This window comes from Theobroma cacao, chromosome 2 (assembly GCF_000208745.1).
Source record: "Theobroma cacao cultivar B97-61/B2 chromosome 2, Criollo_cocoa_genome_V2, whole genome shotgun sequence".
Lineage (NCBI taxonomy): Eukaryota > Viridiplantae > Streptophyta > Magnoliopsida > Malvales > Malvaceae > Theobroma > Theobroma cacao.
This window is the reverse complement of record NC_030851.1, coordinates 1,326,910-1,471,088: the sequence shown is the minus strand read 5'-3', so window position 1 is coordinate 1,471,088 and position 144,179 is coordinate 1,326,910. Positions and strand designations below refer to the sequence as shown.

The window sequence follows — 144,179 nt, the reverse complement described above, 5'->3', positions numbered from 1 at the left end:
CCTTCCCACAGCGAACACAAATTTGCGCGTTATGGATCGAATCAGTGAAGAAGTGCTGGTCTTCGAGTACCAGGTTTCAGGTAGAGAAACACCTGTTATTTGTGGACAAAAATGGAGGCAATATATTCGCGCCTACAAGGATGGTACTACCATAATCCTTTCAGAGTATGGAGGGGCTCGTGATGATATCCACTGCGTCATTGAAGTGAGATAGAGATTAGTGCCGGTGGTCCTTTGGACGTAGAAGTTTGCTCTTATTTCTAATTCAGTTATTAGAATAATCTTGCTGGATTAGTGACATTAATCCAGTCAAAATATAATTATGATCTAGTCCTAGTCGTTTGTCCTAGTTGTATGATGATGTTACTTTCTTCAATTTATCTCTTTTCTTCACATTTTCAACACTTCTTTTGGAATGTAGTGGTTGGTTATTAATTTTATCATTCACATGAACACTATATTGTGTTTCATGTGAATTAAGTTAATTTGTGGAATTATCCCACCATTAGAAGTTATAGGATTATTATTTAAAGTTGTATAAATTTTAAGCATTTAAAATTATTTGTAACAAAAGTATGAGAAGGAAAAAAGAGAACAATCTTGTCAATGTGGCACTTTTCAATAAGATTAAGAGCTGAAACACCAATAAGAGAGTAATTTGATACCAATTTTATGGTAATTGATTACAAGGTTTAAATATATGATTCTGATACTTAATTATCGTAATTTTTTTAAAAAAGTAATGTACATGGATATTTTATTATTTAAAATTTTAATGATGTACCATTTGTTTATAATAAGAGCTCAAAATCCACATGAATTAAGATGATTGTAAATAAAAAATAGTGTTGTTTTCTTATCAATTAGTATTTTATTTTTCATGAGAAATACTCTGAAAATAAAATTTTAAATGCATTAAATTGATATTTAAATATGTTAATAAAAAATAAAAATAATAAATCCCTAACAAGTCTCGAGATATATACCATGTTAGCATGTAAATATATAAACAAAATAGTTAGAGATCCACAATTTGACTTTGAAACTGTTAAGAGTATAGCCGCAATTTTAGATTTTGAGTTTCACAGTTGTAGGGCCGAATCTTTTCTCTGTCCTTAAGCAGGACAAAAGTTATGACGTGAGACTCATAACATCATACCATTGTCGCAAGCAACAAAGGTCATATTTCTACGTTTTCTTTGGAAGCCAAGAAAAAGGACCCTTTAACAGCAGGAATTAAGCTCTTTTCATTAATAGTAAATAATATCTATAATATATATAAAAGATGGATAACTGATTGAATTAATTGATTGGTACTTATCATTTTTAATTAAATTAATTTGTTTATATATTTTATGTCAAAATTATGTTATTTTTGACATTGAAGGGTTTTTTCTTTTACTTTTATTTATTTCAAGAAAAAATACTTAAAAACAATAATTTATAACTTTTAATATTTAGATGATAGATTCATTTAATATTTATCGATTGTAATTTAATATTATTTTCTATTTATATCTTTTTATTATGCATGAACTTAAATTTATAGTATTTAGACATCTCTTTTATACATGAATATTTAAATTTCAATAAATATTCATCCAATTCATTGAACAAAATAAAAAAGTCAAAAAGTTTACTCATTTCTTAAATACATAGCATGCAGTCATCATTGAATAAACAAATCAATTACATTTGACAACTTTTAATCATTCATTTTATGTATAAAAGGCAGATACTATTAGAAATTAATAACTATTTTATATTGATTTCTAAAAATACATAGCACACAGTCATTATTGAATAAACAAATCAATTGAATTTGACAACTTTTAGTCATTTATTTTATATATAAAAGACAGGTACTATTAGAAATTATTAATTATTTTATATTAATAGAATCTTTACATTATACTATTACCTTATATTTTACAACTATTTATCTTAGTCTGTCAATAGTATAGGTTATATACTCTCTCATTTTTAATATTTTATTATACATTTAACAATATTTGATAAGATTATTATCTTCTTTGGATAAGTACTGTTTTATAACCATATATGTACAAGTTTCTGGTAATTGAAACCAGAGTAAATAATTATCTTCAATTACTACCAGTTTATTTTTTCTTCTACTAACAAAAATCATACATTCATGCAGTTTAGTAATAAAATATAGTACAACAATAGAAACCAAAGAAATGAAAACAAATGTATATGGCAAAAAGAAGAGCAAACTGTTACTATAGTCAGACATATCTAACGGCTGTGTAACAGTTTATATTCCATTAAAATTCAATTAAGTACAAGTACTACATCTAAAAGGTTGATATCCATCATCTAACAAAAATGGAAACATCCAAATCACAAATGTTATTTATTTTATTTAAAAAATATATTTTTAATGAAAAAAAATTACTGGATGTTTAACAAGATTATTATCTTTTTAGATTAAGTACTATTTCAAAATCATATATTTAGGAACAACTTTTAGTGATTGAAACTAAAGCAAATAACTATCTTCAATTAGTACCAATTTATCTTTTCTTTTACTAACAAAAATCATACATTCATATAGTTGACTAATACAATATAACTCTACAAACTTTTTTGAAGGTATCAAATTGAAGTCCACTCTAACATAATTTATATTTTCTGTGATCTTTTCTGTAGTGTAGCTACAAGCACCATCCTTGTAATAATAATTTGCAAATAATTCAGATTTAAAATTGAAAAATTATTGAATGAAAAATTCGAATAAAAATGGTGCTGATTACTCATCTCAAAGTATGAAATATAAATCAATTTGAGAAAAATAAAATAAAAAATGAAAATAATTTCAATCAAAGGTAATATGATGTTAAAGACTATGATTTCTTAAATTTCACTATCATTTTAAGTATTCAATTTAATTAAAACCAATTGATAATAAGTGGAGAGCACCAATTTAAATATAGATCATGAGAATTTCTAAACTTAATTGATGTGGGATAACATCAATTAATAATTATACACATTCCTAAAAAATTATGGGATGAGAAAAGAACATCTTTGTTAAGTCATAATTATTATTTTTGTTAAGTCACCATTTTATTAATGTGTTCAACAATGAACATCTTTAGATAGAAAAAACAGAAGCAGCACCTCACAGCTACTGGACGACAGGAGCAAAACAGAGCAATAATACAAACAGAGCAACAGAAAAGAAACGGTCGCGCGCCTTCTTCTGGTAGCCATTTATAATAAAATAGTGAAAATATCACATGAACAGCTACGATCAAACATCTCTGATTACAAGTAAACACTTTTTCTCTGTGATTTTCTTCAGCTTATCCACTTATCATTTTTCAAACATTTTTATATTTTATATATCAAACCTCGCGCAAGTAGCAATGGAGTGGTAGCGCGAAACCTTTGGAATTCAACTGAGATCGTTAGAGAATGTTGCTTGAGAAGATAATGCGCCAGTATTTTTTTAATTCGAGCAAGTGTGTCAGTTCTGCCTGTATAAATGAGGTGCTTGTTGTGCTGTAGCTTCTATCCCAGAAAAACAAAAGTTCTTATATTCAACAACCTTAATTATCAAAGCTAAGTTTGTCCAAGGATTTGTAACAAGCAGCTATGGCAATTTTCGAAAAGACGATTGTTAGAGATGACATCAACCAACTGACGATTACTGATACATTCAATGCTGAGCCATTCCCCTCTGCAGCACGTGGTGGTGAAATGAAGGTCAGAGACGAACAAGGGTCGTTATGGACGTTCAAATACAAGGTTAAATCGACTAACAAACGGATCTTGTCAGGTCATTGGAAGCAATTCGTTCAGAACAATGGCATTGGAGTGGATGATAGGGTCGCCATTGACAACAATGACGGGTGGAGCTCTGAAGCAGAGTACAAAATCGAAGTGATCAGAGGCTTTAGACAGAAATCATAACTCTTTTATAATTTGTTAGTTCAGCCATGGACTCAATAAATTTGTTCGGGTGTTGCTTTATGTATGTGTTTGTATTTTCCATGTCATTTCCATGTACTATTATAGAATTTAGTATTAATATTTATGAATTAGTTTTCACTAGTTTTCATCATACAATCACTGTTGCTTATGAATTAAGAGCATGTTGTGCTTCATAGTTTATATCATTGAGCTTAAAATTAACAACAATTTGAATCAAGAGTATATATATTTTCCTCTTACGCCATTTGCAAATAATTTAGACTTAAAATTGAAAGTATCAATAACTTTTTAGTCATTGGGAATTATTGAATGAAAAATTCGAATAAAGTTGGTGCTGATTAATCATCTCAAAGTATGAAATATAAATCAATTTGAGAAAAATAAAGTAAAAACATGAAAATAATTTTAATCAAAGGTAATATGATGTTAAGGACTATGATTTCTTAAAATTTTACTATCATGTTAAGTATTTGATTTAATTAAAACCAATTGATAATAAGTGGAAAACATCAATTTGAATATAGAAGCACGAGAATTTCTGATCTTAATCGATGTGAGATAACATCAATTAATAATCATATACATTCCTAAAAAATTATGGAATAAGAAAAGTTAAAATTTGAATCCTGTCCATTCATAGAAATATAGTTAATCTATATCTAGAATCTTTAATTTAAGGAGTCTAAATCTTAATCTTTAAACTTTTATCTTCATTCTCTCAATTTAGGTAGAATTAAGACTTGTAACAGCAGTGCTGTAACTCTTGGCTCACTGAATATACAAATTACGCTTTTCAAAAAAAAAAATACAGCCCTCCTTATCCCACCAGTTGAACTCAAGCGTGAGCTTCTTTAACAATTCTTCCATGGAGAGATAAATCGTTCAATCCATATTAAAGTTCTAGTTCATTAATATCCAGAGCTACCTCAATACGACAAGGCAATCCATTTCGAACTGATTAGCTGACTGGCCTGTGGCCGTCCCAAAAAGTACTGATATTTTAATACCAACTCGCAGAAAATATAGCAAAGCAAGTTGCTATGAGCTGGCTAGTCTCTGGCCGAGAAAGAAAAAATACTTGTTGAGTAGCAAATTTTGATCTAGTTCTAGAGCAATTTGCTACCCTGCAGTCAAAACACTCAAGCTCAAGTTTTCTCTCGTAGCTCTTTAGATAGCGAGAAACAATCGTGCGAGCCGCCGCACACCGCACATGCTCATGCAAAAGAAAGTGTAGTACGATTGCTCGAGACTGTCATGAGCCCCAAATCTAGCATTTGACGCACGAATGAGGGTTTCTAGACTCATCTGCTCCCCTTTCTCATCCAACATGTCTTATGGAAAATGTTAAAATATGAAATCTATTCTTTATGCACGCATTTCTTTCGATTTGGATAAGCCGAAAAGTAATCATATGCACGCAACCGTTCTGTCCTAATAACAGCGCGATCAATTGAGAATTCATATACTTCTATCGTTTGACTAAATTAATTGAAGTTGGAAACCAGTATAAGGAGCAAGCTCAGAGCTCTTGCTCTATATAAACAGAGCCTGGCCGCGCCCCCCCCCCCCCCACCATCTTGTCCACCAAAAAGATCTTAGTGCTTAGACTTCTTTCAAACTCATCTTCTCTGATAACAATCTAAGTTTGCGAAAACATTTCAGCTTGCAGCCATGGCCAGAATCTTGGAAAGGTACCTTACCAGACAGGATAAGGACGAGGGCTTGAAGATTAGCAGCGGCGCACATCTCCTTCCCACAGTGAACACAAATTTTCGCGTTATGAATGGAAACAGTGAAGAAGTGCTGGTCTTCGAGTACCAGGTTTCAGTTAGAGAAACACCTGTTATTCGTGGAAAAAAATGGAAGAAATTTATTGGCCGCTACAGCACTGGTGTTACCGTAACACTTTACACATATCAAGGCTCTGATGCCGATTGCCAAATTTTAGTGCGCTAGAGATTAGTGCTGCTAGCCCTTTAGAAGTTTGCGGGTTCGGTTTCTAATTAAGTTTATAAGAATAATCCTGCTCAGTATTGATCTGCCATCGGCTTGAAATTCTGGTGTTGGGACTATAATTTTACTTTTAGGTCGATTAGGAGGTATTATTCAATTCTGTCTCTTTTATAATTATTGGTCATAATTTTTAATAGAGGATGGTTTTTATGGTTGTTTTTACTATTGCATAATCTTCGCAAGATTTTTTTATTTATAATTTAGATATTGAGGTGATTATGTTTTTATGGCATTGATGAAATTATCATGATCAAATGTGACATTCACGCTTTAATTAATGATTTATATATGTTAATGATCTCTTACTTTAATAAAATCAACTTTTGATTGAGAAAAAAACAATAATCTTACTGGATTCGTGATTTAGTCCTAATAGTGTGATGATGTTACTTCTAATATAGTTTTTTTTAATATAGTTTCTAATATAGTTTTTTTTCTTTTTTAACGTTATCAGTATTTTTTTTGTAATATAGTTTCATCATATGTTGTCTATTAATTTTTTCCTATTTTATATTTGCGTTCCATTATAAGCTGCCAAATTAAATGAAAAATATTTAAATAATATCAATAAATTAAAGAATTCTGCACGTTATATTTTTCCCATATTTCAATAAAATTGAGAAATAAAATTGTCGGGCGGCTGTGGATTGGAACTTTCTATTTTTGACAGGCAAATAATAATAAATTTGTCGTAAGTCGTATCCGTCACTGTCGCAAAATCTTTTCAACAACTCTGGAAATAAACAATTCAAGCGTGACCCACTGCCTTTAATAGAAAGCTTGAACAACTAGTATAATAAAAAAAAGAATTGGATTGGCTATTTATGTCTATATAATTTAAAATTAATAAAATAAACGAGTCAAAGTGAATATAATATTCAAATATTTAATTTAATAATTGATACATTTTATTATGGGTTAGAATATCTTCCCTTCTTAAAAATAAAAAAAGAAATCAATATAAGTGTTGAATTTTCTTTTATTTTTTTTGTCCTATTCTTATGTGTATATCCAAGTGTTATCTGTTTACCAAATAATTGAAGCAAGCACTGTGCGATCATGCTATCCAAATTAATTAATGTATTGTCGGTTAATTATATTGTTTGACAATAACTGCATGCATGAGACATTTAACAATGCAAAAAGCTTTAAAGAAAGCAAATTAATTGATATTTATATGTTTACATAGGTTGAGTACAAATTTAGTATTACTATTTTTATGCTTCTGTATGAAAAATTCCAACCAGTAGTAGTTTTGACAAATCAAAATCAATATTAAACTATAGCAATTGCATAAAGAGAGTCTAGACTCAAAAAAATGAAAAAATTGCATTGAGTAACACTTTTAAGTCAAATTAAGTGCATATGATTAGATCATTAGAGTTAGACATAATAATTTTTGTAAATTAACCGCTAAATTTATAATTTTCTTTAGACGAAGTTAAAGGTGTTACACAATCCAATGATGAAAGAAATAGGATTTGTATAATCTTATTTGACATATAAGATTTTAGGATAAGAACATATATTTTGGTTGTACATGCATTAAAAAGAAGATGAAATTATTAAAAATAATTAGCATACATTCAAGGGCAATTTATGATGGAGAAATGTAGATTATATAATGCATTGGTGGTCTTTCATTTTATTTAATAGTAAGACATTATTTAAACATATCTAGGATCTAAATGAAACAATTGAAAATTTTGATATCGAAATGAGTTTTCTCAACAGGTAAAGGACTTAATAGTAATTCAATTCCTTTTATTTTCTAAAAGAAAAAGAAGAAACCATGCATAAAGAAATCAACAAATTGCAAGCACTTAGTAGTATGACCTTGTGTTGATTTTTCAACAAATAAAATTGCCAGCTGGTCAGCTCCAATGAGAAAAAAGTTCAATCGAAAATTCAACCTCTAACCCAAAAAGAATCGATCGTCTTCAGCCAAACTCATGCTGTCTCAAGCAAGCTGGCGAGCGAGCAGCATTAGATACAAATGGTCTTAGGCCTCTCGCGAGCATGATGATCCGTATCCTTATTGTTCTTATGTCTGGGATTTTCTTTCTCATTCGTTTGTCCAGTTCAAAACTTCTCGTTTTGGAATGAAAATGCTGACATCGCGCAATAATCAATCTTTGTTTGCTGACGTTTCTGTTCTAATTTGACCTGGTTTTCTGATCATGCCAGCTATTATATGTTAGTAAAATCGTTAAGCTTTCTTGCAATAACTAACAAAGGTTAAGAACTGTATCTGCATGAATGAAACCAAACGATTCATTTCAAACAACGTCGGAAGATTTCAGCCTTCCCTCGCCAGTTGTATTCAGATTTTTTTTTCTTTGTTCGCTCGAGTAAGTTAAGCAGCTTCGTTCTATATAAACCTCTCTTTGGTGGAGGGATGAATCACACACTGAAAGCTTGAGAAGTGCAACTCAAATTACAATCTTCCAAGGGCTAAGTTTTGTGAAGCAGAAATGGCCAGGATCTTGGAGACCAATCTTGCAAGAAATCATACAAGAAAGTTGAGGTTCCGCTATCATGGCCACGCACTCCTAAGTGGTAATTTGAGCGTTACGGACGGGTCAGAATGGTGGGTTTTTCAATGCGAGGGTCAAGGAGGCAGCTATACCCTCTCCGGGAATCAGTGGACGGATTTTGCTGCTGCCAGAATCAACGCTATGATCACTCTTTACAAAGAAGATGGTGAGAACTTCTACAGAATTGAAGTAAGGCAGTGATCAGCTTGATCAACCTCCAGAAATCAAGAAACCATGGGTTTTAGAAGTCCTAGTTCGTTTGGCTTTTCTTTATTAACTTAAGAATAAAGCCACAACATCAAGTGGCACGAGTCTGTGTAATTATTTATGTAAAGGTTGTGCTAGGAACTAAGTATCTATCTGCCTCTATATCTTTCTTTCTGTTTTCTTTCTCTTCTGAGAAAAAGCTTAAGTACTAGTTCTATTTAGTATTATCAACTGTGTATCAACATTGGTTATGTTTCTGTAGAATTTATTCAGGTTTTGCGAGTTCATAGGATTCTACTGAAATTTGATCAAGTTCTACTTAAATTTGCTCTGTAGTCAAACACTCAAGCTCAAATTTTTCTCTTGTGGCTGATCTTAAGATAACGAGATGGATCGTGCGAGCAGGGCACAACGCACACGCACAAGCAAAAGAAAGTGTAGCATGGCTCCTCTAGATTAATGTCATAAGCCACAGATATCGCCATATTTAACCTTGAGTTATGACGGCCATACACATTATTATGACCCAAATCAAGCATTTGACGCGTGAATGAGGCTTTCTATACTAATCTCTCCCCTTGTCATCCAACATTTCTTCTAGAAAATGTTGAAAGATGATACCTAATTTTTTATGCACACATTTCTTTTGATTCGGATAAGCCTAAAATTAAGCAAATGCATGCAATCGTTTTGTCATAATAATAGTGCGATCAAACAAATATAAGTGCAAAAGCTGAGAGTTCTTTTTCTATATAATAAGGCCTTGCGCTCTTATTTTCTCCATCGAAAAAATCTTAGTTCCCAAAGTTCTTTCAACTCATCTTCACAGAGCTCTTTCTCTCCTTACACATTTTAGCTTGCAGCCACGGCGGGGTTCTTTGATAAGTGCCTTACCAGGAAGGACAAGGAGGAGGGCTTAAAGTTTAGTTGAAGGAAATCTTGTACATAATCTAGATAAGTCATTGTCCTAGATAAGTGACATAATCTAAATAAGTTAGATAGCTTCATATTTTAACCTCTTTATATTTGAAAATGTTTATCAACAGAACTTGTATATATCAGCAAAATGCTTGTCAGCAGAACTTGTATATAAGCCTTGTATAGATTTGAGGTGAAGAAGAGTGAACAATCAAATATTTGATTTTGAAATTTTAACCTTTTCACATGGTATCAGAGCCTTCCTTTGTCTAAGAGATGGAAAACTCTTCTGTCTTGAAATTAGTAAACTCACCTTCTATAGACTCATTTTTACTTTACTTTCTTCATCACTCTGATCATCATGGATCAGTAGTGATAAATCCAAAACTAACTTCAACCAATTATGTGCCTTGGAGCTGGTCCTTTCAATTGGCTTTATTCATCAGGAATAAATCTAGTTTTATTGATGGTACCATACCAAAACCAGCTAAGGATGATGATTTATATGTGCCATGGACAAGATGCAATAATTTGATTGTTGCTTGGTTGCTAGAATATATTTCCCCTCCCATTGCTTTGACAATCTTTTACATGAAGTCTACATCAGAAATTTTGGACACATTGAAAAGAAGATTCTCTCAGTCAGATAATGCACGGGTATGTAATTTACAATTTACACTCTCAAATATATCACAAGGCACACGATCTGTAGATGAATATTTTATAGAACTTAATGAAGTTTGGGAGGAACTTAGAAATTTTAGGCCAATACCTTGTTGTCCTAGATAAGTGACATAATCTAAATAAGTTAAATAGCTTCATATTTTAACTTCTTTATATTTGAATATGTTTATCAACAGAACTTGTATATAAGCCTTGTATAGATTTGAGGTGAAGAAGAGTGAACAATCATATATTTTATTCTGAAATATTAACTGTTTCACATAGTGAACACAAATTTGTGCATTATGGATGGAAAGAATGGAAAAGTGCTAGACTTCCACTACCAGGTTTCAAGTAGAGAAACGCTTGTTATTTGTGGACAAAAATGGAGGCAATATATTCGAGGCTACAAGGGTGGTGCTACCATAATCCTTTCAGAGTATGAAGGGCTCGTGATGATATCCACTACGTCAATGAAGTGAGATAGAGATTAGTGCTGGTGGTCCTTTGGACATAGAAGTTTGCTCCTCACATTTCTAATTCAGTTATTAGAATAATCTTGCTGGATTAATGACATTAATCTAGTCAAAATATGATTATCATATCATGTTTCATATGAATTAAGTTAATTTGTGGAATTATCCTACCATTGAAATTTATAAAATTATCATTCAATGTTGTATCAATTTTAAGCATTTAAAATTATTTGTAATAAAAGTATGAAAGGGGAAAAAGAGAACAATCTTGTCAATGCGCCACTTCTCAATAAGATTAAGAACTGAAATTGTCATGAATGGGAACTTTCTATTTTGGACAGGCACAAAATAAAAAACAAAAAGAAATAATAAATCAGTTTGCGGCTTACGGCTTATGTTCAGACTCACACGACAAGTCATGTAGTGAAAAAGCCAGCACATGCAGCACCTTGCGAGCAGTTTCACTAGAAAGCCACATAGTATTATTAGTCTCGTTTTAGAGTAATTAATGTATTGTCGGTTTTATACAATATCTGCATGCAAGAAACCTTTGACCAAAGCAAGAAAGCTGTAAACTCTTTCGGGTGACCTTACTCTTAAAGCAGAAGAGTTCATCATCATCAATGCCTTCTAAACGAAGCTAAGGTATTGTTATTCATTATTTCATATAATAAAGAAAGCAAACTAATTGATATTTATATGTTTAAATAGGTTGAGTACAAATTTAATATTACTATTTTTATATTTTTGTATGAAAAATTTCAAGTAGTAGTAGTTTTTTCCAAATCAAAATCAATATCGAACTCTAGCAATTGCATAAAGAGAGTCTAGAATCAAAAAATTGCATTGAGTAACACTTTCAAGTCAAATTTTTAATGCAGGGGATTAAATCATTAGAATTAGACAGAATAATTTTTGTTAATTGAACATTAAATTTATTATTTTCTTTAGATAACAATTAATGGTTATATGGTCCAACAATGGAAAATATTGAATTTGTGTAGTTTTATTTGAGATATGGGTTTTTTTTTTGAAAAATGAATTTTATTCTATAAAAGCTGTAATGCTATGAGGAGTTTCAAACTTGGAAACTCCTATTAGGGTAACAGTATCTTGGAAATATCTTGTTCTGTACAATTACAAAAGTAGCAGCATCTCGTAGAGAACTTATCTGTATTTCAACTCACACGTTCTCACATACATGTACTATTTTGAGACAAAAACTCGTACTCAAAATCAAAATATAGCAAAATTCAAGCAAAGTGAAGACTAAGGATAGACGTCTATGACCCAAACCCAAACATTCCCTATTCAAATATAGAAATTATTCCAGTCAAATCCCCACGAGTCTATCATGGTAGGCAGCACATAAGCCACACCACCAAGCCTACAACAGCAGACAACCCTCTTAATTCCTTGATATTCTGCCCTTCTGCATCCCATAAACATCCATGGACCTGATTTCTTGCAATCCTCCAAAGTTCCTCCACCACATTTCTGGTCCAATTCAACTAAATAAGGGATCTCTGATCACCTAAGCTCTTTTCCTTTTTTTTTCACCAAACCAAGATGGCAAGGCAAAAAACATTGGCCCCCCTTTCTAGTGGAAAACTTCTCAGCAAAACCAGCACACCAACCAATTAGGAACCACAGTCTCTGCTTCTTTCATTCATTTATCAAACTCATATACCTGCATACATCAGCTACCAAACTCCAGCTCTTCATTTCTCAGCCATCCTATTAGCCTTTGATCATCAAAAATCTCTCCAGCTCACTATTCTTGATAACAGTTGCCTCTCACAGCTTCTTTGAAGTGCAGCATCCTAGATCAAATCCCCCAAAAACTCAAAGCACACCATCCAAAGCAAACCGTGAGACTCAAGTAGGGGAACCACCATGCTTGATGGCTCAACCCTTGTCTTAGGCTACTCAAAATGAACCAGCTTGAATCCATCAGTAAACACAAATAGCATTACAGTCACTTTATGAGATTGTTACAGACAAAGATATGTTCTCATATATCCCCATCCATCCCACGTCTCTTTTGATGAACTTTTTCTCGTTTCTTTTCTTTTTTTTTTTTCACTTCTTTTCCTCTTCTTTCTTTTTTCCTCTTTTTCTTTTCCTTTTTCACTTTCTTTCCTTCGATTTGGTCATAACAGATTTTCCTAACCCTATCCCTCTATCTTTTTGTTGACACAGTGTTTAAAAACCTTAAAACGTCTACCTTACTCTTAATCTCCCTCTCTAGAAACCTAAGACTAAAATCAAAACAAATTCCAATAGCTAACTAATCCCACCTAGATAGAATCAAAATATGAAAACACTAACTCCAAAGCAGTAACATCTCTCCTGATCCTTCTCTCCCCATTTCCCCACAACAACAAATCAAAAAACTCTATTCTTCTTTCAAGACCTTGAAAGAACCCTCCATGACACACAGACACGCACAAACCCAAGAATGGGGAAATCAACCTCAAAAAACCACTCACCTATCCCTACCCATAGACACTCCCACAATGAACTCAACCCTCACATTCCCTCGCCCCTAAACGTTTGAGAAAAGAAGGGACCCTTTTAACTTTACCTTGAGCCAATTGTAACTTCTTCTTTTCTCTCTCTTTTTACTTGTTTATTTTATTTTTTTTGCATCTTTATCCTTTCCTTCTCTTTCCATTTTTCCTCTCTTCTCTCTTCCTTTCTCTTTTTATTATGTTTACCACTGTATTATCTTTTTTCCAAGCTCTTTTTCTTTTTTTTTTCTTTTCTCTCCAGCTTTTACACCACACTATTCCATGGGATCCATTACTAAAATTGGAAAACTCTCCTAGTACCTGGCTCTAAATGATAGGCCTCTTTTTCCCAAAACTGGCTCTAAGTGAAAAATCTCCTCTACTCTACCAAAGAAAAAGCTGGCTCCTTTCTTCCTTTCCAACTACTTTATTCATAGCAAACCAGTATCTCTTCTTCCCTCATAACTCCTGACTTTGCCAGCTCATCGACCATATTGTTACTTTCCCTACTGATTTTAATGACCTTGAACTCACCAATTCTTCTTTTAATCCCTTCCAGAATCAACAACTCCCTTCTTAAATTCCATGGTGCTTTTTTGGGGTTGTGGAACCAACTCATTGCATTACTTGAATCACTTTCCACCATTAACGAGTGACTCCTCACCCATTTAGAAGCACTAAAGATCTTAAAGGCCTTTCTAATTGCTAGAATCTCAGCTGTGTGTGCGTCTGCTGTTCCAATAGATTTCGAGAACATCACTTTAATAGCCCCTCCTTCATCCCTTAGGACCCCTCCTACAACTGCTTGCCCCAACGTACCCCTTACCGCACCATCAACGTTAAATTTGAGGAACCCCTTATCTAGCAGTTGCCACTTCATTTTTTCTTTCTTGTTCTAATTTCTAGATCTAGCTTTATCAAGACCAAAGTTCCTAGATGATTCAACTGTTTAATGGCATTATTCTGGCCATTTAGCCTTTGCCCACCATGCGACTCTAGTTATTACAAAGTCTAAACATTGTTCTCCATCTCAAACCTTACCTTGGAAGACTATTTCATTTCTCATTAACTAAATAGTCCAGATAATGGCGAAAAAGCTAGATTTCAGGTTCTCTTATCCCCAGATTTGATCAGCTCACTCCAACCAAGGAAGAAGAAATACGCCTTAGAGTGTGCTGCCCATTGTATACCCCATCTTCGCCCCCATTCAGTCCATATTTTCCAACTTTCTTTGCATTTAAAGAAGAGATGATCAATTGTTTCCTCCCTCTCTCGACACAGCATACAAAGAGCTAAGTCTTCTCTTAATAACCCTCTCTTCACTAGTTTCGCTTTCACCGCTACCCTGCCCTTGATTACCCTCCCACAGAAGATTTCAACTTTCAATGGAGCTGCTCCAGACCATACCTTTTTCCAGATGTCATCTGGTGTTCTTTCCCTATATACCATTGTTCTACAAAATGAGCTCACCGAATACTCCCCACTCGTACTTTTTTTCCAAATCACCTTATAATCGTACCCATTTATCACTGGGTTCTCCGTTATGACTTCCAAGAAGTTCTCTCACTGCTCATTCTCCCACCCAAATAACATGCGTCTCAATTCAATCCTCCACTGCCATGAGCCATCAACCCAAACACCAAACTCTTTCACTCTGCCCTCTTTGTTAGTAGCAACTGCAAAGATCCTCGAAAAATCTTCTTTCACAGTCCTCCGTTTTATCCATTCCTCCGTCCAAAAGCGCACATTTTTGCCTTTTCCTAAAATGAAGCCAATTCCCTCCCTCAGAGTTCTGTGTTGCTCGTCTTCAAACGTTATGGGCTTTATAATGTTTCCTCAAACATAAGATTGTTTGCATGTATTTCTTCATCCAGAAATAAGATCACCATGATCGTCTCCCTCTTTATCTACAAAAACCCTCTTCCAAAGGTTGTCCTTCTCATTGTCAGACCTCCATATCCACTTATTAAGCAGTGCCTTATTTTTAAGTTGAAGGTTGACCCACCCTAACCCCCCAAACTCCTTATAAGTACAAATGGAGCTCCAATCAACATAGTGGATTTTTTTAGCATCTTGGGTCCCACTCCAAAGAAATCTTCTTTGTATTCTTTCTAGTTTTGTCGTACCCTTACCGGCATTTGAAAAAGAGACATGTAAAAGTTAGGAAGACTAGCAAGCATAGATTTGATAAGTGTTACCTTACCTCCAATTGAGAGCATTTTGCCTTTCCATCCTGCAAGTCTGGCCTCAAATTTCTCCACCACCAGTTTCCAAATTTCTTTTGAATTAATTTTAACTCCCAAAGGTAGGCCTAAGTACCTCGCGAGTCGTTTCTCCACTTTGCATCTAATCTTACTTGCCTATTCAGCCACTAACTTTTCCTCCGTTCCTACTCTAATCAGATTGCTCTTTTGAAAATTTATCCTCAGCCTCGAAATTAATTGGAAACTTAACAAGATCTTTTAGATGTTATGACCTAGTTCCCACTCCGATCTACACATAATAACTGTATCATCTGTAAACTGCAAGTGAGAGATAACCAGCCCCCTTTCTCCAACCTCAATTCCTTTACAAAGTTGCAATCTCACTACATTACTCATCAATACACTAAACGCCTCAGCAACACAATTGAATATAAATGGTGATAAGGGACATCCTTGCCTTAAACCCTTTTTCATCTTGAATTGTCACGATGGGACTCCATTAACCAACACAAATATCCTAGCAGTGGAAATGCACGCTTTAATCCACCCTTTTCATCTCTCCCCAAACCCCATTTTGCTTAGAATGAAGTCAAGAAAACTCCAACTCACTGTATCATATGCTTTTTCGAAGTCCACTTTAAAGAACACACCACCCACTCGATTCTTTCTCAATATGTCAACAATCTCATTAGCAATGAGTGCACAATCCATCAATTGTCTCCCAAGCATAAAGGCAAATTGTTGGTTGCCTATCACCTCCCCTATTACCCCCTTCAACCTATTAGCCAACACTTTTGCAATGATTTTGTAGATGCTGCCAACCAAGCTAATGGGCTTATAATCCCTGATGCTCTCAGGTGAGCTACATTTCGAAACAAGAGTGATGAAAGTTACATTGACGCACCCCTCAATGAGTCCTGTCTGAAAAAAAAATTATCAATAAAGTTCATTACCTCCCCTTTAATCACCTGCCATTGCTTTTTAAAAAAATTTAAATTGAAACCATCAGGCCTAGAAGCCTTATTCCCATCACATGACTCTATAGCCTCCCACACCTCTTTCTCTATCAACGCTCTTTCCAGCTCATTTGCTTTTGCTTCATTAAGAACCTTAAACTTACCATACAGTTCCCTCACCTTTGCAACTTTCTCCTTCTTATAAATCATTTCAAAGTACTTAGCTATTTTGTCTTTAATTTCTTACTGTTTTTAGCAAACCCTACCTTCCACTTTTAAGCTTGGGATAAAATTAGATCTCTTCCCGCATAAAGCTACTGTGTGAAAGAACCTAGTGTTCCTATCCCTCTCAAGATACCATTTTATTCTTGATTTTTGGTGCCATTCTCTTTTTATAATTCTGTGCATCCTCCACAATTCCTCCTTTTTATTTGCTATAACCTCCTTCCATCTATGTTCCCTACACCCTCCCCTAATCACTTCTTCCTTTGCCTCCTGAATTTCTCTTTCGATCTCACTAATTTTTCTCTGTGACTCTCTTAATTCCTTTTGTTTCCAAGTCTTGATGGTCTGTTTGACTCCTTTTAGCCTTCCCCAAATACCTCTACTACCGCTCCCTGTAGTTTGCGTTTCTTCCCACGCTTTCAAGAACATAGAGCTAAAGGACTTCTCCTCCAACCAATGGTTAAAGAATTTAAAAGGTTTAGGTCCCCAGTCCATAGCAACTTCCCCTAAAAGGATTGAATTATGATCAGACAGTGAAGCAGGTAGTTTTTTTTGAATAATCTGTCCAACTTTGTCGACCAACTCCCTTGATATTAAGAACCTATCCAGTCTACTAAAGGCCTCTTCTTCTCTAAAGTTTCTATAAGTGAATCTCCCACCTTGCATTGGTAAGTCCATCAGCCCCATCTCTTCGACAAAATTCTTGAATTGATCCATTTCACTGCAGTTTTCACTCTTGCCAATTCATTCTCCCAAGTTAAGTGTAACATTAAAATCCCCTCTTAAACACCAAGGAACCCCAACCGAGTTCATTAACCCTTGAAGCTCATTCCAAAGATCTCGTCTTTCACTTCCTGGATTAAGAGCATAAATGTTCCCCAATCCACATTTTAAATTCAAGCTCTTGATGCCTCCTACAAGCAAGATAAAATGGCGAGATTCAAAACAGAACTCAAGGTCAAAAAAGTCAGCTTCTCAAATACTCAAGAGCCCTCCTGAAGCTCCTATTGACTAGACGAACTTAACCATGCATTGCTCACTACCCCAAATTGCTTTAATCACATTTCCTTTTAGCTTTTCCAGCTTTGTTTCTTGGATGAACACCATATCTAGTTTTTCTTTTCCAACTAACTACCTAACCACTCTTTTCTTTTCTCTACTTTCCAGACCTCTAACATTCCAAGTAATTAGCTTCATTAATAGGAAAACCAACAAACACAGAGAAAAGAGCATTAACCTGCCCCAATTAATGTTCAACCATTATCCCTGTCACTCATTCGCCCCTGTCCAAGCTCTCCATCTCTGTTATTCTTTGCAGAACTGTTTCTTTGTCCTCTTGAAAAGTCAGACCCAAATTTCTAGACATTTCCCAGATTTTCTCAACCTTGCTCCAAAAAGTCGGCTGACGATGTCTGTAATATAATTCCTTTGTTTGACTTAAATCAAGGGCTTTCTACTCCATATCCCTAATTCCCTCTTCCTCCTCTAACATCTCCCTTATCCCACTCCTTCTATCTTTTGTCTTGTTGGACTTTGAAGAGTTAGATCTAGCTTTCATGGCTAGTTGGGTTTTCTTTACTCTGCCTTTCCATTTTCGTGAACTTCTTGGACTATTTTCTTGCTCTGGTGAGTATTTTCTACAACTACATCTTTCTCTACTGCTCATTCTCGGATTGCTAGCTGACCACTCATTTCCATTTGCCGTAAAATCTTTGACCTCTTCCCCACTTGCCATTCTTTCCCTAATCCCGTCACCTATCATCTTATTTAATTTATTTATCCCCAATTTATTCTCATCATTTCCCGTGACATGCTCCTCTTCCTCTTGGTTCTTTTGAGACTTTCCTTTTTTTCCTTTCTTGATTCCATCCCGTCCTTCCCCTATCGATTCATTGCCTTATTGTTTTTCCACTTTCTCATCCACAGTCATGAGGACACCTGTTTGAGGGGTTCTTTCCTCTTGTCTTGCAGACTTTCCTTCATTCTTTATGAAATCTGCTACTTTAGCTAATCTTGGGCTTCTATACCTTTTTGGTGTCTGCGGGCTTTCTATCAGCTCATTGTTAACAGTTGGGCTTCTTTCACCAAAATTCTTTTCGAGTCGATATAAAAAAAGCCCTAGTTTCTCAAAAATACCTGGTTCTTTGGCCTAATCAATTTCAATATTGACCTCTACCATTTCCTTCTTTTGTGGCCCCACTCCTTGATTTGAAGACTAAACTGCCTTTTTCTCCTGATTGTCTATCAGTCTTTCGGATACTAGCTCCCTTGTCTCTCCCCTTTCTTTTAAACTATAAAGCTTTGACATTTCCCCTTACCAGGATTTTCTTCTTTGTCCTCTTCCTACAATGTTTTCGCTTTTCTGCTCTATTGCTATTTCATTTGTAACTTTTTCTTCACCAACTTTTTCAGCTTCCATGTTCCTGTCCTCTCTATCCTTTTTCAGATTTTTTCCTTGTTCTTGTCGTCCTTGCACCACATTCTTTCCGTTTGGTTGCAGAAATGATAAGCTTTCTAGCCTGCTGCTTCTGTCACATCCTAGGTTCTCTTTTAATTTGAACTCAACTGACATTTTTTTGGAATCCGCACCTTCATCTCTCTTCCCTATGTTGTTCATTGCTTCGGTTTGCTTCTTACTTTGCTGTGCTGCCGATGTACTAGCTCAGTTGTGCTTTCATCCATGTTGCACTTTCCCATGGGCTGGCTCACTGCCCTCTTGGACAGTTTCCTTACCATTTGAGTACACAATTCTGTCATCCACACCTTCACCACTCGCAATGCTTACACAGATGGTGTGCATCTTCCCTCCTACTTCAATAGTCACACGGTTAGAAATTAATAGCTTGCTTTTAACTGACACCAGTACAAAAGCTTGATCCAGTCTTTCTCTTTTGTATGTGCTTTTATTAACTCCCTTGAACCCTCCCCAACACTCTACCACCGCCTTGAAGGTGTTGAGGTGCCACAGTTGAATTGGTACCTCTTCGAGTCTTAGTCACATGCATATGTCTATTTTTTCAACTCTGTCTGTTGGTGTGAGGCCTTCAAACCACCTTTCAAAAGCTTCCCAGTAGTTCTCTATAAGTGTGGTCATCATATCATAGTCATCAAAAGTTACCAAGGTTACCAGCCCTTCTAGCACCCTAACTTGTGTAGATATGCCTTCTTCTAGGAGCTTTGACTGAATAGTCTCACAACTGACCTTTTGGCGTAATCTACCGATGGCACTACTTTTAACCCATAGCATTTCTTAATCCGGGATAACTGTGTTAATCATAAGCTTCCTACTCCCTTATTGAGCTTGTTGTCTTTGACTGTTATGGGCGTTAATTGGCTTTTGATCCGGAGTCACGTTATCCTGTGCACTCACCACTCTACTGTTGTCTCCCTTCTTCATTCGGTTCATTTCACCCCCAACATTGCTGGTTTTTCCCAAAATAACTTCCTTGTATGTCCTACCGTCCAGGATCCTCTTTCCCTGCACACCTTGAGACCTTTGTCTACTTTTCTCGTTGTTGCTTGGGTCCCTTAAGGGTACTGCTCTCTTCACAACTATCCTCCTCCCATCTATCCACTGATGGTTCCCCCATTGCAGTGCCTTCTCCATCTCCTGTCTCTGCCGGTATGGCACAAAAGCGAAGTTGGTCCTTATGTTTCTATCCTGACTAACCCTCTTCGAAATGTAAACATCAACAACCCTACCATACTCTTCAAAAGCACCCTTGATCGCCGTTCATGTTAGTCTCTTACTCAAGTTCTTGACGTACACAGAGAATAGACTCTCAAGCCATCGCCGGTTGTCCATTTTCTTTTGAGATATGGGCTTTGTTAAGACAAGAACATAAATTTTAGTTATATATGCATTAAAATAAAGATGAAATTAATAAAAATAATTAACCTACATTAAAGGCCAATTTATCACGGGGAAATGTAGAGTATAAAATGCTTTCATTTTTATCCCTAATTTTTTAATTATATCATTTTAACTATAACCCTTTTCTAAATAATTTTTACAATTGAATAATCTTTACATTTGAATGTTTGGTTAGAGTATAAAATGTTTGGTTACATTTTAATCTTTACATTTTAAGGTAAAGGACTTAATAGTAATTCAAGAAAAAAAAAAGAAAGATAAGAAAAAAGTAGTTGTTGATTTTTCAACATGTTCCCAATAATAAATGAACTGCCGGTTCTAATGAGATAAAAATTCAATGGAAAGTTCTACACCTCTTATTTAGCCAAACTCACGGCTGTCTCAAGCAAGCAGGCGAGCACGAGTAGAAAACCAAATAGTCTTGGCATCTCGCGAGCATGATGATCATCCTTATCCTTATTTTTAATTAGTACCAGAAAATGTTGAACTATTGGTCTTATGTTTGGGATTTTCTTTCTCATTCGTTTGTCCACTTCTAAACTTTTCTTCTTTTTGGAATAGAAAAAAAATCATATCAAGGAAATATTTTATTCTTGAAAATTTTAATCGTGTACCATTTGTTTAAAATAAGAGTTCAAAATTCACACAATTTTAGTTTTGTTGATCAGAGTTTGATTTTTTTTGTAAACAAATATAGTTTCGTTTATCAGAGTTTGATTTTTTTTTTTTTGTGAAGAATACTCTGAAAATAAAATTTTGAATATATTAAATTAATAATTAAATGCATTCTTAAAAATAGCTTAAAAAATCCCAAACAAATCTCGAGATATATACTATGTTAGCAAGTAAATATAAAAATAAAATAGTGAGAGGTCCACATTTTGACTTTGAAAATGTTAGATTATAGCTGCAATTGGAGATGTTAAGTTTCACAGTTGTAGGGCCGAATGTTTTCTTTATCTTTAAGCAGGACAGAAGTTATGACGCGAGACTCATAACATCATACCATTGTCGCAAGCGACAAAGGTCAGATTTTTACGTTTTATTCAAGATATGTTGAAGTTACTAGATAAGTTCACAGCTGCTTAATTTGCTTTTTTTTTTTTTTTGCAAATTCTAATTACAAATAGAAATATGTATTAATCGATTTCAATTGAAATAACACGTCAAAACCGATTCAATTCAAGTAATAAAAAATTTCAAATTGAGTAGACCGAATTCTCATAATTATTATTATTATTTTCGTTAAGTCACCATTTTATTAATGTGTTCAACAATGAACATCTTTTAAAAAAAAAAACAGAAGTAGCACCTCACAACAAGTCGATGACAGGAGCAAAACAGAGCAATAATACAAACCCGAGAAGCAGCACAAGGCTGCCTATCACCATTTCTAAATTACGCAAGGGTAATGGCTTGCGTCCATGAGCTGTAAGATAGAAAAGAAAAGGTTGCGCACCTTCTTATGGTAGCCATTTATAATAAAGTAGTGAAACTATCACATGAACAGCTACAATCAAACATGTTTGATTTCAAGTAAACACTTTTTCTCTGTGATTTTCTTCAGCTTATCATTTTTCAAACATTATTATATTTTATATATCAAACCTCGCGCAAGTAGCAACGGAGTGGTAGCACGAAACCTTTGGAATTCAACTGAGATTGTGAGAGAATGTTGCTTGAGAAGATAATTTGTTAGTATTTTTTTAATTCGAGCTAGTGTCTCAGTTCTGCCTGCATAAATGGGTTACTTCTTGTGCTGTAGCTTCTATCCCAGAAAAACACAAGTTCTCAAATTCAACAAACTTAATTATCAAAGCTAAGTTTGTCCAAGGATTTGTAACAAGCAGCTATGGCAATTTTCGAAAAGACGATTGATGGAGATGACATCAACCAACTGACGATTACTAAGAAATTCGATGCTGAGCCATTCCCCTCTGCGGCTGGTGGTGGTGCAATGACGGTCAAAGACGAACAAGGGTCGTTATGGACATTCAAATACAAGGTTAAGTCGAGGAACAAACGGGTCTTGTCGGGTCGTTGGGTGCACTTCGTTCGGAACAATCGCGTTCGAGTGGGTGATAGGGTCGCCATTTCCAACAATGACGGGTGGAGCTCTGAAGCAGAGTACAAAATCGAAGTGATCAGAGGCTTTTAGACAGAAATTATCACTCTTTTATTATTACTTGATCTTAGTTCAGCTAGGGACTCGATAAATTTGTTAGTAAAGTTTGTATAATAGGGTGTTGCTTTATGTATGCGCTTGTATTTTCCATGTCATTTCTATGTACTATTATAGAATTTAATATGAATATTTGTGAATTAGTTTTCACTAGTTTTCATCATACAGTCACTGTTGCTTATGAATTAAGAGCATGTTGTGCTTCATAGTTTATATCATTGAGCTTAAAATTAACTACAATTTGAATCAAGAGTATATATATTATCGTCTTATGCTATTTTCAAATAATTCAGACTTAAAATTGAAAGTATCAATAACTTTTTAGTTGTTGGAAATTATTGAATGAAAAATTCGAATAAAGTTGGTGCTGATTAATCATCTCAAAGTATGAAATATAAATCAATTTGAGAAAAATATATTAAAAAATAAAAATAATTTTAATCAAAGGTAATATGATGTTAAGGATTATGATTTCTTAAATTTTACTATCATGTTAAGTATTTGATTTAATTAAAACCAATTGATAACAAGTGGAGAACACCAATTTGAATATAAGATCACAAGAATTTCTAAACTTAATCGATGTGAGATAACATCAATTAACATTCATATGCATTCCTAAAAAATTATGGGATGAGAAAAATTAAAACTTGAACCTTGTCCATTCATTAAAATATAATTAAATCATATCAAGAACCTTTAATTTAAGATGTCTAAATCTTAATCTTGAGCTTTTATATTAATTCTATCAATTTAGGTAGAATTAAGACTTGTAACAGCAGAGCTGTAACTCTTGGCTCACTGGATATACAAATTATGCTTTTCAAAAAAAAAAAATCTACAGCCCTCCTTACCCCCCACTCGAACTCAAGCCAAATTTGTGAGTTTCTTTAACAATTCTTCCATCGAGAGATAAATCGTTCAATCCATATTAAAGTTCTAGTTCATTGATATCCAGAGCTACCTCAATACGACACACTAGGCAATCCATTTCGAACTGATTAACTGATTGGCCTGTGGCCGTCCCAAAAAGTACTGATATTTTAATATTAACTCGCAGAAAATATAGCAGAGCAAGCTGCGATGAGCTGGCTAGTCTCTGGCCGTGAAAGAAAAAAAACTTGTTGAGTAGCAAAATTTGATCTAGTTCTAGAGAAATTTGCTACCCCTGTAGTCAAACACTCAAGCTCAAGTTTTCTCTCGTAGCTCTTAAGATAGCGAGAAACAATCGTGCGAGCCGCCGCACACCGCACATGCTCATGCAAAAGAAACTTTAGTACGACTGCTCGAGACTGTCATGAGCCCCATATCTAGCATTTGACGCACGAATGAGGGTTTCTAGACTCATCTGCTCCCCTTTCTCATCCAACATTTCTTATGGAGAATGTTGAAATATGAAATCTATTTCTTTATGCACGCATTTCTTTCGATTTGGATAAGCCGAAATGTAATCATATGCACGCAACCGTTTTGTCCTAATAACAGCGCGATCGATTGAGAATTCATATACTTCTATCGTTTGACTAAATTAATTTAATTTGGAAACCATTATAAGGGGCAAGCTCAGAGCTCCTTCTCTATATAAACAGAGCCTTGCCCCCCCTATCTTGTCCACCAAAAAGATCTTAGTGCTCAGACTTCTTTCAAACTCATCTTCTCTGATAACAATTTAAGTTTGCGAAAACATTTCAGCTTGCAGCCATGGCCAGAATCATGGAGAGGTACCTTACCAGACAGGATAAGGACGAGGGATTGAAGATTAGCAATGGCGCACATCTCCTTCCCACAGTGAACACAAATTTGCGCGTTATGGATGGAAACAGTGAAGAGGTGCTGGTCTTCGAGTACCAGGTTTCAGGTAGAGAAACACCTGTTATTCGTGGAAAAAAATGGAAGAAATTTATTGGCCGCTACAGCACTGGTGTTACCGTAACACTTTACACATATCAAGGCTCGGATGCCGATTACCAAATTTTAGTGCGCTAGAGATTAGTGCTGCTAGCCCTTTAGATATAGAAGTTTACCGGTTCGGTTTCTAATTAAGTTATAAGAATAATCCTGCTCAGTATTGATCTGCCATCGGCTTGAAATTCTGGTGTTGGGACTATAATTTTACTTTTAGGTCGATTTTGATGTATTATTCAATTCTGTCTCTTTTATAATTGTTGGTCATAAGTTTTAATAGAGGATGGTTTTTATGGTTGTTTTTACTATTGTATAATCCTCGCAAGACTCCTCTATTTATAATTTAGATATTGAGGTGATTATGTTTTTATGGCAGCTATGAAATTATCATGGTCAAATGTGACATTTATGCTTTAATTAATGATTTATATATGTTAATGATCTCTTATTTTAATAAAATCAACTTTTAATTGAGAAAAAAAGAATAATCTTGCTGCATTAATAATCTAGTCCTAGTAGTGAGATGATATTACTTCTGTCAATTTATCTCTTTTTTTTCATGTTTTCAGTTTTTTTGTTGTAATATAGTTTCATCATATGTTGTCTATTAATTTTTTACTATTTTATATTTGCGTTCCATTATAAGCTGCCAAATTAAATGAAAAATATTTAAATAATATCAATAAGTTAAAGAATTCTGCATGTTATATTTTTCCACGTTTCGATAAAATTGAGAAATAAAATTGTCGGCGGGCTGTGGATTGGAACTTTCTATTTTTGACAGACAAATAATAATAAATAATAATAATAAATTTATCGCAAGTCATATCCTTCACTGTCGCAAAATCTTTTCAACAACTATAAACAATTCCAGCGTGACCCACTTCCTTTAATAGAAAGCTTGAATAACTAGTATAATAAAAAAAGAATTGGATTGACTATTTATGTCTATATAATTTAAAATTAATAAAATAAACGAGTCAAAGTGAATATAACATTTAAATATTTAATTTAATAATTGATACATTTTGTTATGGGTTAGAATATCTTCCCTTCTTACAAATAAAAAAAGAAATCATCATAAATGTTGAATTTTCCTTTTTTTTTTGTCCTATTCTTATGTATATATATATATATATATATATATATATATATATAANAGTTTTTTTACTATTTATTTTACTTATTTTATGTATATATATATATATATATATAATATTATATATATAAAAGTATTGTCTGTTTACCGAATATTTGAAGCAAGCACTGCACGATCATGCTATCCGAATTAATTAATGTATTGCCGGTTATATTGTTTGACCATAACTGCATGCATGAGACCTTTGACAACGCAAAAAGCTTTAAAGAAAGCAAATTAATTGATATTTATATGTTTATATAGGTTGACTACAAATTTAGTATTACTATATTTATGTTTTTGTATGAAAAGTTCCAACTAGTAGTAGTTTTGACAAATTAAAATCAATATTAAACTATAGCAATTACATAAAGAGAGTCTAGACTCAAGAAATGGGAAAATTGTATTGAGTAACATTTTCAAGTCAGATTAAGTGCATATGATTAGATCATTAGAGTTAGACATAATAACTTTTGTAAATTGACTACTAAATTTATAATTTTCTTTAGATAAAGTTAAAGGTATTACTTGATCCAATGATGAAAGACATAGGATTTTGTATAATCTTATTTGACATATGAGTTTTTAAGACAAGAACATATATTTTAGTTATATATGCATTAAAAAGAAGATGAAATTATTAAAAATAATTAACATACATTCAAGGGCAATTTATGATGGAGAAATGTAGATTATAAAATGCATTGGTGGTCTTTCATTTTATTTAATAGTAAGACATTATTTAAACATATTTAGGATCTAAATGAAACAATTGAAAAATTCGGTATTGAAATGAGTTTTCTCAATAGGTAAAGGACTTAATAGTAATTCACTACGTTTTATTTTTTTAAAAGAAAGAGCAGAAACCATGCATAAAGAAATCAACAAATTGCAAGCAAGTAGTAGTATGACCTTGTGTTGATTTTTCAACAAATGAAATTGCCAGCTGGTCAGCTCTAATGAGAAAAAAATTCATCGAAAATTCAACCTCTAACTCAAAAAGAATGGATCGTCTTCAGCCAAACTCATGCTGTCTCAAGCAAGCTGGCGAGCGAGCATTACTAGATACAAATGGTCTTAGGCCTCTACGCATCTCGCGAGCATGATGATCCTTATCCTTATTGATCTTATGTTGGGATTTTCTTTTTCATTTGTTTGTCCAGTTCAAAACTTTTCTCTTTTTGGAATGAAAATGCTGACATCGCGCAATCATCAACCTTTGCTTGCTGACGCTGCTGTTCTAATTTGACCTTGGTTTCTGATCATGCCAGATATTATATGTTAGTAAAATCGTCAAGCTTTCTTGCAATAACTAACAAAGGCTAAGAAATGTATCTGCATGAATGAAACCAATCGATCCATTTCAAACAATGTCGGAAGATTTCAGGCTTCTCTCGCCAATTATATTCAGATTTATTTTCTTTGTTCGCTTGAGTAAGTTAAGCAGCTTCGTTCTATATAAACCTCTCTTTGGTGGAGGGATGAATCACAGACTGAAAGCTTGAGAAGTGCAACACAAATTACAATCTTTCAAGGGCAGTTTTGTGAAGCAGAAATGGCCAGGATCTTGGAGACCAATCTTGTAAGAAATCATACAAGAAAGTTGAGGTTCCGGTGTCATGGCCACGCACTCCTGAGTGGTAATTTGAGCGTTACGGACGGCTCAGAATGGTGGGTTTTTCAATGCGAGGGTCAAGGAGGCAGCTATACCCTCTCCGGGAATCAGTGGACGGATTTTGCTGCTGCCAGAATCAACGCTATGATCACTCTTTACAAAGAAGATGGTGAGAACTTCTACAGAATTGAAGTAAGGCAGTGATCAGCTTGATCAACCTCTAGAAATCAAGAAACCATGGGTTTTAGACGTCTTAGTTCGTTTGCTTTTTCTTTATTAACTTAAGAATAAAGCTGCAACATCAAGTGGCACGAGTCTGTGTAATTATTTATGTAAAGGTTGTGCTAGGAAGGAACTAAATATCTATCTGCTTCTGTATCTTTCTTTTTGTTTTCTTTCTCTTCTGAGAAAAAGCTTAAGTACTAGTTCTGTTTAGTATTATCAATTGTGTATCAACACTGATTATGTTTCTGTAGAATTTATTGAGGTTTTTACGAGTTCATAGGATTCTTAATCAATTCAGAACTGAGAATTACAGGGCACTGTTCACCAACCACCTAGGCAAACATATCTCAACCATTGACAATCTCCTTACATTCCAAGCTAGGATCCTCATACTACCAAGAATCCTTTCAATCAGAAGACATAACCTCAATCATAATTGAGGATACTTATTTGGCATAATAAAGAGTAACAAAAACAAATACACTGTCAATTATTAAGTGTATTTTTATATGTGATTCGGACAAATAAAGTCAAATAGTCAATCATCATCACCTTATAATGAAGTGGACCCAAAGAGACATAAAATATAAGACATCTTTATTCTGATCATCATAGACTAAAATAAGGAAGAAGCCCATGTGATGGTGGATATAAATTGGACGAGTTGGGTTGGGTTGCAATAACAACAGAAAGATTTGTTAACTTAAACCAATCCAAATCAATAATTTTTCCCAACCTGACCTTGGCCCAAATCATAAAATTAAGAAAGCAAAATAATATTGAAATTATGATTTGCTTTGCACAAAGAAAAAATAATGATGTTATCTTTGAGGCCAAGATTTTTTTAATTGCACATTTATGAGATTAAGTTATTTGTGAGATTTAATTAGTTTTAAAATCATCTTCAATTACTATCAAATTAAATTTTAATTTAGTTATATTCTAATTCAATTACATATTAAATATTTTAAACTTATTAGTAATTTAATTATATATTAACTTTGATATAAATGTATCAAATTATCTGTGATGAAAATAAATTAATTACCATTAATTTGAAAAGAAAATAAAATTTAGTGATAAAGAAATTGATTAAAACAAAAAAATAAAATAGGAGGGGGGTAAAAAAGAAATAAACAAAATGATGACATTTTTAGTATTTTAAGTAAATTTTGAATAAATATTAGTTTGATTAATGGAATTCTAGTATCGTTTTTTTTTTTTGGAAGAGAATTCTAGTATGTTACTTTTTCAAGATAAATAAAGGTTTTTTTCCAAACTAAACAGGTAAGTTTAATTTCAATATGAATGACAATTATAATACATAATTTAATTATAATTTAATTTGATAATAATTATAGACGTTTACAACACTTCTCAGATATCTTAGAAACAATTTTTTAATTTTATTAAGTGATTTTATGAAAAGTTCATTTTTATGTGTTCTTTTGATATACGTATGTTGTTTTGTTTTTTTTTAAAAAAAATATTGTAAAACTAATGGAATCGTTTGGACTGAATTCTTAACTAAATTGAAACTCACAATTTTTTAATTAAAAAAATCAAGAACATAAAAAAAGGATTGAAAGAGACACTTGGGATGTGATGGGTTAATTAGATTGAGATTAGAGACTCATTCAAAAGATTTTATTTTTTTCAAAGAAAAGAGACATTCATGCATCCTTTACAAACTTGCATCCCTATAAGAAATCCAATGGATCTTCTAATTGAAAATTAACCGCAGGCATCATAATATTTGACCTGTCGGTTTTCCAAAAGCTTTTGATTTTGATGTAGCTGAATTGGAAACATCTATCTCTGTGTTTGTATGTTCAAACCAAAAAGAAATAAACATTATTTTTATATACAACCAGTCCACTTTCTCAATAAATTAATATGATCCCCTTTAAGTATTCATTTTCTAATTAACAAGTACATGTTATTGATTTTAACTTTGACTCGTAATTCACAAAATTAGAGTATCTCCCTATTGGGTAGCTATGTTTTTTTTATTTTTTGAATGGCCATTGGATAGCTATATATGTTATAGTCAGTGAATTCACACTATCAGAATTGTATTTGACAAATACATGGCTGCTAATTTTCTAGGTGGATAAAGTTTGAAGGCAAACTCAAAGGCAGCAGCCGTTCCTGTTCCCATTTCCCACAACCCATGTGATGAAACTCATTCCAAAATCCAAATTTTTCAGTGGGACTGGGCCCGCATGGAAATTTTTAACCAAACGATTCACTCATGTTGACTAAAGAAAGAGCAGATATCTCCCCAACTCCCTTTGCTTCATTAAGATGAGAATTCGTATGAATCAGAGCATTTGCTTTTATTGGATTTTTTTGTTTTGAAAGGTAAGAAGGATTTCATTATTAATGATAGAAAAAGCAAATATCAAATAAGATAAACGGGTACTAATTTAAATAGGACAACTTTAAATAATATTAACTTAACAGAAATTAATTAAGATAACTTTAAATAATAAAAATTTTGTAAATCTCAATAAAATAAACAATCTAATCAAAAGTCGAAACCCAAAAATAAAAAACAAAGAGAAGCATATTCAAAGTAAAGAACAAGCTTACAAGGATATGCTTATGTGCAATGTGCCTAAATAGATAAATTTTATATTATAATAATAATTTATTAACACTCGAAAATTTGATTTAAAGACTAATAAATGTATTTTCATTAAGAAATTCAGATTTGAAAGTCACGTTTCAAATTTTTAAAAAAAAATTGCTGACAAATGCATGTAATATAATAATGGAATTAAACTGAACGTCTACTATCAGTAAGGCCGACCATAAGACTTAATTCAACATCATTTGTTTCATTAATGAAACTTTTTTTATGCTTTTTTTTTAAAAAAAAAAAAGAAGAATGAACGTCTACTATTTGTGTAGTACACTTCAACTTGTTTGACAAGTATTTTCCAACCCGTGAACCCCTATAGTACATTGAATCTTCTTTATGAAGATAAGGATTAGCAATCCGGCCTGATTTTAGTTTTTAATTAATTAATTTCTCATACCTCTCTAATTGAGGAAAACACATCTACGTGTTTACTTGAGAACCGATCGCGGATGGTTTCTACTTAGAGTCGCTTTCATGTGTGTATATATATATATAAAGTAAACCAAGGCGGCTCCATTGATTCTGGGCTTGGGCTTGGATTATGATATACGCCAGATTAAGGTAAGAATTTTTCTCCTGAGCACTGTTGGCATTTGGTATGAGGGCCAATGACATGACCATTTGATAGTGATTTTTGTAGTTTAAGATTTGATTTGACTCAAATTAATTATCTTAGCTAGCAAAACCAAGTTGTCTACCTGGAGCCACATGACTTGTATCCGTTGGTCATTGTGTATAATTGATCATCTCATAAACTGATGAGTAGCAATTTCAAAAAATATAATTGTAAAAGACTATTGAAAAAAGATGTTTTCTTTCAATTTTTTTTAAAGTTATTACGTTTCTTAATTCTCTTGTTAAATTCGATGTCAATTGATTAAAGATACATATAATGTCAATTTAAACTTGGAAAAAGATGGTATATTATAATGGTTTTGGGATTTTAATTTTCTTGTAACAGGGTGTTTGTTTCTTGACATTTTCATTACCAAAACACTTTACATTCAACCTACTCCTTCCCATATGCCCATTCACAAAAGCAAAAGCCAAGTACCAGACGTTCAAATTGGCCCCATTTCAAAACACCCACAGAGGTTCATCATGACTTGATATGGATTCATATATATCAATTTTATTTTATTAAGTCAATAATTTTACACTGACTTGTTTTCGTTGAGGAATTGGGGGACCCGAGGACAACAGTATTAAAACCATTGCCTGATTCTATGCAATAAAGAAAAAAAAAGTACTGCTAGTAATTAGTTTAAGCGCAATGCCTAGTAAAACCAGTAAAAATCAAGCTATCAGGGACCCTACATTGAATTTTCTGCACATGGGACCGGTTGCTAACCAGTATAAAATTGCAAGATTATACCTGGTGAGACTAACTTGGTTTTAACATTTAAACAATGGAACTCTTCACCAAGAGACTAACTCAAACCGATATTAACAAAAGATTAGCTATCCCAACTAACAGTTTGGTTTATTTTCCAGGTTTCAGAGGAAATCATTCCGTTGAATTGAAGGTTAAGGACAAAAGCCATCGTCTGTGGAGATTTCGCTGCTCCATCCGAAAGAAAAGATACCTTAAACCTGTATTTTCTTCAGGCTGGCCCGAATTTACTCGCAGCAACAGCCTCAGAATTGGCGATAAATCTCTTTTCGCTTGGAACAAGGGCATGTTACTGGAGTGGAATACGGAATTGAAGTGCAGAGGAAAATCAGATTACTTGGTAAGGGTGTTTGGGCTGATGTGCTCTAGCCTTAGGTATGGTATATGTGTGTGAAACTTCGTTGTTTCTCTGTAGTTTTTCCCTTCCTTTTTTTTTTTACTTTTCTTTCGTAGTTTGGAGTACTACTAGGATTTGAGGTTAAGCACCTTTTCCTTTGGTGAAAAAATTTGACTATATTCTATGTATAAATAATTTATGTACATCTTGCTAGGGCTCTTGGCCAAGTTTGGTTTCTCTCGTATTGTTTTTTTTTTTTTTTGTTTTGGAAGGCATCATTCAATTGATTAAATGAAAGCTGTACAATAAGACAAGGGGGCCAAAAGGCCGTGTCAAGAGAATAAAAATGCCACCATAGCAGCTGTACAAAAACAGCACCCTTAACAGATGGGTGCAGGAGGAAAAGGTCCCAATAGCCAGAAAACAGGGACAGTAGCTATACAGAAGTATATCCAGAATCAAAGCAAATACAGCTATCAAAGGTCAAAATATTGAGCAGGTTCACAAATCACAGGGTACCATTGAGCAAGAAGGACAGCAGAACAGATTTATGAAATCAAACAGCAGCATTAGAGGGAAGAGAGAGAGCATCCTGATTTTGGTTTGCTTCTCTTGTATTGTTAATTGCTCTTGCACTTGTCTATGCACGCCAATCCTAGACTCTGAACTTAATGTATTATGATAGCAAATTAAATTACTTCTTCAACATACCATATATCATATACGCAAGCAAAGTGCAGAAGCAAAACATTCAGCAAAAACATTACAGCAGAGACTTTAGTAGATTGGTGCCAAAACATGGGAGACTAAACTAGAAACCGTTGAGAATAAAAGGGAGTGGTGCATGGCATTTGTTTTGAGAGCGATAGCCCAACGATCTGATGAACGTGCTATGGATCAAGTGCAATCTCTGATAAGGTGCCCAGCCAACCCCTTTGCAGAAACAAACTGATGATTCAATGAACATGCAGATGAAATTCAGAGTGATCGAAACCATTTCTCTTGTGGCATTAAGAGTTAAGACAGTCTTTGATGAGAATCCAGTCTGTTTGATGAGAATGCAAGGGCAGCAGGGGTTTTTCCTCCTGTACGAGAGCTTCATGAAAATGTGGAGGGTCATCTGATAAAGCAGGCCGAAGCTCGTGTCTCTTCTAAGTTTTTTGGGTTCGTTCTGTGTGCCAACTGCTGAGGATGACAGGGATTTTCTGGGATCCTGATTTGGATATGGATGTTCTTTTTTCTTTCGGTTTTTACTGGTCTTTTGGGCAGGTTGGTTCAAATGTTTCCTTGGGTGCAGCTTAACTCTTTTTGGTTAGGGGCTGCTTCTTTTTGTTCTGAGGATGATTGCATCTGGAGTTGAGTCGTTTTGATTGGGTTATAGTCACAGTTCCAAGTTCTGTATTTAGCTTTCATGCCAAAAGGAGTCTTTTACCAGATAAAGTGCAAGACTCAATATGGCATTTTAGCTCTTCTATCAATAAAACACCAACTTTCAAAAAAAAAAAAGAGTTAAGACAGTCTTTAAAACGATTCTAGTATGTTATTTTTTGAATCAATTTTAATTTTAAAATTTCATGACGTATGAAACATATCTTAAATCATATTAAAAGTTTCAAATGCAAAAATATAAATTCATCCTTTAAGCATATTTCAACAAGATAAATTCAACAAGATAAAGATCATTGTGGGCGAGTTAATCAAAGCAAGAATCTTTTGAGGAATTCTCCGAAATTAAACTTTTAGTCAAAAACAAACTGAACCGACTGTTGAGACAAGGCAACTCAGACGAGCACACATTTTCAAGGCCCAATTTCTTGGAAATTAAGTGTTTTCCGCCTTTAGATTTGTGAATCAGAAGTAATTCTAACTCAAGACTGGATTTTATGGATTTCGCCTCGATCCAAATTCCACTGAAGCAACCCCATAATACTTTTTAAATGGTTAAGCAACATCACTTCTCTACTTCTATATTGTTCCTTTCCGACCTTGCCCCTCTGCCACTAATGGATACCTATTGGGTTTCTAGCTATTTATTTACTCTTTCAATCGTGAAACAATTTTGGGGTGCACGTTCAATTTACAAGGCAAACTGTCAATTAGTGTACTAAAGATAGTTTTCTGTTCTGTTCTGTTCCAGGGTTTGCTACGTACCTGAAGATTTTTTTTGCTGCTCTCAATCATTTCATCGAACCCCTTCTGCAGTAATTTACCCATTACTGAAGCTGCAAGCCAACGCTTGAGGGACCATATTTCATTGTTCAGTCTTCTTATATGATAGAACCCAAGAATTGCAAAACTCACAATTCTACTCCTAAACCACTATTCATTACTTAGTATTAAATTTAAAATTATTACTACTACTTTAAGTAATTAATCTTTTTTTAATAATATTACGGAAATAAAATATCACAATTCAATACAATACGTACAATTTTAGTCAGAGGTAAAACTTTGCCCTATGCATATCTGTGCAAGGTTACATTTTTCCATGTTTCAATAAGATTAAGAAATGAAATTGTGGGTGGGTTCCTGAATTGGAACTTTCTATTTTCGACAGGCCAAAAATAAAAAACAAAGAAACAAAAATCTGTTTGCGGCTTATGTTCAAAGTCACGCACTCGAGAACTCATGGAGTGAAAGAGCCAGCACATGCATCACCTCGCGGGCAGCTCTACTAGAACGCCATATAGTATTCGTCAGATCGACAGGGATCCCTTAGACTTTGGTGAGTTGTAGCCTTCACTTGTCGCAAAATCCTTTCAACAGATCTGGAAATAAACAATTCAAGGGTGACCCACTTCCTTTAATAGAAAGGATGTGCTACTATCATAAATCATAATCAAACAGAGCTAGAAAGACGGAAATTCTTTGAGACACGCCTGTTTTTGGCAATATTAGATTCTCTGCTATCACAAGCCAGCTAAAAGTAACTATAATATTCGAATATTTGACTTAATGATTAATAAATAAGTCTTGTTTAAAATTGGTCGAATAAGAAAGAAATCAACTTAAGTTTTCAATTCATTTTTGTCTTATTCTTATGTAATGGACATTTATTAAATAAATACCTTGATTGAGAAAAAAATCACTATTAAATTGTGAAATTGTATAAAACGAGCCTAGAGTGAAGAAATAAGAAAATTGCATTAAGTAACACTTTCAAGTCAAATTTAGTGCATATGATTAGATCGTTAGAGTTAGATATAATAACTTTTGTAGATTGAAGACTACATTTATGATTTTCTTTAAATAAATTTAAAGGTATTATACGATCCAATAATGAAAGATTTAGGATTTGTATAATCTTATTTGGCATAAAGATTTTAAGTCAAGAATATATATTGTAGTTATGTATGCATAAAAAACAAGATGAAGAAATCATTAAAAGTAACTAAACCCTTCATTTATCATGGAGAAATGTAGATTATAAAATGCATTGGTGATCCTTCATTTTGATCCCTAATCTTTTAATTATATCATTTTAACTCTAACCATTTTCTAAATTTATACAATTGAATAATCTTTACATTTGAATGTTTGGTTAAAATGGATGAAAAGTGCTCACATAGACAACAACCTTTTTGACACGTGGGCATTATTTTAATATTTTTAACAGAATTATTTAATAGTAAATATTATTTAAAGATATTTAGGATCTAAATGAAACAATTGAAAACTTAGGTATCAAAATAAGTTTATCAAAAGGTAAAGGACTTAGTAGTAGTTCAAGTAGTTGTGTGACCTTGTGTTGATTTTTCAACATGTTCCCGACGACAAATTAAATTGTCAGCTGACTAGCTCTAATGAGATAAAAATTCAATCGAACGTTCTATCTCTTCTTCAGCCAAACTCACGCTGTCTCAAGCAAGCAGGCGAGCGGCACGATATTAGAAACAAATGGTGTTTGGCATCTCGCGAGCATGATGATCATCCTTATCCTTCTTGATCTTATGTCAGGGATTTTCTTTCTCATTCGTTTGTCAACTTCTAAACTTTTCTTGCTTTCCGGAATGAAAAAGCTAACCTCGCGCAATCATCAACCTTTGGTTGCTGACGCTTCTGTTTTTTGACCTGGTTTTCTGATCATGCCAGATATTAATAGTAAAATCGTTAAGCTTTCTTGCAATAACTAACAAAGGCTAAGAAATTAATGTATCTGCATGAATGAAACCAATCGATGGATTGCAAACAATGTCGGAAGATTTCAGCCTTCTCTCGTCAATTATATTCAGATTTTATTTTATTTGTTCAATCGAGTAAGTTAAGCAGCTTCGTTCTATATAAACCTCTCTTTGGTGGAGGGATGAATCACACACTGAAAACTTGAGAAGTGCAACTCAAATTACAATCTTCCAAGGGCTAAGTTTTGCGAAGCAGAAATGGCCAGGATCTTTGAGACCAATCTTGCAAGAAACCATACAAGAAAGTTTAGGTTCCGGTATCATGGCCACGCACTCCTGAGTGGTAATTTGAGCGTTACGGACGGCTCAGAATGGTGGACTTTTCAATGCGAGGGTCAAGGAGGCAGCTATACCCTCTCCGGCAATCAGTGGACGGATTTTGCTGCTGCCAGAATCAACGCTATGATCACTCTCTACAAAGAAGATGGTGAGAACTTCTACAGAATTGAAGTAAGGCAGTGATCAGCTTGATCAACCTCTCGAAATCAAGAAACCATGGGTTTTAGACGTCTTAGTTCGTTTTCTTTTTCTTTATTAACTTAAGAATAAAGCCGCAACATAAAGTGGCACGAGTCTGTCTAATTATTTATGTAAAGGTTGTGCTAGGAACTAAGTATCTATCTGCTTCTGTATCATTCTTTCTCTTTTCTTTCTCTTCTGAGAAAAAGCTTAAGTACTAGTTCTGTTTACTATTATCAACTGTGAATCAACATTCATTATGTTTCTGTAGTATTTATTCAGGTTTTAAGAGTTCACGTTATTCATAATCAGTTCAGAACTGAGCATTACAGGGCACTGGTCACCAACCACCTAGGCAAACATATCTCAACCATTGACAGTCTCCTTGCATTCCAGGCTAGGTTCCTCATACTACCAAGAATCCTTTCAATCAGAAGAAATAACCTCAATCTTTGAAACAAATCATCATCTAAGGAGAAAATCCTCTGCACTTTACTCATAAATCCATTTAGATCAAAATTATCTCCCCATGTACGCACCTAACATCAGCAGCAATCAAAATACGCACCTAACATCAGCAGCAATCAAAATTTTTGTGTCATTATCATATATAATTGAGATATTAATTTGGCATAATAAAGACTAACAAAAACAAGTCTATTTCTTATATGTGATTCGGACAAATAAAGTCAAATTAATAGTCAATCGTCATCACCTTATAATGAAGTGGAACCAAAGAAACATAAATTATAAAAATGTCTTCATCTTCATTCTGATCATCATAGACTAAAATAAGGAAATACCACCATTAATTAGAAACACCAACAAGAGAACAATTTGACTAGCTATGGAAGTTTCAAAGCTTGCATATTTAACTGCGAATAATAGCGTTCTTATTTACAATTCAATGTCATACAATAAATCATGTTTTCCAATCATGCTTGCTTCGGATGAAAGACACACAAACACCATAAATAAACCTAAAAAAATTTTTTGACTAATCATCCTTAGGATAAAGAAAAAGAAGAAACATGTTGAAATTAGATCATGAAAAGGTCATAATCAGGCTCAGTTTGCTGAAAGGAAGAAGCCCATGTAACGATGGATATAAATTGGCCGAGTTGGGTTGGGTTGCAATAACAACAGACAGATTGTTAACTTAAACCAAGCCAAATCAATAACTCTTTCCAACCGGACCTTAGCCCAAATCAATAAAAAAAAAAACAAAACAACATGAAACTTGTTATGAATATTTTTGTAAATAACTATTTATGTTATGTATATCTAAATTTGAATGTAAATTAGATTAGATCAATATTAAGATTTAATCCATCTAATCTCTTAGTATTATCTTCATCTTATAAATTATATCTGAAAAAAGAATTTTTAGTCTATAAATAGACCCTCTTACTACTTTTATAAATACATACTTGAATAAGATCTTTTTACTCCCTCTAAGTACTTTCTTTTTCTCTAAACACTTTCTTTTATAATTGTTTTTCAAGTTATATTTCATAACACGTTATTAGCACGATTCTCTAATCTCTTACGTTTTGGTATTATTTTGTTTACATAATCTTTAAGCTTCAAAAAGATTTCAATGATTGGGTTTTCATTTTTGATTTTAACAAATCAAGTAAGCATTGGTATTATTTTGTTTTCATCCTCTCGCTTCAAAATAATTTCAATGGTTAGTTTTTGATTTTTTTTAAAAATCAGGTAAGTGACTTGATATACCTTTCATGTTTTTATTCTTTAAAAATTAACCTTAATATGAATCTTGTTATCATGTATTATATATTATATTTTTTTCCCTTAATTGAAAAGTGACTTTGTTGTTATATAACTATTAATGAAAAATCATGAATGTCCATTCTCTGAAATGAATGTGACAAACGAACTACTAATAAAAAATCATGAATATCTGTTCATTTTCTAGAGTGAATGTGATATCATTTAATAATTATGATCATAGATATGGAAGTGGTCACCATTATAATTTACATAATGACTATTCTAATTCTAAGAATACATTTTATCCACTAGAAGTGGATGCATAATTTTACCCACTAAAAGTGGATAAAAATTTCTAATCCACCAGAAGTGGATGAATAATTTTAACCCACCAAAGGATGGATGGATAGTTTTAACTCATCAAGGGATGGATATATAGTTTCAACCCACCAAGGAGTGGATGAATAGTGAAGAGATACAATAAAAAGATTAAAGTGGACAAAATAAAAGGAATTTAGAAAATGTCTCAGTATCGATGTAGTATGAAAAGCTATTGGTCACATACCTATTGAACGTCTTGAATATTATCAAGCATCATTAAAAGCTAAAATATGATAATTTTAACCATAGCCAAATTGATATAATACATTAAGACATTATTGATTTTCTTGTTTATCCTAAAATAGGAGTTGGTCATTTGCTTGGTAATGGAAATGTCAAAAATAATATTTTTTAATAATTTATTGATATATTTTAGTATAACTCTATTATAAATATGTTTTTATATGTTCTTATTATATTTAAATGATATGTTCTTATTATGTATTTTAATTCTATATTTAATGTTATTTTATATTAACTTGTAAGTTTCTTATTGTATATATCTTTTTTTTATTAAAAAAATATGAATATTCATCTTATTGGATTCAAGATCCATGATATAAATATATGTTTAACAGACATTGCTACAACATACACTATATTTAAAGATAAAAAATAATTATCCCACTTGACAACAGATGAAACTAATGTCAATGCAATATATGGTGGTACAAAATTAATTGAAGGCTCAGGAAAAGTCAATATTTTACTATCCAAAGGAACAAAGTTCACAATAGAATATGCATTATTTTTTACTAATTAGTCTTAAAGAAATTTATTAAGTTTTAAAGATATCCATCTAAATTGATATCATATTGAGACAACGAATGAAAGAAACACTTAATAGCTCTACATTATATCTATTATTTCGAGTAAGAAATGTGTGTTGAAAAAAAATTACCCATTTTGTTATATGGATTATACTATACAAATATTAGAATGATTGAAACTTATACTATAGTAAATTAGAAGTTTACTAATGATCTTAATGTTTGGGATAACTGATTTGGCCATCTCAAATCAATAATGATGCGAAAAATTATTGAAAATACATGCAATCATCCATTGAAAAGCCAAAAAAATTTTCAATCTAATGAATTATCATATGTTGTTTGCTTGAAGGCAAATTAATTATAAGGTCATTACTAACTAAAATAGGAACCAAATCCCCTACATTTTTTTAAACATATTTAAAGTGATATATGTGGATTCACACATCCAACATGTGGACCATTTAGATAGTTTACAATTTTAATCGATGCATCAACTAAATGGTCATATATGTACTTATTAGTAGCTTGCAATTTGGTATTTACAATCATTCGTTTGTAAGCACATTTTCTTGATTATATAATCAAGGCTATTCGTCTTTACAATGTCGGTAAATTTACATCTCAAGTTTCTAATGAATATTACATATCAATTGAAATAACTATTGAACAATTTATTACTTATATTCATACACAAAACGATCTAGCATAATCATTTATTAAACATTTCCAACTGATTGTAATGTCATTATTTATGAAATCTAAACTCCTAATTTCTATTTGAGAGCATGCCATTTTGGATGCAACAGCACTTGTACGCATGAAGTCAACAAGTTATGATAAATTTTCCTCTATACAATTGGTTTATGATCAGGAATCAAATATTTCCTATCTAAAAATTTTTGAATGTGCTGTATATGTCTCAATTACTCCATCACAACGCGTAAAGATGGGTCCTCAAAGGAGCTTAGGAATATATGTTGGATATGAATCTTTATCTATAATTAAATATCTAGAACTATCGACAGGAGATTTATTCACAATAAGATTTACCGATTGTCATTTTTATGAAATAAGTTTTCCAACACTTAAGAGAGAAAATAAGCAGCTGGAAAAGGAAATATCTTAGAATGTATTATCATTATTTGGTTTTGATTCTCATATAAATCAATGTGAACTTGAAGTTTAAAATATAATTCATTTGTAAAATATAAATTTCAATTGCCAAACGTATTTACTGACCTAAAGAGAATAACTAAATCTCATACGCTAACTGCAAAAGCTCTTATTAGAATTAATGTCCCTATAGGATAAGGCACGCCAGAAGCATGGAGACCAATTGGTTCTAAATATAAAATCCTCAAAAAAAAAAAGAAAATGAGCAAATATTCAAGATAGTTAGAAAGAAAAAACAGAAACTCTAGAAGAGACCCTTGACATAATTGATAAAAATTCAAGAAGAAATTCAGGTATCTAATATCATTAAAAATAAAAAAATCTCAACAAATTATGTCATAATGGGAAAAGATAGAACTGGTAAATAAACGTCAATGATATTTTTGTATATAATACAATGCTCAATATTATGAAAGAAAATGAGGATCTTGAACCTACATCTATTGAAGAATGTAGAAATAAAAATAATTGGTCAATGTGGAAAGATGCAATCAAGGTGGAATTAAATTCACTTGCGAAACGTGAAGTTTTTGAACCTGTAGTCAATACACCAAATGATGTAAAACCAATGGGATATAAATGAGAATTTGTGCGAATATGAAATGATAAAAATGAGATCATGAGATATAAAACAAGGCTTGTCGCACAAGGTTTTACCCAAAAACCTAGTATTAAGTATGAAGATATATATATTTTGTGGTGGATACAATTATAATATTAATTAGTCTGGCAATAAATGAGAAAATTAAAATGCGTCTAATAAATGTAACTACAACCTATTTATATGGCTTACTTGATAACGATATCCATATGAAAATCGCTACAGGATTTAAGTTGCTTAAAACACAAAATTTGAATTCTCGATAAAAATTTATTCAATTAAATTAAATAAATCTTTATACAGATTAAAGCATTTGGGATGCATGTGGTATAATCGTCTTAGTGAATATTTATTGAAAAAAGATTATAAAAATAATCTTATATGCCTATGTGTTTTTATAAAAAGATTCGGATCTGAATTTGTCATAATTACTGTTTATGTTGATGACCTGAACTTTTTGAAACTTCTAAAAACTTATCAAAAACCATAGATTACTTAAAGAAAGAATTTGATATGAAAGATCTTGCGAAAAACAAATTTTTGTATGAGTCTTCAGATTAAACACTTAACAAATGAAATTTTTATTCATCAATCAAATTATATTCCAAAAGTGCTAAAACGATTTTATATAGACAAAGCACATCCATTGAGTTCACCAATGGTTGTAAGGTCACTAGATATGAAAAAGACTGTTTTCGACCACGTGAGAATTATAAAGAATTTCTTGATCCTGAAGTACCATATCTTAGTGCAATTGGAGTATTAATCTATTTTGCTAGTAATACACGACCTAATATATTATTTACTATAAATTTATTAGTAAGATATAGTTCTTCTCCAACACAAAGACTTTGGAATGAAATTAAATATATTTTTCAATATCTCCGAGGAACAATGAATATGAGTTTATATTATTCAAATGTATTAAAATAAGATTTAATTGGTTATGCATATGCATGATATTTATCTGATTCATACAAAACTTGATGCCAAACAAGTTACTTATTTACATGTAGAGGTATGACTATTTCATAGTGTTATGTAAAACAAACTATATTTGCTACTTCCTCTAACCTTGCAAAAATTTTAGCAATTCATGAGACAAGTCGTGAATGTATCTAGTTAAGATCTATAACTCTATATATTCGAGAAACATGTGACTTATCAACTAAGAAGAAAATTCCAACAATATTATATGAGGATAGTATTACTTGCATAGCACAACTAAATGAAGGATACGTTAAAGGCGATAGAGTAAAACATATTTCGTTAAAATTGATCTCTAAGAAAATGGTGATATTAGTATTCAACAAATTTGTTCAAGTAACAATTTAGCAGATTTGTTCACTAAAGCACTTCCTACTATAATATTTGAAAAGTTGGTACAAAAGATTGGAAGGTATCGTTTTAAATATCGAAAATAATGCAATCATCAATGAGAGTAAAATACGCACTATAGTATTTTCCTTCATCAAGATTTTTCCCATTGGATTTTTTTTATAAGGTTTTTAATGAGGTAGTATTTCAAAAACGTATTCTTGAAAAGAATGATGTACTCTTTTTCCTTCATTCAGATTTTTTCTCATGAGGTTTTTTCCTTGTAAGGTTATATATTAGGTATATTCTTAGTACAATGGATATTCAAGGAGGAATGTTATGAATATTTTTGTGAATATCCATTTATGTTATATATATCTAGATTTTGATATAAATTAGATTAGATCAACATTAAGATTTAATCCATTTAATGCCTTAATATTATCTTCATCTTATAAATTATATCTATATAAGGAATTATTAATCTATAAATAAACTCCCTCATTTTATTTGTAAATATACACTTGAATAAAATCTAAATACTTTCTTTTTCTCTAAATACTTTCTCATATATTTCTTTTATAGTTATTCTTTTAAGTTACATTTCATAACAAAAATTATAATTTCTTTTTCACAAAGAAAAAGAGCAATCAACTTCACGTGGGGAATATGTAATCTTTTTTATGTCCATAAAAGGATTATTAGCTTTTGTTTTGGCTTTGTTCAGGACCCTTGCTGCTGATGGCTTGTTGTGCAGAGAAATTTTGTAATTATACAGTGATCTTGCTTACATCAGGTTTCGTATGTTATTAAATTTTTTTGTCAATTAAGTTAAAAGACTTGTTATAACATTGAAGGTGGTCAAAGAATAAAATTCACTTTAAGAATATGTATATATATAACCACCGCCAACTCTCTTTGTATGGCTCTTAAAGCTTTTCAGTTCTTTAATTCTAGTTAAAAAAGAACTGTTCTCCTTCTACTGAGACTTTTTCTCTTGGATTTGACAGGCATATCAAAACCTCATTGCCAACGTGATACTCGTTTTGCTCTAAACTAAATGTCCATCTCTTTTTTAGTTGGTTTTAAAATTATATTCACCTTTTTAACACTTGAAATTTTTATTTTTTTCCATTATTAATTCTTAATATTTTTTGGTTTTTAACTCTGAAATTTATAATTTATCAAAGTTATAATTTGTTTTTGAAAACTATTAAATACACTAAATTCAAATATTCTTTCTTTTCACGTCAAGTTAAAGTGGAAATTCAATTTAAAACAGAGAGTAATGCTAACTTGTTTGACTTAGAATTGTCATTACAGAGAAATACTCCCTTAATGTTTGTAGAAAATACACTCACCCTTGGAAAAGATAATGATGTTATCTTTGAGGTCCAGATTTTTTGAATTGCAAAATTATGAGATTAAGTTATTGTGAGATTTAATTAGTTTTAAAATCATCTTCAATTACTATCAAATTAAATTTTAATTTAGTTGTATTCTAATTCAATTACATATTAAATATTTTAAATTTATTGTTAATTCAATTATATATTAACTTTGATGTGAATGTATTAAATTATCTGTGATGAAAATAAATTAATTATCATTAATTTGAAACAAATAAAATGTAGTGGTAAAGAAAATTCGCAACCGGTCCCACGTGATGAAACTCACTCCAAATATTTCAACGGGACTGGACCCGCATGAAAATTAATTCTTAACCGAACAATTCACCCTCAACATCAAGAGGTTGTTTTGAAAGGTTCATTATTAATGATAAAAAAAACTAGATGTAAGAATACAATAAACAGGGAATAATTTAAATTGACATATTATAATTTTTCATGTATATCATGAAATAAATCAATATGTTGATTGGATGGTCACATATATAGATAACTTAGACTTAGTGTTACATATTTTTTATTTTCCTCCGGAAGGTATTGTTTTTTGTCCATTTGCAAATTATTTAAGCATATCATGATCTAAGATGATGCAATAAGTTAATTTTTTTTTATATTAAAAAATAAGATAATTTTAAATAATATTAACTTAACAGAAACTAATTAAGACAACTTTAAATAACAAAAAATTTATGAATCTCGATAAAATAAACAACCTAATCAAAAGGCGAAACCCAAAAATGAAAAACAAAGAGAATCATATTTAAAGTAAAGAACTAGCTTACAAGGACACGCTCGTGTGCAACATGCCTAAATAAATGTATTTACTATTATAATAATAACTTGTTAACAAAGGTATTTTTATTAAGAAATTCGGATTTGAAAGTCACGTCACGTTTCAAACTTTCAAAAAAAAAAAATTGCTGACAAATGCATGTCGTATAATATGGAATTAAACTGAACGTGTACTATCAGTAAGGTTGAACATAAGTCTCCTGCACGTACAGTTAGAGACATAATTCAACATCACGTGTTTCCAAAGTTTTGTTACATTAACGAAACTTTTTCTATGTTTTTCCAAAAAAAAAATGAACGTCTATGATTTGTGTACGACACATCAACTTGTTTGACTAATATATATATTTTCCAAGCCGTGAACCCCTACATACAGTACAGTGAATCCGCAACCCTGCCGGATTTTAGTCTTTAATTAATTAATTTCTCATACCTCTCTGATTGAAGAAGACACAACTACGTTTTTACTTGAGAACTGATCGCCGACGGTTTCTACTTGGAGTCGCTTTCATATATAAAGTAAGCGAAGGTGGGTCCATTGACTCTGGGCTTGGATTACCATATACGCCACAATTAAGGTAAGAATTGTTTCCGTGAGCACTGTTGGCGTTTGGGACGAGGGCCACTGACATTACCATTTGGTAGTGATATTTGTTGTTTAAGATTTGATTTTTGAAAAGCTCAGCTGTATGACGTCGGACATATGCTCTGCCACTCAAATTAATTTTCTTAGCCAGGAAAACCAAATTGTCTACCTGAAGTCATATGACTTCTATCCATTGGCCATGGTGTATAATTAATCATCACATAAACTGATTGAGTAGTAATTTTGAAAAATATAATTGTGGATAAGTATTGGAGAAAGATGCTTTCGTTCATTTCTTTGGTATAGTTATTGTGTTCGTTAATTCTCTTGTGAAATTCGATATTGATTGATTGGAGATGCTTTATGCATAATGCCAATTTGAGTTTGAAAAGGACGGTATATTATAATGTTCTTGTAACGGGGTGTTTGTGTCTTTACATGTTGACTACCAAAACACTTTACATTGAACCTACTCCTTCCCCATTTGACCATTTACGAAAGCAAAAGCCAAGCACCAGATATTCAAACCGACACAATGTGAAAACACCCAATCCAATACCGAGGTTGCTCAAAAAATGCAACCTCACTAAAGAGATGATATGTATTCAGATTCACCATGACTTGACATGGATTCACATCAATTTTATTTTATTAAGTCAATAATTTTACATTGACTTGTTTTCATTGAGGAACGTGAGGAGAGGAGTGTTAATAACCTTGCCTGATTCTATGAAATAAAGAAAAAAAAAAGTACTGCTAGTAATTAGTTTTAAGTGCAATGCCTAGTAAAACCAGTAAAAATCAAGCTATCAGGAACCTTACATTGAATTTTCTGAACATGGGAGTATGTTATTAAGTTATTTGCACATTAAGTTAGGGAAGATTATTTCTATAATTATCTTTCTTTAGTTATATTTTACTTTACTTGTATTATAAGAAAGTTTAGATTAGATTATTTCTTATTTATTTTTATTTAAAAATTATAATAATCTCGCATGAGAAAGTTAGAAGACTTTCTTCCTTAGAAATGGTTAAGAAGAGTAAGAGATTTTAGTATCTTTGGTTTAGCCAACCAAAGTGAGATTTTGGTCATTATTCATCTTAGTGGGGTTTTTTTAATCTTATCAAGATTAGTTTACACCTTAGTGGGGTTTCTAACCTCACCACAATTGGTGTCTTTAACAACGTCCAAGTGTCTTTACAATGCCCCCAACGTCAATTTGGTATCAGAGCAATTCGTTATCGAGTTTTGACTCTCTTTGTTCGGGTAATTTTATCTCTTTTATTGTTTTATAATTCTATCATCATTTTTTTTTTTTTTGCATCTCCACATTGTTATCACCATACAATAAAATGCCGTTAAGACGCCAAAATCATCAAAGAGATGTTCATAAGATCGAGGTAGAGCAATTACGTAGTCAAGTTCAAGAATTACAAGAACAACTCGTAAGACATAATACTGCTCAAATCAACAACAGTAGCTCCAATGATGAAGAAGATAATATCAATTCTTTCCATCATGAATCATCTTCTAATGAAGAAGTACCTATACATTGTCTGAGAATTACTGCTAATAAAGATTTAAGAATCAAGATACATATTCTTGAGTTTGAAAGAAGGCTTCACCTTGATAATTTTCTTCACTGGTTCTACACAGTGGAAAGAGGTTTCAAGCTCAAAGATGTTCCTGATGAAAAATGTGTGAAGCTTGTTGCAATTAAATTGAAGAAGCTCGTCTTTTTTTAGTTGAAAAATCTCAAACGATAATGAGAAAGAGAAGGTCGTAACAAGATCAAAACATGAGATAAGATGCGTCGAGAACTCAAGCGTAAGTTCCTTCTTGAGCACTATCGACAAGAAATTTTTATTAAATTTCATAACTTAAGACAAAGAACAACATCGGTCGAAAAATATACAATGAAGTTCGAGCAACTTCATATGAAGTGGGATGTCTAAGAACTTAAAGAGCAAACTGTAGCTTGTTATCTTGGAGGTCTCAATGTTGAAATTGCAGATGATGTTCAACTACAACCATATTGGAACTTAAATGATGCATCAGATTAAGGTTGAGAAACAACGATCACAAAAAAGCTCAGTGAGTTCATCTAGACAAAAAAAAACTACTTTAAACCGTGGGAGACAAAGTCTGGTAACCATTTTGCCTCCAAAAGTAAACTCTTCCAAAACCGCAAGCAATAATGATAAAAAAAATTGCTTCTACTCATGCTTCTAATGTCAACAAGAAGTGTTTCAAATGTCAAAGATTTACGCATATTGCTTCTAATTGTCTAAATTGAAGAATTATCTCCTTAGTAGAAGAAGAAGTTTTAAAAGAACCTATCATGGAAGAAGTAAAGGATGAACCAAAAATATTCAATGAAGATGAGACATAGGAAGTTCTTGCTGACCATGGAGAAGCTCTTGTTGTTTGTCGTAACCTTAACACTGCTATGATGACAAAAGATGAAAATTGGCTTCGCCACAACATCTTCTATACAAGGTGCACATCCTAAGGGAAGGTTTGCAATGTCATTATTGATAGTGAAAGTTGTGAGAACATTATTGCCAACTACATGGTAAAAAAGTTGAAGCTTCCAACTGAATACATCCTCATCCTTACAAGCTACAATTGCTAAGAAAAGGAAATGAAGTTAGGGTAACGAAACGTTGTTCTGTTCAATTCTTTATTAGAAATAAGTATCAAGATGAAGTCTGGTGTGATGTTGTCCTAATAAGCATATGCCATATGTTGTTGGGACCCCCATGGCAATATGATTAGGGATGTCAACGGGTAGGGTACCTGTTAATTTTAAGGTACCCGAACCTAAACCCTATTAAAAAATAGAGTTCTCGAACTCGATAATTAGCCCAAATATTTTTTTAATTTACTATCTTAAACCGAACCTTAATACATACTCACTACCTGATAATTACTCAAACCCGTTTAAAAACTCGAATATGTCAAAAAATTATTAAAATACTCTTCATGGATACCTAATTACCCAAACCCAAATCCGTATCTATATACAATAATATTTCGATCCATATTTCATATAATTCACCAATAATTAAATTTATAAAAGTACATAAATAATAAAATTTAAATTTAAATAATCAAAAATAAATATCTCAAATATCAACTTAAATAATTAAAAACAAATATTCAAACAACTTAAACATTACAAGTTTAATTAACAATATGGGTTTGTCCATGAAATTAAAAAAATAACTATATTCCAAAATTATTCTAATCTTACAATTTATTTTTAGATATATATTTTATAAGTTTATATACACAAAAGTATATATTATAAACAATAATTTTATAAGTTATAATTTCTGTAATGTTAACACAAACTAGAAAGTAAACATATTTATATTTAAAGTATATTTATTAAAAGTGTATATATAATAGTAAATGTATTCTTTATAAATTAACACAATATATAAAATATATGTATTAAAAGATATTACAAATTAATTAATAATTATAGTTTTATGAATTAATTTAATTGATAATATGTGTTTGTCTTTAATTGTATAAAATTAAAATATATATAATCAGGTTCGAGGTATCGGGTACCTAAGCAGTGGTACCTAAACCCGCTAAGGGTAGTAAAATTATTACCCGAACCCGATTATAGGGTACCCTAATCCTATATAACCAGGTCGGGTACCCGCGAGTACCTTGTAACAAGGTACCCATTGACATCCCTAAATATGATCGTCAAGCTCACCATGATGGATACAAGAATACTTATCACTTCATCAAGGATAAAGTAAAAATTATATTGACTCCATTAAAGCTTAAAGATTAGCCAAAGAGACAAGACGAAGATGAAGCACTCATCTCTGTGTCTGGCCTAAACAAAATTTATCGTGAGTCAAGCCTTTTATACCTCTTATTAGTTTGTGAGGAGAATGAAGTATCTTCATCCTTACCCAAAGATGTCAAGCCCATAATTGAGGAGTTATGTGATGTTGTACCTGATGAGATACCCCACGGACTACTACCAATGCGAGATACCCAGTATGCCATCAATCTCATTCCTTGTTCTGTAATTCCAAACAAGAATGCTTATCGCATGAGTCTACAAGAGCATAAAGAGTTACAACATTAGGTCAAACAACTTTTGGAGAAAGGCATGGTAAGAAAAAGTGTTAGCCTTTGTGCTGTTCCTACTTTATTAGTTCCAAAAAAAGATGAAAAATGGCGTATGTGCATTAATAGTCTTGTTGTGAACAAAATCACCATCAAATATCGTTTTTCCATTCCTAGACTTGATAATTTGTTAGATCAATTGCATGGCGCTATTATTTTCTTCAAGATCGATCTGCGTAGTGATTATCACCAAATTCAAATACGACCTAAAAATGAATGAAAAACTACATTTAAAACTCGTGACAGGTTATATAAATGGATAGTTATGCCATTTGACCTTTCTAATACACCTAGCACCTTTATGTGCCTAGTGAACCAAGTATTTCGACCTCTTATTGAAAAGTTTATTGTGATTTATTTTAATGATATTTGGGTGTATAGTTGAAGTCAGAAGGAGCATTTTGAACAGTTACAATATATCTTTGAAGTACTTCAAGAGCAAAAGCTTTATGTTAACTTAAAAAAGTGCGAACTTCTGACAAATAAAGTTATCTTCTTGGGATATGTTGTGTTAAGCCAAGGAATTGAAGTGGACCAAAGCAAAGTTGATGATATAATCAACTGGCCAATTTTGAAGTCACTTTATGACGTTTGAAGCATTAATGATTAACCTTTTTTTACAAACGTTTCATCAAAAATTTTAATTCTATTGCTACTTCACTTATTGAATGCCTCAAGCAAGATAATTTTATATGGAGTACCAAAGCACAACATAGCTTTAAGGAATTGAAAGAAAGGATTACTAAGGCTCTTGTGCTTGCACTTTTGAATTCTGATTTGGTGTTTGAAGTTGATTGTGATGCCTTCAATGTAGGTATTGGTGTTGTTCTATCTCAAGAGGGATGACCAATTGCCTTTTTTAGTGAAAAAATCAATGATGCAAAGTTGAAATACTCAACATATGATAAAAAGTTTATGTCGTTATTCAAGCCCTGGACCATTGGATCCACTATTTATCGCCAAAGGAATTCATCTTGTATTATGACCATGAAGCCCTCAAACACCTCAACGTATAACATAAGCTTTAATCGTCGACATGCAGCTTGGAGTGAGTTTCTTCAAGCTTTTCCAATTCTCCTCAAGCACAAGTCAAGTGTGCAAAACAAGGCAGCTGATGCTCTAAGTTGTTGCCTTATTCTTCACTCTACCTTACAATTAAAGGTTATTAGTTTTGAAGTTGTGAAAGAATTGTATGAGAAAGATCCTAAATTTGGTGAGATATGGAAGTCTAGTTCTCAACATCCTTATCGACAATTTCACTAACAATAAGGGTATCTTTTCAAAGGTAACCAATTGTGCATCCCTCAATGTTCTCTACACCAATCTATTATTTGGGAAGCTTATAATGGAGGATTAGCTGGAAATTTTAGGAAAGACAAAACATTGGCTCTTGTGAAGGAAAAATTTTATTAGCTCAAGTTGGAACGAGATGTAATCCGACATATTCAAAAGTGTCGTACTTGCCACACTACCAAGCTTGGAAATCAAAACACTAGTACATATAAGTGATTACCCATTCCTGAAGCTTCTTAGGCAAATGTAAGTATGAATTGTGTTTTGGGTTTGCTAAGAACCCAAAGGTAAAAAGACTCTGTAATGGTAGTTGTCAACAAATTTTTCAAAATGGCTCATTTTGTGCCATGTCATAAAACAGATGATGCTTCTCACATAGCTTATTTGTATTTCAAAGAAATTGTATGTCTCCATGGAATTTCAAAAACCATCACTCCATATCAAAATGTGAAGTTCTTAAGTCATTTCTGGTGAACTCTTTGGAGGAAAGTGGGAGCTCACTTTCAATTTAGTTCAGCAAGTCACCCTCAAACAGATTATCAAATAGAAGTGGTCAACAAAAGTTTGGGAAACTTATTAAGAAGCTTTGTGGGCAAACACATTCGACAACGGGATCTTGTGTTAGCACAAGCAAAATTCTCTTACAATAATTCTGTGAGCCAAACCACTAGAAGATGTCCATTCAAAGTAGTGTACGGAAAACGCCTTCTTAGTCCTTTAGACCTTCTTGCGTTACCAATTACTTGTGAGTTTAGTGCTGATGCTGAAGAACGTGCTAAGCAAATTACGAAGCTCTATGAAGAAGTTCGAGAGGAGATTAGTCGTCAAACTGCAAATACCAAAAGCAAACCAACTAGCACAAAAAGCCAACTAATTTTAAAAAAAGAGACTTAGTGTGGATTCACTTAAAGAAAAAACGCTTTCCTAGGTCTCGTGCAAAATTATCTCCTTGAGTTTATGGACCATTTCAAGTCTTGAAACGTATTAATGAGAATACTTATAAGATCGAACTTTCTAGAGATTATGAAGTTTCTTCTACCTTCAATGTAGCTGATCTCTCTCCTTACTATGAATAAGACAAAGAAGACATGGATCTTGAAGGTGATTTTTCTCCAATCTAGGGAGAATGATACATGAATATATTATTAGGTTACTTGCAAATTAAGTTATGAAAGATTATTTCTATAATTATCTTTCTTTAGTTATCTTTTACTTTACTTGTATTCTAAGAAAGTTTAGGGTAGAATATTTCTTATTTATTTTTATTTAGGAATTATAATAATCTCACATGGGAAAGTTAGAAGACTCTCTTTCTTAAGAATAGTTATATAAAGCTCTCTTGGGTTAATTGTTAAACACATTGAGCTGAGAATTAATAAAAAATATTTTCTTTAATAAACAGAACTGCTTATTCTCTCTAAACTCTTTTTAAAAGAGTAAGAGATTTTAATTTTTTTGTTTGACCAACCAAAGTGGGATTTTAATCATTATTCGCTTAGAAAAAAAAACCATTATTCACTTTAATGGGGTTTTTTTAATCTTGTCAAGATTGTTATTCACTTAAGTAGGGTTTCTAACCTCATCACGATTGATATCTTTTATAACGTTCAGGTGTCTTCACAGCAATCCCAGTGTTAGTATTCAGATTCATCATGACTTGACATGGATTCATATCAATTTTATTTTATTAAGTAAATAATTTTACACTGACTTGTTTTAATTGAGGAATTGAGGAACCCGAGGAAAAGAGTATTAATAACCTTGCCTGATTCTATGCAATAAAGAAAAAAAATTACTGCTACTAATTAGTTTAAGTGCAATGCCTACTAAAACCAGTAAAAGATCAAAGCTATCAGGGACCCTACATTGAATTTTCTGCACATGGGACCGGTTGCGGGCGAGTATATAACTGCAAGATTATTCCTAGTGAGGCCAACTTGGTTTTAACATTTAAACAATGGAACTCTTTATCAAGAGACTAACTCAAACCGATATTGACAAAAGATTAGCTATCCCTACTAACAGTTTGGTTTATTTTCCAGGTTTCAGAGGAAATCATTCGGTTGAATTGAAGGTTAAGGACAAAAGCCATCGGCTATGGACTTTTCGCTGCTCCATCCGAAAGAAAAGATACCTTAAACCTGTATTTTCTTCAGGCTGGCTCGAATTTATTCGCAACAACAACCTCAGAATTGGCGATAAAGTCTCTGTTCGCTTGGAACAAGGGCATCTTAGTGGAGTGGAATACGGAATTGAAGTGCAGAGGAAAATCAGATTACTTGGTAAGGATGTTTGGGCTGATGTGCTCTAGCCTTAGGTATGGTATAATTGTGTGAAACTTTCTTGTTTCTCTGTAGTTTTTCCATTCTTTTTTTTACTTTTCTTTCGTAGTTTGGAGTAATGCTAGGATTTGAGGTTAAGGACCTTTTCTTTTGGTGGAAAAATGTGACTATATTCTATATATAAATAATTTATATACATCTTGCTAGGGCTCTTGGCCAAGTTTGGTTTCTCTTGTATTGTTTTTTTTTTTTTCTTTTTGGAAGGCATCATTTCATTGATTAAATGAAAGCTGTACAGTACGACAAGGGGGCCAAAAGGCCTTGTCAAGAGAATAAAAAAACCACCATAGCAGCTGTACAAAAACAGCACCCTTAACCAATAGGTGCAGAGGGAAGAGATCCCAATATCCAAAAAACAGGGGCAAAAGCTATACAGAAGTATATCCAGAATCAAAGCAAATACAGCTATCAAAGGTCAAAATATTGAGCAGGTTCACAAATCACAGGGTACCATCAAGCAAGAAGGACAGCAGAACAGATTTATGAAATCAAACAGCAGCATTAGAGGGAAGAGAGAGAGCACCCTGGTTGTGGTTTGTTTCTCTTGTATTGTTAATTGCTCTTACTCTTGTCTATGCATGCCAATCCTAGACTCTGAACTTAATGTATTATGATGGCGAATTAAATTACTTCTCCAACACACCATATATCATATACGCATGCAACGTGCAGAAGCAAAACATTCTGCAAAAACATTACAGCAGAAACTTTAGTAGATTGGTGCAAAAACATGGGAGATTAAACAAGAAAAATTGAGAATAAAAGAGTGTGGTGCAGGGCATTTATTTTGAAAGCCATAGCCCAACGATCTGATGAACCTGCTGTGAATCAAGTGCAATCTTTGATAAGGTACGCAGCCAACCCCTTTGCAGAAACAAACTGATAATTCAATGAACATGCAAATGAAGTTCAGAGTGATCGAAACCATTTCTCTTGTGGCATAAACAGTTAAGACAGTCTTTAATTATGTCATTCTCAAAAACTTGGAGAAAAGAGATGACTGACAGAGAGGAGGATGAAGAAGACTCAATGAAAGCGATAGAGTCGGTGCCACTAGGTGAAACCAACTGACTTTTCATGGTGGTGTTGTGGTTGCTGTTGACTTAGTTTAATTAAATTATCCTCCCATTTTTTTTTTTTAGAAATCCACTGCCATTTATATATATATATATATATAGGAGACATTTGATGCTATTTAGGGATAAATAATTGACATATACATAGAATATAGATTAATAAACTCTTTGGATCTCACATCTCACTTTCTTATTATTGAAAACAATTCGAATATGTTATTTTTTGGATCAATTTTCACTTTAAAATTTCATAACGTATGAAACATATCTTAATTCATATTAAGAGTGTTAAAAGTAAAATTATAAACTCATTTTTATATTTTTAACAAGACAAAAATCATTGCTGACGAGCTAATCAAAGCAAGAATATTTTGAATTAAAAATTTTTTTGCTATTCAATAATTTTATTTTCTTTTTTCATATACATATTCATAAGAAATATATCTTTGCTTTAAAAAAAATAATGAAATAGTACTTCTAGTCAGAAACAGATTGTACCGACTGTTGGGCATCTCAACTTAGACAAGCGCACATTGTCAAGGCCCAATTTCTTGGAAATCAAGAGTTTTCTAGCAGAAGTAATTTTAACCCAAGACTTGATTTTATGGATTTCTGCCTCAATCCAAAGTCCACCGAAGCAACCATATAATACTTTGTAAATGGTCAACTACATCACTCCTCTACTTCTATGTTGCTCCTTTCCTACCCTGCCCCCCTGCCACTGACGGAGACCTATTGGGTTTCTAGCTATTTATTTACTCTTTCAATCGTGAAACAATTTTGGGGTGCATGTTCAATTTACAAGGCAGTTCGAACTGTCAATTTGAGTACTAAAGAGAGTTTTCTGTTTTGTTGCAGGGGGTTGCTACGTACCTGAAGACTTTTTTTGCTGCTCTTAATCATTTCATCTAACCCTTTCTGCAGTAATTTACCCATTACTGAAGCTGCAAGCCAACGCTTGAGGAACCATATTTCATTGTTCAGTCTTCTAATAAGATAGAACCCAAGAATTGCAAAACTCACAATTCTACTCCTAAACCACTATTCATTACTTAATATTAAAATTCAATTTTTTTTCTCAGCCAAAAAAGAGATATATATTTATATATATTGAAATGAAAATATTACAAGAAAGGTAGGCCAAATCCGCTCATGGCAGAGAGAGTCCTGGAACAGCCCAGGTTTACATGGCTGAAAGCAGCAGATACAGGAAAACAAAAGACGCATAATTCACAAGGGAAATCAAGTCTGACAGAAATAGAACTCTTCAAGGTGCTGCAGACTCGAAAGAAAACAGTAGGGAAAAAAACACAGCAGAGCAGTGAGTGAGTAATCCATGGGGAGAGAGAGGATCGCACCAGTGTCAGCACACTCATAATTCAGTAGTAAAATTAAAATTACTACTGCTACTTAAAGCAATTAATCTTCTTTTTTAAATAATATCACAGAAATAGGATATCACAATTATATACAATACATACAATTTTAAACAGAGGTAAAATTTTGTCGCATGCATATCTGTGTAAGATTACATTTTCCCATGTTTCAATAAGGTTAAGAAATGATATTGTGGGTGGGCTGTGAATTGAAACTTACTATTTTCGACAGGAAAAAAATAAAAAAACAAAGAAACAAAAATCTGTTTGGGGCTTAGGATAAAGAAAATTTTTGACTGATCGTCCTTAGGATAATGAAAAAGAAGAAACATGTTGAAATTAGACTATGAAAAGGTCATAATCGGGCTCAGTTTGCTGAAAGGAAGATGCCCATGTCATGGTGGATATAAATTGGGCGAGTTGGGTTGGGTTGCAATAACAACAGAAAGATTGTTACCTTAAACCAATCCAAATCAATACCTCTTTCCAACCTGACCTTAGCCCAAATTAATAAATTAAGCAAAATAACAAGAAAATTATGATTTTTTTTTTTTTGCACAGAGAAAAGGAGCAGTCAACTTCAAGTGGGGAATAAGTAAGTTTTTTGATGTCCTTAGAAGGATTATTAGCTTTTGTTTGGGCTTTGTTCAGGACCCTTTGCTGCTGATGACTTGTTGGGGAGAAATTTTGTAATTGTATAATGATCTTATCCACATCAGGTTTGTTGTTATATTACTAAAATCTTCGGTTAATTAGGCTAAAGACTTATCATGCCGGAGTTGAAAAAATAAAATTCACTTTAAAAAATATATATAACCACCACCAAGTCTCTTTGTAAGGCTCTTAAAGCTTTCCAATTCTTTGATTCTCGTTAAAAAAGAAGAGTTCTACGGAGACTTTTGCTCTTGGATTTGACAGGCATATCAAAACCTCATTGCCAACGTAATGCTCGTTTTGCACTAAACTAAATGTCCATGTCTCCTTTTTAGTTCGTTTTAAGATTTTATTCACTTTTTTAACATATGCAATTTCTATTTTTTTCCATATTTCATATTAATTCTTAATATTTTTGTGGTTTTTAACTCTAAAATTTACAATTTATCAAAGTTATAATTTTTTTTGAGAAATGTTAAATACACTAAATTCAAATATTCTTTTTACTTTTCATGTCAAGTTAAAGTGGATATTCAATTTAAAACAGAGAGTAATACTAACTCGTTTGACTTAGGATTGTCATTACAGAGAAACACTCCCTTAAGATTTGTAGAAAATACACTCACCCTTTGAAAAAATAATGATGTTATCTTTGAGGTCAAGATTTTTTAATTGCAAAATTATGAGATTAAGTTATTTGTGAGATTAAATTAGCTTTAAAATCATCTTCAATTACTATCAAATTAAATTTTAATTTAGTTATATTCTAATTCAATTACATATTAAATATTTTAAATTTATTGTTAATTCAATTATATATTAACTTTGATATGAATGTATTAAATTATCTGTGAGGAAAATAAATTAATTACCATTAATTTGAAACAAATAAAAAGTAGTGATAAAGAAATTGATTAAAACAAAAAAAAATGAAATGAAATAGGAGGAGGAAAAAAGAAGAAATAAAGAAAATGATGGCATTTTTAATTTTTTAAGTAAATTTTGAATAAATATTAGTTTGATTAATGGAATTATAGTATCATTTATTTTTTCGTGATAAATAAAGAGTTTTATTTCAAACTATACGAAGGACAATTATAATATATTATTGAATTATAATTTTATTTGATAATAATTAAAGATGATTACAATATTTCTTAATGACCCTATTAGGACAGTGTTTTAATTTTATTAAACGATATTATGAATCCAAATGTTATTTTAACATAAATATATTATTTTATTTATTTATAAAAAAACCAACTGTAAAACTAATGGAATCTTTTCGATTGAATTCTTAACTAAATTAAAACTCACAATTTTTTAATAAAGCCTGAAAGAGACTCTTGGGATGTGATGGGTTAATTAGAATGAGATTAAAAGAAAAGAGACATTCATTCATGCGTGCATCCCTTTAAGAAATCCAACGGATCTTCTAATTCAAAAATTAACCGCAGCCATCATAATATTTGACCTTTTGGTTTTCCAGAAACTTTTGATTTTGATGTTAGCTGAATTGGAAACAATTATTGCTAGCCTTCTTCATGGCTATATCTGGGCCTATTATTCTATGGAAAACGATATTTCTTAACTGATTATAATCTCCTAACATATAAAGCGTAGGCAATGACAACATCTATAATAAGTTTTCTATTTTTCTAGGGAGAGTCATTTTCAATGAACAATACCTCCTTTTTTTAATCAAGAAAATTGGACTTGTTAAGTGAATCGACAGTCAAATATAAATATATAATAGGAAGTATTTATTAATAGATGCCTAAAGGGGATTGTTTATAGAATGTGAAATTATCATATTCGTAATACTCATCGTGAAATTAATTTTTTTACAGATTGAACAGTTTTTTATTTCAAATATTTTTTGTTAAGTTTATATAAATATTTAAATTCATTTAATAACATTTGAAGTCTACTTAATAATGATATTCTCGGTGTTTGTATGTTCAAATTAAAAGTCAAAACATATTTTTACTCTGTTGTATCAAAAAGAAATAAACCTTATTTTACATAAAACCTGTCCACTTTCTCAATAAATTAATATTATCCCCTTTAAGTATTCATTTTCTAATTAACAAGTATATGTTATTGATTTTAACTCTGACACTTAATCCACAAAATTAAAATATCTCCCCATTGGATACCTATGTTTTTTTATTTTCTTTGAATGGCCATTGGATAGCTTTGTTATAGTCAGTGAATTCACACCATCAAAATTGTATTTGACAAATACATGGCTGCTAATTATCTAGGTGGATATTGTTTGTCGGCAAACTCAAAGGCAGCAGCCATTCCTGTTCCCATTTCCCATAACCGACGCGATGAAACTCACTACAACAATTTCAATGGGACGGGACCCGCATGAAAATTCTTAACCTAACAATTCACCCTCAACATCAACATCAAGATGTTGAATAAAGAAAGAGTAGAAATCTCTCCAACTCCCTTTGCTTCATTATAATGAGAATTCGTATGAATCAGAGCATTTGCTTTTATTGGATTTTATTGTTTTGAAAGGTTCATTACTAATGATAGAAAAAGCAAATATAAGAATTTGATCAATGGGTAATAATCTAAATAGGCTAATTTTAAATAATATTATCTTCACAGAAATTAATTAAGATCACTTTAAATAATAAAAAAATTATAAATCTCCTTAAAATAAAGAACCTAATAAAAAGCCGAAACTCAAAAATAAAAAAAGAAGAGAAGCATATTCAAAGTAAAAAATTGACTTACAAGGTACATGTTCATGTGCAACGTGCCTAAATAGATGTATTTAATATTAAAATAATAACTTGTAAACACTCAAAAATTTAATTCAAAATTAACAAATATATTTTTATTAAGAAAAAAATTGCTGACAAATGCATGTCATATAATAATGGAATTAAACTGAACGTCTATGTATTATCAGTAAGGCTGAACACGAGTCTCCTGCACGTACAGTTAGAGACTCAATTCAACATTTGTTATATTAATAAAACTTTTTTTATGCTTTTTTTTAAAAAAAAAAAAGGGAACGTGTACGATTTATGTACCACACATCAACTTTTTTGACTAATGTACATTTTCCAAGCCGTGAACCCCTACAGTAGATTGCATCTTCTTTATAAAGATATGGATTCGCAACCCTGCCTGATTTTAATATTTAATTAATCAAATTTCCCAATGACATGACCATTTGATAGTGATTTTTTTAGTTTAAGATTGGATTTTTGAAAAGCTTAGCTCTCTGTCCAACATATGATGTGCCACTCAAATCATTTTCTTAGTTAGCAAAACCAAATTGTCTACCTGAAGCTACATGACTTGTATCCATTGGCCATCTTGTATAATTCATCATCTCATAAACTGATTAGTAGCAACTTTAAAAAATATAATTGTGGAAGAGTATTGGAGAGAAAGATACTTTCCTTCATTTCTTTTGTAAAGTTATTACATTTGTTAGTTCTTTTGTTAAATTCGATATCGATTGATTAGACATATGATTAATGTCAATTTAAATTGGACGGTATATTATAATGTTATTGGAATTTTAATTTTCTTGCAACAGGGTGTTTGTGTCTTGACATGTTGACTGCCAAAACACTTTACATTCAACCTAATCCTTTACCATATGACCATTTAGAAAAGCAAAAGCCAAGTACCAGACATTCAAACTGGCACCGTGTCAAAACACCCAATCCAACACGGAGGTTGTTCAAAAAAATGCAACCTCACTAAAGAGAGGATATGTATTCAGATTCATCATGACTTGATATGGATTCATATATATCAATTTTATTTTATTAAGTCAATAATTTTACACTGACTTGTTTTCATTGAGGAATTGAGGAAAAGAGCATTAAAATCCTTGCCTGATTCTATGAAATAAAGGAAAAAATTACTGCTAGTAATAAGCTTAAGCGCAATGCCTAGTAAAAACAGTAAAAATCAAGCAATCAGGGACCCTATATTGAATTTTCTGCACATGGGACCGGTTGCTAGGCAGTATAAATTGCAAGGTTACACCTAGTAAGACTAACTTGGTTTTAACATTTAAACAATGGAAGTCTTTATCAAGAGACTAACTCAAACCGATACTAACAAAAGATTAGCTATCCCAACTAACAGTTTGGTTTATTTTCCAGGTTTCAGAGGAAATCATTCCGTTGAATTGAAGGTTAAGGACAAAAGCCATCGTCTATGGACTTTTCACTGCTCCATCCGAAAGAAAAGATACCTTAAACCTGTATTTTCTTCAGGCTGGCTCGAATTTATTCGCAGCAACAACCTCAGAATTGGCGATAAAGTCTCTTTTCGCTTGGAACAAGGGCATGTAAGTGGAGTGGAATATGGAATTGAAGTGCAGAGGAAAATCAGATTACTTGGTAAGGATGTTTGGGCTGATGTGCTCTAGCCTTAGGTATGGTATATGTGTGTGAAACTTCCTTGTTTCCCTGTAGTTTTTCTTCTTTTTTTTAAATTTTCTTTCGTAGTTTAAAGTACTACTAGGATTAGAGGTTAAACCCCTTTCTCTTTGTGGAAAGATGTGACTATATATATAATTTATGTACATCTTGCTCTGGCTTTTGGCCAAGTTTGGTTTTCTCTATTGTTGTTAAGTGCTCTTACACTTCTCTATACATGCCAATCCTAGACTCTGAACTTAATGTATTATGATGGCAAATTAAATTACTTCTCCAACACACCACATATCATATACGCATGCAAAGTGCAGAAGCAAAACATTCTGCAAAAACATTACAGCAGAAACTTTAGTAGATTGATGCAAAAAACGCGGGAGACTAAAAAAGAAACTGTTGAGAATAAAAGAGACTGGTGCATGGCATTTATCTTTGAGAGCGGTAGCCCAACGATCCGATGAACGTGCTGAGGATCAAGTGCAATCTTTGATAAGGTACGCAGTTAACACCTTTGCAGAAACAAACTGCTGATTCAATGAACATGCAAATGAAATTCAGAGTGATCGAAACCATTTCTCTTGTGGCATTAAGATTTAAGACAGTCTTTAATTATGTCATTCTCAGAAGCTTGGAGAAAAGAGACGAGAGACAGAAGGGAGGATGAAGAAGACTCAATGAAGGCGATAGATCAGTCGATGCCACTAAGAGAAACCAACCAACCTTTAATGATGGCGCTGTGGTTGCTGTTGACTTAGTTTTAATTAAATCATGCTCCCATTTTTTTGGAGAAATCCGCTGCCATTTATATTTTTATATATATACATACGCGAGAAACATTTGATGCCTTTTAGGGATAGACAATTGACGTATGTGTAGAATGAAATTAATGTACTCTTTGGATCTCATCTCACTTTTTTATTATTAAACACAATTGAAGTATATTATTTTTTTAATAAATTTTCACTTTAAAATTTTACAACGTATGAAACATATCTTAAATTATATTGAGAGTTTTAAATGTAAAATTATAAACTCATCTTTCAAATATATTTTCATCAAAACAAATATCATTACTGACGAGTTAATAAAAATAAGAATCTTTTGAATTAAAGATTTTTTTACTATTCGATAATTTTTTTCTATTTTCATATACATAATAAAAAAATATCTTTACTTTCAACAAAAAAATTACGAAATACTACTTTTAAAAAATTCTCCAAAATTAAACTTTCAATAAAAAACAAACTGAACCGATTATTGAGGCATCGCAACTCAGACGAGCACACATTGTCAATGTCCAATTTATAGGAAATCAAGCATTTTCCGCCTTTAGATTTGTGAATCAGAAGTAATTCTAACCCAAGACTTGATTTTATGGATTTCTGCCTCAATCCAAATTCTACTGAAGCAACCCCATAATACTTTGTAAATGGTTAAGTACATCACTTCTCTACTTCCATATGGCTCCTATCCGAACCTGCCCCCCTGCCACTGATGGAGACGTATTGGGTTTCTAGCTATTTATTTACTCTTTCAATCGTTAAACAATTTTGGGGTGCATGTTGAGTTTACAAGGCAGTTCAAACTGTCAATTTGAGTCCTTAAGATAGTCTTCTGCTCTGTTCCAGGGTTTGCTACGTACCTGAAGAATTTTTTTGCTGCTTTCAATCATTTCATCTAACCATTTCTGCAGATTTTTTTTTTTTTTTGAGAGGCTAAGAGATTGATTATATTGCTATGTTAAAAGAAGGTGATAAGTGTATCCCTGAACAGACCAGCGAAGTCGCAGCCAAACAAAAATAAAGCAGCAGTGAAGCAACACATACCAGCAAACAAAAAAACTATACATTTGATCAATACAAGAAACCTTTACCCCTGTACTTAGCAAATTCAATCAACGGAAGCAGCCAAAGAGGACAACAGGCAATGAACCAAAAAAGAACCTACAGTGAAAGTGCAAAAGGAGCAGCCGAGTCATCAACATAACTGGATGATTCAATCAGCATGAACAACCCAAAACACATCTCTGATTCTAAGAACGTCATCTTTAGCCAGTGAGTTTGCCTCTTCATTAGTGGAATGGGGGATGTGCGAAATTTCCCACCTGCTAATTTTGCCTCCAGCAGTACAAGTTTGAATGACTAAATTCCTCAATCTCTAAACAACCTCATGAGCATTTGAGATCCATTTAACAATATTATAATTATCACATTCAAGAAGGAGAGTGCGAGAGGAGCACCACCTCAACGCAGCAAAGATTATCGTTGCTTCTTTCACCGCTTGCAGCTCAGCCTTGGTGGAGTTTGACACTCCGATCGATTTGGAAAAGAGAATAAGAGCATCGCCACGTTCATTTCTTAGGATTCCTCTTATGCTGGAATCTCTCGGGCAACCTCTAGAGGTCACGTCAATGTTGATTTTGAGGCTCCCATGAGCAGGGATAATCCAAGAGCTCTGTTTCTTAGGAGGTGAAATTTTTAGGGACAACTCCTTCATTTCGTTGCCTAGCAAGGTCGCATATTATAACACTTTCATCCGGCCATTTAACTTTCATCCATCATGCAATTCTTCTTTTTTTTTTTTTTTTTGAAAGATGAATTTTATTAAACCAAGAGCTTGAATGCCACAGAAGAGCCTAGCAATGTACTAGTGGAAGGCTCCTCTGGGCACAGAAGGCAAGCTTTGGAAAGGAGTTACCCCTGTACAAAGTCGAAAAGAGCTGTACAACAGAGAAACATTTGCAGCTCATACACATGAAAAAGGTGCCCCTAACAAGAGAATTTGGGCAACAGAAAAAACAAGAAAAATCACAATGATCCTAAAGCTAACAAATGATCTATTATACAAAACTAACAAGAAGAACCCAAAGACGCAAAGAGCATCCAGTCCAACGCCGTCCAAAATCACAATGATCCATCATGAAATTCTTAGTTTAATAAGTTTCAGGAGTTGCTCACCATCCCATAGTGTACCTCTAAAGACAGGCATCATTCCTATTCATTCAGATAGCCCATAATATAGCCTTTCTGCAGTAATTTACCCATTAATGAAGCTGCAAGCCAACTCTTGAGGAACCATATTTCATTGTTCAGTGTTCTTATATGATAGAACCCAAGAATTACTGAACTCACAATTCTACTCCTAAACCACTATTCATTACTTAGCATTGAAATTGAAACAACTACTACTACTTTAAGCAATTAATTTTTTTTTTAATAATATCACGAAAATAGGATATCACAATTCAATACAATATATACAATTTTAATCAAAGGTAAAACTTTGTCGCATGTATATCTGCGAAAGGATATATTTTTCCATGTTTTAATAAGATTAAAAAATAAAATTGTGATGAATTGAAATGTTCTATTTACCGACGGCAAAAAACAAAACCTGTAATACCCCTCACAAAGTATTTATTATAAAAAAAAAATAAATTAAAATTATTAAGTTATAGTTTTATAAAGATAATAAGTAGATATTATTTTAATATTTTATTTATTTACAATTATGATCTTGAGTGTCTTAATAATTAGAAAATAGAAGAAGGGGTCTTTAAGTAAAAGAAGAAGTTTAATTAAGTCAGTTTTATTATCACGTTTAAGTTAGTGGGATTAAGGGTCAGTTTATTTATCCCATTTAAGTTAGTGGGGTTAGGTAGTTTATAAGTTTTAAAAAGAACAGACAACAACTTACGTTAGTTCATTCATCAGATTCAAACAACAGACAGTCAGAAAAGCTTAATATCAGGGAAGAAGAAAGACAGAGAAGAGGGAAAAAGATTGTTAATTAAGGTATGTTTGGGATTATATTTTCATAATTTGGGTACAAAAATCCTAAATTATATATATTTTTTTATCTTTTATTTAAATCCGGCACTTTTCTGATGACTTTCCGGTAGCATGATGGGTACCAATGGAAAGGTCTTGAAAGATCTTTCCAATGGTTTTTGTAGCATCTTGTTTGGCCTTATGGTTAGGAATATATGAATTTTTTAAGTTAATTAGAAATCTGATTTTCAACAGTTTTGACAGCCCGACTTTGGGTCATCGGAACTCCATATTCCGGTGACGTTTTTGGTCGTTTCTTTGAGGGCTTTTGAAGTATGAAATTAGATGTTTAATTTGGCGTCAATGTCTTAGTTAGAGGCTTCCTGTGTTAAGAGAATTAAAGCCTCAAAGTAGGCTCATTGATACTGGAAACCCAGAAATCTGGGTATTTCTGTGATGATTTCTTGAATTTTGGCTTTCGAAACTTAGGAATCTTGTGGTTTTTTTAATCGAAACAAATTTTGGTCTTGTAGTATAATATGCATACTTTAAATTGGTGTTGATTTCATCACTGGAAATAATTCGGGTTAAAAGTTATGAGAGCTTGAAGTAAGCCAAATGACCATCCAGATTCTGAAAATTCCAGAAAACAGAAAATTTCTTTTTTTTTAATTTTGTTTTAAAATTGATTTTTAATTATTATGTGATAAATTCTATTGTAAATTTCATAAATATTGGATATGTCATTTCTACTGTATTTTTATGTCAAGAAGTATGTATCTTTATATTTTATAAATTTATTTCTTAAATTAGTAGTTTTTATTAAAATGTCAAAATTTATGAAATTAATTACAAATATGATTTTTACAAGTGAAATTAGTATTATTTCTCTATCTGAAATTAAAATCCTTACTGATTTTATGATTTAAGTTTAATTCTCAACCTTATTGGAAATTTTGTTTAATTCAAAAATATAAATAATAATAAAAAATATATTACCTTATTAACAAAAAAAAAAATTCATAAATTGTAATGGGAGTCGCTACACACCCTAAGTGTTTAGGATGGTCAACGAAAAGTCGCCTTGTAACATCTGTTTGCAAATTTAGTTCTGATTTTTGTGTTTCTCGAAATACTAGGCTACTAAGAGGATTTTCGGATTTGCTACTTGAAAGTAAAATTAACGAGATCAAGTAAGTGACTGATATCCCTTCGGTGTTTTCATATCTTAAAAATTAGCTTCAATCTGAATTTGTACATGAGATATAATATTTTGTCCTATGATTTATTAAAATCGGATTAAGCATGCAAAATGTATATGTATATGAGTTTATATGTTGGATTTAAAATGTTGCTTATGCAAAGCCTGATATCTGATTTCGAAATATATATGACTTTGTATAATGTATGCATATATGATTTCGCAAATATAAATACAAATATTTAGTCTGAAACAAATATGCTTTTGTGGTGTATGAGATACGCTTGAGAAATTTGATATACTGTTTTATGAACTTTGGTTAATCTAAAAATATATATTTCTGTTTTATCTCCTAGTATGGCTATGCTCTAACCCTGCCAATGAGGCTTAAATGTTGGCCATGTCGACATGTATTCAGTGATTAGAGATAGATCTCCCAACCACACCACTGGTTACATAATAGTGGTATTTGTGATATCTCTTTAGTGCAGTCAATGGTTGCTTTGATATGCTTCTGACCCGTGCCACCGGGGGTAATTGTGGTTCTATTTCTGACCTATGCCACAGGGATTAAGTGTGGTCGTAGCATGTTACAAGAGACCATTAAAAGTTAAATATTGTGAATATATTTGTTCTGTTATTTGAATGCGCAAATTTTGAAGTATGTGATTCCAAATAAGATTACCCAATATTTTGTCTCGGCATTTGTAAATGATATATTTTGCCCTAAATGTTTTAAGCATGTTTAATCCGGCTGAAGGGATGTTAGTTACTTGTTGAGTAGTTTCACTCACCCCTTCCTTCAAATTTTTTTCAGGTTGTGATTTGGTCAACCACCCGAGAATTTCGGGGAGTGATGTTTAATTTAGTAGCACTTAAATTATCTAAGATTTATTTAAATATTATGAACATCGAACTATCTTAATTAGTATTCAGACTTTTATCTTGACTTAGTAGCTTTATGATTTTGGAGATTTAATTTTAAATATTGTCGAATTATGATATTTGAAAATTCTGTCAACAGATATAGTTTATAAATCACTAAATTTTTCAGGTATATCAGTCTCTTTTAGTAATGATTTAAGTTATATATTTTAGAGCCTTGCATGTCTGTAGGATTATACCTTACAGATATGCGGCGTCTGTCATGTCTTGGGTCTGGGGCGTGACAAAACCAAAGAAACAAAAATCATTTTGCGGTGGGGTCTTGTGCAACTCGGACGATTTTGTAGTAGGATTGTTCTTTTCTCCACTCGGTTTGCGTGACTCCAATTATGCGGAATTGATGGCCATCTTGCATGCTCTTCGTCTCTTTTCCGTCTCCACTTACTCCTCTTCCCATTTAATTGTTGAATCGGATTCAAGGGTTGCTCTATCCCAGATTAACTGTGTCGAACGAAGATCTTGGATAAATGGCACAACTTCAACGAAATAGACTCACTGCTGCTTTCTGTCGGTAATGTGTCCTTCACTCATGTCTTTAGAGAAAGCAATTCATTCACTGACTCCTTAGCCAGGTATGGTGTTGATGCTTCTGCTTCCTTCTCTGCTTGGTGGTGAACCCGTAAGCTGCTGTATGACTCTTACGCTGCAATCTTTCTTTATGCTCCACTGTCAGTCTTATTTTATATTGCTTTGAGCTCCCTCTCTATGTTGATGTTCTCCTCTTTTTGATGCTTCTTGTTAGTCTTTTTGTCGCAACAGCTTGCCAATTGTTGCCTGCATATGCTTGTACTTATTGGTCTTTTGGCTTACATTCATTGTAGTCTCAGTGACTTTAATGAAAATTTATTTTGGTTGAGAAAAAAAAATCATTTTGCGGCTTATATTCAAAGTCACACACACGAGAACTCATGCAGTGAAAGAGCCAGCACATGCATCACCTCGCGGGCGGCTCTACTAGAAAACCATATAATATTCGTCAGATCGACAGGGCCCCATTAGACTTTGATGAGTTGTAGCCGTCGCTTGTCGCGAAATCCTTTTAACAGCTCTGGATATCAACAATTCAGGGGTGACCCACTTCCTTTAATAGAAAGGATGTACTACGTACTACCATGATCAAAAAGAGCAAGAAAGACAGAAATTCTTTCAGACAGGTCTGTTTTTGGCAATATTAGATTGGCTGCTATCATAAGCCAGCTGAAAATAAATATAATATTTAAATATTTAATTTAATGATTAATATATAAATTCTATTTAAAATTGATCGAATAAGAAAAATTAACTTAAGTCTTAGAAGTCATTTTTGTCTTATTATTATGTAATGGACTTTTGTTAAATAAATAAATACGTTGATTGAGCAAAAAAGAAGATCACTATTAAATTGTAAAATTGTGAAATTGTATGAAGCGAGCTTAAACTTTAAAAATAAGAAAATTTCATTGAACAACATTTTCAAGTCAAATTTAGTGCATATGATTAGATCATTAGAGTTAGACATAATAACTTTTGTAGATTGAACACTAAATTTATGATTTTCTTTAGATAAATTTAAGGGCATTATATGATCCAATGATGAAAGACATAGATTTGTGTAATCTTAACTGGCATATAAGTTTTCAATACAAGAATATATATTTTAGTTATTTACGCATAAAAAACAAGATTAAGAAATTATTAAAAGTAACATACATTCAAGGGCTATTTATCATGGAGAAATGTAGAGTATAAAATGCAATGGTGATCCTTCATTGTGATCCCTAATCTTTAAATTATATCGTTTTAACTATAACCCTTTTCTAAATTTTTACAATTGAATAATCTTTACATTTAAATATTTGGTTAAAATGGATGAAAAGTGCTCATATGGACAACTATTTTTTTTATGACACGCGGACATTATTTTCATTTTTTTTAATGGAATTGTTTAATAGTAAGACATTATTTAAAGATATTTATATACCTGTCAAAATGAGTTTGACCCATTGGGTCAGCTCATTTTTCATTTAATATGGGGTGGGTTGGGTCATGAAAATTTAAGCTCATATTTAAACAAGGCCTAATTGGGCCAACCCATCAAATCAGTGGATTGGGGTGGGTTAGGACGAGCCAATCCTATGGGCTAAAAAAATTAATAGTTTTATATATTTAATTATATAAAAATAATAATTTAATTACCAATAATATTACTTATTTTATATATTTTAATGTGTTTAATCTTTACTTATCAAATTAATAATTTTAATTTATGAATTAAATAATAAAAAATTTATTAACTAAAATTATAAAAATAAATAGGCTGACCCAACTTAGTCGATGGGCTAGCAAGGGATGGACTGGGTTGGGGATTTCACAGCTCATATATAAAATAAACTGGCCCAACCCGTCCCATATTTTTTCAGCCTACAAAAGCTAAGGCCGGGCTGGGCCGAGCTGGCTTATATTGACAAGTCTAGATATTTATGATCTAAATGAAAGAATTGAAAAGTAAAGTATCAAAATGAGTTTTATCAATAGGTAAAGGACTTGATAGTAGTTTACTCAGTTAAGAACTCGTTGACCTTTAATTTTCCTAAAAGAAAGAGAAGAAATCATGCGTAAAGAAATCAACAAATTACAAGCAAGAAGAAAGATAATAAGAAAGTAGTTGTATGATCTTCTGTTGATTTTTCAACATGTTCCCAATAACAAATGAAATAGCCAGCTGGCTAGCTCTAATTAGATAAAAATTCAATCGAAAATTCAACCTCTTCTTCAGCCAAACTCACGGCTGTCTCAAGCAAGCAGGCGAGCAGCACGATGTTAGAAACAAATGGTGTTGGCATCTCGCGAGCATGATGATCATCCTTTTCCTTCTTGATCTTATGCCTGGGATTTTCTTTCTAATTCGTTTGTCCACTTCAATGAGAAAGTTTACCTCGCGCAACCATCAACCTTGCTTTCTGCTGCTCCTGTGATCTTTGACTTAGTGTATGATGTCAGATATTATATGTTGGTAAAACCTTTAAGCTTTCTTGCAATAACTAACAAAGGCTAAGACATGTATCTGCATGAATGAAACCAATCGATCGATTTCAAACAATGTCGGAAGATTTCAGCCTACTTTCGCCGACTATATTCAGATTTTTTTATTTGTTCACTCGAGTAAGTTAAGCAGCTTCTTCCTATATATATACCTCTCTTTGGTGGACTGATGAATCACACACTGCAAGCTTGAGAAGTGCAACTCAAATTACAATCTTCTGAGCAGAAATGGCCCTCATCTTCGAAATCAATCTTGCAACAAATCATACAAGAAAGTTAAGGTTTCAGTATCATGGCCACGCACTCCCGGGTGGTACAACGGTTTTGAGGGTTACGGACGGTTTAGGAGGATGGTGGGATTTTCAGTGCAAGGGTCAAGGAGGCAACTATACTATCTCCGGGAATCAGTGGACGGATTTTGCTGCTACCAGAATCAACTCTATGATCACTCTTTCCCAAGAAGATGGTGAGAACTTCTTCAGAATTGAAGTAAGGCCATGATCAGCTTGATCGACCTGACCAACCTCTAGGAATCAAGAAACCATCAGTTTTAGACGTCCTAGTTTGTTTGCTTTTTCCTTATTCACGTAAGGGTTTGCTAGGAATTAAGTATCTATCAGCTTTTGTATCTTTCTTTTTCGAGACAATGCTTTTTGTAGTTTCTAAATAAGTACTAGTTCTGTTTAGTATTATCAAGTCTGTTTCATCATTGATTATGTTTCTGTAGATTTTATCCAGGTTTTTACGAGTTCATAGCATTCATAATCAATTCAGAAGTGAGCATCAGAATTCTTTTTTCAACAACTCCACTTGGGACAAAAGACATTTGTGATAAAGCATTCAATCAAAACACATAGCCTCAATCTTTAATTAAAAAAAATGATCATCTAAGGAGAAAACAACCGTTCAAAACATTCATTTCATAAATCCCTTGAACTTTTTTTTTAAAAAAAAAGATTTGAATTCGTACTCTTTAAATAAAGAGATCATGTATTAATCAATTAACTAAATATTCAGATGTAATTCCCTTACACTTTATTTCATTCTATTTAGACCAAAACTATTTCCCCACGTACCAACCAGCATCAGTAGTTTTTTGAACCATCATAGTCTTGTGTAGTTGTACAGATTTGTTATACTCGAACCAGATTATTATGCAATGAAAAGTCTCCTACCAATTAAGTAAGAAATTTGAAATGACAAACTAGTTATTAAGATCAACAAATTTGAACAAAATCTCACTATGAGAAATAGTCACCCCTCCAAAATTGATCTATATCACTCTAGTTTACTAACAAATTACCCTAAATTATCACAATTAATTTGCAATTAATTTAAAATATCGACTAGTATCAGAAACCATTTAATTGTCGTGTAAATTGAACCTTGCCTTCAATAAAGATTAAAAATTTTATAAAAATTGATATGACTATCTGGATCTCGTACAATATATGTACCTCAACTGTTAGACTTAGACTAATATCTGCAATGATTCATCAACATAAATAAATGTCTCATGTGACAAAATCTTTCTGTCATTATCATAATTGAGATATTAATATAATTTGGCATACTAACAAAAAAAAATTCGGACAAATAAAGTCAAATAGCCAATCATCATCACCTTATTATGAAGTGGACCCAAAGGAACATAAAATATAAAAATGTGTTCATCTTCATTAATTCTGATCATCAGACACTAAAATAAGGAAATATCACCATCAATTAGAAACATCAGCAAGAAAATAATTTGACTAGCTATGGGAGTTTCAAAGCTACCATATACAATAAATTATGTTTTCCAATCGTGATTGCTTCGGATGAAAGGCACAGAAATACCATAAAATAAGCCTAAAAAAATTGACTAATCACCACTAGGATGAAGGAAAAGAAGAAACATGTTGATAGACAATGAAAAAGTCATTCATAATCGGGCTCGGTTTGCTGAAGAAGAAGCCCATGTGGTGGTGGATATAAATTAGACCAGTTGGGTTGGGTTGCAATGACAAGAGAAAGATTGTTAACTTAACCCAATCCAAATCAATAAGTCTTCCCAACCTAGAGATAAACAAATTCAAAGCTTTGATATGTACCTTGACCTTAGCCCAAATAAAACAATTAAGAAAGCAATATAGCATGGAAATTATGATTTTTTATTTTTTGTACAAAGAAAAAAAGCACTCAACTTTGAGGGGGGATTCAACATCCAAATTATGTTATTATGATATTAAACTATTGAAAATGGATCAGAGCAATAGTTAAACAAATTATCCCTGATTTCTGATATGGGTTATAACATGAAAGGAATAAGTATAACCACTACCAACTCTCTTGGTACGGCTCTAAGCTTTTCTGGCGATTAAATTAAGGCTGAATTATAATCTAACCTAATTATAATTTAATTTGATAGTAATTCAAGACCATCATAATTTCGACCGAATTCTTAACTAATTAAAACTCACAATTTTTTAATTAAAAGCATAAAGAGTTGAACAAATGAAAAAGACTGAAAGAGGTTCTGGTATGTGATGGGTTAATTGGATTGAGATTGAAGACTTATTCAAAATATCCTTTTCCAAGAAAATGGGAGATTCATGCATCCCTTTAAAAAATGAAATGGATCTTCTAATTCAAATATTAACTTTTAGCCACCATAATATTTGACCTTTTGGCTTTCCAAAAGGTTTGATTTTGGATGTTGTTGAATTGGAAACAATTATTAATTGTTTGTCTTCTTTGTGGTTACATCTTGGCCTGTTTTTCAATGGAAAACGATAACTCTTCATTGATAATTTAATTTGTCAAAAAAACGTTTTGGATTATTTTTATTAAATTGACCCACCAAATTCTTCAGATACAGAATCTTCTGTATGATTAACTAATATGTAAGGTCAGCCTTAGGCAATGTCAACATCTCTGCTTGTACTAATTTTTCTATTTTTTGTAAGGAGAGTTAATTTCCAATGAACAATACATCTTTTTCAGTCCAGAATATTGGCTATGTGAAGTGAATAATTGACTGGCTAAATCTTTCTTTTTAATGTGGTGAAAGTAATAGGGCTTTTTTTTGTCTTTTTGTTGGTACAACAGGGGATATATATCCTAATTTTTATTTTATGTACAATTTACACTAAAATAAATACAATCGTTTAATTTATGTGAAATTTACATTCATAAAAACACATGCACATATAAATATATAATAGAGAGGGTATATATTCGAATATGCATGTAAGGGGATTTTTTTCAAAACTTAGAATTGTCATATCCATTATATTTATCGTGAATTTAATTTTTATGCAGATTGGATAGCTTCTGATTTCAAGCATTTTGCACAAATTTTCAAAATCATCCAATGATATTTAGAGTTTACGTAATAATGATATTTAAGTGTCTGTATATTCAGGTTAATTAAATCGTAAAATTATTTTTCTTGTATTGCTAATAAATAAACATTATTTATGAAATGCAATCACCTTAGCAATCAATATGATCCCCTCTAAATGTTTATTTTCTAATCAACAAGTATATATCATGTGTTCAAACTAATATTTGTTCAAAGTTTGATAGCTTGTGAATTGCCACTATCATGTATTTGACTAATACATGGCTGCTAATTTTCTAGGGGGATAAAGTTTGTGGGCAAACTCAAAGGCTGTAGCCATTCCTGTTCCCATTCCCCGTAACCCACGGGAAGAAATTCACGCGAAAATCCAAATATTTCGATGGGACTGCCGGACAGAATCCGCATGGAAATTCTTAACCTAACAATTCACCCTCAACATCAACATCAAGCCATTGAATTAAAAAAAAAAAAAAACGGAAGTCTCCCCACTACCTTTGCTTCATTATAATAATTTGTTAACACTCAGAAAATTTGATTCAAAAATTATCATATGTATTTTTATTAAGAAATTTGAATTTGAATATTACATTTCAAATTTAAAATTACAAAAAAAAAACTGGCAGATACATGTCATATATATATATATGTAATTATATATAATAATGGAATTAAACTGAAAGTCGAGTATTATTGAGGCTGAACGTAAGTCTACCGCACGTGCAGTTAAATATTTAATTCAGCATCACTTGTTTTCAAAGCTTTGTTATATTAATGAAACTTTTTTCACGTTTTTGAAAAAAAAATTGGAACGTCTAGAATTTGTGGACACAGTAACCCGTTTGACTAACATTTTCCAAGCCTTGAACCCTTATAGTTCATTGAATCTTCTTTATGGAGATATCCTACCTAATTTTAGTCTTTAGTTAATTAATTACTTTCTCATACCTCTCTGTTTGAAGATAACACAACTACGTTTTTACTTGAGAAGTACTGATCACAGATTGTTGCTGCTTTCTGGGGCGTAGAAAGAAATTGTCTCAAGAGTCGCCTTCATATAATGTAAGGTAAACCATGGTGGCTCCATTGATTCTGGGCTTGGATTGCGATTTTCGTCACGATTAAATTAAGAATTGTTCCGCTGAGCACGATTGGCATGTGGTATGAGAGCGAATGACATGACCACTTGTAAGTCATTTTCGTAGGTTTGTTTTTTTTAAGAGCTTTTCTTGCATTCGTAAGATAAATACAAAAACAGGCTTGTGATTTAATCAAAAAAAGGTCAAAGCCCATAGAGGAATCACATGGCCCCCCAGATTACATCAGCATGACCTCCTTTTTTTTTTTGAAGGGTAAAGATTTTATTAAACAAACAGGGAATGAAGGGATCCCTATACAATAACAACCAGAAAACAGCAGATGCAGCATCACAGGAACAACAAAACAAACCAACCAAGGATGAGAAACCACAACAGAAAGATCAATCCTGGCCAGAAAACAAGAACAAAATAACAGGAGACAACCCTGCAAAAAAACAACCAAGAGCACACCCAGGAAGGACAGAAAAAAAAACCCAACAGCAGGAGAGACACAAAGATTCAATTGGAACAAACATCAAGTCATAAAGACGCAGCAAAACTCAGGGAAAACCATGATGAAATCAGAAGCTCTGCCAACCAGCATGATCTCTGTCGGACATATGCTGTGCACACTCAAATTAATTTTTCTTAGCTAGCAAAACCAAAACGTCTTATCTGAAGTTACAGGACTTATATCCATTGGCTAGGATATAATCGTTCATCTCATAAACTGATGAGTAGCAATTTTGAGAAATATAATTGTGGAAGAGTATCAGAGAAAGATGTTTTCGTGATGTTATTGTATTTGTTAATTCTCTTGTTAAATTCGGCATCGATTGATCAGAGATGTTTTATGTATAATGTTATACAGATTCATCATGACTTGACATGGATTCATATAACTTTGGTTTTATTAAATCAATAATTTTACACTGACTTGCTTTCATTGAGGAATTGAGGAAAAAGACTATTAAGAACCTTGACTGATTCCATCCGATAAAGAAATAAGATTACTGATAGTAATTAGTTTAAGCTAGTAATGCCTGGTAAAACTAGCCAAAATCAAGCTATCAGATTCTTAAATGAATTACTCCTTGATTTTCTCTGGGACCCGACATTGAATTTTCTGCACATGGGACCGGTTGCTAGCCAGTATAAAATTGCAAGACCATATACCTAGTGAGACTAACTTGGTTCTAACATTTAAACAATGGAACTCTTTACCAAGAGACTAACTCAAACCGATATTGACAAAAGATTAGCTATCCCAACTAACAGTTTGGTTTATTTTCCAGGTTTCAAAGGAAATCATTCGGTTGAATTGAAGGTTAAGGACAAAAGCCATCGTCTATGGACATTTCGCTGCTCCATCCGAAAGAAAAGATACCTTAAACCTGTATTTTCTTCAGGCTGGCTTGAATTTATTCGCAGCAACAACCTCAGAATTGGCGATAAAGTCTCTGTTCGCTTGGAACAAGGGCATGTTAGTGGAGTCGAATACGGAATTGAAGTGCAGAGGAAAATCAGATTACTTGGTAAGGATGTTTGGGCTGATGTGCTCTAGCCTTAGGTATAGTATAATACATGTGTGAACCTTCCTTGTTTCTTATTGGAAAAATGTGACTAAGGCTTTTGGCCAAGTTTGATTTTCTTCTGTATTGTTAATTGCTCTTACACTTCTCTATGCATGCCAAGTTTGGTTTCTCTTGTATATATTTATGATGGCAAATTAGATTACTTCTCCAACTTGCCATATATCATATACGCATGCAAAGTGCAGAAGCAAAACATTCTGCAAAAACATTACACCGGAAACTTTAGTAGATTGGTGCAAAAAACGTGGGAGACTAAACTAGAAACTGTTGAGAATAAAAGAGACTGGTGCATGGCATTTATCTTTGAGAGCGGTAGCCCAACGATCTGATGAGCGTGCTGTGGATCAAGTGCAATCTTTGATAAGGTACGCAGCCCACCCCTTTACAGAAACAAACTGATGATTCAATGAACATGCAAATGAAATTCAGAGTGATTGAAACCATTTCGCTGGTAGCATTAAGAGCTAGTTTTTAATTTTGTTATTTTCAGAAGCTTGGAGAAAAGAGATGAGAGACAGAAAGGACGATCAAGAAGATTCAATGAAGAGATAGAGCCAGTGCCGCTAAGAGAAACCAACCGATGGTGCTGTGGTTGCTGTTGACTTAGTTTTAATTAAATCATCCTCCCATTTTTTTGGAGAAATCCACTGCCATATATATATATAAAAGAAGCATTTGATGCTATTTAGGGATAGATAATTGACGTATATATAGAATATAGATTAATGTACTCATTGGATCTCATCTCACTTTTTTATTATTAAAAACGATTTGAATATGTTATCGTTTGAATCAATTATCATTTTACATTAAAATTTCATAAAGTGTGAAACATATCTTCAATTATATCAGAAGTCTTATACGTAAAATTATAAATTCATCCTTCAAATATATTTTTAATAAGACAAATATCATTACTGATGAGTTAGTCAAACCAAAAATATTTTGTTGCTATTTTATAAATTTTTTTTTCTCTTCTCATATGTATAATTATAAAAAAATATATTTTTACTTTTCAAAAAATTTATGAAAGAGCAGTTTTAAAAAATTCTCCAAATTTAAATTTCTACTCAGAAGAGCACACATTGTCCAGGCCCAATTTCTTGGAAATTAAGGATTTTAGGCCTTTAGATTTGTGAATCAGAAGTAATTCCAACCCGAGACTTGCTTTATTCCCACTCAAGCAAACCCATAATACTTTGTAAATGGTTAAGGACATCACTTCCCTACTTCTATATCGTTCCTTTTCGGCGCTGCCAGTGATGGATACCTATTGGGTTTCTAGCTAGTCATTTACTCTTTCAATTGTCAAAGAACTTTGGGGTGCATGTTATAATTCAATTTACAAGGCAGTTCAAACTGTCAATTTGAGTACTAAAGATAGTTTTTTGTCATGTTCCAGGGTTTACTACGTTCGTGAAAGGATTTTTTGCTGCTTTGAATCATTTCATCAAACCCTTTCTGCAGTAATTTACCCATTCTTGAAGCTGCAACCCAATGCTTGAGAAACCATATTTGATCGTTAAACCTTCTTATATGATAGAACCAGGAATTGCAAAACTCCAATTCTACTCCTATACCACTATTCATTACCTTGTATGAAAATTAAAATTACTACTGCTACCTTAAGCAATTAATTTTTTTTAATAATATCATGGAAACAGGATATCACAACTCAATACATGCAATTTTAATCAAAGGTAAATACCAATTGCAATGACTAGAATGGCTTTTAGGTCAAAGTATACAAAGTTGCAAGAATTCGACATTATAACAAATTTGATTTAAAGCAGCACGGTTTTAAAATATATTATTTAAAATATCTTTAGTAATCATTTTTGTAAATTTTTAACAATATTTTTATAAATTTAATTGCATTATATAATTTTTTTAAAAGCATTATAATTAAAATGTAATTATAAAAGTTAGATACATCGACAAAGATTGTATTCCTGATCTTGTAATTAAATGTGAAAATATTTAAATAATCTGCGTTCTTTTTAATAGCTACTGCATTCATGTACGTGTAATCTACATGAAAACTTAAATTGATGTATGCTGGACAAAAAAAAAAATTTAGATTGATGTATGGGTCGAAGGAAATCTTTGTCGTAGGCATGTTCCACCACTGCTAACCTCCGATGAAGTTTCTTCTACTTCCAATTCTCTCATTTAATTACCTTAAATTGTGAATAATTTCCAGGACCCGACATAGCATAATGAAACCAGATTTCGATGTTAATGATGTTTGAGGAGGCTTTGGATCTACCATGGCTGAACCTCGAATTCAACCAAATTTTTATTTGCATGGCTTAGCGAAAGAAAACAAAGTAAATTTTAAGAATGGCTCTTAATTTAACTCAGAATGGGAAGTGGGACATAGATTCGTTTGTCGTTTAACTCAGAGATGAACCCTCAAATTGAAGAATCATGTGATAATCACACTAAAGGGATGTATTTAAAAAGAAAATGCAGATAGATCCAACGCAGAAACGAAACCCCTTAATTACCATTACTTTATTTCGGGACACGTCTGAACTCCAAGTTACAAACCTGTCATTCATCTAGCTTAATCACATTCCAACTGGCGATTCCCATGATGCAATTCTCGCCAAATTTAAGAGCCGTTTCACTTGCCTGATAACACACAACCCGTGCTGATTATCACCTCTCTCTCTCTCTCTCTTCTCTCTCTCTCTCTCTCTCTCTCTCTCCTCGCNCTCTAGCCTCCGAAATTACCACTCGCCGCTATGTATTACCTCTACTCTCTCTCTCTCTCTCTCTCTCTCTCTCTCTCTCTCTCTCTCTCTCTCTCTCTGATTTCTCACACTGTCTGATCACACGCTCTAATGGCAGGAGAAGCAAGCAAGGATGTGATCAAAATCGAGGCTTCAGAGGTTGAACCCATTTCAGTTCAACGATGCTCCAGCCTTGTGCCAGAGACGGAGCGAATCAGGTACAAAGAATGCAGGCGAAACCATGCGGCTTCCTTTGGCCGCTATGCTTTTGATGGTTGTGGAGAGTTCATCGGTTGCAATGACGATGCATTCATGTGTGCTGCATGCGGCTGTCATCGCAGCTTCCACCGCAAAGAGCCTCCTAACAACCTCAACAACGCTGCTCTGCCTCCTCCACATCAACCGATGCCTCCTCAAAAACCACTGCTGGCACCCCTGCCTTTAGCATCCCACAATGGACTCACTGGTGAGACTTCTCTATTCCCTAGGGACAGGAATATTGATGCAGGGTCTGAAACACTCAGTGGAGCCGAGGTAGAAGAACCAAAAGACACGAAGAAGAGGGCAAAGAGAACTAGGATTACGATGGAGCAGAAGACCAAAATGATGCGGTTTGCTGACAAGTTAGGGTGGAGGCCCCAGAAGCACGATGATGCTGAGGTACAACAGTTCTGCGAGGAAGTTGGAATCACCAAGCGCGTGTTCGTCGTTTGGCTGAACAACAACAGGCGCCGGAAGGATTCCATGAGATCAGAGGAGCAAGCTTGGGCGCATGCAGTGGCTGAAAATAATAATATGAGTGCTGCTCAAAATTAGGGTTTTTGTTTTGCTGTCTTGTCTGTTTGTTTTCTGCAGGGTCTGTCTTTCGCTGTTCGCTTATGTAATGTCACTCAATCTGTGTCAAATGTTGCTTTTGGCTGTCTTTGGTTTCTTTGAGCGTTGAAAGCTCTTGTTGTTGTTATGTTTGAACTTAATTTAAAGGTTTTGCTGTGCAACGTGTCTTTCGGTCTCATATTTCATTTTCATACAGTTTCATCCTGATGATGAGCAATGACAATCATTTTAATAGAAATCAAAAGAAGAAAAAGAGAAAAGAAAAAACCCAGAGATTTGAAGTGAAGAGACAAGCCCTTAGAAAGGAACATAACGTTCATCGACAACTACAAAGAGAGAACAAGAAGATAAAAGGCTAGCTGATTAGTAAAACAAACAAGAAACTAATGAAAGACTTATTAACTCTTGATTATTCCTATGACTGCAACCCAAAATCACCATCCTTGCCTTCTGTCATCCTGCCTTATTAATTTTCGAGGCCTGATTGATTTCGTCCCCGCTGTCAGATTCAGACTCATCTGGGCTTGTGGATGACCCTTGACCTTCAATTAGTTCACAATTGGGAAGTATTGGTGATTGCATCAGCCATGGTGTCGGTGGTCGAGGTTGCAGTGCTGCAAGAGGAAGGGATCGAAGGTAGTTCATAATGCTGTATCTGGTGTCCCGGAGATGGGGCGGGGGCAGCACTACTTTCCTGTGGAAGCTGCGGTGGCACCCGCACGTGGCACAAAGCAAGGCTTCCTTGATTTCATCGTCATGGCCTCCCTCGACAAACTTCGGACAACCGTCTATGATGTAGCCTCCGATGGACGCTACATAGTTTCGCCTGCATTCCATGTATGTCGCTCCTTGTTCAACAACATGACTTCCGGGGTTGATCCCTTGGCCAGAACCGGCTCGAGCCTGGATATCTGCAACATTGTTGATCTGATCAGGACTGTTTCTTGCTTTTTCCATGATGGAGAGACGATCGAGTGAGAAGACAGAGAAGTTGATTATAAGCAGCTTTAGCAAATGAAACGGCTGTTTTTGAGTTTGGCCATAAGCATCAAAGAAAATTAGTTTTTTAGTGTTGAGTTAAAGTAGATTCTTTGCTAGAAGATTGACAGGTTCGTAGCTATGACGTGTCCTCTGTCCTCCTGCTACTTAATTACAGAAGCAGTTGCCATAGTTAAGCTCTTGGTTGGATTTAACTTTATGCCCAAGAAAGAGAAATGATCATGTTGTCCTCCAGGGAAATCCAAAATAGATTGAGAATGAAACCATGTGCAAGTAGTGTGTTGAATGAATGGGAAGCATGCACTGCCCTAAATCTTCTTCACCCACTTTCCCTTTATTAGTCTTTTCTGCCAAGTTTGTGTTTTCTAATTATATTTTTTAACTATATTTATTACTGCCTATCTTTTTCTTTTTTTATTAATGCCTTTCCTCTATTATAATTTTGTTTTTTCTAATTATGTTACATCACGATGCATGTAATTATGTATTTTTTTGTTTATATTATCTTTTTCTTCTTCGATTCTATAAACATGGAGTTCATTTTGTCGATTTCTATTAATTTAAAGTTATTTTTTGTCGATTTATATTAATATAGAGCTATGTTTGTCGATTTCTATTAATTTAAAGTTGTTTTTTGTCGATTTATATTAATATAGAGCTATGTTTGTCGATTTCTATTACATATGTATTAATGGAGTTCGTTTTGTCGATTTCTATCGATCTAAAACTATTTTTTGTCAATTAATAAAGCCGATTTTGTCGATTTCTATTATGTATCTTCTCTTATCCATTAAGTTTGGTATAAAATATTTTTTATCGATTTCTTATACGTATCTTTTTTTTGTCGTTATGTAATCATTTCTCGTATTGATATATTCTTTTTAACGATTTTTCAATATATCATTCTTCGTATTGGTATAATTTTTTTAAACTATTGTTAACAATTTTTTTATGTTATTTATTAATATGTTTGATTTATACTTTTTCTACCATTTCAAGTCTTTTATTATTGCATTTCTAGCCCTTTTTGCTGCTTTTGCTGAATTTTATTCATTTTCTCTAACTTGTATATATGCCGTGCGGAATAGTTAAACTGCAAGAAATTGAGCATTAGCAAATTAAGCTATTACCCCATAAAATCTCCTACTGGACATTGGCAAGTTGTAACTGATTAAGTTCAATTTTATGTGAAATAGTGTTTGGGGTCTGGGAAAGTTGATATGTTTCTTTTCAGAATTTTAATCAGATGAGAACTTCAAATTTGAACACAAACTTGAAACATACAGTTGAGATGCAAAAGATCAGAACAGATGGGAAAAAAAAAAGGCTAAAACAAACAAGAAATCAGTAAAAGCATACAAAGAAACCCTAGTTTTAGTACTTGCTTTATTCTTCCAAACCCTCCAATTTCTGCTGACAAGACAACATTAAAACCCCAGAAGATTCTTAGTCTTCCTTGCTGTCCTTTTCGCCTCCATTGATCATTTCCACCTCATCAACCTCACTTTCACTGTCTAACTCTGACCTTTCTTCACTTTCTTCATCAGTTCCTGACCTTTCTTCTTCTTCTTCTTCTTCTTCTTCTTCTTCTTCTTCTTCACTTTCACTTTCAGCGACTTGTTCATGGGGCAGTTCTGGTTGTGGCACGAGAGGAATTGGTGGCTGCAGCGGCTGTGGCATTGGACGAACGGAAGGAATGTCGTTGAATACGAGGTAGTGTGTGGCTTCCGGGTAAAAGGTGGGAAGCACTTTGCGATGAAAGCTCCGGTGGCAGCCACACGTGTCGCAAAGCATGGCGTTTTCACGACCAGCTTCCCTTTTGAGAAACTCACTACAGCCGTCGACGGAGTAGCGACCAGCAGGGAGAGAAACGTTGCGCCTGCACTCCATGTAGGTGACACCTTGTTCACCTACTGCTTGCCGGTTGATCCGACGTCTTACAGCATTGGCTTGCTCATGACCAGCTCCATTGTCGTCATCCATGACAGAAAGAAGAGGAAAGTGGATAGAGAGAGACGAGGAGGGGGAGTGATAAGGTTTAAAGCAAGTGAAACGGCTCTTTTTAAGTTTAGGTAAAAGCATCAAAAGAATCGCCAGTTTGGATTTGATTCTTGCTGGAAGAGTGACAGGTTAGCCAAGACGTGTCTTGAGGGTATCAATTGCCCAACCCATTCCCCCTTCTGCCACAACCACCATGAAAAGGAAAAAGGAAACAAATGAATAACGTTTGACACCCCTTATTTTCCTTTCTTTAATTCCTTTTTTTGCATGTCTTTCGAGTATAAGAGAAACTGAAATAAGCCTTTTGATTGCGGTTGTCCTTTTATTAAAAACTATTTATTGAACTTCCTTATGTAGCTAGGAAAAAGTTGTAGGGTAGGATTGAGTCCTCGGTCCTCGGTTTCTTTTAAGTTTTGGGAATAAATGATAGTGATCATGAACTACAGAAAATAGCTCATTGTTGTGATGATTGATTACTCATAAACGGGATGTATCATCAAGAAAAAAAATTAGAATATACAAATAACTCATACCCCTCAAACAGAACAAAGGGCATAAGCAATGCATCCATGGTAACGGTCCTATGAAAGCTAAGAAGATAGTTCCCTTACCCCACAATCAAGCATTCAGATACATACAATGCCCTATTAACCGAAAGGGACCAACAGGGAAGAGATGGTAAAAAACCAGCACCATGTTTATTCAGTAATATGTATGTGTGCTCTAGTCTTCATATTCTGTCTCTTCGTCGTCGTCTTCATTGTTATCCGCATACCTCCATCCATCCTCTACATTCTCACGGTCTTCCTCAGTTTCTTCACTATCCTCTTCCTCGTATACTTCTTCTTTGACTGGCCATTGCTTTTTGGGTACAGGCAAAGTCACAGGACTCGAGCCTTTTTGCCGTGCAATCTTGGCAGGAGGCATCTTCACATTTGGCTTGGCCCTGCTTTGTTGTTTCTGACTTTTGCCATTGACTCGCTTTCCAGCATAAGCATCTTGATCACTGGCTTCGTCCATCTCATTGTCAGCATTAGGTGTGGCATTCTCGACATTCTCATCTGACATATGGCCAGGATGCTCTCTCCTTAGATGGAGTTTTAGTTTGTATTCATGTATGTAAGCCTTCTCACAACCTTCATAAGGGCATACATAAGGGCGATCAGATGATGCAGAGCCATAGGCACCCCCACTAGGCTTAGGTGTTTTAGTTATCTTCTCCGTAGGTGTGGCATATTTTGGCACGTCTGCTGTCGTGTTCTATAAAATGCAAGGGTAAAATTCAGATCAGATCCCGTATCACACAGTTAATAAAATGACATATGTGTCATGCTCTAAAAAACAGGATTTAACAGCAATGTTACTGACCTTTTCATGGTGGGATGCAATGTGGTTCTTTAGCTTGTACTCATGAGCATATCTCTTTCCACAGTCTGGGTACGGACAGATATGGTAGTTTTCTTGCGAATGTGTTTTCATGTGTGACCTCAGGTTGAAATCCAAGGAGAATGCCTGTAGTTCTCATATTTAAATCAGTCAGAACACATATTAAGGGCAAGCATATAAAATATATAAGCCCATGCACATACAAACAATTAATGGAAGCCTCTGAAGCAAAAACAATAGTTGCTGGAAACCTTAGCACCAGATAAAATGCAAAAACTATACTATAAAATTGCAAATGCTCCACTTAGCATTTAACCAAGTTCTTCTAGTTAAGATTAAGCTTCACTATTCCTACATGTCCTGCTATATAAGAGCAGTTCATATATTCACACTGTTAGAGAACATATAGGCTCCTAACTCCATTTAGGCATGTCATACAAACTGCAATTTCCTTGAAAAATGAAATCAAATAGTAATTTGATTACGATATATTAAAAAATTATCAAATCATTGATCAAAGATAGTTTTCATTTTCTGTTTAAGTGAAAATGCATAGAGGCTCCAATAAAACTAGCCCAAATGTACAATAAGGAGGAAGTCACACACACACAATTATGTTAGAAAAAATTATTCAGGCATAGAGACATCAATTAAAACAACAAAGAAAGAAGAAATCTATTATGACAATTGTAAGAGAATATACCCAAAACAGGGTAATAGAATAAGCATGTAAACTACAACAAAAAGATTCAACATCTGATAGAGTTATCACCTTACCACAGCCTTCATGTGGGCATATAAAATCTCTTTCTCCAGTGTGAATGAGAAAGTGTCTTTTCAGTTTTGAACTATCCAAAAATTTCTGCAGTATCAACAAAAATATACAACATTAACAATCACCAATGTAAAATCATAGTCATCAGCAAAAAGGAAGACCACATCAACAACCACCAATGTAAAACCATAGTCATCAGCAAAAAAGTAGACCACATCAACAACCACCAATGAAACACATTCAAATAAAATTGAACATGTTCATAGGCCTCAAGCAAAGATATATGAGAAATGCTTCACTATGTTCCAATAAATCTTAAGAGAAATTTTCTCATAAAGCAAATCTGAAGGTTTCCTTGTTTGCATCAAAAGTAGGAAGTTTTAGACAAGATACCTTCCCACAACCCTCCCAGTGACAAACATATTGTCTCTCTCCATGAATGTGAGAATGCTTTCTCAAAGCACCAGCATCAATAAAGGTCTTTCCACAGCCTTCATAGCTGCAAAGGAAAAGAACTTCTGTGGTAGGCTCAGGCTCAGGCTCTGGTGCTTCAGGCTCTTTCTCCTTCTCTTTCAATGCCTTCAAGGTGTTCTCTAAACAAAACAGTAGGGTGAGGAAGGTTAGGCTTAGGCAGGACAAATCTACAAAGAATAAAATGACAACAAAAGTCCCCTACCAGATAATCCTTCCACACCACCCTCTATGGCCTTACACCAATCCACAAAATCTATTAGTCAAAATGAATCCAAAGAACAAATAAACAACCTGGTATCTTTCAAACCTACAATGTAATGAAAACACAGCGAAGGGGTCCAAGAAAAAAGGCCAGAGAAGCCATTCTGAAAAGAACATGGATGTATTTTATCGAACTAATAGACTGTCAGATAAAAATTGGACTTAATCCCTCACAAGCATACTTCAACGTCGTATAAAAAGAACAACTCGGTTTTTCTCTATACAACCTCAAAAGCCATAAAGATACAACCTTCCAAATCATCTCCCTGTTTCTTTTCTAAAGTTATACAGCATCTAAAGCCTATGTATAGACAATGTATAGTCTTAGTATTACATTGCAAAATACAAGTCAAGCCACAACCCATAATTACGAATTACTATCCATCGAAAGAAACATAGAACTCACCGTTTACCCACTTCAAAATCATGCACTTTCCGCCCGTTGCTACAACATCTTGAGGCACCCTAAACAAAATTTAGGTCAGATCATCGACGTTGTCTATAACACAAAGCATCACAAGGTCATGGGATGGAGAAGTTGAGCACTAAACAATACCAAAATCTAGGTTAAGATATCCAATTTGCTACTAAGATAGAAATTAAAACAAATTCCGCCCACCATACTTAAAAAGAACTCTCAAATCAATATTTCATTGTTCATTCAATTCGTTATAAAATAAGCACCGAAAGGCAAAGGAAGAATGGATTCGAGAAAGCAACAAACAAACGAAAGAAGAGGTCAAATTTTACCATTCTTTGAACCATTTAACAGCGGGTGCCCTGGATTTGAAAATAGGGCGTCTCTCGAACAGATTGTGAGGGAACTGCATCTCCATCTACTTGCCCTTTACGACAATCGATGGTTGTCTATGGCAATTAGTCGAGGATTTACAAATTATGAATCAAAAAAAAAAAGTTAGGGTTAGGGTTTAGATTCCATGAGAGAAAGAAGAAGAGGGACAACAAGAAAAAGGCTCGGCCTTTCGAGCCAGTCAGTCAGTCTCCGCCTCTGTCTCTGCATCTTCCTTGAACTTGACCCGGAGTGGACCCGATCATCTTGGGCCCAATCTTGCGGGTTTTTCTTTTGGGCCTCTATCGTGGCCCATTTCTTCTATTTCAAGTCAAAATGGGCTCACTTCTCGCCCAACCCATCACTATATCTCTATTTTTTTTTTCTTTTCTCTGAATAAAAATAAAATGGGTTTTTATCTATTTAATTTTTTTCCAAAATAAATATAATTGCTTTTTGTAAGTTGACTATATAAGAGTAGGTAGAATTGACAGTGAATATTAAAAATGGAATAAAATTATTACCTCTTTATGAATAGATAAATCAAAAGAAAACAAAACACCAAGTCTTTTTGGTATTTGGCCCTATTTCACAAACTCTTTGGTGCCCAAAGGATTTATCTCCTCTATCAAGTAATCTTACTATACGAATATAATACATCAATCACTGACACTGCTAAACATATTTTAATGAGCATTAGGTTCATATCCCAAGTCCCTTGCTCCACTTTATTGATTCCCATGCCCTTTTTTTAGTATGTTACTATAGCATCTGTAACCTTTGGAGTGACTATTCACCGACAGATATTTTTCAAAGGGCGTAAATAAATTTAGAGTAATACTTGAAAACTTTTGTAAATTATTTAAAAAAATTTAAATAAAATTTTGTTATTTTATTACGTTTAATCAAGTTTTATAGTTCTATTTTGTACCAAATAGGTTTTTCTGACTAACAATCGATTAATTATCACTTATCATTTTATGTTTATATAGTATTAACGTGAAGGATAAAAATATCACATAATTATATCATCATAATATATTAATATATCACATCATCATTCATTATAACATTATAACATGTTAGTATGCCATATCATCATCATCTGACTTAAAATGATAAGTGACATTTATTTGCTATAAAATAACGAGTGATATTTTGATTAAAAAAATTAATTAATCATTATTTAACTCAAAATAAAAAATACGATTAATAGAAATTAGTTAATCATTATTTAACTTAAAATAAAAAGTAAAATAGTTTGATTAAAGGTAATTAAAAAAATAAAAATTTATTCGAATATTTTTAATTACTTCAAAGACTGTTGTATTAGATCTATGTAACACTCTTATCGGTGTATAAATTTTGTTGCTGTAAGGATTAATACACCATTGATTTTATCCAATAAAAATATAAAAACACTCTTAAATGTAGATAAATAAGATAACTTTTGAATTGAACATGTAATTAGATAAAATTGATAGGGTAATCCACTTAATGGAATTTAATCAGAGTGATAATTGAGAGAAATAAATAACACCATATTATGCGAAAAAAGTTGAAATTAGGTATAAAAAAATGTTAAAAAACTGTACATATAAAAATCAAAAGATGCAAATTTCAAAATGCCAATGCCCCAAAAAGAAGTATATAAAAAATTAATTAAAAAAAAAAAGAAAGTGAAGTATGGACATCAAAGGGGAATGACAGGGCATCAAAGAGAGCTTTGTTATATTCTCTGCCCACCAACTTTTTGGGAATCTTCTGTTTGGAAATGCATGTTTTTTGGATTAAAACCTGCATTATAGATCCACCTAAGGCAAACCCAAAGCATTGACCCACTCGAGCTGATTTGACTCATCATCCGCCACTCTCCCCATGTATAATCGGACTCGACTCAGCTACCTCCACGAACTCAAATCCAAACTCATTTCAACGTAACATCTGCCAATATCTCCTTCAGCAACATTTTCCCTCTCGAAACATCGCTGTTACCGTCGCCTTCTTGGGTTGTTGCACAGACGGCCCTGCATTGTCCCATCAATTTTCGCCGCCTCCTCGTAATCAGAATCAAGTTCTGTAAGATGCTAGTCCAAGCGGTAATATAATTCGTTCTGACTCGTTCAATGGAACAAGTCTCCATTGCCATGACGATTTCTCCTATCGAAGGTCGGCGGGCTTCGTTCTCTGACAAACAACGTGATGTCACGCTCAATATTCTCCTTATCACGCCTTCCATGTACGTTGGAAATGGAACCCTTGGGTCGCAGATTCCCGTTAGTCTTTGCTTTTCTACTAATGGAATTGCCCATTCAACTATGGAAGCCGGTGCTTTAGAGACATCAATGACTTTTCTACCGCTAATGATTTCTAGGAAAACAACCCCCAGACTGAAAACGTCGTTCTTAGTGCTCAGTTTGTCAGGGGCGGTGTAACTAGGGTCTAAGTACCCAAGGGTACCGGCTGGTTGAGTCGCCTGACTCAGCGAGTCATCTGGCAAGACTGCCAGTCCGAAATCAGCCAATTTTGCAGTCCAACTTGAATCAAACAAAATATTTGCAGATTTAATATCTCTATGGATAACCAAAGGCTTGCCTTCATGGAGGAACTGGACCGCCCTCGCGATTTGCATAGCGATCTCCACACGTTTAGGCCACGGGGGTGGGGTGGCAGCAACATGCAACAAATCATGCAAGGAACCATTAGGCATCAACTCCATCACCAAAAGCTTGTCGTCCTTGGCCAAATCATGACTGACTCCGAGAAAGCTGATGATGTGAGAACTTTCACGTAAAGACGACAATACAGATATTTCGTTGTCTAGCTTCTTCAAGTTGTCAAGTCGTGCCTCGACGCCATTGATGGATGACCTCTTCACGGCTACCACCTTGTTATCTTGAAGAAAGCCTTGGTAGACCGCTCCGTGGCTGCCTTTCCCTATCAGTCTCGAAGGAGAGAAACCTCGGGTCGCTTTCACAACTTCTTCATAATCAAACTCCACTATTTCCTCGCAGTCCATCTCCTTCATTTCTCTTCTTCTTGAGCTGGGAATACTCAAAAGGCGTGTGGGTTCGGTTCTGTTCGCCTGGAGGGAAAATAATTTTCTTGGGGGTCGAAGTTTGATTCTCGAATATGTAAAGAAAAAGCAGATGGGTAGAAGGAAGAGAATAAAGGAGCTTTGGGGGGCATGAAAAGGGAAAATTATAATGGAGGAATTATTGAGAGAAGAAAAAGGTAAGAAGGGAATGAAGAAGTCGAAGAAAAAGTAAAAGGAGATCCTAGTTAAAAGAGAGTGGTCTGACGAGGAGGGGATGAGTTGCTGCTCCATTATCTGGTTCTGGGGTCCCTCTCCCTCCTTTCTTTTTCTCCTCTCCCTCTCTTCCTTTTTTCTTTTCCATTTTAATCTAAATCACTAGATAACGATGCTAACATCATCATCCATTTCTTAAATTAGAGATAAAATGAATTAAAAAGCTCTAAAGTTATTTAAAAAAATCAAAATAAATTTTTATTTTTCTGTTACGACCAAGCAAAGTTTATATATTTTTATTTTATATGAAATAGATCTTTATAATTAATTCTTGTCAAAATAAGTTATATGTTTTTTATATTCACGATATGGTTTTGTGATGTTGAATCGAATGGTAAAACTATTATATGATTATATCAATATATCGCGTTACTGTCCATTATAATATGTCAACATATTATATCAATGTGACGTGATATAAAAAGTAATAAATGTTATTTTAACTAATCCATTAATCATAAATACTTATTTAACTCAAAATATTTCAGAAACTTTAATTCTTATCTCATTTCATGCTTAAATATACCCAAATATTAGATATTAATATTAAACTCTAAAGTCTAAATTTATCTATCATAGCAATATTTAGGATGCTTAATTCTTATTATCGTAAGATGTTTGTATGGTGAACTAACAATTAATTAGCTCTCATAAAAAAAAGAATTAATAAGATAGCGTGATTGAGTTGAAAAAATTGATTTATTTGTGGACAAATAGGATCAGCTTAATTAATTTGTATGCTAACCTTAACGTATGAACCGAAACAATTGACCTTCGAGCAAATGGAACATATTATCACTATTAGATAGTCAAGGGAATCTGGAAGATATATACATACATAGTAATATGGACACACGATATCGAAAAGCCACTTCAATTTTCTTGATATTTGTTTACATTTAATCATTTGACTTAAAAGTAATCCAACAGCCATAACATTTTTTTCATTTTGAAATTCTTTCTTTTTAAAATAAAATAAAACAAAACAAAACTTAGGTTTGAATCTATCATTATCTCTACGTGCATATCATTTAACATTTGGAAGAAATGTTATTTTAAAATATAAAGTAACTTACATCCATGATTTTCGAAATTTGAGTCACATGCCTTTTTTATTTTTATAAATTAAAAAATCACTTATTAGATCAATTTTTTTAATATTAAGACAAAAACTCAAAATCAATTTAAGATTTATGAATGCAATAGAATTAAATATATATCTTTAATACAATAATTTTTTACATGAAACTTAACATGTGAGTTGTTACGTACATATAGTTGATTGTTTAACGATTAATTAATAGAATTACGAACAAAATGAATTTTTTGTTATAACATTGTAAGTTTAGGGATCACTAACTAATTTTTTAAACTATAGAAATGGAAAGGATATGCAACTCAAATTTTGACAACTATGATTGAAATTTTTTAATCTGTAAATATGATTATCGATAGGGTATTTGTTAATTTAAAAATATTTATATTTGAACTCGATTATAAAATTTAATATGCAAATCTCATCCGAATTCTATTAATAATCTTCTATTAAATTTCGAATCGATTTGTTTAGTTAAAATAATATCAACACTCACTACAAATATCGATCAGACTCGATTTCAATAATAAAAAATAACAGTTAGAAATAGCCATTTACATAATTCCCTTTACCATCCCTAATTAGCATGTAGATGGTTTGGATGAAGCCCAGCTGCTTCCTCTCCCTGCCAGTTGATTGCACCTGGAGGCCCATCTTTCATAGCCCACCAATGGCCAATTGCAATGTAAGATTCGTGAGGGCTTGGTTCAAAGCATAAAGATTCAAGACCTAAGAATTTTAAAGCCCAGAACCAACATTCAAATGAATACCATTTTCTAAAAATTCAAGCATTCTATTTATGTTTAAATTTGATCCTTTTCAAACAATTATTTATATATATATATATATATAATATTTTAAAATTTTTTAATTTGTGAAATTCAAACTTTTATCCTCTTTACCTTCAACCCAACTTTTACCATTTTAATCAATTTCGTTTTTACTAAATTAATAAATATACAATAAAATTTTTATATGATTTTTAGTTATTTAAGTTATTATTTGAGTTATTTAATCTAATATTTACCCAATTTGAGTAATTAGAGGATAGTGCTATATTATCAGGGTTTTATTTTAAATAATGTTTTGATATTTCATTTGAGTTTTAATAGATAAGTACTTTTTTAATTGAATGAATTCAAAATTGGATATTAAAAAAAGAAAACAAGTATCCTACTCGTTTATATCTCTAAGTCTCTACTTTGTTTCTATTTTCCCCACATGCACAAACGGTCATGAGCATTCTAACTCGATCATAAATTATGGTAGTTAATACTCTATCTTTCACATTTTTCTCATTTAAAACGTTTTAAAATAGTTTTTTATTAATTTTTAAACTCTTAATACTTTTACTTTTTATATTATAAATTTATTTTTAATATTAAAAAATTAAAAATCTATTATATATTTAAAAATTTTAAAAATAAAATATATCAGAATTAAAAATTGAATTTTAATTATTACAAAAATAACAAGAAATTTTAAATATTTAAAAATAAGGATAAAATCCTATAATCATATGAAGTTATTTATTTCTAACAAGTTCATTATTAACAGTGGAAAATGAGTGAACTAATTAAACGTCGTCGCTGTCTAAATCATTGCTCTTCGTCGGTAAATATTTCAAACCCCGAACAGTACGACGAAAATGAGGGGTGGAAGGGAATCGGCAAGCGGCATTCATTCCGTTAAGCTATTAACATCACGAAATAAAACAGGTTTGAATTGTCCACGATAACGAAGGAAGTCGGAAGGAGAGGGAGGGGGGCGCGGGGGAATTCCTTTCAAATCAACTTGGAATTGTTTGGATTTCCGGATAAGAAAACATGTAGGAGTGGGACCCAACGTAGACCGCAGGGACAGTGCGCTTGCTGCCCCTTCATAATCGGGGTGCTGTTGTCCGTGTCTGTCACTCGCCTCTTTCGAAAGCGCGTCGTGTCATTGACCCACTGTTCACGCCGTGAATGATAAGGGAAACAAACACCTTTTTCTTTTCTTTTCTTTTCTTTTTTTCTTTTTTTAATTTTCTTTCCTTTTCCCGACTTGAAAATTGGGGAAACAGTGAAAAGACTAACATTTACAAACAAACAAACAAACAAAAGTTTACCAAATCCGCGACAGGGGGACTGTCAAAACGCACGTGACCTGCATGTGCGGTCAATTTGTTGCTAAATCCGTATAATCATTACCTCAACTATCAAAGTACCCTACCTTTTATTTTTCAAAATTAACTTTGTCCTTGGTATATATAATCCAATATAGTACTACTACTAGTTTTTACAATTTTTTAACTAAATTTCACTTACATTTTCATTTTTTTAATTAACTTATTTGTGTATATTTAAGAGTATTTTTTTAATTTTATCTAGACAAAAGATATCAGCAAGATAATGATTGAGCAAAAATTGTATTATTGCATTTATTTTCATGCTAAGTGATCATACTATGTAAATTTTGATTTTTCTTTATATAAATGTAAAATTAATAGCTAAAAAATAATGAAATGATATATACGATCAAAAAAATTAAAATATATATACATATCATTGAATCAAATAAGAAGTATTATAGAATTTTAATTGTGTTAGATGATAAATTTAATTTTACACATAATTTGTAATCATTTAATTTATATTTATGTCTGCAAGCAAGCTAAATATGAGCACTTTCAATAAAGGCTCTCGCACTAGACACACCTTTAATATTATGCATGTTTACATTAGTCTTAAGCTGTGTTCAAGTGCACCAACCCTAAAAAGAAAAAGTTTTGGTTAGGGTGCTTTTTTTATTTTTTTTTTCCCACCATCTATCTCATCAGTTCCCACCATTAATTATGAATATACAACTCATAAAATATCCATACTCAAAAAAAAAAAAAGATTACAATATTTCAAATAATATTCAATATTTTCCATTAATAAGAATCAATTTTTCCATTTTTGTGGATGTAGAAAAGGGGGCAAAAGTGCCACCAACAGGTTGCTAAATGAGGACACACTGTATCTATGGTTTTGGTAATGAATACAAAAAAAAAAAGCAAGGGAAATTAGTTATTGTCCACTTCAATATCTTGGCTAGCTTTGGCCAATAAATTAGATTCGAATGTGACATTGGAAAACCCTAATGGCCAATGCATACTAATCAATTGTTGATCATGGCTAAATGTGGGATATGTGCTTATTTGTTTAAACAACTATTCAAAATGATAAGATCCATCTATCTGGCCTTTCACATCTTTAATTGCTTAATTTGATTCCAAAATTCTAATGTATAATTATAGCCTTTCGGGTCACTCCAAATCATAGAGTAATATGAAAAATATGAATGAAGTAATTGTATAACAACACAACAAATTGCAATAATTTCAATCATCTCTTCATATTTTTTTTTTTTGAATAGGAAAAGTAAAAATTGTGTAACTAGCTAAAGAAGCACCAAATTAGAAATGATAATAGATACTTGATAATTGAATAATTTGCATTACTATATCCCATTAATTAATAGGATTAAAATATTTCATAATCAAGTTCGGATAGAATTTGGGTAATAAAACTACTACTTGTCATGAGTTTGAGTAGAATCAAGGTAGTAATCATAGAGTATCCATTACTTGTACTTGATCATAAAATAATAATTTCTAATGTTAAAATATAAATTAGTTTTTTAGTTAGGTTAGAATTTGAATTTTTTTATAAATAGTAATAATTGGATTTGAATATTAACTGTTAATTTTAAATGGAATTTGAGTAAGATATGAATAATTGAATTCAAATTCAGATGTTTCAAAATTAAAGGTATCTTATTTGTTACTATTCTACACAAAATGTGATTTAAACCATTAGCATTTAATATATAACAATGAAATGAGAAACACGAGATTTCAAATTATTGTTTCATAAATTAAAAAGAAACAAAAAACCTTTTTCAATAAAACAAATCATTGTGGTATTGATTAGGATAGGACTGATCTCTTTCGAGAAGCCGGTCAAATTGGTCCAGTGTGATCGTAAATGTATCCACATGTTTAGCTGAGGTACATCAACAAGCTCCATCAATGGTGACAATGATGCATTAAAATATTTTTCAACTGATTGGGTAAAAAACGAATGTACCCAAATACAAACATCGTTCCCCAAAGCTTTTTTTTTTTTTTTTTAATCTTGCAATTTTACTTTTTACAGTTATTCATTCAAGGGGAGGGAAAGGGCACTAAATTTACTGTAAAAAAAAGTCAGGGAAAAAACCCCTTGCAGCTTTTTCTCTTACTGTACATTCATGGGGTGGTATATGTTCATTTAAGTTGCAGCCTTTTACCCAATTAAAATATTTTTCACAGTCTGGAGCATTTGTTGGGAAGGGAAAGGAGCAAATTAAGTGGGCTGGTAAAACGTCAGAAAGGGGAAAGTTAATGGGAACAGAAAGATATGAGGATCAGCCTTGAAAAAATGTCAGTGATGGAGGGAGGAGGAAGGAGGAGGCTCATGGTAAAAAATTAGGTTGACAAAGCAGAGAGGTAATTAAGAGGTAAAGGGCTGAATGTTTTCTGACAGCACTGTGGCACCACCATCATTTTGGGATGTGATGTAAATTTTTAAAATTAAATTTGGTTAGTTGGAATAAAATTTAAAGATTGAAGAGGAAAAAGAAAAAAATTAGCAAAAAATAAATAAAATAAAAAGGAGGGTGGGGGAGGTCTTTATCAAGAATCCCTTTATATATATATATGGAGAACCAAACAGGGAGAGTATGATGTATGAACAGTAATTCCCACTGTGACCACTGTCCTTGCCTGGCAGGCACTACAGTAAATTTAATGTAACAATTCTCATTCAGATTTACATCGATATCTCCATTCATTCATAATGATTTTAATTCGAGTAAATAAAATTGAAGTATTTAAATAATAAAATCATTACCCATAACAAGTTTAGATAAGATTCAAGCAATAGTCATAAAATATCTACTATCCAAATCCAATTATAATTTGAATATAAATAATCTAACTTGAGCATTCAAGTTAAAGTACTTCATAATTAACAGATATCTTATCCGATGTCGTTTCTATTAATTATTTATGTTACTATTGATGGTTTGATGTAAATCCAAATCTTATACCTTAGGAGGAAGAATTTAACTAAACATGGGTTAATTTTTACAACTTTAGAATGAGGGGAGAGGAGCAAAAAAGGAGTCTCATTCATCTTTTTTGATATTGTTAATTATTTGTTGAATTAAAAATTGTTATAAGATGATAGGGATGAAGATGTGGGATGGATTTGTATGGTTATCAATGGAATTATTTATGAGTAGATTAGATGATTATCTGTTCAAAATGGGACTTTATAAAGGACAGAAAAAGTGGGTCCGGGTGGGTACTGGCTGGCTGGTTATTGTTTGTGAGATTATAATAGTTTCTTTTTTGTTTGTTTGAAATATAAGGAAAGTTAGAATGATTTGGGCACCTCCTCCTCCGGAAAAGAAGTTTTCTTTTAAAACTTTGCCGCCCTTGGCCTAATCATGAGTGGACAAAACTGTACTTTACCAAAGTTAAAAACATTGTGCCCGCAAGCTCCAAATTTTGCCCTAATTTTAAAATCATGAATTCCTTTATATGATCTTGAAAAAGTATTAGTAGCAAGAAAATTACTTCGTTTGTCTCTAAATAATGAATTATTCGATTAATTCGATTGTTTTTTATATGAACTCTAGAGTATCGTAATAGAAAAATACTCTATTTATCTCTAAATAATGAATTCTTGAGTTGATTTGACTCTTTTTGTATATGATCTTCAAAATTTAGCAATAGGAAAAGATGCCATCCATCTCTAAATGATGAATTATTCAGTTGATTGAATTGTAATTTTAGATATAGAAAAATCAATTAAAATAATCAAATAAAATAATATCAAAAATGAGAATATTGAAGTGAATTACATAGATTAATGTTCACCTTTAGAGAGAGCATAGGAGGGCAATTTGGTCTTTTTGACAAGAAAAGTTGCCACCTTATCAAAAGAGAGGGTGCCCATATGGACAGCTACCCAAAAAGAAAAAGATACTACTACTAAATTAAAAAGATAAAATATATAAATAATTAGAAAAAAAATAAAAACACAGAATGTGGGGTTGGGTTGGGGTGAGCTGTCCTACTGCATTAGATGCTTTATCTGATGCTTACCTGCGCTGCCCAGCTGCAAATCTGCATGCCCTGCCCTCTCAAACACCCTCTTATTTACCATAACACCATTTCTCTCTTTCTTTTCTTCTTCCCCCCCCACCCTACTCCCCTAATCTCATCATCTCTTCGTAGTTTGTAAACCTTAATTGAAACAAAGGAAATTAACAAGCGTCAGGATTTCAAATACCCCAAAATCTAAAAAGGGTTTGTGTCCTGCAATTTTTTCTGCTGATCTGCAAAAAGAGGGCTCTACTGCGCATGATCAGCAGTAGTTACTAGTTAGTGGAAAAACATAACAGAGAGAGAGAGATTGAGGGGGGGTGAAAACGAGATTTTGTTTGTTTACAGGAAGTATTTATATAGAAGTAGTAAAAGTTTGGAAGTATATTTTCAGACAATGATCTGGGCACATCAATTTCTGTCTGAAAGAACAACTGATTGGAAAACGCAAAAGACAATGTTGTCCACAAAGTACACAGGCTTTGTTTGATGAAAGCTGAGGATAGAATGGGAGTTTTACCTTCTGAAAGACATCAGAAGGGAAGTCCTGACTGTGAAACTCATGGGAGTGGACATAGCCTGTCCGAAGAGCTGAAGAGGGGGGAAGGGGCGGGTATGTTTTTGTTGTAAAACAAAGGGCCGATTTTTAACATTCCTTTTACGAGACCCCACGAGTGGACTTTGGCTAACTTTTTTTCGCCCCCCCCTTCTTCACCTAGGTCCCCCACCTGCTTCTATCCAAAGCCAGCCTCTTAGCCTGCGCACCTCTCTCTCTCTCTCAGCTCAGGCGAAGACAACAGTCAATCAGAAAGCAAAAGAACCCCACAAACTCTTAGTCCTACTTAGGTCCAGACCACTCTGCAAAAAAAATTTAACTCTCGTTCTCTCTATATCTATCTTCTCTCTTTCTCTCTCTTTCTTTCTGTTGAGAAAACAAAGATGACTTAGAGAGAAGAAGAACAAAGAGAAAAGATAAGGTTGATGATGGATCGACTTTGAAACCAAAAAACAAAAAACATTTTAGTATAAAAATTAAAATCCAAGCCCCTTTGAAAAACCCGGAAGAATTACCCCACCAAATGGAACTTACAGATTTGCAAAGCAACAAGCAAAGCAACAACAGCAACAGCAACAACAACAACAGTAGCAACAATTCTACAGAACCCCATCATCAGTCTCTCCACCACCACCTTCATCATCACCACCACCACCACCTCCAACATCAAAAGCAGTCCCCTTCTCCTCAACTTGTGGTCCCTTTTGATGGCACCAGATCTTCGGGTCCTTCCGCAGGCAACCCTTTTAATATGGGCTCCATCTCTCACCCCCACCACCACCATCATCTGCTTCTTCATCCTGCTTCTTCAACAACTACGACAACCACAACGCCGCCTCTCTCCTCTTCTTCCTCCTCTTCTTCTTCAGCTACTACCACTACAACCAACCCGCCTCAACTCGTTGACGCCTCTCTCGCTATTGCCACCAGATCTACTTCTGTCAACGTCGATTCCACAAAGAAGAATCAGCCAAACTTGCCACTTTCATCTACGACAACGACGACGACGACGACCGTAGCTAACCCTCCAGTGAAACGCTCCACCAAGGACCGCCACACGAAAGTCGATGGTCGAGGCCGCCGAATCAGAATGCCAGCTACTTGTGCGGCTAGGGTTTTTCAATTGACAAGAGAATTAGGTCACAAATCTGATGGGGAAACAATTGAATGGCTTTTACAACAAGCAGAACCAGCAATAATAGCAGCCACAGGAACTGGTACTATACCAGCCAATTTTTCAACTCTTAATGTTTCGTTAAGAAGTAGCGGATCCACGCTTTCAGCTCCACCTTCAAAATCTGCTCCTCACTCGTTCCATGGTGCTTTAGCTTTGGCTTCTCATCATCATCATCACCCTTATGAAGAAGGGTTTGCTCATAGCGCTTTGTTGGGTTTTCACCATCAGCAGCAGCAACAGCAACAACAGCAGCATCTTTTAACAGCAGATCAAATAGCTGAAGCTTTACCTGGAGCTGCTGGTGGAGATAGTGGAAATTCAAGTGAGAATTATATGAGGAAACGGTTTAGAGAGGACTTGTTTAAGGATGACAATCAGCAACAAGGTGAAAGTGGTAGTGGCGGCGGAGGTGGAAGCGGAGACGGATCCCCTATTAAGGTTTTTAAAAGTGGTTTAAGCCAATTGCCTAAACCACAACAAGATGCTGGATCTTCGGGCCTACTTCGACCATCAAATATTCTGCCCGCCACTGCCATGTGGGCAGTGGCACCGGCTCCTAGCAGTGGAGCAGGCAGTACATTTTGGATGCTGCCCGTGACTGCTGGTGCCGGTGGCCCGTCAGTGGCCACGGGTGCATCCGGGGCTGGTCCATCTGAGCCCCAGATGTGGCCTTTTGGAACACCAGGTCCCGCAAGTGGGAATACATTACAAGCACCCTTGCATTTTGTGCCAAGATTTAATCTTCCGGGTAGTGTTGAATTCCAAGGTGGTAGGCCGAGTCCTTTGCAATTGGGTTCGATGTTAATGCAGCAACAGCCTTCTCAGCACCTTGGCTTAGGAATGTCTGAGTCTAATTTGGGCATGTTGGCTGCTCTTAATGCCTATTCTAGAGGTGGTTCGAACATTAATTCGGAGCAAAATAATCCACTGGAACACCATCAACACCAGCCTCAAGGTACAGATAGTGGAGATGAAGACCCCAATAATTCTCAATGATGGATTCCGAGAATTAAATGTACAAGAGTTGGTTAGTAGGCTTTTAATTCACATATTTGACAGGTTAATGCCTTTTGAATTTTGTTTTTCTTCTTTATGAAAATACATTCGATTATATAGGAAGCAGGAAACTAGAGATTGCTGGGTTTGTTTGTGCAGATGTGGAAAACAGGAAGTTTGTGATGAGCTGAGTGCATGAACTTTGTTAGTGGATTTGTCATCTGGGGAGATAAAAGAAAGGTTCTGATTAGGTCCCATTTGTTAGCTTTGTTTGTCCTTTTGATTTTAAATTTTTTTCCCAATTTTTCTTGGCTAGAGTTGATCGATTTGGAGAAGTTTGAGAGTTTGTAATTTCAGTTGTGGTCCGAAGGGGACCTGATAGGGAACAGGAATGAGAGAGAGAGAGAGAGAGAGTTGCTTGTATAGGAGGATATTTGTTTGTGTTTGATTACTGTGTTTATTACTATTATTTGCTTTGTTTGTATGAGGAATTTGGAAAACAAAAAACAAGCAAAGGGAATTGAGGGAAAAAAAAAAAACTCAACTATTTTTGCTATAATTATTAGTTTGCCATGATTTGTTTTCCTGTTGCTTTCCTACCTTTCTTCAAAGAATCTATCTCTTTCACATTGGCAAAATGCAGAAATGAACAGAAAGGCATTAGCTTATCATTTCTAATAAATGAGGGTGGATAGCCTGCTCGATGTTATATTGCTATTCCTTCAAAAAGTACTCTCTCAAAGCAATGGAGACAGAGAGAGAGAGAGAAGAAAAACTTTTTCTTGGGGAAGAGAAGATTAAACTATTCCATAAAGAGTCTGCTTCCCCCTTTCCTTCTCAAGTTTCAAAGAGATCCAGAAAGCATGTCAGTTTGGGTTTTACCTTCCAACATCGTTGCCATTCTTTTTTATTCACGTTTAGTGACCTTTCCAACTTGCTTATACTAACATAAAAAAAAGGGTACTTAATTTAATGTTATTATTACACACTGAAAGCATATTTATGCCGTTGCTTTCCCCTCCCTCATCAATACATTTTCTGCTCTGGTGGCATGCTTCATTGTCTTTTTAAACTAAGCAGCCCCCACTTTCTCCAGGTGTGGTCTCCCTGATTTCCAGGAAGAATAAAGCTTATTCTTCTTGGATGTTGCTTGCCAATGCACCAAAGTGCTTCAAACCTCAAATGCAGATTCAAGAAAACCTGGAAACAAAATGAGAATGTCCTTGTTTTAATACTTTAATACTACTATCATTAATCAATGTCTAATGAACTATATTATGGTTCTAAACGTGAAAAGCCATGGAACTGAAGGATGTTTGGGTTGCAATGGCTTTGATCCATCTGAGTTCTTGTCGAATTCCAAAACCCACTCTCCCACGTTCTTTCCCTACATTTGTTTTTCAGGTTTTGTTTGCAAACCGAGAAGAATCACTTTTGTTTTGACTTGCACAGTTCTTTCAGATGACTTCCTCGTTTTCATTGCTTAATCATTTTCTCCACATCATCTTTATTTTTCTTTCTTTTTTTTTATAACTAAAATAATATTAAAAAAATTCTCAAAATTATATGTATTTTTACCATTAAATCTGAATTTTTGTACCTTTATTACTACATTCAGCTCAGCAAATTAATGTGCCCCTGACAACCATGTGAATGTCCCTACTAATAATCATTAAAGTTTAAAAATAATCATGAATTTCATGACTAATTTAATTTCAATTGATAATATATATAATGCTTGGAAATTTTCACATGTGAGGTATCAATGAAGATGATCTTTGAAGTTACTATAATTATATTCCCTTGAATTTTTCCCATTCATTTTTTGTGTTTATAAAGAGCCACCTTTTTAAAAATCTAATAACCCAAATTTAGATTACCTGTTTACAATGTGACCATACTTCGGATTGATTTTCTTCAATTTTGACATTAATCAATTAAGACAGACGATTTGTTCAATTATTTTGATAATTTTTAATATTTAAAATTTAATAATATTTGAAGTCAATCTAGTTCATTAATGCGCTAATCTCGCTTTACGGCAGACAAATTTCAACTTTTTATACACGTTAATAAAAAAAAGTACTAAAATTGTACTAAGCATATTCTTTCCCTTTTAATTTTAATTTTTTTTAAAAAGCCCTTGTACTGATAAGCATATTCAATAAATTCAGCTGACAAATCTTTCCCGCCCGGTGGTTCCATTATGCCGTAAATTTCGCAACGAGAAGTTTAAAGTAGTACTAATTAAATAATTTTCAAAATTATTTAAACCCAAAAAATTAATTGTGCGGGGCCAAGAGTTACCGTTTTGGGAAAGGAGATGGGGGACGATGAGTGGATGGACGGTCGGGATCGTTTTGTTTGTTTTCCCATTTGCATTGAAATTTTTGGTCTTCATGTCTTACACGTGTACCAATCATTAGTTCAGCAAGTGAGGGTTTGGTAAGGAGAAAGACAAAAGATGATGGGGCTGGGGAGCAGAGCTCAGAGCGCGTGGCCTGTTCATGCTGCTTTACATTTGTCTCTCCCATTGGAAGAAGAAAAATAAGTAATTTGTTTCAATTCTAACTCGAATCAGACCCAGGAGTGTCGTGAATCTTCCATTGATTGTCTAGATTTGGTATTTAAGTATTTGCATTATGTTTAAGTTGTGAAATAATTTTTGTGAAATAAAATTGTAAATTTTAACTAATCAAAATAGATAAAATTTTACAAGTTGATGTAAATCATATCATTAAATAAGTAAAAAAATTAAAAAAATTAATTTTTATAAACATTCCATATACGTAACTTGTTATAATTCTACCTCGAATGCCACGGTGTCCAATGCGAGTTATGAATTTCACATCGATTGCATTTCAAAGTATGATTTTGTATTTAAATATTCACACCATCTTCAAATCATGAGACATTTTTTGTGAAACAAAATTGATCCAATAGACTAAAGTGCATAACAACTTACAAGTTAGGTTGCATTTGGTTTAAGGGATGTAAAATCACATTCTCTGTAATGTGTCTAATTAAATTACATTACAATATTTATTTTGTAACAGACCACTGCAATGTAAGATTGCAATGCAATCACATTGCAACCAATGGATATAATGTGATTGCAATTCAAAACTAATGTAATTACATTACATTGCACTCTACAATGTCTTTAAGAACATTTTTATCCATCATCTTTTAAAAAAATTACTCACAATTCAAAGTAAAGCATCGTTTTTTCGGTTGAGGGTCTGCTGCTTCTTCTCCATTTTGCTAAAGTCGCTCCTCCTTTTTCTAGTTCTGCTTCTTCATCATCTGAAATTGTGGGTTGAAATCTCCCATTTTTCTTTTTCTTTCTCTTTTTTTATCTTCTTCTTGTATTCTTTAAAGTGATTTTTTTTTATTAATTTAGATTTTCTTCATATTTATATTTTAGGGTTTATCACTGAAACAATTTGGCCCTTGATATGCAAGAGAGGTTGGATTTTTGGGCTAATCTTCAATAACAGGCACAGATAATTGTGATGATATAAAATGCTGCGTGTTTGGTTGTAATTTTTTGTGTTGCAATTTTTGGTTTTTATTCCCTCAACAAAATATGGGTAATCAAATAGTTTTCAAGTTCTATCCAATTAGAACTTCCATCCAATTAGAAATGCTGAAAACAGAACTTGTACCTAGTATTGCCAAATCCATGATACCGTCAAGACATGACCATCTTATTTGTGCATGGTTTTTGATAAGGCATTGCGTGACTAACTTTAGACATTGCGTGATTAGTTTTGATAAGTCATTGCGTGACTAGTTTTTGATAAGATATTACATGATTAGTTTTTGATAAGTCATTACGTGACTTACTTTGAAAATTGCGCGACTAGTTTTTGATAAGGTATTGCGTGATTAGTTTCTGATAAGGCATTACTTGACATGTTGATAAGCATTGTGTGACTTGTTATTAAGGCATTGCGTGACTTGTTATTAAAGCATTGCGTGACTTGTTATTAAGGTATTGTGTGACTTGTTAGTAAGGCATTGCATGACTAGTTAGTAAATAATGTTATATGTTCTAATGGACGGCTTGTAATCCAACTTGGTTTATCAAGAAAGGAGCCTTGCGTTTTTGTTTCTGCCTTATTTTAAGGTTGGGTCTTTGGATTGGAATTTTTTTTTTGAAAAATTTGTAGGAGTTGGGTTGGTTTCTCAGGGTTTAGTCCCCTCATTCTTCTAGTTCATTTGCTCTTATGAGGATTGTTGGTGGGCCTAAACCCAACGCTACGGTTAAATTAAAAGAAGTTACAATGTTTCGATTGTTTTGGGTCACAAGGTGATTTAAATTTCAAAAGGTCATAACTTTGTGCTCGATTGTCCGATTAGGGTGATTTTTTTTTTAATCCATATAACTTTTCGATATCTACGCATTGACAGATAGTCGAAGGCAATCTGCTGCCGTTTTGACCCCAAAAAGCCTCTTTTTAACATTAAATTTGAATTTTTACTCTTTTTTTTAAGATTTGATCTCTTATTTTTTTTATTTTGTTTAAGGAAAAATTAGTCTTGATAGTAGAAAACCATTACAATTTTTTTTTAGATTTTAAAATGCAAGAAAAGAGTGCAAAAAGATTTAGTTGTTACTGCCAGTCGTTATATCAACTTTTGATTGCACCTTATCACAATTTGTTTAGTTGGTTGTGTGATTAATTGCTTAGTGACGCTTGCATTATTGGTCTCGAGTTTGAGTCCTACTTCTTGTACTGCAATCTTTTTTTTTTTGCCTTTGATTACTATCATTAAATCGGTCTCTAGTATCAATTTAAAATATTATCTTCTAAAGAAAAAATTTAAAATAAAATATACAATATAAGAAATTATATTAAAAATAAAAATAAAATATATACTTGTAATAAAAAATAAAATATATTTAATTAAAAATATATTTAAAAATGATATTATATAAAAATTAACAATAAAAAAATACATGTTAAACTTGTATTTTAATATATAAAGGTAGTTTTGAAAATTAACATTACATACCCTGTAAAGTACTTGTAAAACAAACACTGCAATGTTATCTTCGCTGCATTTTAATCATTACATTACTTATATACCAAACACTGTAATATTATCTTCCCTGCAATCACATTACATTGTAAAATACCAAACGCTACCTTAATGTTAACCATCACATCCTATCAAGTTAATTTTTTAAAAATTGAATAATAACTCGTCTTATATTCACTATCAATGCATAAAAAATAAGGACATTGAAGAATTCAATGTTTATTATAAACCAAATACTGTACACGCTTTTGATAATCTTAGGAAGGGGCAGAATGCACATTTTTGCATATTTTTATGTACACAAAGATACAAGAAAAATGATATGATGCTGAGCCATTGCAGTGTTGTGAAGAAAAGCAGGGCAACTGCCAGTCAAAACATTCATACCTGTTTCGTTAGATGAGTAACAAGATTAAGAGACACAACATAATTAGGTGATGGTAATAATGAAAGAAATCTTTTTGCTCCAATGAAAGGTTCGGTACATGCAAGAGCATCCCAAAAGAGATAAAAGGTCCAAGAACTTTTCTGCCTACCTTGCAGAAATGGACTCTCTATCAAGAATTTGTGAGAGCATAAGCCAGAATTTGTTAAAGTGACTTGTTGTCTAGTGCTTGTTTTTGAGATTCCACTGGCAAGAGGGACAAGACCCGCCTCCTATAGAAATATCAGTCGAGACAAGCAGTGTGTCAGGCTCCCATGATTATATCAAAAAATTTAAATGAAAACGAAAATTCTCCATTTTAAACTATGATGGTACTTTCCATGTTCAGGAGAAAGTGGAAATTCATTTCATTTGTAAATGAATTCTATGGTGAAACAAAGAGCAAAAGATAAGGCTAATCAAACCCGGCAGCTTACAGTAAATTGTCGACTGCATAAAATACTGGAAGCCTCCCCAGTTTTGCACCACTCCATTTTCCTTTTTGAGTGGAAATAACTTGCTCTGCCTCTGTGCCTGTTGCAGTCAGAACAAACTGAAAGACATGCATGTTAAAACCATCAAATTTTCAGGAAAGAAAACATTAAATTTTATAATCACTAAAAGAAAAACTAAACATGGGGCGGGGGTCAAGACATACCAGGGGAAAGAGTATGGCCATAACACCATAGCTCACAAGAGGTGAGAAGAAGAAAATTGCCAGAACGCAAGGGCTTCCTGATAATAAAACATCAGTGATATTGAACACGATATAATTGTCCGTTTCACCAAAGTGTTCCCTACTCGGGTTATTTTCACTTCCATAACAGCAAAAAGGTAAATTACAGAAAAAATCACATTTTACAAGCAGCGATCAATTAAAGTGAAAAGCAATTACCAAAACCCGCAAAGAATGCCCAATTAGTTTCAAAGAAGTCTAGCCTTTTCTCCAGACCCCATTCAGAAAAGTTCCACTTGTACCTAAGAAGTTCAAAAAGTTATTTAGCTATTATCTAGATTATACTAAGTGCAAAAAGTTAAACAGCAAATACTTGTTTTACCACATACTCGAAACAGTAATAGGCATACATCCAAGAAAGAAGTAGAAAATTGAGTGCCTTTCCAACATAGGGTATAAATCCTGTGGCATAAACCTACACATAAATTTGGAAGGATGTAAGTCTGTCATCCCAAATGCCTAGACAACTTCATACAGAGGAAAAGGGTAAAAAAAATCAGAAACATACTAGCTGTTAGCAAATGCCTCTATAAACAGAAGGTAATGTGCAGCAAGAACTCATCATTACCTACTTAACAAGTAAAAAACAAAATTTACCATGTAGAGAAAAGAATTTTACCTCCAAGAAAAAGAAACTCAAAAGAAGCACCGAATATACCTGCTCCCCTATTTCAATCATGATCCTGCAGGAAAACATAGAATAAAAAGCAGACTTACACATCTATGCAAGGTATAATTGTTTGCTTAAGAAAATTGCCCAGTCATTAGTACCATCCGAGACCAGCAGGCTTTGCTGCATGCATTTTGCTGTCTGAGTTCAATGCATTCTTCTGTTTTGAGGATTCCACCACAGAAGGTCCAGATCTTCCCATTGCAGCGAAACCATGCTTAGCAATGTCATTGTACCTGGATCAAGACATTGTTTAGTTCAACTGAGATAGATCAGAACATAACTAAAAAGTTGAAAGAATAGACAAAAAATTCAAATAAGATTCTTGAATAATATAAACACATAACAAATTGGAAACTTCAACATTCAGTTTAATTTTCAACTGATAATTAAAATATTACAGGCTAAGAAAGTCCTCATGGATCTGACAGTTAATTATAGGACAGAAAAAGGTCTTCTGTTGCAGGAATATGGATGATGAACTTCCAAAGAGAAAGATATTTAACCAAAATAGTTTTAACCAATAGCTATAGTAATCAGGTTAAAATGTCACAAGGGAGAAAGAAATCAAAATGGGACAGAGTTGGAAAAGTACCAGAGATTGCTCAGAATAAAGCTGAAGACGTACAGGGGATAGAACCAAAATACCTGCAGATGATAATTAAACAAGTTAAGATATCTGGTTTGCGAAAGTTAACTTTTCATAACAAGGCAAAAAAGCACAAGAAACAAGAAATATTGTCTCATTTCTAAAAACCCTTTCAACACATCATATCTGTGCAGCTGCAAGAAAAGTTATCGCCTCAGCCATTATGGGAGTGAAAATTAGCGTCTATATTAAGGCACAAGAGTAACAGCAGCTGCAGCAGCACATGGAGAAAGGGCAATGTTGTCAATGGTATAATTGTGAGTTGTGGGAATTGGGCTGTCATGATTATGCTGGTTGTAGCAATGAATCAGAGCAAGCGGTTCCAGAGCCAAGGTTAGCGGTGGGGATAAGGAAATAGCAACTGCAGGCTAGGTGAAACTATCCATGACAATCCTCTGGTTGCAAAGTATGGTCATGATTATAGAATGTTATCATGGTAAAGGACAGATTGATCAGAATGACTGAATAAATTGCAAAAGTAGGAGGATTTGCAGGAGAGGAGTGGTGACCAACTTGGATTTGCCTCAAACACAAATCAACCGCAATTCCATTAAACCAAACAGTTTATCTGAATGCTAAAGGGCTGTAAAAGAACCTCCTTTACACAGAACCATAGTAAAGTGAAAACTGAAATTCACATTGGAAGATATCTGCCCAAAAAGAAGACTTTATAGATACTAAAACTAATGGGAAAACTAATTCAAAGCCATCAAATTGGAACAGTTTAAATTATATCAACGGTAACCACTTACATAAAATAGTTGTACGAGTAACCCACGTAAAAAGGAATAAAAATTTAAGACACCATCAAATGCAGACGTTCCTCCATAACTGATCTGCGAGCGTTGATCAGGCAATATCCATCGTAGTATTGGGATAACAACAGAGTTTAGGACAAACAAACTGGAAAAAAGAAAACATGAGTTGAAAATACTTTACATAAATTCAACTATGCCATTCATCAACCAATCAGATATTCTGCAGAAAATAGGAAAACACAATTTCTCTGATAAAGCATTGAAAAAGAAAAAAAATTACCTTCCTAAGAAAATGAAGCCATTTAAAAGAAAACACTGTCCGGTTCTAATTAAGAGCTGTCTCGACCTACCAAAAAAAACCATTTAAACAAATTTAAAGATACAATTTTTCATCTTCAAAAGCTTAAATAAACAATAACCCAGATTTCGGACTAACAGAAAAAGTAAATAAATGCGATTAATTAGCGGAAATACAAAGCGTGAAAGGAAAGCAATTGAGGAGGAAAGCAACCTGCGACAAAGAACGATAACTCTGTGAAGACAACAAGCTTCTCTAAAACCATCCGCCCATAAAAGCGATGCTTGTTTTAATTTCGTTCTCGAAATTTTTATTAACAGCTTTCTATCTTCCATTTTTTTTTTGAACAATAGGCTGAGAGAGAAAGAAGGGCGCTTTCAGCCTCTCTCTCAAAATTTTGACAGAAAGGGGCTTGCTCGAGACTTTTGAGAGCTTAATCAATCAATAAGCTAACTTTATTCTTAATTTTTAAAAGCCAAAAGTCTTAAATCTCATTGGTCCACGTGTGGGCTTACCTGGCAGCTGTAGAAGTTGGGTTTAAGTCGAACAATCGAATTCGAAGTCATCATTAGACCGGTTTGGCTGCCGCTTCTCTACAAAATTCTTCAGCTTACGTGAACAAAGAAACAGAGGTATGGCGAAGCCAAGCAAAGAGCCTTGCAAGAAAGAGGCTTGCGATATCCAAGCTTGTCTTTCCAAGAACAATTTCCTTCCTCAAAGGTAAAGATTGGGTTCTTTTCCTTTTCTTTTCTTTTTCCATCCTATGAATTTCCCAATAAATTTAGAAGATAGATTAAATATTGGGTATGATTCTGTTTGCAACATCTCCCTTTTTTTTCTTTTTGTTATTTGAATTTTCATGATTATCGAGAGGAACTTCAAACTTCTGTTGATTAATTCATTAAGAATAATCTTTGGTTGAAGATGATCGTATCATTTGATGCTTGCTGCTGCAAAATTGTTTTCAAAAATGGATGCTTTGGATCCCATTTGGGAACAAGAAAACTCTTTAAGTTTCATTTCTGTTTGCGGCTGTCTTCTTCTGAAGCATGCTGAGAAGAATGTTACCAGAACCACACTAATGTAAAAAAAAGATATGCCCTGACCCTCACCTTCCTTTGACCCATTATGCTTTTTATTGCGTTTTAATCTTCTATCTGTTTTGGTTTTCAATTTCTTTCCCTGGTCGTGCTGCAGCTGTTGGTCCCTTTTATTAAACTGTGTTGTTTCCTAATACAAGTTTTCCAGCTTGTAAGCTTATTTACACCTTTTCTCTATCACCTGTATAGATCTTGGAATCAATTTCTGAAGCAAAGCGTAATTTTCTCAGAGGATCAGTTTGTTTGTAAAACCTGGCATGTGTGTTATGATGGCAACCCATAATTTCACTTTCTGTCAATCCTGATTTTATCTTTCTTTTCAAATGATGTAGGTGCCGAAAAGTGATCGAACTGCTTCAATCTTGCTGCGAGAAATGCAATTACGATTCCACCCATTGTGCTTCTGTGTCTGCTCTCCTAAAGCAAATAGCCAAGTGATATTGATGGACCTCTGCTCACACTGAATGCCTATTCGATTCGTCTGTTTGCTCGACTTTTGTTTACGCAACTTGCATAAAATCAATTGTCATAGTTCATAGGACTGTTCCTGTTACTTTGGAAATTGGTATTTTCTATTGACTACAATAGGTTTAAGGTTCCGGAGGGGGCACTTCACTTTCCCAAACTGATCTACATCAGCATCCTGGCACGCTATATTTGCAACTGGCCTTGATATTCAAGCGATAGCTTTCGTCTAACAACTGTGTGATAGATGCCTTAATTTCTTTCAAAAGAGATTATGATTGTATTTGATTTGTCCAGTCTTCTTTTTTGCAAATGGTTGTTGCTTCATTGAGAGTAATATTCCTTCTTATATTCTAGGTAAATGTATGATTCTCTTATCTCGAATTTTTCGTGCAATCTACTAAACCGAAATCATTCTAAGTTTTGCTAAATTAATTCTCATAATAAAGCTTAGTGAGAGAGAGAGAGAGAGAGAGAGAGAGGNAGTACTAAATTAATTACTCATAATAAAGCTTAGTGAGAGAGAGAGAGAGAGAGAGAGAGAGGATGTCATTTGTCAGCGTTTCAGCTGCCATTTCAAACAAATGACTGGAGAACAGTGGATCTACCAAATGAAAAATGCGATAGACATGCATGCATTTGATTCCTTTTGAGTTTTTCCCAGTTCACATGGTGAGAATCCACCCAATTGTTGGCAGAATAAAGCAAAAGATTACACTATGTATAATCACCATGCTCAAGATTACGTGGGCCATATTTCCTGTATGAACTGGGGCGGATAGCGTATACAAGGCAAAAAGCTGTAAACTATCGTCTCATCATGAAGCGAAGGGAAAAAGGAGCCACAGGAAATCTCACCTCCTCTAACAGCCTCCAAAAAATGAATAGGGTGGCATAAGTTGGTCATAAAATACAAGTTGACATCGACGAGGTTTCTCCCCAGAAGCTATTTGAGCTTTGTAGGAATGGCCATGATGACCTAACATTTCAATTAAGGCATTCTCAATGAATCCTGCCGTTTAAGAGGGATGCCTTCACCAAAGCCATCCTCTTCTTCATGCTTTAACGACCGCAAGGACAAAGATGCTGTCAAACTTGGACCTGATTAAACATCATTCATCAAATGTTTAAAATGCCAAAAGTAACATAATAAATATTTCTTAACATCATGAAAGCTAATTTCAATGCCTACTTTGTTCTGCACCAAAGGGATGAAAATTTTGAACCTCCTGAGGATCTTTTATAAACGGTTATAGGGTTGACTGTCATGTTGAGCAAACCTTTTGAAGGATTGTTTGTGGGGTTATTGTGTTGGTTTATTTATCCTTTCTGTTCCATTGGCACATCAAGTACTTCTGATGTTTTGCCAGTCCTCATCTGGAGGACCTTTTGTAGCTTTAAGCCTTAAGTGGCTCTGCTGTTCGAAGTCTCTTTTACGAGACAATGCTCAATATAATTTTGCCTTTCAAAAGAAAAAAAAAGAAAAAAGCTTCATCTATGTAATGCTGCTACATGCTTCCTGTACTAACAAGAGATGGACATTGCTCATTATGAAGGATCAAGAGAATAAATTAACAGCTAGTTGAGAGAATAATTTCACAATTTAAGATTCATGAGAACATACCATCAACCATATCCTTGGTTTTGTGAAGAAGAAAAGTTCCTGAAAGGATAGTCACAAATCCACACATCTCTGTTATAATCTGAGTTGGATTCTGCCTATCCCAATCCTGCTAACGGAAAATTAAACTTCAATAATGTAATTTCAAGGTCAATCCAAACAAAGAAAATTGCAAACTAGGAAGCAATCATTGTGCAAATTGGTCAAATTTTTAATTTTTATATAGGAAGAAAGACGATAAGGGAAGCAGCTCAAAGGGGTTAATAGCAAACTAAACCACCAGAAAACCACATAGAAGTTCAGTTTCGTATGGTAACAGTCACAGGGTCACTATATGAAATTGAAGAAAGGAAATTGCAACTTAGGGGTCAGTTACAAAATCTTGAATGACCAAACCATCCACCCTTCTACTCATAGATTTCCCTTTTCCTTTAAATGAAAACAGCATATATAGGATTAAGCAACTCATAGCACATTGTAGACAAATGAATTAAGATAATGTTTGAAAAAGGCTTCTAAGGAAAACAATAGATGGTATCAAGTTAAATTTTTTGAATGTTCAAATTCAGAAGACTTTTGAACCATTCTGACACCATCAATGACTGGAAATTACCTTAAACATGATTACACTAGCCAAAATGGTAAGTGATGTGAACATAACATAGTATATAGGAGAAACAACAGCTGTGTTGAAAGTATCAAGCGCCTGCAATTATGAAGACAAAAACAAGAATTGGAGGGTGAAACAGAATTCTTAAATCAGAAAAAATAAGCAACACAAAATCAAGGTAATGGGCCAATTAATTCTCAGAGTATGTAAAGCACACATAGAAAAATTTCAACTGACTTAACCTAATGATTAATAACACCATGAACAAGTATATCCATATGCATAGAATTTAGAGACCAATGTGTTTGTTAACTTAGTGGTCTCCAAAAAATAGAAAATACCAAATACCCTTCCAATAAATTGTTCAAAATTTGAGATGGAGCGACTTTGAAGTAAGATGACAAAGTTTCATTCTTTTTTCTCTGCCCATTCCGCACACTCCACTCTTGTTTCTTTAGTTTGAAGGATCACTTGAAAATTATCCAAAAGAAAAATGCAACTGTAGATATCGAGAGAGAGAGAACACAAAAGGAAGAAAAAACAAGGGGTAACCATTACCTTGTTTAAATAATTCATTTGGGTAAGCACACAAGTAACCACAACTAAAGTAAAGGCCCATGTTTGCGGGTATATAAGCTGGTTCATTCCCGAAAAGGTTAACTTCAAGGCTATACCAAGTGCTTTAACACTCATGACCTGTCAAAGAACACTCTTAGATACAAAAATATGTAAAAAAATGCAGTATCATTGGAAATGCAAACAGAATTAAGTTACCAACAGCCTTAAACTGATGCATACCGAAATGGAACCCACAAGAGAGCAAACTCCAATGTAAACCATAATGTGTGTTTGTCCATATTGTGGAACAATGTGGAATATAAGTATAAAGACAGCTGTTAAGACCAAAGCTGTGTAAAAGAGAAACCCTGCGACAAGATCAAAGAGAAATTAAGATCATTTTCTTCATTGCACCACAACCATTTAGAGCATGATACAATGTTCAGAGCTAAAAACATTATTATTAATAAAATGTAACCTGGCTCTGTAGCAAGATCCCAAACTTCTGTTACAGATTCAATCTGACGTTCTGGGGGAGCATGCAAAACAATTGTTGTAGAGCCCACCACACACAAAACACAACCAAGAATTCCAAAAGTATGTAACTTTTCCCGTAAAATTATATGCGCAAGTGCAGCACTGCAAGAAAAAATAAAAAATAAAAAATTGCAATTAACACTAAAAGATAAACCAGAATTTTGAGCTACATATTTCCATGCCTGATAATGATGCTGAGAGCACCAAGAGGAGTGACCAATATAGCTGGTGCAAATGCATAAGCTGCAAAATTAGCAATTTCCCCCACGACCACTGTTGCAAAGCCAATTACCAATTAGAATTAACCACTTTTTCTTATAGAATCCTGAAGAATGAGCAACTCAAACAAGTAACTATATTTAAAAAGACTGCACAGTTTGGTCCCTAAACATTAAGATGTATGGAATGAAAGTAAGAAAATTATCTTTCTAAATATGCACAATAAAACACTAACAAAATCTCATACCATTTTTAATAGCTGCAATGTAGCTTTTATAACATCATCTTTTAGTAATGATATTTGGAAAATAAGAAAATGAGAAAAGGCAAATAAAGAAAGAGGTTCAATGAAAAATCCTTAAGATTTTTAGTTAATGATCAAAGAGAAATCCATAAAACTTACTTGTTATCATGCCGGCCCACCAAAGTGGCTCAAGCAAGTAAGAATACCCTCCAACTCCTGTGTCAATACCAATTAAACCAATGTCATTGGCACCACTTGAACACAAGAACAATACAAAATTCAAAAAGAATGAAAATGAACAAGCACTAAATGACAGTAAATGCATCCCGAGAGCTCTATGGATAATTGAGATAAAAAAAATTGTGCTAATTGCAAGGCAACACAACAATTTGTGCAATAGTCACAGTCATGTCATGAACAGAAAAACTTTTTATCCAACAGCAACACAATATACACACAAAACCAACAATCATCTGGAATTGGAAATATCCAAGCATACCATTTTCTCCAGTTGCATCCTATAAAGACATTTTGTACTTTTACTTTTCACAGATTATGCATAGCTTCGTATCAAAGAAACTTGGACAGATTTCTACTAAATAAATTAAGAGAATTATAAATCAAAGATGTCAAGCAAACCAGGTGCAAAGGATGCATAAAAAAGTTATGATGAGAAAAAATAACCTGTAGATTAGTTTCCTCAAAACAATTTCCACACTAGATTGACAAGAGCTCAAATCGATTAATGCCAGCATTGGTGAATTAAATTCCCTGTGCAAATTGATTTCCAACATGTACAGTTCACTCAATTTCATATTCTAAATTTAGTAAAATATTATTCACATAATCCCAATACACTGCAGTAATCCAGAAGACAGTGCAAATCATTTTAAATCTAGTCCTATTTTCCACTAAAGCAAAAAAGAAACAAAAATCCCAAGTCTAATCATCAAAAAAGGAAGAAGAGTAAAAAAGAAAAATCATATCAAGCTTTGATCAATTGCAGTACCTGCCCTGATGCCAGAAGCACCGGCTTTCTTCAAGCCCTTTTTCTTAACAATGAAACTTCCCCCAATAAAAAAACTGGAAGAAAGCGCTAAAACCAAGCCCTTAACATTATCCGAGGACATGCCTTCGCTCCAGCTCCGCGCAGCCGCCATACTCTAACCTTACACTTAAAAAAAAAAACTTTTCAAAACCCTAATTCTCACGGGGATGCCTCTATTCTACGTCAACTACAACTCGGCCCGATCCTTGATTTGCTCTGAACTCACACTGAGTCTCAAAGACGAGTTCATGGATCTCGAAGAAAAACACAAATTAACCCAAATTTTGGAGTCGGTTTATAGCCGAACCCGAGTCAAAATATCACGAGTAAACGGATCTTGGCCAATTAGACAAATAGCAGCGAGAACGATGATATCCAGAGAGAGAGAGAGAGAGAAAGAAAGCGACGGTGGAATATCAGTCGGCACAAAGAAATGAGACCAAAAAAGAAAGAATTACAAAAGGATATTTACAATGTAAGCAAGGGAAGAATCTTGACTCGGTAGAAGCGGAGTGAGTTGGGGAAGAAGCGAGTGGATCTCGACTCCAAAGAGGGAAATGAACAAGTGTGGGGTAGTCGGCGCTGATAGATGGGTCAGATAGATGAGAGTTTGCTGAGTTGGTGAGAACGAGAAGAGCTGCGATTGCGAAGAAGGGAGAGGTTTCTTGGAATGGAAGAGAGAGCGAGAGAGAGAGAGCGAAAGGGCGCGTGGCGGGTTTGGGGTTTTTACCAGAACAAGGACTCCCCTCCGACTCTGGTTTGATTTATGACCGCTACGCTTTATCTTTTGCATCGTCACCGCTCCTCTCTTTTATTTCTACCCATTTGTCCCCCTTATCCACCTTAATTACTTCATTTCATTACTTTCTCGTTTCTAATCTTTACCATTTGAATTTAATATTAAAGATTAGAATGAAATACCCTATTTTTTTAAGTTTTAACTATAAATAAAACAGTCCATCTTAAAATAATATTGACATATAAATCTAACTATTATTTTATTAATTTGATAATGTGATAATATTTTTTGAATAATTTTATTTTTTATTTATTTTAAAAATTATCATATTATATAAATTATAATTTTTAATTTTTTTCTCTTATTAAAAAAATAATTTTCTCCATCCTACATTTGACGTTCCCATGGTCGGAGTGTCAAATTTAGCTTCGATCGAGGAGTGCCAAATCTGACATTCAACAGTTAAACCCGATCTTCATAATGGAGCGACGTTGGCCAATTCAAGAAAAAGAAAAATAGTGAAACATAGTAGAAAAATAGTAAATATAAAATATTTAAAATATTTTTTTTTTTCAATTATGAATGGCAGGTTATTCATTTCAAATATTAATAATTACGAGTAGAATTATAATTGAAACTTAAAAAAATTAGGATATTTTATAGTAAAAATTATTGTTTATGATTATATTCAAATAGTAAATACGAACCACTATTTAAATTCGTGATGGATAGTAATGTTACTATTCGGACCATATTATAAGATACTTTAATATTACTTAATCAAGTCGAATAGTGCAGGATATTCAATTACAAAATATTTATTGGCATTTTTGTTTATTTTGACAAAATTTATAAATCAATAAAAAATTTAATTTGAAAAAATAAAATTAATTTTAATATATAAAACCACTTAATCGAATACTCAAACAAAAAAATAAAAATCATTTTTGTATCATATTATGTGGAGTTTTTTATATTACATAATTTTTAGTATATAAACAAGAATTATGAATTGTAATTTATAAGTAACTTTTTTTAATTTTTTGAATTTCATTCTCGTTCTTATATTTATATAATAAAAACTTTTAAATTTTAACCTTGGAGTGTTCCTTTACAATGATTGGATTTGACTATTTGGTAATCATTTGTCAAATATTTGTAAAGTTAATTTATTAATTTAGTAAAAAGAATATGGATGAATAGTTGGAGCAGATCCGATCAGATTTGATATTCTTTTCTTTTTTTAATTTTTTTGGGTATGGTCAAGTAAAGTGACATCACAACATGTGCTGTAAACTTGGATTTTCGTTTTTTTTTTTCTAATTTAAATTTAAATATATTCTTGAACTTTTTCTTATCAAAATTTCAAATGTTAATTTTGGTTTTTGGTTTCGATTTAGTTATTTTTTTGGTATGTATGAGTTAATAAATTATGAAAAACAATTCGATTTAAAAATTTGGGGACAATACAAATTGAACGGGAATTGAATTTATGTATTAATTTAAAATTTTATTTTTTATATGATGTTTAATAATAATATTTTTTTTTGAATTTAATAAAAAAAGTTTGTTTCAAAATAGTTAGATTCAGCAATATAATCACAAAAGAATACCTTGGGATTTGAAGTAAAATTAATTTACTCCCGAAATTTAAAATTTTTTATACATTTATTGTTATTATTATTTAATTTTATAAAATAATATCATTATTTTAATCATTCCACAAAATTAAAGTTTGAATAAATAATATAAAAATAAAAGAATGATTAAGATATACTCCAATTATTATAGGTTTGACCCAAGTTTAGGGGCCCAAGTCCAATTTAAACTGGGCTTGGAAGTTGATCAGGCCTGCCTTGTTCTTTTCCTTCTTTCTTTTCTCTTTCCTTTTTTTTTATCAAAACGACGTAGTTTTCTCACTGATCTCTAAAAAGATATCATTTTCTCTTTCCTTCCTCTCTTCTCTCACCAATTCTAGCCGCTAGCTTTCACTCGCCATTCCTCAAAAGTCAAATATAGTTTTTCACCGCCGACGACTACGTCGTTTCCGTCGCCGGTCCTTATATCAGCGGCGGCTTCCCACTTTGTCTCTTTCTTTTATTTTCCTTCCCTTTTTTTCTTCCTCTCATATCTCTCTCATTTCCTTCCTCTCTTCTCTCTTTAGCAGCCTTTGAACTTGCCTTTTTGTCTTTTGCAATATTTTTCGTAGAGAGAGAAACGGATAACTAAGGTTTTACATTGGAAGCCATAGAAATGTCTCCGTTGCAGCCGTATTTCCAACAATGCCTCTTCTCAGTCTCTGGTCCTTGTCCGTCGCTGTACATATCTGTCTCTAAACGAAGCTTCATCTCTTGTTGCTCGTCGCAGTCCCAAACGGCAGTCGTTAATGGCAAACTCGATAGTAGAATCGCTGAAAGGGATGAGATTCGTCTCGGCTTGCCTAGCAAAGGACGCATAGCTGCCGACACTCTCGATCTACTTAAGGTGATGGTTTCACAGTTTTAAAATTTTGCCTCTAGCAATTTCAATTATTCTTTATCACATCCTATATTCTGACCCCTTCCAATTCTTCTGTATTTTCTGCAAAAGGATTGTCAATTGTCAGTTAAACAGGTCAATCCCCGGCAATATGTTGCCCAAATACCGCAGGTTTGTGTATCACAATTTGCATTGTACTTTGCACCTGTGTATTGTTTATGTATGATTGGTATTCAAACTTTATTTTGTTTTTTTCCCAGCTTTCCAATTTGGGAGTCTGGTTTCAGAGGCCCAAAGACATTGTCCGGAAATTGTTATCTGGAGATTTAGATCTTGGTATCGTGGGGCTAGATACTGTCAGTGAATATGGGCAGGTAAGAATTAAAGTATAGAATACTATCTAACTAAAGGCATCCTTTCCAGTGCTCTGTCATTATGAAAATGTTACGCAGAATCAAAATATCTAATTCTATGCAGTGATTCTGTAATATGTAGATTCCAGGCTTGCAGATTATTTTTGCCATGTCAGCTTAGAGCTAGTTCTTATATGTTATTGTTTGAGTTATCTAGAATTGACCTTGGATGTGATGGGGTTTATTCTAATAATGCACTTATCCTTTTCTGCCGATAAATGAAAAGAGTAGACCTTGTAAAAATGAATGCAGATTGAAAAATTAATTGTTTCAGTAATTTTTAGCAGGGTAATGAAGATCTTATCATTGTTCATGATGCCCTCGAGTATGGAGATTGCCATTTATCCCTTGCAGTAAGTGTTCTTTGTTTCAAGTAAATAGCCAGCTTCATCTTCCTGATATCCCTGCCAGTGATGATTTGTATTTTGTTTTTTCAGATTCCTAAGTATGGGATCTTTGAGAATATCAATTCACTGAAGGAGCTAGCCCGGATGCCCCAGTGGACTGTTGAGAAACCTCTAAGAGTTGCAACTGGCTTCACTTATGTATGACATGCGCTTCACTAATTTTTGTTAATTATATTGCTTTTGGGAATTAATTTCTGGTACAATATGTTTTGGTTAGCTTATTTGGAGAATGTTTCTATTGGAATTTAATTTCTTTTCCATCTTTCTGTACAGCTTGGTCCTAAATTTATGAAAGAAAACGGATTGAAGCATGTGATATTTTCAACTGCTGATGGGGCCTTAGAGGCAGCTCCTGCGGTGAGAATTAACCTGAGTACCTGCAATTTAGTTTTCTCTTTGTAATTATTTAAAATTGAAAGAGAGAGTTACTCATCCTTCTACGGTTCTATAAATATTATGCATATATTTGCCTTCCTGAAGGAAGAATACTGAATTTGCAGAAACTTCAACACTTAGATTCTCATACATCTTGGCTAATTTCTTCGTTATCATTTCACTGCATAAGAACTTAAGATTATTTCCTGGATGCATAAACTATATATGCTGATCTCTCTCTCCTTTGGATTTTAATCCTTTTCCTTTTTGTGATTTTGATTAAATTGCGTAGGCAAGCATTATTTGATAGGTGATGAGCATGACTATGGTAAAAATGGTTTTTTACCTTTCCAGGGTTAGATGATTAAGTTATGCTTGTACAAATGTAATGGCCAGTTGAGAAAAAGAACGTAGTGATTGAAGGGCAGGGTTGTCTATTTGCCAAAAAGATGAAAAGGGACTTAGCAAGCATAGAAACTAAGATGCTAAATAGGGGAAAGAAGAGAAAGAAGCTTACCAGGTGGTGAGTAGCTGAAAAAATGCTTCCTTACTAACAATTCCATCATATTGAATTGTTATTCAAAGGGGAAAAACCCCTTTTTTAGTTGGGTAGTTGACCCTAAAGGCATCTCTGCACTGTTCTTAAAGTTGATGAAACTTGCTCACTTTGTCAAAAATGAATAGCAGATGAGATTTCAGATATAGCTCAGTTAACTATGTAGAAATTTACCTTGCTATGTTCCCCTGTATTTTCCTTTATGTTTTCACCTTTTGATATTTGACTGAACAAAATTTTGTTGCCTTATTGAAGGAAGTGACATTTAAAAGGGAGTGCTAGGATTTGTAGATTAGGATGATGCTATCTGGAAATGTAATGCTTCTGTTTATCTTTGTGATGTTTATAGAAATCAGTTCTCTTTCTTGTTAATATAGATGGGAATAGCTGATGCAATTTTGGACCTTGTGAGTAGTGGGACAACACTGAGGGAGAACAACTTGAAAGAAATTGAAGGTGGTGTTGTATTGGAAAGCCAAGTAAGCAGATCTATGTCTTTTCCTGTTCATGCAACTTTCAAGCATATGATCTTGTAGTCTTGAGTATGCTATTTGAAAATGATTTGCTTTTAGAAAATCTTGCCTGATCTCTAGAGTTCAATTTTCTTCAGGCTGTTCTAGTTGCAAGCCGAAAAGCATTAATCCAGCGGAAAGGTGCACTGGACACAACACATGAGATTCTTGAAAGATTTGAGGCTCATTTGAGGGCAATTGGCCAGTTCATGGTGCAGATATTCATGATTCCAATCATGTGGTTGTCTTTTCCTTTTCCTCCCTGTATTCTTATGGTTCATATGTGTTTTCTATGGCAGGTAACTGCAAATATGAGGGGTAGTAGCGCAGAGGAAGTGGCTGAGCGAATACTGAGCCAGCCATCATTAGCTGGGTTGCAGGTGAGTTTTGAGATGATTTGGCTATCTGGATTGTTGCTTTTAGGATGGAATCAATACCAATTTTAATCTGAGTTGTGTTAAGATCTTCATAATGCTATTGCTACATTTGAGAAGGCTTTTAAAAATTATTCATGTTTGTATTTGCAGGGGCCCACAGTAAGTCCAGTTTTTTCCAAGCGTGATGGAAAGGCAGTCGCTGACTGCTATGCCACAGTCATATGTGTGCCCAAGAAGGCTCTTTACAAGTCTGTACAACAGTTGAGAGCAGTAAGTTATGATGAGATATAATAAAGGCTACCTGTTTAATATGGAAATTGTGGCTTTGTGCTTGCTCTGTTTTCAGCACTAGTTCATTCCTAATACTATTTGTTTATGGGATTTAAATTTGAGTTTTTATTTGTATTCAAATGACCATGCCACTACATCTTGTGCATTTCCTTGCTTCTGAGAAATTTTCTGGCTGCTTATGGCCATAATGAAAAGATGAACTGTACTTCTTTAGATTAGTTATGTGCATAATTCGTTGTCCCAAAATAAAGAAAAAGAACTACTTAATGCGTTCATTAAGAATTGATGGGTTTGTAGGTGGATCAAACATGCCTGCTATATTTTTAGGCAGCATAAGCACCATGAATGCATACATAGTTCTTTCTACAGGAAGAAAAATTTGTTTGGTTTATGGAGAATTGATGGGTTTTTAGGTGCATAGAGATTCCTTTTTATTTATTAAGCTTATAGTTACACTTGGTTATGTGTCCAAATACTTGTCCCTAAAACCTTCCTGTCTATAACAGCATCCCCAACCCAAAAGAAGGGTGGGAGTTAACGAACAAGGATTTCATTTTTGCTCTTCCAGGTTAGTAAATTTGAATGTTGTCTGGTGCAGGTTGGAGGTAGTGGGGTGCTAATTTCACCGTTGACCTACATTTTCGATGAAGAGACGCCAAGATGGAGAGAACTTCTTTCAAAGCTTGGCCTCTAGTCCTTCCAGTGGATGAATGGGTGGTTTACTTGCATTTCATATCAATGCTGAAGAATTTTTGAGCACTTAGGTTTCCAAGGTGGTTTGAAAACTACTTTGGCGAGAGTTAGGACCTCCAAAGTTTTGTGTTGTGCTTTCTTTTTCTCCTGTACCTTGTTTCTTTTACCTGCTCTTTTTCTTCCCCATTGTAATGATAAGGATGATATAGAAAAGCACATTTTCCTTCTGATTGTGTATGACTACTGGAAGTTATCTGTAACATTACTAGTTTGAGATTCGTTTTATGGAAATGCAGTCACTGGATTTATATGTAATCTGTTAGCTTTTCTTCAGATGAAATCTCTCTGCTTGGTAATTCTCATTGCATCCTTGAGGAATACAACAAAACATTTCCAGTAACAAATTTTAACTAAGCACAAATAGAGACCGGAAAATAGCAGGTGAAAGCCAATCAAAGGAACTCAAAGAAACGAGTTGTCAGACTCGTACTTGGACTCTCAACTATATCTTTTCCTCTGCAGTCGTGACTCTAACTCGAAGAAGTCGATGAATTTGGGTTCTCTAACTTGCACGTGGCTTCAGACAAATAAATTCTACCATCTTCGAACCAACCCCATCGGTAATAGGTAGGTCATTGAGTCTTTCCGTCAGGTTGTATGTCATGGCCTGATCATTGCTGTGGGAGGTTACAGTGGAACCGGCTGGCTCCTTGCCGAAGTTCCTCATGGTACTATCACCGTCATGGTTCAGAATGGAAGGCGAAAGAACCCCAGGTGACTGCTTTGCTCTCTCGATCACTTCAATTCTGTAGAGCCCCTTACCTGCTTTGTCCTGAATTTTGTGAAGTAACACTCTATCACCAATCGCAAGCTTCCACCGGCGGACGAACGGAAGCCATCCCTGACTCAGAACCTGCTTTGGATGACCTTGCTTCCTTATAGAACAAACAAATCGCCAGACCTTATCATTCTCGTCTACGACCTTAAGCAACACCTAATGCTGGTTTCCGAAATCTAGGAAACATTTTTTATTCTGTGTCGGAACAGACAATCTCTTCTCGACATCTGTCTCTGTAAGCAGTTTAGAGAATACTGCCATTGCTAAAGGCAAAAAATGAGAGTTTCTATGTTAGCCAGAGTAACAATGAAATGCCCATTTATAGACGACAATGTGGCAATGGTTGGTATTGTATTAGCACGAATCAGATTTCTTTTTCTCCTGATCTCGCTAACAGGAGATATGCGCGATAATATGCTGACACCAACAACAAGTTTACAGTCGACTCTCTCGCACTAGTATCGCTCGGTTCTGCTGATATGGCGCGAGGCGTTTCTCTCTTCTTCTTCAAAGTGTGAATGCAGTACATTGATAGTGATATGGGGTTGAAAGTGACGTACCATATCAATAAGGAAACACCCTGGGTACTACGTAATCAACCCTTTATTTTATAATTTAAAGGCATAATCATTGTTCATCTCTATTCCCAAATCTGATGAACATAGTAACAGAGCAATGTGCCACTGGATGTGGTATCGCTCGATTTTTGTGCCCACTCGGTCGGTTCTGTTTCGGTCGTCTACCGATTCTCAACGAGCCGTTTAAAGTAGGATTAATTGAGCTTCAAGAAAAGATAAAGGCCGTCGACTGATGGAGTGATGCTTGCTCGACTATCAGCCCACTCTGCAGTTTTTCTTTCATTTTGCGCGAGTCAAAACTACGAGTGACAATGACCGCCGCCCTGGCCTCGTGGAGAAAACAAAAAAAAATATTTTTCTAATCCACTTTTTGTTTTACTAACTCCAAGTAAATTGAAAGTGGTGGTCCACTCTATCTTTTTCGTGTGTTTGAGTCGTAAAATTATTATTGGTCACGAATTCGGATAAAATTTAATTATTTATTATATAAATTAGATTATAAATATTTATTAATATGTACATAAAACTTTTTTAAAATTTATTTTTTATTTCAAATTGAAGTTTAGACTTTTGTAAGTATTAATAATTGAATTCAAATATTAAGTGTTTATTTTAATTTGGATTCGGATATATAATATGAATAATTAAGTTTTAATTAGTTTTGAGTTTAAATATTTTAAAATTAATATTTTAGTATATGAGTATGATTATAAATATTTATTAAAATTTAATTTTTATTTGGGGTTTAAGTGTAGATTTTTTAGTAAATATTAATAATCTAATTTGAGTATTAAGTAATTTATTTTTATTCAAATTTGAGTATAGTACGAGTAATTAAATTTTAACCGAATTTGAGTTTGGATATTTCAAAATTAAGGAGTTGTCAATCTTAATCTCTTGCTCCAAATTTGATGACATAGAAATATAGAGATCTATCAATGAATGTGGTATGGCTTCGATCCTCTCCCGAGTCTCAACCCCAGCAGACTGATGCAGTGATGATGTTCGATTATTATCTAGAAATGATGAAATTGCCTACATCTATTGAACCCTGAATCATTGGCTAATTTGACAAAGTTTCATCCTCTGTTGGCCTCCTCCTTCATCTTCATCATTTTTCTTCCTTGTCTTTCTTCTGAAATTGTAAGATGTAGTTCTCTTTGCACTGACCAGGGACCAGCTAAAGATCATAAATTAGAGAATCAAGTGCTTTTAGCTCTGTTTCTATTCTTTTTGGCAGAGGAAATACTAGCTACCCTTTAAATAATCCATCTTGATTAGCGACTAAAAGAATTATCGGTAGTAGTAACTTGAGGAGATACCCGGTTACAGAAAATAAAACTACTCTGTTTGTGCTCTGTTTTCAATTCTATTTTTATAGGCAAAAATGATAGAAGAAGTAGCCCCATGAATATGATCCGATCAACGAAGAACAAAATTTATTACTAATCAGTATATTTACAAAGCATTTTTTGTCAGAATTACAAGAAACCCTACAACAGTTGAAACCATACGAAATAGACAAGCTTCTTTGCTACATTAACAAAACAGAGACTCCTAGGAAGGAAATACCAAAGCACCAAAAATTTTAAGTGGCCTTTCCACTTTGACACGATACTTAACAGCGCCAGCTTGTTCTTCCGCACTGTAAAACGCAACTCTATCACCAACCCTCAGCTGTTTGCTGCAAACAAACTCTCGCCATCCTTTGATAAGAACCGGCTTCAGGTACTTGCTGTTGTTCTTCTTCTTACGAGTGTAAATTCGAAACTTCCAGACACGGCCACTCTCCTCGTCTCTAACCGCAAAATCCACCATATGCTCGTCACTTAGAGGAGGGAAAGAACGGAGGGACTTGCTTGGTAATTTGCATTACATCCTCGAGGAAATAGTATACAACAAAACATTTCCGGTATCAAATTTTAACTAAGCACAAAAAGATACAGGAGAATAGCAGGTGAAAGCCAATCAAAGGAACTCAAAGAAACGAGTTGTCAAGCTCGTACTTGGACTCTCAACCATATCTTTTCCTTTTCGGTCTTGTGACTCTAACTCAAAGAAGTCGATGAATTTGGGTTCTTTAACTTGCACACGTGGCTTCAGACAAATAAATTCTACCATTGTCGAACCAACCCTATCGGTAACGGGTAGGTCATTGAGTCTTTCCGTCTGGTTGTATGCCATGGCCTGATCAGTGCTGTGGAAGGTTACAGCGGAAACGGGTTGGTCACGGAGCCCTTCCGTCTTCTTGTATGCCATGGCTTGATCAGTGCTGTGGGAGGTTACAGTGGAAACAGTTTGGTCGCGAGGCCCGTCCGTCTGGTTGTATGCCATGGCTTGATCAGTGCTGTGGGTGGTTCCGGTTGGCTCCTTGCCGATGTTTCCCATGGATCTATCACCGTCATGGTTCAGAATGGAAGGCGAAAGAACCCCAGGTGACTGCTTTGCTCTCTTGATCACTTCAATTCTGTAAAGCCCCGTACCAGCTTTGCCCTGAATTTCGTGAAGTACCACTCTATCACCAATCGCAAGCTTCCACCGGCGGACGAACCGAAGCCATCCCTTACTCAGAACCGGCTTTGGATAATCTTGCCCCTTCCTTGTAGAACAAACAAATGGCCAGACGTCGCCATTCTTGTCTTCGACCTTAAACTCCACCTTATGCTTGTTTCCGAAATCCAGGAAACATTTTTTATTCACCGTCCGAACGGACAATCTCTTCTGGACATCTGTCTTTGTGAGAACCTTGGACAATACTGCCATTGCTAAAGGCAAAATGGGAATGAAGAGCTAGCTTGACAGGGCTATATATAAAAGAGAAACTGTGGTAAGGATCGGTACTGTGATATAGCGCGAATCAGATTTAGTGGTCCTGATCGCGCAATTCTTTTTTGTCTTATAAACCAAAATGTTCAAATGCAGACACCAACCGCAAGTTTACAGGGTAGATTGATTTCATGATACTGTGTTTTTTTCGCTCGCATTGTCCTATCAGTATCGCACGGTTCCGCTGATATGGGCGCGAGGCGTCGCTCTCTTCTTCTTTATCGTGCAAAAGCCAGTACATTGATAGTGATATGGGGCGAATCGGAACCACGTAATCAACTCTCTATTTTATAATTTAAAGCGCATAATCATGCTCCTCTCTTGCTCCAAATTTGATGAACATGGTAATAAAGAAATCTGCCCATGGATGTGGTATCGCTCGATTTTTGTGCTCACTCGGTCGGTTCTGTTTCGGTCGCCTCCCGATTTCAACGAGCCGTTTAAAGCAGGATTAATTGGTCTTCTAGAAAAGATAAAGGCCGTCGACTGATGGAGTGCTGCTTGCTCGACTATCAGCCCACCCAGCAGTTTTTCTTTCATTTTGTAGTGCGACTCAAAACTACCAGTAACGATGACCGCCCTGGCCCCACGGAGAAAACAAGAAAAATATTTTTCTAATCCACTTTTTGTTTTACGAACTCCAAGAAAACAGAAAGAGGTGGCCCCTACATCTTTTACGTGTGTTTGAGTCGTAAAATTATTATTGGTCACGAATTCGGATAAAATTTAATTATGTATTATACAAATTAGATTATAAATATTTATTAATATATACATAAAACCTTTTTAAAATTTATTTTTTACTTCAAATTGAAGTTTAGATTTTTAGTAAGTATTAATAATTGAATTCAAATATTAAGTGTTTATTTTTATTTGGATTCCTGTATATAATATGAATAATTAAATTTTAATTAGATTCAATTTAAATATTTTAAAATTAATAAAACAGTCTATTCTGTTGCCCAAATTTGATAACATGGAAATAAAGAAATCTACCAATGAATGTGGTATTGCTCTCTCTTACTCAGATGGTTTCTATTTTGATGTCTTATTTAGTATATGAGTATGATTATAAATATTTATTAATATATATTAAAATTTATTCTTTATTTTGGGTTTAAGTTTAGATTTTTTTAGTAAGTACTAATAATCCAATTTGAGTATTAAGTAATTTATTTTTATTCAAATTTGAGTATAGTACGAGTAGTTAAATTTTAATCGAATTTGAGTCTGGATATTTCAAAATTAAGGATTTGTCAATCTTAATCTCTTGCTCCAAATTTGGTGACGTAGAAATATAGAGATCTATCAATGAGTGTGGTATGGCTCCCTGCTCACTCTGACGGTTTTTATTTCGATCGTCTCCCAAGTCTCAACCCCAGTAGACTGATGCAGTGATGATGTTCGATTGTTATCTAGAAATGATGAAATTGCCTACATCTATTGAACCCTGAATCATTGGCTAATTTGACAAAGTTTCATCCTCTGTTGTTCTCCTCCTTCATCTTCATCATTTTTCTTCCTTGTCTTTCTTCTGAAATTGTAAGATGTAGTTCTCTTTGCACTGACCAGGGACGAGCTAAAGATCATAAATTGGAGAATCAAGTGCTTTTAGCTCTCTTTCTATTCTTTTTAGCAGAGGAAATACTAGCTACCCTTTAAATAATCCATCTTGATTAGCAACTAAAAGAATTATTGGTAGTAGTAACTTGAGGAGATTCCCAGTTACAGAAAATAAAACTACTCTGTTTGTGCTCTGTTTTCAATTCTAATTTTTATAGGCAAAAATGATAGAAGAAGTAGCCCATGAATATGATCCGATTAAACAAGAACAAAATTTATTGCTAATCAGTATATTTACAAAGCATTTTTTTATCAGAATTACAAGAAATCCTACAACAGTTGAACCCATACGAATTAGACAAGCTTCTTTGCTACATTAACAAACCACAGACTCCTGGGAAGGAAATACCGAAGCACCAAAAATTTTAAGTGGTCTTTCCACTTTGACACGATACTTAACAGCGCCAGCTTGTTTGTAAAACGCAACTCTATCACCAATCCTCAGCTGTTTGCTGCAAACAAACTCTCGCCATCCTTTGGTAAGAACCGGCTTCAGGTACTTGTTGTTGTTCTTCTTACGAGTGTAAATTCGAAACTTCCAGACACGGCCACTCTCCTCGTCTCTAACCGCAAAATCCACCATATGCTTGTCACTTAGAGGAGGGAAACAACGGAGGGCCTTGCTTGGGATCGTCAATCGTTTCTCGATATCCGTCTTCTTAAGATTCTTTAGGACTATCGCCATCGATGAAAGTGAAGAGAGAGTTCGCACAAGGTTTTTCTGTCTTGGCTAAACAAACGATGTGGCTTTAAATAAGGAGAAGAAAATGGTCCCAACAGGTTCCGTAAAGGATCTTTCACTCCTAAACAGATTGTATGAATAGACCCGAATCTGGCGATTTTCAGAGAAAAGGTGTCCCAATGCTTAATAGATAGTGCGGTCACAGCCGATTCTCAGGTTTTCCCTGATTTTTTTTTTGACTCTTATTGTCTGAACTGGGAGAAGATACATGCGGGGTAACGCTCGAATTTTCCTGTTCTATCGCGCGATATCTAGTTTATCTTGTCTAGGATCGGAAGTCTGAGTATAAAGTAGTAGAGAAATCCTGGAAAAGATTTATCAGTAGGCAGTAGCGCGATTTTGCTCGAGTCTCTGATTTTGGCTCGCGTTTCCACCCAAAGTCAATAAGCAACCATGACTTGACTGTATCACATATCTTAATGTGCACGTTTTGCAAATTTCCTATTCGGCAAAATTTTGGAGAATTTTAGTCCTGTCAGCAGCGGTGATCTAGAAAGTAGTACCCCAAACATCTCGAGGATCACAAAACGACAGAACCCATGAATTTAGCAAATCGGAAAGTATTAGCAAATTGGTCCGACACATGGACCAATCATGTTGTGTCTAGCGAGACTTGGAGATCTTGTTCAGTTCTAGGAAGTTAAACTCGCGATGGTTGCGAAAAGAGGCCCACTTCTTGTCTTATGCGCCTCTTTTCATTGTTGTGGGAATGTGCGATTGGAAAGCGAAAGTATTCTTCCAATATTCAATTCAAGAAGCAATAAAGTCGCGAGTTCAAGCCAAAAGGGTAGCTCCTTTTAACTTTCTTCATGTAAACTGACGCTGTAAATCACCACTGCTTGACGACTATATTGGAGATAACAGCTGCTGCTGAATCTGATATTGGTGACTATACTGCAAATTCTAGCCATCACTACTCCCTTGGTTTGCTGGCGATGATTTTCCCATTCCGCGAGACTCGAGTAATTGGTACTTTAGGCTCGCTGCTTTCCAATAAGCACATGCTTTGCAAAAGTTTACCGGTCCAGGGAATTTCATTTAGAGTCAGTAATTGAGTTCAATGCTGTTCCTTTCTCCATGGGTTTGCTTAGATAGAGGCGGTAACAAGATGCAGCGGGCGCAGATTGGCTATGCCCTGCTACCTTTTTGATGCATCCAAGCAGGTGTGAGGATTTGGAGTAAGCTTGGGGAGTGACGGTGTATATTATGAATGTTAGTCATGTAAATTCCAGTAACCATGAATTCTGTTTTTTATCTTGTGCCCTGTCAAGTGATGTTGTCAATAGCAACTCTCTTGTATATGTTATGAAATACCAATCAAAATCAAATTCCCTTCAACTCAATTTCACTATCTGTTTGCTTATGGTATCAAAGCATTTGACCCTTAACCCTTCTCTTTTCTTTCTTGTAAATAAAATAACCTCCAACAATTATTTTTTTTTCAGTTATTTCTTCTATTTCTAATCAAGTAATGATTTTCAACAACTGTTTTATTTTTTATATATAAAATTAATTTTTTAATTTATAATATCTATTTTTAAATTTTTTTTCTTTTATTTATTTATTTTTTCTTTTAACTTCAATTTTATTTCAAAAAAATACGCAAGAATCTATTATGTTATTATCTTCATAAAGTCGTACATTTCATTTACAATTTGTTATAAGTATTCAATAATTAAGAATTATTATTCTAATTTTTATAAAATTTTTTATTTTAATTTAGAGTTTATATTATGTTGTTATATTGTCTTTATTTTATGTGATAGTTAATTTATTTGAATTAAAAATTTTATTTTTATATTAATTATTTAAAATATATAAAATAATTATAATAGTTAAATATTTTTAATACTTTTTAATAAATATTTGAATATATCAAATAAAAAATATGAATTTAATTATTTAAAGCATAATTTTTTTTTAATTTTAATAAAAAAGCTTTTTTTAAATATTTTATTTTAAACTTTTAAGATTATTAAGTCGTACCTGTCTCTTTTTTTTTTTTTTTCGTATTTTCACATCATAGGATTTGAAACAACAATAAATTTCAAAAATGTTTGTCTTGATCTAATGCATTGCAGTAAAAAGTCATAATCTTATATAAAAAATGTATTAAAGTAAAATTAATTATTTAAATATTTATATTATTTTTAATTTGTGAGATGCGGACGAATAACTTACTCGTTAAATCTTAGTGGGAGTTTGTTGGAGGGGTGCCGAAGTATAACGAAAAGCTGTCCCAATAACTGGACCGTCATGTGCCAGACAGAAGCCATGTTAATTTGTTGTCGGTTTTTCTTTTTCTTAATCCAAATTGGGTGTTGTGCAACACGCCTCAAAAACCTGTCAGTGCGTTCGATTCTCTTTGCCGTACCGCACGATCCTAATTTTACCTTCCCCTTGATTGCAAGTCAATAAAATAGACTAAAAATGTAGTGCTGCTATGTCCATTTCAAGGCACAAAGGTTAAACGAAAACGACATTCGCGATGGGGATGACGATACAGCTCGAGAGCGCGCGGTTTCTAGATTGTCACTCTCCCTTTTTAGGACCAGGTTGATCCACGTGGCAACTGTCCAAAGTCAAGAATGATGATGGCAGGAACCACATTTTTATTTTTTTTTATTTCTTAGTGTCTAAGGTGCTGTTGATTGCTCACAAACTCCAATACGTCATGGTACAACGATTTTGTTGGGTAATAAAACTGTGCCAACGAAAGTCAAATCGGAGGCCATGATGGTTCTATTCTTCAGTTCTGGGAGGGTATCGCGCGATTTCTTTCTTCCTTGTTCGTTATACAGATAATTTAAAAAATCCAAATTGGAAATTAAAACAATATGATGACACTAATGCAAGGAGAGCTTTGGCATCGTGAACTGAACTGTGGCTAAGAATGATGCTTCCCTGGGAGGCAAAAAAGCAGGTGGAGGAACTCTTTGATTTGATATTCTTGGAGGAACGACTTTGCTTAGAGGTTGAAGAGGCCAAGTCGTTCCAGGAGGAATGCTGTGCGGTAAGGGAGCGAGTGAAGCAAATCTCCCAAATGCTGAAGACATTGATCCGCTTCATCACCTCTGCTCCAACTTCCATTTACCTGCGCCCAATCAACTGTATAGTTGCCAAGGTGAAGGATAACTTTGAGCTCGCACTGGCCACTGTATCCAAGTGCAAGTGCCGGAGCCTACTCAGCAGTCTCTTCACCATCCGTAATGCCACCCGTTTTCGCGGGCTCTCCCACCTTTTGGATGCTTCTATCAGCGATATGGAATGGCTGGTTACTGTCTATGACCCCCAAAACGGAGTCACAGGCCCAACGACCAAGAATGAGTCGGCTAGATTGTTGGTCTGGTCTTGCATCGCCACCGTCAAAATGGGGCGTCAATTAGAAGATCGCGTCCAGGCTGCGATATGTCTTGGTTTACTTGCTCAAGAAAAAGACGAGTACAAAAACATTATTTTTGAAGAAGGCGGGGTACCTCCTTTAATAAAGCTTTTGAAAGAGAACTCCTCTCTGACAGCTCAGATCACGGCTGCTAATGCACTTTGTCTTTTAGCTAATGAGCAGGAGAGGACGAGAATTATTATGAAGGAAATGATATCTACAGTTGTATATCGTTTATCAAGAACATCGCCGACGAGGGATCAAATTCAGGCGGCGAATTTGGTTGCCAAAATAGCAGAGTATAACCCTGAGGTGAAGGAATACGATTTGGTTAGAGAGAATGTAATATGGCGGCTGGTAACGTTGTTGTCATCTGAGCCATCTGCAGATGGTCCTAAAATCAATTTACTTAATCCTGAATTGAAAATCAGTTGTTCGAAGGCTTTATGGGTGCTTGTTGAGGGGAGCGTTTCGAATTGTAGGACATTAACGGAGACAAAGGGAATGCTTTGCTTGGCTAAGTTGGTTGAAACGGAACAAGATGAATTACAGTACAATTGCTTGATGATCATAAGAGAAATTACATCTATTGCTGAATCAAATCAAGAATTCAGACATTCGGCGTTTAAGACTAATTCTCTAGCTGCAATGACTGTTGTTGATCAGCTATTGAGAGTGATTAAAGAATTTGATGACAAAAAATTGAGAATTCCGGCAATCAAATCGATGGGTTCATTGGCTAGAACGTTTTCAGCAAAAGACAGTTGGGTAATCAGTCCTCTAGTTTCCCGGCTTGGCAGTACGGACCAAGAAATAGCAATGGAAGCTGCTATTGCTCTGCAAAATTTTGCGTGTCCAGAAAATCGCCGTAGCAAGGAGCATTCACAATCGATAGTTAAATTCGACGGTGTCCCACTTTTAATGAAGTTACTTGATGGCGATAAAGAGTCACAGCATCATGGATTGGCTCTGATCTGCTACCTCGCGAACCATGACATCAACAGCAATGTTTTGATAGAAGCCGGTGCATTGACTGCTCTCGAGACGATAGGTGCCAAGCATCCCAAGCTAAAAGGATTGGTCTCCGACGCAATATTCAAACTCAAATCAAATCAAACCGGTAAGCATGAAAAATTAGACAGTTCAGTAAAAGGTAGCATTACACAGATTATCGTAGAACAGAGAGAACAGAGCAAAGAAGCAATCAATCATCTGCGACAAGGCTCGGAGATACTGTGGGAGGAGCTAACAGGATTTGCACAAAAGCCAGAAGAAACCTTCCAGGGTGATTGCAAACCATTGCCAATAGTGATGAGATGTAAAAAGAGATTTTTACATGCGCTACCTTCTTTCAACCCCAAAAGGATTTTGCCCCACCTGAGAGCTAAAGCTAAATGCCGGGGTCCGGCACTAAGATGTGTGATAAATTACCCAGGAAGAAGGCAAGCAACGGAGGTTGCACGAAAGCTGAGGCTAATGATAAATATTGTCTACTCACTCGGGAAAAAAGTGATTCGAAGAAAATTCGGTTTTGTCATACACAAAATTATGTAAAAATGTAATGTGTACATATTGCTTGTTAATGAAACGAACAAACTTTCTATCAAGTAGTAGTATTTTGTCCTTTAAGCCTTTTGCAGACTGTACGGGCCAACCCCACCCCTTTTCTTTAATGTTTTGGCCCCAAATCTAAATGAGACAGGTGTTCAACACTATTGCAAGCTAAAGGAAGATACGGTGGCCACTAATGAAGCCCCAACAGTCAAGCATGGAGAAAACATTTAGTCTCTGATTAAGTTACAACCATTAGAAAGGTAAGAACAAGTTAATGGGTTTTCTAGAAAGTTTCTGTTGATATTAACAGGTTGCAGAAAATAGTTGATGAAGTGAGATATAAGTAGATTTATAGGGAGATTAATCACTTTGTGGATGTACTCGTTAAAAATAAGTGTGAATTAATTGAATATGGTCAATGTATGTGGATTAATAATTCAAATATAGATATTATCAGACTTGACATGATCACGGAGTTTGGGTGATGGGACGCATTTTTCATTTAAGCCTTTTGCAGACTATGTGTATGGCCAACCCCATTTTTTTTCTCTACAGTTTTGCCCCCAAATCTAATGAGGGCTGGAGAGGGCCCAAAGCAGGTTCAAGACAGATTAAAATGATAATGTCGTCACCTCAAACAAATGAAACATACGTACCAGGCTCTTGCAAGTCAAAGGAAGATAATGCAACCACTAGTCAAGACCCGATGATCAAGAATAGAAAATGCATTTACCTTCTGACTAAGATACAGATATAGTACGAAGGGTAAGAACAAGAATAAGAATCAATAAAATTCAACAAATCAATATAAAATCCTTAAACTGTAATTTGTTATAACACGTTGATATTTAAATTAACTTTTCATCTTTCTATTTCGTCACATATAAATAAAATTTTTATAAATATGTTTCATTATTTCTCTCTCTGCCTGTCGCCTTGAGTGAAGAGACACTTATTTTCAATCGTGGTATATATCGCATGTTATATATCAAAGTACCTTTGCAGCCTTTTAGACAGTACCGACCATATCCGATCTTGATGTGACAAAACATTAAGGAGTCGGTGATGTTGTCGTGCTTTAAATCGCGCGTTTCACGTTCGTAGCTCGCTCGGGTCTATCGTTTTTGAGGTCAAAAAGAGTAAGGGAAAGTACCCAGTACCCTGCGTCCCTACCCCTCTTCCTCTTCCGGTTGAATCGAAACCTTCATATATTCTTTGCTATAAAGCTGAAATTCAGCCTTCGACGACCATAACGCAGCAAAACTAGAGAAGAAATAAAGCACTTCAATTTAGTGATTCAATCCTTGGGTTAACCAGTGACTGAGCTACGAATATGATGCAGTCTGATCAGAAGATGCTAATCGAGCAGCTCTTGATAGTACTAGCGAAGCAAGTTGGCGAGGCGGTTGATCAGGCCAAATCGTTCAGGATAGACCGCGGGGAGATGGAAAAGCGAGTGGTTCAGCTCTCGCAAATGCTAAACAACCTGGTCTGCTTCATCACCATGGATCCGATATTGTTTAAATTGAACCCAATTGATTGTGTTATCAGAGAGGTGTCCAAGATCCTTCAGGAGGCCTTAACCCTGGCCTGCAAGTGTAGACGCAAAACCATCGTTTGTCGACTCTTCACCGGCACAAGATCAAAATTAGACGCCACTCTCCACAAGCTCTACCACCTTTTAGACGTCTCTATCGAATCCATGAAGTGTCTTCTTATCTTGTACAGCCCCTATTTCGGCAGCGCCTTTGATGAAATCTTTCTCTCGTTGCCTCAATTCCTCTGCAACGATTCATCTACGCTTTCGGCCTGGTCTTGCATGGTTACAGAAAAATTGATTTGGCAGCTAGCCCCAATGCTGAGTGAAACTTCTCCACCTGAGCTGAAAATATGTTGTGCGGAAGCTTTATCGATGCTAAACGTTGGAAGTGTTCTAAATAGTAGTAGGATGATAGACGAGACAGAAGAATTAATGTTTTGCTTGGCTAAGTTGGTGGAAGCGGAGGATGGTGAATTCCAGTACAATTGCTTGATGATTATAATGAAAATCACTGCCGCAGCCGAATCTGATCTCGATCTTCGATGCAAAACATTTAAGACCAATTCTCCTGGTGCAAAGGCTATCGTTGAACAGCTCTTAAGGGTGATTAAAGAATCAGCGGATCACCCTCAACTTCCTGCCATCAAATCGATCGGTTCCTTAGCGAGAATTTTCAAAGAAAGAGAAAGTCCTCATATGATTAGTGTTTTGGTGTCGCAGCTTGTCAATGTGCACCAAGAAGTGGCAACGGAAGCTATCGTTGCTTTAAAAAAGTTTGCCTATCCAGGCAGTTATCTTTGCAAAGAGCATTCAAAGACAATGATCGAGTTCAACGCCGTAAAGCCTTTGATGAAATTGCTGAGAGATGGTGAAAGGACACAGCAGCTGCATGGATTGGTGCTTATCTGCTACCTTGCCGTGAATACTGATTACAGCGCCGCTATGGAAGAAGCCAGGGTCAGGACTGCCATTAAACAATTAGTAACTAGAAAGGGTAGTCTGCACAGGCACGTAGTTTCACAGCATCCCGAGTTGAAGGAATTGGTACCCGAGGCCTTGTCGTATCTGACATTGTATTATAAATACTAAAGAGAATGTAGTTCATCAAACGTAGGCAGCATTAGTATTCACTTGTGTAAATATTAACAATATAATCGTATGATACGTATGCTTATCAATTGGTACTAAATTAAAGAAACTCCCCATTCCTGATAAGAATCCTGACGCCAAATCTCCACTGTAATCAGAAAGATCATCTCCTCCCCCGACAGTTTCGAGATCTCATAGCATTTGTTACTACCATAATCCACTTCCCTTGGCATTTTATAATCCATTTCTCTCTTTCTGTATCTCCCCATATTAATGAGCAAAGCAGGGTCAAAGGACCAAGTACGTGAACCCAGATGATTACTGCTGCTACACCAGCATGTTTGAAACAAAGTCATCATCAACACAAAACTGAGCTAAGCTCGGTGTGGATAGCGATTCTATGTTCTCAGCGTCGTGGTGACTTTCACTGTTGTGTTTTACAGTAGCTTAACGCCGTTGATTATACGTTCCCTTGTTATTTCGTTTAGCTTGGTTTAGGTGGGATATATGAGCTTTACTGCTGTAATCATCAATATTTTGGCTTTACTGCTGTAATCATCAATATTTTGGCATACTGTTGTACGTGCCAATACGTGTTATCAGGTGCGATAACTTTGTGGGTAGCTATAAGCTATACCCATCACTGTATCTTTCAGTGCTTTACATATATATAAAATCCCACTTTTTGGCAGAGAAAAAAAAAAAAAAAACACAAAACTGAGCTCACAATACTGCTTACATCAAACCATTGGGAGCAGACGATATCTGAGTAATACTACTTAACTGTTGACAAATCTGGTCAACTTCTTGCTTTTTGTGCTAAAAAGAAAAATAACGCGTACCCTAAATGTTGTATAAATGTGAACCAAATTAGACTCCGGATACTTGTGCATATCCAAGGCTCCAATAATTTTCACCTAAGCGGGTAGGCGGTTGCAAGACGGATTTAACAAGGCGGTGTGATGACTTGAAAAATTGTCTTACAACAAAGAATGTGGCCGACATGGCCCTCAACGACAAGGAATGAGCAGGTGAAAGACTCATGGCTTCCTAATGAATTTAAACTTTTATGACTAACGATATCAGGAAACAACCTTTCTGCATGGGATAAGGAGGCAAATTTCTAATGAACATGGGTCAACTTGTTGATGGGTTGAAGTTTCCCACGTACTTTCCTAGTTGAAAGAAAACCATTATACCTTGCTACTGAGATTCAACTTCATGCTCAAATATAAAAATAAAATAAAAACAAGATTTAAAGTTTGACAAGTTACTCAACCAGTTCAATATAGTAGCCAAGAATATGAGAAATTTTAGGAACATGGTAATGGTAATCAGATCAGTCCACCCCCTAGTAAAATCATTTTGGTTTCTTTGCTTCTCAACTAGTTTCAAGTCTTAGTTGTACTAAATTATTTTATGATTTTGTTTATTTATGGTAAATTTTGGGAAAAAAATAAAAAGTGAATAGTAAAAATGAAGTGACAAAAAATTTTCTTTTGTTTCAGAGTAAATTTCCAAATTTAAGGTTGACGGATCATTGAGGGGCAAGCCTGGTGCTGCCACCATCGAAGGCTGATATTGTTTTGTTGATTGTTCTTTAAGTCAATTGGCACTATGGACTCGAATCTTACAGAACTGCTCGTTAATCCAAATGCGGTTAACTGAATTTTACATGCACAGGCAATTCCACGGACGATGAGGAATTTTATTCTTCAAGCCTTAAACTTCAGAGCTGGAAAGATGGAAAATTGCCCACATTGTAAGCTCAGCAAACGAGATGGCAAACGACCTTGCCAAATGGGGAGTTCAACGATCACAAGATCTCTTGTTGGTCATTAACTAAGGTGACGGTCTTGCTTTTGCAGCTTTCTTGAGGACTGTCTGCTTTCTGTTCTGTTATGGATGAAAATCATCCAGAAAAGAGAATTGAGGAAATGGGGGACTCAATACGAAAACTGAACTATACATGCATTGCCTTGCCTTTATCCAGCTCTGTCCTTCTATCTTATACTTTCCATTTTAGATTTATAGTTTATCCAGTTCTGTCCTCTTAAGAGATAATTTCAGAATTTCCGTAACACACTCAATACCTAATAAACTTCCCATATTTCAATCATAGCAAATGAAACCATGCCCTTCAAAATATTGGATTTAATTTATAGCATATTACATGCATTTATCAATACCCAAAAGAAAGATGCATTTATCAGTAGGAAATAAAAATTGTTTCAAACGTGTGATATAGCTTTTCAAAATCTTGACATGTCTTGCAAACATAACTTAAAGAACTAAGAAATGATAAAATAGATTGCTCCTACCTTTCCTCCCATAATATCCTTTTAGAGAAACTAATTCTTTTACAGATTCTTGAACTAAATTTGATGTTGACAGATCAAATATATACCTACACTCGGTGGAAGTGTGGAATAACAGGTGCTAATTTGATTTTATTTTTTTGTATCTTGAACGAGTCTTTGATTTTATACTCTGTTTATGTTTTTTCTAATTATTTATTTATCTCAATTATATTGAAATAACAGTAATATTAATAAAATTGTATTATTTTGACTAAGAAAAAAAATCCTCCCTTGCACACATGAAGACATGAAACCAATGTAATAATTTAAAAAGATTTACCTGAAAATTTAAATAAAATAATTAAAAAGTAAAAGGAGTGCTTGTTTACAACCCATTTACCCGTAGCAGCTCCTTTTGTTAAAGCTGCCAGTGAAGTACAATAATTGTAAAGTATGAGCTGGCTCCGCTTCTCGCGATTATTACCTTTGTAGGACCAACTCCACTTCGGGTTCTCCATCAAAAACAATTTCTGATAAAAAAAATTAAGATTTATTTTTATTAGTATAATAAATATTTGAATGGTTAGAGTAAAAAATAAAATACTGATTACATTGTATTAAGTTATTTAAAAATATAACAGTGTTAACCTACAAAAGTATTGCCCGTAGTACAATAAGAGATATTTATAATTAAATTTGAGATTTTTAATTTAATATTTCATCTCAAATCTTAAAACTTGTGAAATTTATGACAAAAGAGAAAAAAAAAATCATCTACCATGTATAGTTCAAGTACTTGGTTTAAGGCTTAGTAAGCTGAAAAAAAAATCAAGAGATGGATGGGAAAAGTGAGAACATGAAAATTTGATCTTAGTAAAAATGAAAACAACTAAATTTAAGATATTAAATGGGACAAAATTGTAATGAAATCATTTACAACCTTTGCTTCTCTCATTCACCCAATGATTGGTCCATGTTTTCTCTAATTCAAAGAATCGGGTTTAATTTTTTTCCTTGCAAATATTGTAATTAATAAAAAAAAATTGAACGACAAACATAACAAAATGGTGTAACTATTTCATAATTAATATGGAAAAAATTAATTAAAATTTGTTTAAAATAATAATTGAAAAACATGTACTTACTATTTCATAATATATTTAATCTTTATAGCAAAAATTACTATAACTGCAATAAAAATCTCATGAAAAAAATTTATTCTTTTACAATTTCAACCTAACATAGTTTAAGAAATATTTCTAACAAAGTTTTCATCAAACAATTAGTACTCATCAGTTTTTCTATAACATACAATTGAATAAATAGTAACTGAGAGAGTTCAAAATAAATAAATTAACAAAAAAATCTGTGAAAGAAAAATGAAACTTTAAAATAATGGGAAAGTAGAATCAAATAGTATTAAAAACCAAATGAAAAATTAAAAAAAAAAACATCACATCTGGATAAAGAAATTCCAGTAAAAATGACTAGCAAAAAAAAAAAAAATAAAAAAAGGATTGGCTGAGTTTTAATTTTTAATGATATTGAATTGGTGATATGTTATTTTTTTATCATTTACTTTTTGGAAAATTTTCAATAGTTTATTGTTTTATTGTTTTTATATTTGATCCGAACATTTTATTTGTATTTTTATTTTTTTGTTAAATACATGGTAAAAGGAAAAGAATCTCATGAAAAAAAATTTAAAATTCACAAAAACTAGTGTTTTCCATTCTGTGAAATCATATGAATTTGCAAGGCAAAAAAGGGCATTCCTGCTATTACTCCGAAAGTCCAAATGGGGTGAGTTGACACCGACATCCTCCCTCTGGAAAAGAATTGGAAGGTGCAATTGGAGACAAAAGCTCTTTTGTGAGGAAGGAACAAAAGGCAGGAAGAGACGCAGGCAATTTCCGATCATGCCGTCATCACCTCTGCTGAAGTTCATTTAGAAAGGAATTTGCTTAGCGGTTGAAGAGGCCAAGTCGTTCCAGGAGGAATGCTTTGAGGTAAGGAAGCAAGTGAAGCAAATCTCCCAAATGCTGAAGACATTGATCTGCGTCATCACCTCTGCTCAAACTTCCATTTTCCTGCGCCCAATCAACTGCATAGTTGCCAAGGTGAAGGATAACTTTGAGCTCGCCCTAGTTATTGTATCCAACTGCAAGCGCCAGAACCCATCAGCGATAAGGAATTACTGTTTACTGTCTATGACCCAATTTCGCAAGCTCATCCACCTTTTGGATGCTTCTATATGTGAGGAGTCAGCCCCACACTTTTCTTAGCGTTAAAGTTTTTATTACTTCCAAGATGGCATCAGTGGTGATGAAATTCATACCTACTCGTTCTTTTTTAGCTCTATAAATGTCAATTAACGGCCAAAATCAGCTAATATTTTTTTTTTCCCTTCCTTTTTTGTTCTTTATGCGCAGATATAAAAGTAGGGATTAAATCAGTAAAATTGCAAGTTCAAACAATCTGATAACACAGGTGTGCAAGAGTGCTTCGCAATTGAACTGAACTGTGGCTAAAAATGATGCTTCCCTGGGAGGCAAAAAAGCAGGTGGAGGAACTCTTTGATTTGATATTCTTGGAGGAACGACTTTGCTTAGAGGTTGAAGAGGCCAAGTCGTTCCAGGAGGAATGCTGTGCGGTAAGGGAGCGAGTGAAGCAAATCTCCCAAATGCTGAAGACATTGATCCGCTTCATCACCTCTGCTCCAACTTCCATTTACCTGCGCCCAATCAACTGTATAGTTGCCAAGGTGAAGGATAACTTTGAGCTCGCACTGGCCACTGTATCCAAGTGCAAGTGCCGGAGCCTACTCAGCAGTCTCTTCACCATCCGTAATGCCACCAGTTTTCGCGGGCTCTCCCACCTTTTGGATGCTTCTATCAGCGATATGGAATGGCTGGTTACTGTCTATGACCCCCAAAACGGAGTCACAGGCCCAACGACCAAGAATGAGTCGGCTAGATTGTTGGTCTGGTCTTGCATCGCCACCGTCAAAATGGGGCGTCAATTAGAAGATCGCGTCCAGGCTGCGATATGTCTTGGTTTACTTGCTCAAGAAAAAGACGAGTACAAAAACATTATTTTTGAAGAAGGCGGGGTACCTCCTTTAATAAAGCTTTTGAAAGAGAACTCCTCTCTGAAAGCTCAGATCACGGCTGCTAATGCACTTTGTCTTTTAGCTAATGAGCAGGAGAGGACGAGAATTATTATGAAGGAAATGATATCTACAGTTGTATATCGTTTATCAAGAACATCGCCGACGAGGGATCAAATTCAGGCGGCGAATTTGGTTGCCAAAATAGCAGAGTATAACCCTGAGGTGAAGGAATACGATTTGGTTAGAGAGAATGTAATATGGCGGCTGGTAACGTTGTTGTCATCTGAGCCATCTGCAGATGGTCCTAAAATCAATTTACTTAATCCTGAATTGAAAATCAGTTGTTCGAAGGCTTTATGGGTGCTTGTTGAGGGGAGCGTTTCGAATTGTAGGACATTAACGGAGACAAAGGGAATGCTTTGCTTGGCTAAGTTGGTTGAAACGGAACAAGATGAATTACAGTACAATTGCTTGATGATCATAAGAGAAATTACATCTATTGCTGAATCAAATCAAGAATTCAGACATTCGGCTTTTAAGACTAATTCTCTAGCTGCAATGACTGTTGTTGATCAGCTATTGAGAGTGATTAAAGAATTTGATGACAAAAAATTGAGAATTCCGGTTATCAAATCGATGGGTTCATTGGCTAGAACGTTTTCAGCAAAAGACAATCGGGTAATCAGTCCTCTAGTTTTCCGGCTTGGCAGTACGGACCAAGAAATAGCAATGGAAGCTGCTATTGCTCTGCAAAATTTTGCATGTCCAGAAAATCGCCTTAGCAAGGAGCATTCACAATCGATAGTTAAATTCGACGGTGTCCCACTTTTAATGAAGTTACTTGATGGCGATGAAGAGTCACAGCATCATGGATTGGCTCTGATCTGCTACCTCGCGAACCATGACATCAACAGCAATGTTTTGATAGAAGCCGGTGCATTGACTGCTCTCGAGACGATAGGTGCCAAGCATCCCAAGCTAAAAGGATTGGTCTCCGACGCAATATTCAAACTCAAATCAAATCAAACCGGTAAGCATGAAAAATTAGACAGTTCAGTAAAAGGTAGCATTACACAGATTATCGTAGAACAGAGCAAAGAAGCAATCAATTATCTGCGACAAGGCTCGGAGATACTGTGGGAAGAGCTAACAGGATTTGCACAAAAGCCAGAAGAAACCTTCCAGGGTGATTGCAAACCATTGCTAAGTGTCTCTTTTTCAAGGATACAACTTTTTCATAAAGATACCTTTTGTATAAAAAATATCTCTACATTTTTATTGGACACAACCTTTGGATAAATGTATTATTTTAATAATTATCTTATGAAAAGATAACTATTCATTATAACCATTGAGTTATAACTTGAAACAATAACTTTTCATATTTAACTTTTGAGCCATGGTGTCTTTTCAATATGTCTCATAACTTTTCATTGTCATTTTTTCAAGAAACATAATTATTCATATGAAAACTTATTTATATTTCAATAGACACATTATGTCACTTTTCGTGACATAACTTTTGAGTTAATGATAGCTTTTCATCATATGACATAATCTTTAATTTTGAAAAAACACCAACAATCTCCCACCATTTTCAAAATTTCCAAATACCAACAAATTTGAGAAACTTGTACATAAATGAAGGTATCCCGTAAATTTAAACCTTCACTTAGTGAGTGTGATTGGTTCTAGTTTGAATTAAGTGGTTGACCAAGCATTGAACCATCGATTTTTCATTGACTAGTCGAGCCACTAAACACACACAAGCTTCCTTGCTCACTTTGTATCTAGTTTTGCTAACACGTTTTATGGCCTTATGTTTTGTATCCATTCATGAGTGCTGTCAGAGTCAAGCCTTTAACTCCTAGAAGCGGCCACACTTCCACTCATATAGGTAGCCCCCATCGGAAGTACCCCATAATTATAGTACTTCAACATATATATGTTATGGGTCTATTAAGAACTTTCGTTCAACTTTATTTTACACATTACGGGGAACCAAGCATTATACACCTTGGGATGGAAAATATAATTTAGTGCTTGCAATCACCATGTGGTAGAATGGTCAGTACTCGAGACTTGCAGGTTGGCCACAAGCGTCGAGGTGAGCTCCTACCATTGGCGATTTAGTTGATAGGCTTGAGACCCATCTCTCTTGAGGTCTTTATAACCAGGTCTTTTTTTAGACCTTAGTAAACGGATCCGCTAAATTTTCACTAGACCTCACATAACTTATAGTGATTATACCATCACTAATTCTTTGCCTTACAATGCTATGTCGAAGTCCAATATATCGACTCTTTCCATTGTAAGCTTGATTATATGCCTTTGATACAGTTGCTTCATTGTCACAATATATCAAGATTGGTGCCATTGGTTTAGGCCATAACGGAATTTCATAGAGTAAATTTCTCAACCATTCTACTTCTTAGGTCGCAGATGCTAAGGCTATAAATTTAGCCACCATGGTGGAGTCCGCTTGACAAGATTGTTTCTTAGAACCCCAAGAAACAACACCCCCACTAATTATAAAAATTCAACTAGTCATAGATGTATGATTCATTCTATTTGAGTTCCAACTAGCATCTGCATACCCTTCTAAAATTGAAGGAAAACCTGAATAATAGATGCCATAATTCTTTGTACTCTTTAAGTACCTTAGAACTCTATGAATAGCATACCAATGTTGTTTGCTTGGATTACTTGTAAATCGACCTAGCATTCCAACCATAAAAGCAATATCCGGCCTTATACATACCATTGCATACATTAGGCATCCAATCACCTTTGCATATTCATGTTGTGCTATTGGCTTATCTTTGTTGGGTACTAGCCTTATATTAGAATCATAAGGCGTAGTCATTGGCATACAATCTGACTTTCCATACTTCATTACAATCTTTTTGATGTAATGAGATTGAGACAATGTTATGCCATTATTGTCTCTCATTATTCTTATATCAAGAATAACATCTACCATACTCATATCTTTCATGTCAAAATTCTTTGACAAGAACCTTTTTGTGTCTTCCACTTGTTCCAATTGGTACCAAAGATTAACGTGTCATCTACATGTAAACAAATGATGACACCTCTATCGTTATGGAACTTACTATAAACACATTTGTCAGATTGATTTATCTTGTAGTCATTAGCTAGCACAACCTCATCAAACTTTTGATGCCATTGTTTGGGCGCTTGTTTTAATCCATACAAGGACTTTACAAGCTTGCATACTTTCCTTTCTTGACCAGGAAAGACAAACCCTTTAGGTTGTTCCATATACACTTCTTCATCTAACTCACCATTTAGGAATGCTGTTTTAACATCCATCTGGTGAATTACCATCTTATATACAGATGCAAGTGCTATAAGCACTCTAATTATAGCTATTCTTGCTATCGGTGCATATGCATCAAAATAATCAACACTTACTTTTTGTTTAAAGTCTTTTGCCACTAGCCTTGCTTTAAACTTTTCTACGGCTCCATCAACTTTCATTTTCTTTTTGAAAATCCA

The 144,179-nt window shown here is 33.9% G+C and overlaps 10 protein-coding genes across 18 annotated transcripts; 6 read left to right on the top strand and 4 right to left on the bottom strand.

The window, feature by feature from the left end:
• On the top strand, positions 78,525 to 79,412 carry LOC18607224 (zinc-finger homeodomain protein 5). The gene has a single exon (XM_007041275.2). It carries the CDS (start codon positions 78,525 to 78,527, stop codon positions 79,227 to 79,229), a length of 705 nt encoding a protein of 234 aa, XP_007041337.2. The 3' UTR covers positions 79,230 to 79,412.
• Positions 82,675 to 86,151, bottom strand: LOC18607221 (uncharacterized zinc finger protein At4g06634). 2 transcript variants are annotated; one of them, XM_007041271.2, is made up of 7 exons: positions 85,894 to 86,142; positions 85,550 to 85,608; positions 85,085 to 85,135; positions 84,802 to 85,001; positions 84,406 to 84,495; positions 83,616 to 83,759; positions 82,675 to 83,507 (listed from the first exon to the last, which is right to left on the bottom strand). In XM_007041271.2, the coding sequence occupies exons 1-7, from the start codon at positions 85,977 to 85,979 to the stop codon at positions 82,971 to 82,973; spliced, it is 1,167 nt and encodes a 388-aa protein (XP_007041333.2). In that variant the 5' UTR covers positions 85,980 to 86,142; the 3' UTR covers positions 82,675 to 82,970. The 2 variants fall into 2 exon arrangements, with proteins under 2 accessions (XP_007041333.2, XP_007041332.1); XM_007041270.2 differs by lacking the exon at positions 85,085 to 85,135 and having other exon boundaries at positions 85,894 to 86,151.
• Positions 87,538 to 89,123, bottom strand: LOC18607220 (serine/threonine-protein kinase-like protein At5g23170). Its single transcript, XM_007041269.2, has one exon. The coding sequence runs from the start codon at positions 88,959 to 88,961 to the stop codon at positions 87,861 to 87,863; it is 1,101 nt and encodes a 366-aa protein (XP_007041331.2). The 5' UTR covers positions 88,962 to 89,123; the 3' UTR covers positions 87,538 to 87,860.
• On the top strand, positions 97,130 to 99,715 carry LOC18607218 (transcription factor TCP8). 2 transcript variants are annotated; one of them, XR_001926802.1, is made up of 2 exons: positions 97,130 to 99,309; positions 99,406 to 99,715. XR_001926802.1 is itself a non-coding variant. In XM_007041267.2 (2 exons), exon 1 carries the CDS (start codon positions 97,597 to 97,599, stop codon positions 99,244 to 99,246), a length of 1,650 nt encoding a protein of 549 aa, XP_007041329.2. In that variant the 5' UTR covers positions 97,130 to 97,596; the 3' UTR covers positions 99,247 to 99,277; positions 99,406 to 99,715. The 2 variants fall into 2 exon arrangements, 1 of the variants encoding a protein (XP_007041329.2); XM_007041267.2 differs by having other exon boundaries at positions 97,130 to 99,277.
• On the bottom strand, positions 104,447 to 108,213 carry LOC18607216 (protein EI24 homolog). 3 transcript variants are annotated; one of them, XR_001926828.1, is made up of 12 exons: positions 108,044 to 108,213; positions 107,813 to 107,878; positions 107,527 to 107,677; positions 106,721 to 106,773; positions 106,227 to 106,361; positions 106,075 to 106,138; positions 105,785 to 105,870; positions 105,615 to 105,697; positions 105,378 to 105,454; positions 105,157 to 105,272; positions 104,832 to 104,952; positions 104,447 to 104,682 (listed from the first exon to the last, which is right to left on the bottom strand). XR_001926828.1 is itself a non-coding variant. In XM_018116504.1 (11 exons), exons 1-11 carry the CDS (start codon positions 108,163 to 108,165, stop codon positions 104,886 to 104,888), a joined length of 1,020 nt encoding a protein of 339 aa, XP_017971993.1. In that variant the 5' UTR covers positions 108,166 to 108,213; the 3' UTR covers positions 104,447 to 104,885. The 3 variants fall into 3 exon arrangements, 1 of the variants encoding a protein (XP_017971993.1); XR_001926829.1 differs by having other exon boundaries at positions 104,447 to 104,660; XM_018116504.1 differs by having other exon boundaries at positions 104,447 to 104,952.
• On the top strand, positions 108,376 to 109,772 carry LOC18607217 (cx9C motif-containing protein 4). Its single transcript, XM_007041266.2, has 2 exons — positions 108,376 to 108,550; positions 109,263 to 109,772. Exons 1-2 carry the CDS (start codon positions 108,465 to 108,467, stop codon positions 109,366 to 109,368), a joined length of 192 nt encoding a protein of 63 aa, XP_007041328.1. The 5' UTR covers positions 108,376 to 108,464; the 3' UTR covers positions 109,369 to 109,772.
• LOC18607215 (probable magnesium transporter NIPA4) lies at positions 110,001 to 115,021 on the bottom strand. Of its 2 annotated transcripts, XM_018115704.1 has the most exons (10): positions 114,194 to 115,020; positions 113,869 to 113,955; positions 113,344 to 113,400; positions 112,904 to 112,994; positions 112,663 to 112,823; positions 112,425 to 112,552; positions 112,185 to 112,322; positions 111,630 to 111,722; positions 111,020 to 111,125; positions 110,001 to 110,496 (listed from the first exon to the last, which is right to left on the bottom strand). In XM_018115704.1, exons 3-10 carry the CDS (start codon positions 113,351 to 113,353, stop codon positions 110,387 to 110,389), a joined length of 837 nt encoding a protein of 278 aa, XP_017971193.1. In that variant the 5' UTR covers positions 113,354 to 113,400; positions 113,869 to 113,955; positions 114,194 to 115,020; the 3' UTR covers positions 110,001 to 110,386. The 2 variants fall into 2 exon arrangements, with proteins under 2 accessions (XP_017971193.1, XP_007041319.1); XM_007041257.2 differs by lacking the exon at positions 113,869 to 113,955 and having other exon boundaries at positions 114,194 to 115,021.
• LOC18607214 (ATP phosphoribosyltransferase 2, chloroplastic) lies at positions 116,922 to 121,388 on the top strand. Of its 4 annotated transcripts, none has more exons than XM_018115702.1 (11): positions 116,922 to 117,455; positions 117,561 to 117,620; positions 117,710 to 117,823; positions 118,147 to 118,215; positions 118,300 to 118,407; positions 118,543 to 118,626; positions 119,578 to 119,679; positions 119,811 to 119,924; positions 120,012 to 120,092; positions 120,240 to 120,363; positions 120,887 to 120,972. In XM_018115702.1, exons 1-11 carry the CDS (start codon positions 117,225 to 117,227, stop codon positions 120,916 to 120,918), a joined length of 1,119 nt encoding a protein of 372 aa, XP_017971191.1. In that variant the 5' UTR covers positions 116,922 to 117,224; the 3' UTR covers positions 120,919 to 120,972. The 4 variants fall into 4 exon arrangements, with proteins under 4 accessions (XP_017971191.1, XP_017971192.1, XP_007041314.2 ...); XM_018115703.1 differs by lacking the exon at positions 120,887 to 120,972 and adding an exon at positions 120,979 to 121,388 and having other exon boundaries at positions 116,923 to 117,455; XM_007041252.2 differs by lacking the exon at positions 120,887 to 120,972 and adding an exon at positions 120,979 to 121,388 and having other exon boundaries at positions 116,924 to 117,455; positions 118,150 to 118,215; positions 120,240 to 120,359.
• LOC18607209 lies at positions 130,574 to 132,616 on the top strand. The gene has a single exon (XM_018114820.1). It carries the CDS (start codon positions 130,574 to 130,576, stop codon positions 132,614 to 132,616), a length of 2,043 nt encoding a protein of 680 aa, XP_017970309.1.
• Positions 140,079 to 141,956, top strand: LOC108660608. The gene has a single exon (XM_018114819.1). It carries the CDS (start codon positions 140,079 to 140,081, stop codon positions 141,954 to 141,956), a length of 1,878 nt encoding a protein of 625 aa, XP_017970308.1.

Coding starts and splice junctions, on each gene's coding strand:
- LOC18607214 (XM_007041254.2), top strand. CDS start 117,225: ATGTCTCCGTTGCAGCCGTATTTCCAACAATGCCTCTTCTCAGTCTCT. Junction 118,216..118,299: donor ATTGCCATTTATCCCTTGCA/GTAAGTGTTCTT, acceptor TTGTTTTTTCAG/ATTCCTAAGTATGGGATCTT. Junction 120,360..120,978: donor CTGTACAACAGTTGAGAGCA/GTAAGTTATGAT, acceptor TGTCTGGTGCAG/GTTGGAGGTAGTGGGGTGCT.
- LOC18607221 (XM_007041271.2), bottom strand. CDS start 85,979: ATGGAGATGCAGTTCCCTCACAATCTGTTCGAGAGACGCCCTATTTTC. Junction 85,136..85,549: donor GATTTTGAAGTGGGTAAACG/GTGAGTTCTATG, acceptor TTTGACTAATAG/ATTTTGTGGATTGGTGTAAG. Junction 83,508..83,615: donor TTGCATCCCACCATGAAAAG/GTCAGTAACATT, acceptor TGCATTTTATAG/AACACGACAGCAGACGTGCC.
- LOC18607218 (XM_007041267.2), top strand. CDS start 97,597: ATGGAACTTACAGATTTGCAAAGCAACAAGCAAAGCAACAACAGCAAC.
- LOC18607224 (XM_007041275.2), top strand. CDS start 78,525: ATGGCAGGAGAAGCAAGCAAGGATGTGATCAAAATCGAGGCTTCAGAG.
- LOC18607209 (XM_018114820.1), top strand. CDS start 130,574: ATGATGCTTCCCTGGGAGGCAAAAAAGCAGGTGGAGGAACTCTTTGAT.
- LOC18607215 (XM_007041257.2), bottom strand. CDS start 114,344: ATGGCGGCTGCGCGGAGCTGGAGCGAAGGCATGTCCTCGGATAATGTT. Junction 112,824..112,903: donor GCTCTCAGCATCATTATCAG/GCATGGAAATAT, acceptor TTTTTCTTGCAG/TGCTGCACTTGCGCATATAA. Junction 112,553..112,662: donor GGATCTTGCTACAGAGCCAG/GTTACATTTTAT, acceptor ATCTTGTCGCAG/GGTTTCTCTTTTACACAGCT.
- LOC18607216 (XM_018116504.1), bottom strand. CDS start 108,165: ATGGAAGATAGAAAGCTGTTAATAAAAATTTCGAGAACGAAATTAAAA. Junction 105,871..106,074: donor TGAGTTTCTTTTTCTTGGAG/GTAAAATTCTTT, acceptor ATTTATGTGTAG/GTTTATGCCACAGGATTTAT. Junction 105,273..105,377: donor TGGCCATACTCTTTCCCCTG/GTATGTCTTGAC, acceptor CATGTCTTTCAG/TTTGTTCTGACTGCAACAGG.
- LOC108660608 (XM_018114819.1), top strand. CDS start 140,079: ATGATGCTTCCCTGGGAGGCAAAAAAGCAGGTGGAGGAACTCTTTGAT.
- LOC18607220 (XM_007041269.2), bottom strand. CDS start 88,961: ATGAAGGAGATGGACTGCGAGGAAATAGTGGAGTTTGATTATGAAGAA.
- LOC18607217 (XM_007041266.2), top strand. CDS start 108,465: ATGGCGAAGCCAAGCAAAGAGCCTTGCAAGAAAGAGGCTTGCGATATC. Junction 108,551..109,262: donor AACAATTTCCTTCCTCAAAG/GTAAAGATTGGG, acceptor CAAATGATGTAG/GTGCCGAAAAGTGATCGAAC.